The 144,179-nt window shown below is 39.8% G+C and overlaps 1 protein-coding gene across 4 annotated transcripts; it reads right to left on the reverse strand.

The window, feature by feature from the left end:
• Positions 1 to 31,661: 31,661 nt before the first annotated feature.
• Positions 31,662 to 90,648, reverse strand: BARD1 (BRCA1 associated RING domain 1; the record flags this gene model as incomplete). 4 transcript variants are annotated; one of them, XM_080932782.1, is made up of 11 exons in its annotated part: positions 31,662 to 31,994; positions 33,395 to 33,492; positions 47,740 to 47,832; positions 48,461 to 48,593; positions 53,052 to 53,160; positions 63,450 to 63,622; positions 65,001 to 65,081; positions 72,055 to 72,992; positions 76,763 to 76,911; positions 78,097 to 78,153; positions 90,509 to 90,648. In XM_080932782.1, the coding sequence occupies 11 exons, from the start codon at positions 90,646 to 90,648 to the stop codon at positions 31,662 to 31,664; spliced, it is 2,304 nt and encodes a 767-aa protein (XP_080788908.1). The 4 variants fall into 4 exon arrangements, with proteins under 4 accessions (XP_080788908.1, XP_080788909.1, XP_080788910.1 ...); XM_080932783.1 differs by lacking the exon at positions 65,001 to 65,081; XM_080932784.1 differs by lacking the exons at positions 63,450 to 63,622; positions 65,001 to 65,081; positions 72,055 to 72,992; positions 76,763 to 76,911.
• Between the last annotated feature and the right edge of the window lie 53,531 nt (positions 90,649 to 144,179).

Below are 144,179 nucleotides of genomic sequence, written 5' to 3' on the forward strand. Positions count from 1 at the left end.
CACAGGGATCGTGAGAAGAAAGCACTTTAACAAGATGTCACTCCAAAACTAACTAGGAGAGATCAACTGGGAAACACACACACACACACACACACACACACACACACACACACATACACACATACACACTGGGGGGGTGGAACTAAAGTCACAAAGTCCTGTGGGATAATTACAATCATTGTAGTCAAGTACTCCAAAGAAATCAAGACTGAAGAACGTATGTACATATGACATCATGAACCTTGTAAACTTTCCCTCTTGATACACCTTTATTTAAAGGGCAATGTGCCCTGTTGGATAACAATCAAAATAATGAGAAACAGAGAAATCTCTTGATGGCAGGAAATAGAAATGGCATTGTAAGAAGAGATAATGCTCAAAGAACTTCCTGTGTCTTTAATTTGTCCACTGCACAGATTAAAACTCACTGTATGTTTTTCATCCTCCAGGCTACAGCAGTATCTCTTTGAGGGTCTGCTCTTAGATGACTAGAGTCCAATATCTGTGCATGGAGAAAATCTCAAGTATATGTGCCTCTAATCCTGGTGCAAGAACTATCTCAGTACTGTATGCTACAAAGGATGCACACCAGCTTCCTTTCTGGTGTCACAAACTAAGGACTCAGGGGGTGTGGGGATCTGGTACAGCTTAGGGCTGGGTCACATGCTGTAGCTCTGCCTGACTCTTCCATCCTTCATCCTGCTTTCCTTGCTCCTTTTGTAGTTTCCAATGGGAGTGCCTTAAATAAGTCACTGATGTGTGTAAGCATCCTCATCTCAGAGTTTCCTCTGGGGACTCCTGCCAGGACGATGAGCCACTGAAAAGATGCAGAAACAGTGAAAGGGAATCTCTCTCTGCTTATCAGAAGATCCATTGTTTGAGTGGATTTGAGAATAAAAATGTAATAGTAGTTACAGGGGAAAAGCAGAGGTTTTGAAGGGTGATCTCTGTGATATAAAATATCACACACACACACACACACACACACACACACACACACACACACACACAGTACATGCGCATCCACAACCACGTAAAGAAGTGCTTACATACCAAACAGATTCTTTTAAGGAACTGGACTGAGTGCTGAGTTCTTTATTGAGATGGATACAATGCATAAGTAAAGAGTTTAGCCTTGTGGTCCAATAAAGGAGCAGAGCCTAAAGACACATTTCATTCTGGTTGCACATAAAAACAAGAGTTCAGCCTGTCGCCAATACAGCAGAATGGGAAAATGACAGAAATAATGGTAGCCTAATCTGAATCTATTTGCTCTCTGCTTCCATCAACCCTTTATACAAAATGTTTAAGCCATTTGTGCCAAGCTCCACATTCTGTTACACAGAATCTGACATAATTAAAACATTTCCTTTTCCCCCTTTGTTCAGTAATCAAATGCCACCCTCTGTCATCCTGACTCCCTGGTGGCTTTTCTCCCACCTTTCCTCTCTCTCCTTCCTTTAGATGTCCTCACATCTTCCCATAATTGAAGGCTGATGTCATCTGGAAGACACATGCACTCTCTATTTTCAGAGGCTCTGTCATCAACACAGCTGTCTGGCATCCTGTCATTGCCCATCGCTGTCAGTTAATACAGGAACACAAACCTTCGGTGACATTATGCAAATGTGTAACCTTCCCTGGAGACTTTCTGCCTCGATGCCAACGTCTAAGTTGCACTGAAATAGCACATTGTCCATGTAGACAGCTGTAACCCACGTGCATGTGTGTCACAAAACAAGGAAACATTATCTTGACCTTATTTCTAAGGGAATCTGCAACTTCTAGACTCAAGTAGCATTCTGGGAACAAAGGTCTCACAAAAACAGCCTGATGTTAGAATTCTATACTCCAGAGCATTTAGAAGGAGCACTCGGTAGAAGTAAAATTTAAATCTCAGTTACGGGAATCTCCATCTCTATTACTTCAGAAAGCAAAGTAAGTTTTCTATGATCTGTGGCATACCCACCTGTAAGTAGAAGAGGATGTCCACCTTGACCTGTTCTGGACAAGCACCGCCCTTCCCTCCTCTCGACCTTGCTCTTTCCTGCAGGCTTCTTGAGCCAAACCAAGTTCTCTAGGTGCATTAAAAAGCTAAGATTCCAAGCTGACTATGCTTCTTATTCAAGAATCCAAGGAGACTTAGGTACACTTGTTCTCCATGGCCATTTTAGTTTTCAATATCCCTAGTGCTTCCTTATGTCCTATCTTCCTTTCACTCAACATATATTTTATAACTATTGACTGTACTCAATCACTTAATAAGACCTAGGACAAACACAACATTAACTCGCAAATGGCCTGCTCTCAACAACCTTGGGATCTATGTATTCAGGCAGAATCACTGAGGGTCTCTGCATTGTGCTGGTGACCCAGAAGTTTTTCAAGGAAAAGGCAGCATTTATAAGCAAATATAGAACGTGTACTGATTTTCTAATTGCTGTTATAACCGTTGTGACTTAAAATTGTACAAAATATAATTAAAGTTCTAAAGTCCAGAAGTCTAGAGTCTATCTTGGTAAGCGGTGTTTCTTCTGAACCCCACAGTGTTACCAGGACCCTTGGCACTCCCAACCGTGTTAATACCATCACCTCCACATCATCATCTTCATGTCTGTTCTCCCATCATAGAGAGACCAACTGGGTAATACAAAATATCCCCATCCAAAAATTCTTAACTAAGTAATAACTACAAAAATCTCCCTTGCCATATAACATAACCATACATTCCAAGGATTAAGGTGCAGATATTTTTGGGTTATTAGGTATCAGTTATTATTCAGCCTGCCACAGAAATATTACATGTGAAGGAAATGTTTTGATCAAAGTCAAGGAAGCAAGTATGTTGCCACTAGGACATGGTGAAAAGAATGTATGCAGTAGACATTGGGAAGCTCCACACACACCATAGGACAAAATGTATTAAGGATGCTGAAAATACTTAAAGACAACTAGAAATAATCAAAAAGAGTGAAGTGATGGTGGTTCTCAAAATTGAATATGGCAGTGATATACAGACTGATACTTGAGATCAATCTCACTTTTAAATACAGCAGAGACCAATAGGTGCCCTCAAGGAATGGAATGATCTAGTGGAGGGAGAGACCAGTCCTGGAAGCGTAATGGAGGTCATGGGAGCACAGGCTCCATTCTGCTAGACCATTACTGGGTAGCCCTGTGCAATCACTGTCCTGTAGGGTGTGGGCACACTGCTGTCACAAATCAGATTTCTCAAAGGAAGCTAAAATTGAGCATGTTTGGTATAGCTTAACTTTTAAATAGCAATACATATTCAGCTGAACAAAATAATTATACTAATGAAAGAGTACATGTGGGATTAACAAGCTGCCCATGGCAAAAACTTAGACTTAGAGGATAGCCATGCCCATCAGTAACTTTATCTGATGCTTTGGGCCAGTATCAGCTTATAGGTACACCTGAAATAAGAAGTATCGTTACTGGTCCAGTCTTTGCATTGATTTCTCTCTGCTATCATATTCAGCCAGTTGGGAAAAGAAAACAGGGAAATGAAATGAGTGACTCCAAATGGTTAGATGTACTTCGTCAATCAGTGTTACGCTAACAACTGCAGGAGCGGCAAAATGGTTAGGCTAAGCTCATCTGGACTTCATTCTAATATAATCCTAAATTCCGCAGCTGATTTGACCACCCCACATTACAGCCAATTCTGTTCTTGAATATTCTCATCAATATATTTGATGAAGAACCTGTGTTCACATGTTCTGGGGAAAGCTGGGCATCCCCTCCTTCTGGATAAATCTTGTGTAGTATAAATCAGTTGTGACAACCTTGTTTCTCTCCATTGATTGGTCAGCTAACTTGCCAATCAGTTCACCTCTAACCACTGAAGTGCAATAACAACCGTGCTATGGTGACCCGGGAAACTTCTCTAGGCTCTTACAAAGAGAAAACTCTTCAGACACTGGGATCTGCCATGTGACATCTGAAGTTTGCTGCAGTGACCTGTGTCTATGCCAGGGCAACTGAGAGATGAACCAACATGTTGAACAGAGTAAGGCCAAACGATGACATAAACCAAAAGTCACATTCAGTAATGCTATAAAAGGAGACATGTGCTTGATTGTTTCTCTCCCAATAAGGAAAGAAATATGCTTGCTGGCTTTTATTTTGTTTAGGAAGAGCAAATGAGTCCAGGGAAGAGTCAAGGATGTGATGAACAGGGCTGACTGCAGAGATAGAAGCAACAATCATGTCAGCATCAGTAGGCGGGTACCAACCACAGCCTCACAGGAAAGGGGCAAGCTCTAACCATCAGAACCTAAAGGCACTCTTAAGAGCATAGCCAGTCATGCAGCTCAGCTATCCTAAAGGAATAGCTTGATAACTTCTTAGATGACTTCAAACCGTGTCATGCTATAGATTAGCTACATATCCTGGCCCTGTACTGAGCACCTAAGAACAACATGAAGGAGGAAAAGATGACTTTGCAGCTTCGAAAGTGTTATGTCATTGGGGGACGAAGCTTTGGCAGAGATGCTCCAGTGCACCTGGGCGGAAGCAGAGCAATCCACAAGGAGCCAGGGAAATGCAAAACCCCAAAGACACAACCCTTGGGAATGGCTACCTCCAGCCATACCTTACCCTCCATGGTTCTTCCACTTCCCTGTTCAAATTCTAAATCTTCAGTGAATTAAGCCATTCCTTAGGTCAGAGCTCTCTCGATGTAACTGTCTCTGGTAACCCAGGAGAGATGTCATAGCTAGAAGGGTGCCTGACTAAGTTTCTAAGTACTTTTTAATCCATAATCAAGACTGACCATCAAACACTGAAACTCTGCTGCCTGCCACTAATATCTGGGGCTAATTGTGAATATTCTAGATATTTCTACAGCAAATTAAGTTCTATCAACTCAAATGTTGAAATAGCTATGATAATAGCAATGAGAAATGGCACATACCACACGGCAGGCGAAATGGTAAAGCAATGTGACTAAGCACGTGTGTTCAGGAGGTAAAGGACAATAGAAGCCATGAGGTGCTCAAAAATAAAAAGAATTTTAAGATTGTGGCACAGGTTAACTATAATAACTTGGGGGTTGGAGGGAAGGCTCAGAAGCTGAGAATTCCTAATGTTCCTCCAGAGGGTCTGAATTCAATTCCCAGCACCCACATCTGGTAACTTCCAATTGCTGGTAACTTCCAATTGCTGGTAACTTCACTTTCAGGGAACCAAGTCCCCTCATTTGGCCTCCTTGGGTACTGTTTCGGTAAATATTAAAATGATCCACCAACCCTTGCTATGGCCGGCATCATCGGCAGGGTATAGTATCTAAGTGATGGCCAGTTCCAATGGGGGCTACCCTCTCAAAATTCCCTTGGCAGGTTGCTGCCACCCCATCCCCACACACCACAATTCCATGGTGGACTTGGAACATCCTGTCTCTGTACCTTCCTCTTGAACTCATTTGAGTCACCACGTGAAGGAAAACACCATACAATAAACTCTGATCCAACTGATATGATCTAATTTTCTTATATAGACAAGACCAGTCATCCTGTACAAATCCATCCCTTATAAAATATTTATATCTAAATGTAGCTATGCAGAGACATGTGGAGATGGCTCATCTTCGTCCTCCATATTGCCTCTCCCTCTCTCCTGCCCCCCCCCTTCTAAAACTCTGTTTCCACCTACCTACCCTGTTTCTCATCCAGTGTCAGGCCTCGTTTTATCTTGTGCCTGCCTTCACCTGCATAAAGAAAACAAGCTACAGGCTACTTCTTCACATGGTATACAGCGCATGAATACATGCATGCATACATACAAACATACATACATACATACACAGCTTTCATTAATAAAATTCTACCCTATTGGAATATGCCTGATAGGTCAAGTGGAAATAGGCGAGTCAAGCTGTGAAACTCATGGCCAACAGAAGGCAACAAAAGATTCCTATCTAAGAATGTGAGTGCTCTGATCTTTTTATACTTGATTCTCAAGGGGGGAAATGAAGGCAAGTTCCCCTCTACTCTTTATTGATAAAAGAATATTGGTAAATATGTTGTGTTTTAAGTTTCTCCCTTATACTGTGTAATTTCCGAATGTGCTGACACTAAGTTCAAGACAGCTTTGAGAAGTTTCCTGTGCTTGGGAAGAAAGCCATGTGCTAAACAAGTTTCTTAAACTTCAGACACAACCGGTCTACACATTTCACAGTGTCTCCATTCTGTGCTAAGAAGAGACACCATAGCATGGCAGCATTGTAAAAGAAAGCATTTAATTAGGGCAGGCTCAGATGACTATCATTATGACTTGAAGCACAGAGGCATGCAGACAGACATGGTGCTAGAGAGGTAGCTGAGTCCCACAGCCAGATCAGCAGGCAACAGGAAGAGGAAGAGACATTAGGCCAGGCTTGAAACCCCAAAGCCCACTCCCCAGTGATGCTCAACAAAGCCACGCCTACTCCGACAAAGCCACACCTACTCTGACAAAGCCACGCCTCCTAATCCCTGTCTTGTAGCAACATTACCTAATGACCAAGCAATCAAACCTGTGAGTCTATGGAGTTCGTTATTATTCGAGCTGACACAAACAGGTTAAGGCAGAATCAATTTTAATAATTACTTTTCCCTGGTAGAAACCAGTGAATTACCTTTTCGGGGAATTTAGCCAACATGAGATATCATTTGGCTAAACAAGGTTTCAGGTGTCTAGTCAGAAATAATCTTAAACACAAATAAGGGATCCTCAAAATATCAAAAAATATTGTATTTGTGTGCCTAGGCATGCATTATATTGTCTATTCTCATGCCTCTCAGTACATATTAGTTTGGGTTGTAATGTATAGAATATGGGATGGACATGTTTACACTACCATAGTCATATATTTAGCTGAACTCTGCCCGCCCCCAAAAAAGGCAAGAAAAATAAAATAACCAGCACATTTTTAAATAGTCCCATGAGTGTAATGCAGAAATAAGATATATTTTCCTATTTACAAGTTCTTTGTACTTAATTTCTTCCTTATTATAGATTTGCCCATTTGGTAAAATTAAGTAATAAAAAATAATTAAAATTGCAACGTACAGGAATTTAAATGATTTGTAATCCCCGAGGAATTACCAGAACATTAATAAGAGCTGCATTCCAGGGAGAAGGCTTTGAATTATGTACAATTTCCACCTTGCTAACTAATTATTTCAACTTCTTTTTCCTTGTAACCCAGAAAACTGGTAAGAGATATCACTGGATTCACTGGAACTAATCATAAAAGGTTAGTTCTTTTTGAAACTCTAGTACTCTTGTTGGGACTATAGCCTGTTCTTGAGTTTAAAGCCGATTTCATTGTAGATATATGAGTGACTTGGTATAATTTTTTAACAACTACTGGTTTATTAAGTTCAAGCTAGTTGTGTCTGCAAAGAAAAAATCAATTTTATGTGTTTATATCTACCTGTAAAGAAGTGTTCAGTGTAGTAATTCTGAGTCATTATAAAACATCAATTTGGAGACCGAGGTCAGTTTATAGTAATATTTATTATTTCTTTTCTCCTGGAGTCACTTCGTTGATTCTGTTGGAGGATCAGATTAATGAAAATATGAAATGTTATTACAGAAAAATACAAATATTCATTTTTTTTCATGCACACTTTGCTGATCTCATTAGAACTGTAAAACACAGTTTCTAGAGTTTCTTGTGCTGGTGACAAACAGTGCTGCCTGAGAAGAGAGACAGGATCTAATGGGGACAGGGCTCAACCACTTCACTTGATGGTGGCGCACTAAGTCCATAGGGGAAGGATGCAATTAGGGGATCTAAAATAATCTTCATTAGAAATGTAACATCCTCAGGGAATTCTCTGCCTCCCAGAAGGTGCTAAGATTAATGAATGGGTTTGGACCTCCCCTTCCTCAGTGTGAACTAACTGTAATCAGAGAAAAGTATCTGTGCGACAGAAAGCGTGTGTGTATGTGTGTGTGTGTGTGTGTGTGTGTGTGTGTGTGTGTGTGTGTGTTGGGGCAGAGGGAGGAGAGGATCACACTAAGTGAAATAAATCAGTCACAGAAAGACAAACTCTAGGTGATTCCATTTATTTGAGGGTCTTAGGGGCAGCAAGTGGTATGCTTTTTGCCAGAGGCCAGGGAGATGGGAAGTGGGAAGTTGTTTAGTTCCTATGGTGCTTCCCTTCTGTGAGATAAAGAGAATTGTGCAGATTGTTTGTATAACTATATGAATGTACTTAATGCTATGAATGGCTAAAATTGTTTTTAAAAGATAATTTTAGTTTGTATGCATTTTAATACAAGTTTTAAAGGTCTAAGCAAATGTATGAAAGAATTAAAAATATTAAATCAGTAGAAACAAGAGAAAAGGAGGTCACCAACTGAAAATAAGTACATTTATTTTGTGACTTTGAGAGAAATCTAGCAGCAGTAAGAATTAGCTATTGAGCTAGAGATTCTGGCTCAATACGCACCAAAAAAAAATATACAGAGCAAAGGACAAATACCTGCAGCCTGTGGTATTAATGACTCGGATCAAGGCATCCCCCAGGGACTAGCCAGTGACAGGAAGTGTCATCTTAAATGTGAGTCATCACTGTCAGTTAGGAGCTATGTCTGGGGCCAGATTAATTTTCTGTTTCTGCTTCCCAAGTCATAGGGGCCCAAAAGCTACCCTACAGAAAGTCTGTTCTTTTGTCTGTTGCTTTAGCCATCAAAGTGCTAGCCCACCTCACGAGCAGGAAATGAGTAAGTCTAACTCAACACCAGGCAGACATTTGAGTATTTTTACTTTCACAACGCTGTGACTAATATGTAACCAATGGCTGGCACAAAGAAAGTCGAGATTTTTAATAAATAGAAATATATAAATAAAGCCTTGAAAAATTCTGTTCTTTGAACTACGTCATTATTGCCATAATCCCTACTTTTTAAAATAATGCACTTTAGGAATACAGTTTACCTGCTTACTGTAAGTTTGTCCTTTTAAAGTAACTTGGTGAGTTTTAGTCATCCACACCATCATTGTCATTTAGCTTCAAAACCTTTACCTCCTAAAACTCTTGCTATCCATTAACAATCAGGCCTAACTCAGCCCTGTGCAGTCCAGCTCCTCTGTTCCTGTTACTACTCGTCTAGACAAACGGCTTCTTTCACTTAACATGATACGTTCAAGTTTCTTCTACATCATGGTATTTCCAAGGACCTCATTCCTCTCTATGGCTGAATGGTTTCCAGAGCATGGATTATGATGTTTTATTTTGGCTATTGTTAATAATGTCACTATAAATATTTATGCATAACTTTTGTGTAGGCACGGGCTATCATTTCTCCTGGATTTATACCCAAGAGTTGGATGAGTGTATGGTAATATTATACTTAGTCATTTTGGGAACAGCCAGGCTGTTTTCATGGTTGTATTTTTCATTGTCAGCATCAGTGGATGAGGGTTCCCATTTCTCTGCAGCCTTCACAACTATTACCATCACTTTTCCATTCTGGGCATCTTTATAGGTCTGAAGTGGCATTTTGTTATGCTATTGTGTTTCCCTAATAACTAATGATGTCAAGCAACATTCCTATACTTACAGGCCACTCATTTCTCTTCTGCGGAGAAATATCTATGCATTGCCTTTACACATTTTTATTTGGGTCATTTTTCTCTTTATTGTGGTATTGTACAAGTTCTTTAACCGTCACAGAGACAAGTTCTCTCACAGACAGACTTCAGAGTTTTTTCCTTCTTTGAGCTGTTTTTCTGTTTTTCTTAGTAGCATTCTTTAAAGTAAAGCCTTTCATTTTTATGATGTCTAATTTGTCTGTTTCCCATTCTTCCACCCCTTATGGATTTGATATCATATCTGCAAAACAGTTACTTAGCCAAAAGTCACAAGGATTGACTCTTTTATATCTCTCTAAGGATTGCATAGGTTTGGGTCTTACAGTGAACTCTATGATCTGTGCTGAATTAACTTTTGTATTTAGGTCAAGGGAGGTATTCATTTTGTCTGAGACAAGACCATACTATTGTAACGTTAGGAAGTGTCAGGGAAGTCACTATGCAGTGACAGAATGCCCAGACACAAGCACATGCCTGCGCCTGCCTCACCCTGTTGCTGCAGCACTCAGTTAAAGACTGGTTTACTATAGTCTCTCATTTCAACAACAGCAATAGACTGCGATCTAACAGTATAGTCCTGGACTTTCAAATCTATTTCTTTCTTTGTCTTTATCTGACTAGTCAGTGCCACAGATCACACCTTGATCTAATTTCTTACTGACTGAATTACTGAGTTAGAATTCCTTACATTACCAGACTTGAATGGATAAGATATCCACAAACCACTGCCTCTCAAGTACTGGGATTAGAGGTATGAGCCACTACCCCAGACTCAAACGTGAAACTCCTTTCTTCAGTTGGTTTTTCCTGTTTATGTCATTCTAGGAGTTTGTACATTTCACACACGTCAGAAAGCTTCTGTCAGAATGTGTTCTCGACGTTCATTTATCATCTCATCTCTTTGTTGTGTGTTCAGTAATGGTTTTGTGCTCATTCCTAGCTATAATAGTATTCTTCTCTCTTTCCGAGTCAGTCAAAGCGAGAGTTGCCTATTTTATCGGTCCTTTCAAAGAGTCCATTTTTCTTTTTGATGTGTCTTTGAATCATTGCTGCACTTTCTCTGTCACTTAGAGCCACTGGTTTTTTTTTTTTGTGATTGTTGTGTTGCTTGTGTTAGGCTGTTTGGTTTTTTCCTCCTCGTTTTGCAAAGGTACGTGTTTAGTACACTGAACCATTGTCTTTTCTTACACATGGGAAATTATAGCTCCAACCTCTCAGCAGCGGATTTATTTGTATTATGCACATTTAGTACATTGGAGTTGTTATTTTTATTGATGTCATTACCATTTAATTTTTTTATGATTTCTTCTTTGAACCCGTGGTTACTCGGGAGCATACCTAGTACTGAAATTAAGTTTGGGATAAGAAGGACAAACAAAAGCTGAGAGAAAAGGTTTATTAATTTATAGTAAGAGGTAAATCTTATGTAACAGAAGACACTCATGCACACTTCCATCTTTTGCCAAGATTTCTTTCATGTTTTCACTCTCAATGCCCTGTATTTTCCTTATTGCTCAACCATTGGTACAAAAGAACACTTCTCCCTTTCCATACTGAGTGGACAAAGAAAGACAAAGCAAATCCACATAGCTCAACAATTTAAAATAGTCACTTTCAGAATGAGAGAAGATTCATCAGAGAACTAATGTGTAGTGGGGGGACTTCTGTTGTTCTGCACGCCGTTTTCTTTAGTTGGTATTAGAACACCATCTGCTAATTTGTTCCCATTTTCCTTATGAGATTCTGGAAGAATTAAGTCATTTTGCAGTTGGTCATAATGACAAATGAAGTGCCTGGGATTGAACCTAGTTCTGAGCAGTGCCACAGTCCATAACCCTTCCACTGACCTTTACTTTCTCAGAGGCACGGGTGCAGGTACAAGCCCTGAAGGCCTACCTTTAGAAAGTCTGTATTAACTCTTAGGAACAGCCCAGCCACACTGACTGTACATGCCTTTGCTTTCTTAAACCTCCTACTGGTTTAGCTTCACATTATTTTTTATATAAATGTCCTCATGCAAATGATGGATTTTGAAATGTGGCTCATCATCTCTACGGGTAATTGTTTCTATTAATCTGTGTTACTATGTCCATGCTTTCAAATCTTGGAGTTCCCTTGATAAAGTCTGCAGCATCCTGATAAAACTCTATCTCCATTTTATTTTGTGCTATGTCCCAGTATGGCGGTTTGAATGGGAATGGCCCCCATAGGCTCATATATATAAATGGTGGGTCCCAGTTGGTGGAGCTGTTTAGAAAGAATTAAGAGGTGTGACTTTTTGAGGGTGTGTCACTGAGGGAGTAGGCTTTAAGGTTGCAAAAGTTCACACTAGTCCTTCTCTCTCTCTCTCTCTCTCTCTCTCTCTCTCTCTCTCTCTCTCTCTCTCTCTCTCTCTCTCTCCTCCCTCCCTCCCTCTCTCTTTCTCTCCCTCCCTTTCTCTCTTCTCCCTCTCTCTCTCCCTCCCTCCCTTCCTCCCTCCCTCCCTCTCTCTCTGTCTCTGAATGTTGGTTCAGATCAAAAATGAGCTCTCAGCTATTTTGATAATAAACTAAACCTATAAAACTATAAGAAAGCCATTTAAATGCTTTCTTTTATGAGTTTCCTTGGTCATAGTGTCTCTTCACAGCAATAGAATAATAACTAAGACACCTAATATTTTAGAGATTCTGATTATTATTATCTCAATTATCCGACTTTGCCATTTTTCTATTCTTACTCTTTTTGTCACAACTGTTGGGCCTCCCACAACCTTATTAGCATGTGCTCATGCTCCTCATTTCTGTGAGCAGCTCAGGGCTCCTGAGCTCACTTCATCAGAGGATGGATTCGGAAGCCAGAGTCAAATTCTTGTTCTGCCACCGAACCAAAGTCTGAAGACATGGGCAAGTTACTTTAGCTGTTAAACTTTACCTCATGTGTCTACTGTGAGATTAAACCATTGTGAAATGCTTACAAGGCACCAAATATTTAGTGCTATTTATTATATAAATAATAGTATAAATACTATTATTTGTATTAATGTTTGTCTGCTATTGTTTGCCCATATGAAATAACTTATGTGTACACACACACATATACACACACACATGTATAATATATACAGATATAGATATAAAATTTACACATTTAGCCGTTAGTTTCCCAGTCTTCTCATATTTTTACCATTTTAAAACTTTTTTCTATTGGTTTTTCCTCCAGGAATGTCATGATGCGAGAAACTAAACTTCTGATTTGAGGAACAGTTATGAAAACCTGACAGGGCCTTATTCCTTAGCAAACGGCAATGATCACCCAAAGGTTCCAGGTGCATTTAATGGCGTGCGCTTATGTGGTCCAGTTATGTACACCCACTCTCAGCTCTCTCTGGACAGCTCCTCACAACATTGTGATTCTGTTGGAAACATTTTTCTCAGAACTCTGCATCTCCACAATGTTCTTTGATGGGCAGATCTTTATCAGAAAAACAAAGTATGCAGTCTGCAGGACACTGGCTCTTCTATTCAGCCTGCGGGTGAAATGTAAGCTGTTTGTACTACCCCAAAAATACAGCTTGCCTTGGATTGCACAGTGGAGGACCAGGTAAGAAACCTTTTGAAATGAACACTAAGATTTGGGGTTGACCAGTTCACACTTACTGCCTTACAACCTTCCAAGTAGCAAACACTTTCTTAAGCAGTTGTACTAGAATTGTAAAATTGTAGTGACCAGTCTCTGACCTTGATCTAAATATCTAAATTTAGGGTTATACATACATACATACACACACACACACACACACACACACACACACACACACACACACATTATCCAAGTTATGCATACTTTCTGTGTTTCTGTTGTTGACATCCTGATCATAGATATTTGGACTGGAGGGTTAGTTTTCATTTTCTTGTATTTGTCTGCCTTATAGAAACTTCCTTGCCTTATTTCCAACTTTTCTACTTTAAAGTTTATTTGAAAAACACTAACTTGTAGGTATTTATTCCCAATTATAAATTTTTGTTCACGCCTTGTGCATAAAGACTCACACTCAATAGTCACTGTAATTTTGACCATAGTTAAAGGAAGGTCGTGGACAGAAATATGAGGGAGGAAGAGAGCCCGAGTGTGGCGGGGATCAACTTTCTGTAGTAAACACGAGCCTGTAATTCCTGCATGTTCTGCTTTTCTTCATTTTCTCATTGCCCTAGGTCTGGTCCTTGAGCAACTTTTTTATTGTACTGAATCTTGTTTTGTTTAAATGCCAAGTTACATCTTCCACCATTTTCTTCACAGTGATCGACATCATTTCATCTGATTTTTTCCCTCTAAAAATGTATAGAAAGAGCTTATCTGCTAAGGTCACACCCCTATTGTGCCATTGTCTTCAATCCCTTATCATTATATGAATGGAGACTTATTTAAAAAAAAAAAAAGGCAGGGAGGGAGAAATCACATGCACAGTTGACCGTCATCTTGGACAGCTGATCTATATCTGCTCTGCAGTGACAAAGTTGTTTCAAGTGGATATTGTCCATCAAATTTGAATTCAGCTCTGGTTCCTGCAGATTAGCATAAAAGTTGGATTCTACACAATTCTCACTAAATTACTAATACTACTATCATCATCATCATCACCATCACTTTTACCTTTAAATGTATTACATTTAGAGTGTGTGTGTGTGTGTGTGTGTGTGTGTGTGTGTGATGTATGAGCCATAGAATGTAAGTGTGGTCAGAGGGCAACTTTCAGGCATTCTTTCTTGTGAAAATAACTTTTACTTGCCTGAAGTAATTGTCATCTCAGAAGCTTAGTGATGAATAACTCACCCTTTCTAGTTCTTTCTGAACTCTGGCTGTCTGGTTCAACTCAGTTGTTCTGGCTCAAAACTCCTCTACAAGCTGACTGATTCAGTCTGTCTTCTCTCAGCTTCTTACTTAATTGTTCTGCTCAGAAAAACTGCCTATGAATTCCAGAAACTGGACTAAACGGCACTGACTGCACAAACTGAAAGGAACTGAACAAACTCGACTCAACTGCATTCAAGCAAACTGCACCAAACTGCACTGAACTGAATTCAACTGGACTGTCCTCCCCCAATTAGATGTCAGTTTCAAACGTGGCTGCTTCCTTCTGAAAACTAACCTTATCCTACATTGTTTGGGATTAAAGGTATATACTAAGGGCATGTCTATATTCCAGTCAGATCATATAATAATCCAGAATGTCTGCATTGCAGCAGAATCACATAGACCTAGAAGGTCTTTGAATATGATCCCTTGACAGAGCAGCCATGTTGCTGGATTAAAATTCCTCTACAGGTTTTTTCCTATCACAGTGACAGATTCCAGGGATCAAATGTGAGCCATCAGGCTTGGCAGCAGGCACCCACTGAGCCATCTTGACAGCCCTGTTACATATCTTCTAACAAAGAAGCAGGTTAGCTCCTCCTACACATATTTAAATAAACACACACACACACACACACACACACATTGGATCATTTGAATGGTAATTTATCTAGAATTAGAGTTGGTTTCAACTGCGATATAATCTAGAATTTACTTCTATTTACAAGCTATCTTGGGCTGAACCGTGCCTTGCCCCACCAATTCAATTTGAATATTAATACTCTTATACCTAGTACCTGAGAATGTGACTCATGGATGGAAATATCACCTTTAAAAGGATAACATATAAATTCATGTGTATATAAAATAACCCATTGCTTTTTATGCTAACCTAAAAAAAAATAAGTACAAAGTATTGATGCTTATGGGAAACACACTAAGTTAAAAACGTGGTTGTGAGGGCAGGCCCTATTCCAATGTGACAGGCATTCTTTAGTTCAGTACTCAATTTACACAGATTAATAGGTTTCAGTGAGCCATTCTCACACATACATGTACAGTAACTCGATCAAATGTGCCCTCACTTGTCCCTTTTACAGACACTCCTCAGCTGTTTTGTTTTTTTTTTTTTTTTTTTTTTTTCTTTTTGGTTTACCTATAGGAGATGATATTGTCATTTGTTCCTATCAGATGTTAGGACATAGGCATGCAAAGGGGAGACCATGTGGTAGCATAAAAAATGACATCTGCAAGCAGGGGAAAGGCTCCAAAAGAAAGCAACACTTTGATCTCAGACTTTCACCCTCAGGAAGTATGAGAAAATAATTTTTTGATGTGTACACTAGCTTCCGGGTGCTACTTGGTTGAGAGATCTAGCACACACATCAGTGATTTATAAGCAGGCACATGTAACTAGCAACAGGTGATGATGGTGACTTACACTCAAACTTATGACTTCTGCCTAGCGCTCTTTCCTACCTCATAATGTCTGCGTTGCTAATGAATCTTGTAAAGAATGAATTAGCTCAGGCTCATAGGTATTCATTGACTACTCCACATACTTCCGTCATGCATTCTGTCAAAATGTCCTGATGTTGTTAAAGCCCAAGGGCTAACACTAATTGCTGCAAATTTTCCTAAAACTTACAGAATAAAATTATTTATTTCCTTAAGGGGACCCTTTCCTGTTATTTTCCCTACATGCACATTCTTGGACCCTTCCTCAGATTCTCACTCCTCAGTTCCTTCAAGGTTTAAGTTCAGAGTAAAAACATGGATTCTGAGTTGAACCAGTATGGGTTAGATTGTTTCTTTACAATAATAAATGTTTAAAGTGACAGGAGCTTGGGCTGGAGAGATGGCTCAGCCATTAAAGGCTCACACCCAAAAATAGAAAAGGCAGAAGCTCACTAATCTCACGTAAAAGAAATCCCAGGGTTGGCAACTAGGATCTGGTGTAGGGGATCAAATGTCATGGAGAAGAACCTCCTTTCATTCTCCAACTTGATATCTGAGCAGATTTTTGCCTGACAGTTCTCAGCTTTGAGAGAAACATGGGAGAATAGAAAAAAGCATTCCTCTACATGTGTCAAGAATAATCACCGGCATGTAATCACACTACTAATTACTTCAGACATTGGGAAGCAGCATAGACTAGCTCGGTTACAAGCTTACAAGTTTTCACTAAGGGAGAAAATATGAATAATAAGAGGCAACATCTAGAATTCTTTACTAGCTATGGGGGCAACAATCTCAAAGTTCCTGCTGGTCCACAGAATGTAGGTAAGCAATGATCCCGAATTCCTCCATTTATGTCCTGTCTGCAGACAGTTCAAGTTACAAGTTTTTCTTCTACTTTTCTGTGATGATGGCAATGGTTTGGCAGCCTTTTACCTCTATATTTTATTTCAGAACTGTGTGACAGATCAAAAGATTTGTTTTAAACATTATGCAATGAGGGATGGCTGTAGGGAAAGGCAAGTCATAAGTCCTGGCTCAATCTGACACAATTTACAGGAGGCTGTGACACGTTTTCACCAGACATGGAGCATTTCCTCCATGTACTTGGGTGACAATTGCTGTAAATTTTTTGTGTCCTTCCTTTCATTGAGATGGAACTCTATTTTCAATCTTAACAACTCAGCTGACTTTGCAGCACAGGCAACCCAATGTAACCTCTGAGCTTAAGCCTGAGATTTATAGTTTCTTCCTTCACTACTTGAAATATGTCTTTTTGGAACCTAGCAGACATATTCTTAAAAACCTAATCCAGTATGAGAGGCTGTGTGGGAAAGAACCAAGATACAGGAGGATGCACATCCAGTTGCTGGCCAGGTAAGAGGATGCTTCTGATGACACAGCACAATCAAAACTACAGATGTGTAGCATCCCAGCTGATACATGGAGAAGCATCTGAGTTTGTCAAGATATTGTATATTTCAGTCACCGCCTTCTATCATTATCACTATCATTATTATTATTATTATTATTATTATTATTATTAAACCTTTTTTTTACAATCCAGTTGTTACTCCTCCCCCCATCCACCCTCCAACAGTTCCTCATCCCATTCTTCCCCCCACCCTTGTCTCCAAGAGGATGTCCCCACCCAACTCTGAGTCCACTAGAGCTCTCCACTCCCTGGAGCCTTAAGTCTCTCGAGAGTTAGGTGCATCTTCTCTCACTGAGGCCAGACCTGGCAGTCCTCTGCTGTATATGTAGACATGGCTTTCTTATATGATAACATCTGATGCATATACTGCAGTGTTCGAGAAGAATAAAATACAATTTAGTTTCTTCTAAGCTTGAGTTATAATATTTGTTGTCATTTTAAAATAATAATATTTACGCTTATTAAATCATCAGAAAATACCAATTTCTCCTCTTCAATCATCTTTGAATTCACATTGCCTTCACTAGTAGCACACAGTCATTATATAAATATTTATTGAATAACATGATGCTTTTCAAGACACATACATTTAGAATGTCAAAAGTAAATAAGGTATAAAGAATGAAGACTTTTGGATAAACAATGTAAACTTTTCAATAAAATATTTATGCTTTTGGAAATTATTTTGAACATTTTAAGGGAATGACATTTACAGATAAAATGTTTTCCTTCAATATAAAAAAGCAAGAAAAAAAGAAAACCACTTTGAGGTAATCTCTCATTTTGTTAGTCATACTGAATTGACCTTTGATTTCTGACTACTTTTCAAAACACATTTCCTGTACTATTGTGTAGGTTTTGCAGATTTATAAGTTCAGAGCCAAATTTGGAGTTCAAATATTTTTACCACATTGAAAACAACAAAGCCGCAGGCTGAAGACGGCTTTGGGGGGATCTTTCTTGTGTGTTCACTTTGTGAAGTTAATAGTCTACGCTATTTAAAGTCCTTCCTACTCTTGTAAAGATTACCAGGAATTCGTGAATGACTAAAAATCTAATGCAAAGATTAATCACGTCTGTAACACTTATACTACAGAGTATGTGATTATGACTGTCTTGGTCAGGGTTCCATTGCTGTGAAGAGACACCATGACCAAGACAACTCTTATAAAGGCCAACATTTAATTGGGGGTAGCTTACAATTCAGAGGTTTAGTTCATTATCAACAGGACAGGAAGAATGGCAGCATACAGGCAGACATGGTGTTGGAGGAGCAGAGAGTTTACATCTTGATCTGAAGGCAGAAGACTCTCTTCTGCACTGGATAGTATTTGAGAATAAGACCCCAAAGTTCAGCCCCAAGGTGATTCACTTCCTCCAACAAGGCCACAACTCCTCATGGTACCACTTCTCATGGGCAAAGCATATATATATTCAAACCACCACAATGAAGAAATAGTCAAGAAAATACTCTCTATATTCTATGAAGGCAAATCTGTAACAAGTTTTAAGATAAAGAGACTCTACATCTAAGTGTCTCCTTAGTCAAGAATGCAAACAGTCTCTTGAGAAATTATTACCATGAAATCACATGAAAGCAGGAGAAATTACAATCTGAAGATATTTAAAATGTAATACTTCATATATAAAAAATATTCCAAGGTTTTTAATAGTTCAAGAAATTTATTAAAAATATTATTGATTTAACCTACATTTATGGAATACTTGCAACCTAGCTTGAGAATATTCCGGCAATAATATTACAATTATTAGAAACTTGCATATTGGCCTAGTGAGCTTCTAGAAGGGCTATCTGCATCCAAGATATCAGACATCATTGCAGTGATGCCAAAAGCTCCTCCCATTCTTGTGATAGCTGAGAACTGGTCCATCCTCATCATAACCATCTATCTACAGTAGGTGAGGTCTTTGGTTTGGTTATTTGGTTTGATTTTTCAACTTAGTTGATAGGCCCTAAATTTATAATGGGCAGTATATCATATGCCTCCTAGATCAATGGAGGAATCTAATCATTTTCCCTGTGTGAAATCTTACTTCACCAAAATAACCATACATGACTAGTTAAAGACCCCTATTTGTAGCAGAGTGGGGAGCAGATATCAAGGAATATTCTGGATTTCTTTTTTTTACATCAAAACTTTGGAAGGAGACAGCAACGATGAAGGGGTAAAGTCCCAAAGGAGGAATATAAATAATGCTTATTCTTTTAATCACCCCCATCACTGTAGACTTCAGGGGACAGCTCTAATGGTTTTGTGGGGTATTGGTGTCCTAATCAGAATACTGTAGAAAATCCAGAATATTTCCACAATAAATGTATTTTAAGAAGAAATTCCAGGCCCACATTTGTTCACATATGGAACTCTAAGCCAGGCAAAACTACATAGAGAGATCCTATCTCAAAATGAAAAAGGACACACACACACACACACACACACACACACACACACACACACGATGGCATGTATACACTATAAATGTGCATAAACATGTAAGCACAAACATGCCACAAAAGGAGAGAGAGACTGAGAGATAGGAGGACAGAGAGCAGGAACAAGTCTCTGAGAGGCCTGGTGAGAGCACCTCAGACCCTGACCTTGACTTGCTGCTGTGTCAGGCGGCTTATGATCACACAATACACCACACCAAGAGATGGATGGCAGAACCAACAACTGCTGTCTTTAAAGGGGAAGTGTACATTTATTTTATGCTGCATTAGAAATTTCAGAATATTATAAAGGACAGGAACATAAAGTGTGGTTATTGTCATAAAACACCTTGGCAAAACCTGTTTTGGAAAAACATATATTTCGTTCCCATGTGTCCCGATTCGTGTCTGCTTAGTTTACTCCAAAAAATAAATATTTTACAGCCCGCTGCTCTGCCGAACTGATACTTCTACAAAAGGAGAAAATGCATAATATTCTGCCTCATGAATCAACAATATCGCTGACTAAACTCTGATTTCTGAGTCGCCGTCACTGGCAGTGACACACAAGGCAAGAGGAAAACAAAACAGTGTTTTCAATGCCGAGCTCTAAATATATAAGATAAATATAAATGTCAGGAAAAACATGAAATTTGAACCCTCTTTCAGGAATGCTTGAATGTATTCTGATAGAGACAGAAACACTTGACATCTCCGAGTCTTGAATGTGGGAATGTGTTCTCTGAGTGGCAGTCACAGATCTCATTACCAGGAGACAGAGATTTAATTTAATATATCCTTGACTTTTATGTGGCAGAAATATGTAGCAAAGCTCCCAGAAATGGAGAAACATTGTACGGGCCCAATCATGCCTAGCAGTGATTTGAAATTAGGTACAGCACAATCCGCCCTGCCATAGAGAAGCACATCTACATAAATATCAGGGGCTCAAGATGACTGCAGCAGCTCTTACATTTATAATGGCAAAAACCCAGCAGCCAAAGCCAGCACTTAATCACTGCCACAGTGAAAGGGGTTCTACTCCGAATGGCAGGGCCCAAGTGCGTCTACCTTCGTCCAAGGACAATGGCAACAAGAACCTACAACCTTCAAGGCTCCAGTTCTGGGCTTCTGGGAAAATCCAAAGACAGCCTGGCCTTTAAATTGCTCCTCAAATTGTTGAATGCTTTTTATTAGACGAAATAAATCTTGATCTTTTCCCTGCCCTACCCGCTTTTACTTTAAACTGGAAGGAAAATGCTGATGTTATAAAATGGTTTAAAAAAATACAAGACTTGAAGTAACATACCCTCCCCTCCCACACACAACCTCAACCTCCATTCCTTATGACCAACTCCTTCCCTTGGAGATACGATCTTGCTATAGACCCAAGCTGGCCTCTAGTTCTTGTCCCTCCCGCCTGTTCCTTCCAAGTGGCTAGGATTAATGCTGTGACCACCACACCCAACTGAGATCTGTCACACTGAAATTAGGTTATATCTGTGTTTTAAAGAAAAAAAGTCTTAAGTATCCTTTCAGTCAACTATTTCCCAGCATTATATTTACTATAAGCACCGAACTTGGACGGTATCATGATGCTAACTTTGGGTATTGCTCCATAGGTGATGTCCACCTTGGTTCTTTGTTTTTCTTCTTGTTTGTTTTGAGACAGGATCAACCACTGCCAGAGATTCACTGTTGGGTAAACTGGTTGGCCAGGGAGACCCAGGGGTTCCTTTCTCTTCACCTCCACTGTGCAGGAATTCTAAGCACATGCTACCATCATCTGTCAAACAACCGACTCAGCTGCTAGTGCTCAAATTGCAAGAAGTCTTCTTACTTCTTCCCAGCCCAAGCTGGTTCTGAAATTCACTTGCTTGACATTATCATCTTTGCTATTAAATATTATACAATAGGAAAAAATCATCATGCTATGTAGAACAGTCACTACTTATGTATTCCACATATAGGAAATGGACTTGAAATAACTAAACAGTATTTGTCTTCACTGGAAGCTGACTAAGCCAAACAAGATGACACAAAATAGTATCAAAATGTATCTGTCAGCGTGTGTGTTGACTGTGTGTGTGTGCATGCATGTGCATAAGTGCGTGCACGGGTATGTGTGGGGGTATGTGTTCGAGGTTACATTATCCTTTGATTGTAGACTCATTGGAACAATGGAGCCTGGGCATTGAAAGTCCATTTTTTCATTACCAATCAATCATTTGCAAAGCGAATGTCAAGTAAGCCACTGGGTCATCTCAGTGTTAAAGATGGCCCTAAACAGTGGCTCCAGAAAGCATCCAGTCTGCTGTGGCTTGACAAAGGAGTTCCTTACAATGGTTTCCACACCCAATGGCTTGTGGTCTGTCATCGTAAAGCAGATCTTGTCTTTTATGGCGTCAACTACTTTCTATTCTGTGAATATTCTGTGGTTTGCTTGTGGAGAAAGAATATTCCTCGTAATTGTTTAATCTAACTCATTCATTCATGAGGTTCATCCAGGTTAAAGAATAAGGTAGTGAGCAACGGATCCCTGTGCAGACCAACCCAAGCCAGGCCTTTGGCCAATCACTCCAACTTAAGACGTGAACGGGAACTTTTCGAAAAATACTGTCATTATTTTAAAAGGGTCAAGCTTCCCGTGATCTATCTTCGTTGTTTCATTGTATGTAGAATATACATCTTTTCATTCTCAGCCTGAATTGGCTGCCACTGTTTGGGTTTGCCCCTGGAAGTAGGCCACTCTCTTCTGTCACTGCTTTTGTGTGTGGCGGTGCTTCCGTAGGTATATAATACACACATTTAGTCACTGTGTACACACACATATGCCAGTCTAGCTTCCGTGCTAATTTTGTTGTCAGTCAACACTTGGCAGATGGGATGCTCATGTGACTTTCTGGGCAATAAGACAGAGCAATCGCTGGGTGTGGCTGTTAGCGCTCCTTTACTCTCCCCTCTCATTCTGTCTAAATGCAGAAGAATGTGGTGGTAAAAGTAGGTGTGCCCCTCCCCTGGAATGACTGGCCCACAGGAGTGGCACTATTGGGAGGTATAGCCTTGTTAGAGTAGTGTGGACCTTTGGAGGATGTGTGTCACCAGGGGCAGGCTTTGAGGTCACATATATGCTCAAGCTCTGCCCAGTGGGGAAGTCGGCACTGTTCTGCTACCTGTGGACCAAGACGTAGATCTCTCAGCTTCTTCTCCAGCACCACGCCTGCCTGCATGCTCCCATGCTTTCTACAATGGAATCCGTCTCTGAAATTGTAAGTCAGCCTCAATTCAATGTTTTTTCAGAGCTGCCAGTCACCCTGGTCATGGCGCCTCTTGACAGCAATGAAACCCTAAGACAAATAATTTTAATGCACATCTGGACCAGCGATGCCACTTTTCTCTGGACTTCAATTTGCATAAGAGAAAAAAAAGTCCCCTATTGCTTGGGCTGTTAACCTTTAGAACACATGTGAGTGCTTAACTCGTGAGATATGTAACATGTTACTGGTTGCCTTCTCTAAACCAAGAACTTTGTAAATTCCCAATTAATCTTCAGGGTCCCACGAGGTAACATTACTATCCTTCTAAAGAGGAGAAAACTGAATGCCAGGTATGAACTTACTTGCTATAGTCATTCAAAAACAAGTCTTAAAATCTAGCCCATCACTAAACACTATGGCATGTGTCTATATAGGCTGCCTCTTCCGCACTGCCTTTTAAAGTTCATTCCTCTTTATTTCCTTTCACTGTGCTCAGGTCTTCAGGGCTCTTTCTCCTTCCTGTCCTCCAAAGCCCCTTTGATAGGAAATTACTGTGGGTGGCAAAGGTGAGTGGTTAATATTTGGGGCTCTTGAGTCAGAGGGACTAGGCTCAACTCCCAGAAAGAATAAGGGCAGCTCATGACTTTGGACAAGTTATTCAAACTCTTAGAGCCCCGTTTTCTCACCGTCTAAGTGGGCCAAAAGTAGTCCCGAGGAAGTGACAGCTACTGTAAGAATAGCCCATGAAATGACCAAACACTGCCTGGTCCAGCAGCCACAGGACAAGACAACACGCATGCTGTCAGCGCTGTGCGACCCTTGCTTTAAGGGATTTATGTCATTAGGTCTCAGCTGTTTTACTAAAAGCCAAAGAGCCACTGACTTGTTCCAGATCTTAGAAATACACGTTTTGGTAATTCTAGCAGCAATAGTAAGTAAATGTTGAAGTCCTATTTAGACAGTAGTGCAGAGAAAATGAGACTAATAAATGGCAAATAAAACACGTATGTTGCACTCCTGAAAGCAGGGGACCTGGTGGGTTTCTAAATGTGGGAATTCCAAGAATCCAGGCACACATGTCCTTTCTCTGGGATGGCCAAGCCAGAAAATAACCAGACAGTATGTAAGCTCAGAATCTGACATACTATTAACAATCAACCAGGGCTAGAAACAGCAAAGGAGTGGTTGTAGCTGGATAAATGGAAAAGAAACAAAAACAATAACAAGCCACAGACCATGCATCTTGTCTTCTGTTTATATGTAACATGAGGACAGAGGCAGAAACACATGTAAGGGGAAGATTGCAATAAATATACCTAGTGACAAAGTTAGCAAGAAATATCTAAGAACAAGATGGAGAAGAAAGAAAACTCAATGGGAATTCTCCATTTCCTGACACGCAGCACAAGCTAAGGGTCTCAGAAACAAGGTTCCCATCTCCTAAACTCTTTCTTCTGCTCTATGGCATCCATCAAAAATTATTGCATAATTTTTACAACATTCTCCAGAGGTAACCATCTGAACGTTATTTCTGTGAGTTATTATCAAAACAGGCAAAGTGGTTTATTGTTCCTAACTCCCACAGCATAGAGATATAATGAAAGTTAAGTGCTTATGTGTTCTTAAAGGGAACCCACAAAGGCACAACCTTATCTTTAAGTAAAGCAACGAGCCTACCAGACAATTCTCAAGGAATTGCAATCACATCAGACATGAAACATGCATTCACTTCAACTTGTTCCCCCGCCTCCTCCTTTAAAAGATTAACTGGTCCTCTACTTAATACTTCATCCCCTAGAATGCCCAAGTCACCCCTGACTGATACAGCCTTCTCTTTGAGGCCTTCATAACCAGTAACTTCCCTTCTCATGCCTCTTAAGTCCCTGTCACATCCCTACATCCAGGTGACATCTATGAGCACTTGAGCAGACCTCTTGTGAATGTGGCCTAGGTTATAATTAAGGTCTAAAAATCTCTGCATACTAATATTGCTTAAAGGCAATTTGTCCCAAGACCCATATGACCCTCTTGCTTGTTTTTGCAGATATTATTTTCAAAAGGCTAACCTAACTCATTTTAAGGAAAGACTGTGCCATCATTCCTAAATGGCAGTACACTAAAGCACCATTAAATACAGAGGGATGGTAATGATTTGGGGTTTTCAGAAAAAGAATGGATACCAAAGGCAATGCTCGCTTCTCTACCTGAAAACATACATATCACTAACTGGATATGGGCCGTACCATAACATACAACAGTTAGCTGTTACTTCTCTGCAGTGCCCAATCATATCTGCCAAGAGCTCCAAACAACAAGCTGGTTGATTCACCCCACAAAGCTTCATCTGGAGGGAAGCAACTGCCCCTTGGAATTATTTGAGGCCCAACACTCAGGTTGTGGTAGAACAATAGAAATACGGTGCTCACATTTGAAATTCTCAGAAAAACTAGAACTTTTTTGGCAGACAAAATATTTACTGATTACCATCTTTCCGATGAAAATACTGAAGGATAAACTCCAACAAAATACAGATATAAACTAGATAATAGGAAATGCAGTAAGGAAGAGAAATGGGATCCCAGGACCTGGCAAGAGCTCACAGCATTAAGGACAGAAGGCTCCAGAAAAGACACTTCCCGGAAAAACTAAATCTAGGGTATTGCAGCAGCAGGCTTATCTTGATGAAAATTTTATATTATGAGGCTTCTTACAAAGAACTAAAAAGTTAAAAGATCTAGACCCGAGTTTTCAACAAAGACAAAAGTTTGTCTCCCAAATGAAATGCATTCATTGTAAATAACTTGAAATATGTTTCCACAGCAACCTTGGTAAAATGCCACAAAGAGATAAAAATGACCTGTTGGGAAGAAGGGGAGAAGGAATCTGAGTTTTCAGACCATCATACACTAGAACAGAAAATCAATGGCCAACTAAAACCACAACTCCAAAAACCACAGGAGACATCCCATATGAGAGGTAAACACCAAAATAGTACAGAATGGCTGTTTCTGAACAGAGGTGATAGGAGAAGCAGAAAGTAGTTTTAGACTAAAACTGTTAGCTCCTCCTCCTAACCCTGCCACCCGGTCTGTCTGTTTGCACCTTTGAACCATTTTCTATGTGTACAAATAATTTTGCTACAAAATAATTTCTTTAAATGCCAACATTCTATTTTTTAAAAAAAGTTTGTGACACTAGTAAAAGCCAACTGTCCCATCTAATAACCATATATGGATTCATAGAAAGAATGAATACTCAAAAGATGTGTCTTCAAAAGATAGATTCAATGTACTTGAATAGATCATACTGTTTCAGTAAAGAGCATTTGTCATTTGAATTCTTCTCCTACAAAAAGACTAAGGTATCATTTCAAGGGTAATAAACAGAAAAGGCTAGTGTTTAGGTATCATTTCAAGGGGAATAAACAGAAAAAGCTAGTGTTTTTATCTGAATAATTAGACAACTTCTATGGACAAGGCTTCCCAAAGCCTCCAAGGTGACCATTCATTTCTTTCTAAGGTGCATCTTTGTACTTTTCCAAAAAGAATCTGATAATGTCCAGAGTAAACACTGGTTATTTCTTTTACCAATTAAGTCCCAGTTGAAAAAGGAGATTGTTTAATGTGGTGGGTTTCCAAGGTATTCATGCACAGGGCGAGGGGTTGTCTTGCCAGGACTAAGACCTGTGAAGTCATATGGGCTTTGGTGCTTCACTAGAATATAAGGAACCCAGCGGAGAAGACTGTGACCATGACTTGATGGTCATATAATATTTGATGCTCAATAAATATTTGATGAATCAATGCATGGATTGGTCATTGAATCAGTGTAAGATTCTTTTCTGATCTCATTTTAAACTGTAAAACCCAGGTCTATATTTTTAAGGAAATATAATGCCTAGGTATAACATGTGAATTTCTGCACTAAGTAAGAGTACTTACTTACTGAGAGGCAATTATGCACCCATCATGTTCTCTGTGACAGATAGGCAAAGGGCACCAGAAACAATTCTTTCTAGAAATCATCTTTTCAATAGAACTTAAACATCACATGCTAATTTGGACTTTCAATCTGAATTTGCCATCAGGTTCAAGACTTCAGCAGGAAGATGCTGCTGCCGTGGGATGACAATGGCAGGGACTTGAAAACACAGCAACATATTCTACAGAACATTCTGTGGAACTTTGTTCAGCAATGTGCATGCTGAGGAAGGAATCAAACACACGCATACATGGTTATGTTCAGAGAGACACGTGTGAGCGCACGCGTGCACACAAGACACAATTTTGCTTTCCCAAAGGTGCTTGAATGGAAAATACAACTTCTAAATTGTGCACCATGTTATATTATGGGTAATAACAAAAGTAAATGGTGCTAAAGTGGCACCTGGCAACTGTAGAAACTACAGGCACAAAAAGCACCAGGGCAGCACTTGCCAACCACACTTCTCCCTGCTCTCTCCAGAAAACCTGTGCCTGTATGTGTACACATGTGTAGACTTATCCTCTTACCCCAACTATAAACACTAGCCACCAGTTAGGAAACACTTTGATCTGAGAGAGCCAAGTAGGACTGACTGGGCTAAAGTTTCCCATTGTTATATTTTTTTATCTATTTACTGTGCCTGTGCAGACTTACCATGATGCACATCCAGTGGGCGAGTGGGTTCCGTCATGTAGATTCACCAACTCAGGAACTGTGCCTTGCATGACAAATGCTTTACCTGGTGAGTCACCTCCCCGGCTATTTTGCTGTTGCTTGTTTTCTGTTTTTGAGGCAGTATCTCACTATGCAACCCTATCTGACCTGGAATTCACTGTGAACCTGGCTAGCTTCTAAACTCAGAGATCCACCTACCTCTGTATCCTTAGTGGTGGCATTAAAGGCATCAACTGCCACCTGCTGTCAACTTTTTCTTAAATTTTTATTTCAGTGTGAAGGAGGCAATAAACACATCAATATAAACATACCAGAGTATTTTAATTAATATATTTTTAAAGTTTTTATGAATGTATATATTGTATGCTGACTATATTCCACTAAACTGTCCAGTAGTACTATTTCTACATGCGTTATGGTTCTCAATCTGTGGCTTGCGACCACTCTTGAGGCAGAATAGCCCTTTCACAGGGGTTATATATCAAATATCCTGCATTTCAGATGTTTACATTACGATTCCTAACAGTAGCAAAGATAGTTCTGAAGTAGCAACGAAAATACAAAATTTTATGGTTGGGAATCACACAAGGCCTGTATTAAAGTCTGGCAGCAGTAGGAAGGTTGAGAACCAGTGGTTTACAGTAAGTTCCAGATAATCATCCAGTCTGACCAAATAGCTGCAGATGTATAAAGGAAGTATTGAGAGATTCTGAGATCAGTTTGGTCTCTAAACCAAAGCATGGCGACTAATGCTTGCTGAGGTAGAGGCGATGGTAGCAAATGTGGAATACCATTTCTGCTTCTTATTGTCCCTGCCCAGTTCAGCAATTCCACAGGAATCTGTCAGCCCATGAGACTCCTACAGGCATGGGTGTTTTAATAGACAGCTGTGCAGACCCTGCCCCTAGTGAGTGGCATGACTTTGGACAAGCCTCTGGTGTTCCCACATCTGTATACATATTCCACACTAGCAAGGTTGTTTCAAATGATTACCAAAAGGCTAAACTCACCCCTCCCTCTGTACCCCATCAAAGCTGTAATGTCCTGAACCTTACACCCAAAAACCACAGCTGGAAGACTTCTTCACAATTCGAGTCTTACTCTTCAATATCTAAATAAGTCATTCTACAGAAGATGTAGATACAAGCACAAATGATTTAATAATTTATACATTTAAATCCATTGGGGAAAAAAATTACAAACATTTCTATAGACAAAAGTACAGCCGCAAGTGTTAAATGCTAACATAATCCAACTGCCAATGCTTCAGATGGAAGGGAAATGACGAATCCACCAGGAGAGTAATGGCCAACAGACAGTTATGCAGCTACCTCAGAAGTGGGTCTACTGCGATCATTGACTCAAGTCTCCATAAATGGAGAGAAGAGCAAACAGCACTTGGAAGCCCTTGATGCCAATTCTCAGCAGCAAGAAGCAGTGTGGAAAGCAAGCAATAAAGGAGCGAGTGAGCAGCTACAGAAAACAAAGGCAAAAAGCTGGGCGGGCAGCACATGTAAGGACCCTAAAGTGGTTGCACATCTGTGTGACTTTAACCGGAAACCCAGGGAGCAAGCCAAAGATGTCTCCCACGTGTGCTCCTTACCTCCCTGAAGAGCCGCCCTACAGAAAGGACACCTGCAGCATCTTAACCCTACTCATGAAGCTGTTTACATAATTGGATAAACAATGTTAAGTTCTTTTGGACCAGGCCTTTTGTCTTTAGAGTTGGTCACTGTTTTGATCCCATTATCTCCTTCAACTGGGTTCTTCTCCCAGGCTTTCAGAGAAGGGAGGAGGCGGGGAGGGAGGGAAGCTTCAGTGCACTCAACCTGTGCTTTTGTGCAGTATTATGACAATGAATTTCTGTTTCAGACAACTTTTTTAAAACTGAGCATTTGGAGCACTCAAGGATAGTAATACTAGTAGGTAAGAGTGCAAACAAAAAAGGGGGTCAGCAAGATATAAAACATGAAGGGGAACCCCAAAGGTATTTAAGAGACAGGGCTTCACAGCAAAGAGGATGTAACCCTAAGCGGGGGTGAGACAGTGGGTGCAACAGGAAGGACCTCGTCGAGTGAAGTAAAGAGAAAACAAACCTTATACCCCAAACCCACACCTAAATGGCTCAATCCACGTGTTACCCAGACTCAAAGAACTGTGTGTCAAACACAGAAAAAACTCTGGGAAGCCAGTGTAGGGAGAACATTGTGTTTTCCGTTAACATACCTGTTGTCAAAGAAGGATTTATGCAGGGTGTACTTTCAAATGAACAGCGGAATCTCAGCCTTTCCTAGTAAGTGGATCTTGAAATGACAGGCTTCCCAGCCTCCGGGTGTTCCAAGCTGGGGCAATTCCACCTGGCGCTCACCAAGATGCCCCTGATGGTTCTCTAAGTACCTCCTCCTTCTCAAACTATAGTGCTGCCAACACTTTAGCTTATGGAGAGATGCAGGAAAGAATCCTCTTCTTTAAGGCCATGTAAAAGGAGAGACCCTGTCCCCTCACAAGGAGAGCCGACAGAACAGGCAGAATAAGCTTCCCGTGTGCGCATGCTCAGGGAGTGCCCCCTCTGCTTCCCTGCTGTGGCTGCTTCTCTATCAAGAAGAGACTCTTCTCACTCCCACTTCCTTATTTCCTGCTGTGGGGCTTGTGGAGAACATGGTAGAAATGCTATAAATCAGGCAATCTCCAACTTTGGCCCACCCACCAACCTTAAAGGCTGAATAAAAAACAAAAGCTGGATGAGATCAGAGTCAGTCTAGCTAACTTAGGAAGACTTGTCTCAGAATAAGAGAAGGGTTGGGAGTGGAGCTCAGTTTCCTGGCATGTGCAAGGCCCCCACTTGCGCCCCTCACCAAGGAAGGTGTGGGAGGGTGGGCTGCAGATATAGTTCTGTAGTAGGTAACTGCCTAGTATGCACAAGAGCCTCACTTTTATACCCAGTGTCACAGATAAAAGGGAGGAAAGGAGAAAGAAAGAAAGAAAGAAAGAAAGAAAGAAAGAAAGAAAGAAAGAAAGAAAGAAAGAAAAGAAAAGATGGAGGGAAGGAAGGAAGGAAGGAAGGAAGGAAGGAAGGAAGGAAGGAAGGAACAAAGAATAGGGAAGGGATCAAAGCCTTCAGGGACTTATTTTAGTAATTCCCAGAAAGACTTACCAAAACCAGATTGCTTCTAATCTAATGAATTACCATCTGACAGTGTTCTAAACTGGCAAGAGCTTCTAAGAAATAGTGACGCTAAAATAAGCTACAGAAAACAGGTGCACAGACACAGTAGACAGACAGCAAATGTGCAGTGATGCACACACACGAGCACACTGGTGATTTTGCCACTAACATCCAGTGCTTTGAATCGTGGTCTCCTAATACATCCACAAGATTTTCTTTTAAATGAATAAACACAAAGGAAAGACAAGAAGACATAAGAAACTAAAATATAACATAAAAAAGATAACTCCAGATAGAGCTTTTTGCCTACACTGGCACATTTACATAAGTGCTCTATTATCATTATAAAAGGCGCAGAACAGAATCATCTGGTGATGTTTTGTTTACTAAAAGATGCTAAATTAGTGATAGACCACGTGTAGATTTAACAAGTCGTTTGATGCTATCTCATTTATTAATCTTTGACAGAGGTTGATGAAGCTGAAAGACATGATCAGAAACCACAGGACACTCCTACTGTGGAACCCTGTGCCTCATGCATGGTTGATGAAGACTCTAAAACTTGAGTAATAGCCCCCACCCTAATAAGAGAGCAACAAAAAAAAATCTTAAAATCGGTTTAAGCATCTAAATGAATTCCTAATCTATTATCAATTGTTTATTTTGCAATTCAAAGGGAGGGGGAAAATATGAATGGTTCTACTTATCCATAAAAACATGAATGATCAAACATATCACAACGGCTGTGTTCTCACAAACCTGCATGTTCAACTTAAACTGTTCACCAGCTATGACATTCAACTGTCAAGAGGAAGCAATTCAAAGGCCATTATACAGCTGATAAGCCAGGTGGAAGGAGCCATCCAGACCTTGCCCTGCCGAACCCTCTCTGGGTGACAGTTAAAAAGATCCTCGTAGACGATGTACTGCGTACAGAAGCGCTGATCAGAATCAGGCTTGGCGTGGTACGCGACCGTGTTGATGGTCTGAGTCACGTCACTGTCCGGCTTGGGCTTTCTCCTGAGGATTTTGCCTCCTGCTGCAGCAATGAGCTTAAGGAGGTCATCCTTTGGATGATGTTTGAAGTTGCCTCCCAAGAAAAAGTAGCATCCATCAAACAGCTTTGGTAACTGAAAGAACAAGAAAATAATTGTTAAACGTAAATCAAAATATTTTACAACATTCTGTATGAATGAAGGCCAGAAAAACAATATGTGTCAGAAAGAAGCTTCCTAATGAGGTGCTGGCAGAAACTGTACTTCAGTCAGACTAACGGGATCAGGAAGCATACTTAGGAAAATAAGAGTTTCTTATTTAGGATTTTTTCATTTAAAATCCAGCCACTGTCTGATTCCTGTTTACTCTCTTAAAATTTCAGAAGTGCTTTCTAATTGAAAAGACAAAAACAAGCAAACAAACAATCTGTGGTCAAGCATAGCAGCATACAACTGTAATCCTAGTACCGAGACCAAGCAGGAAAGACCACTGCAAGGTCCAGGTAGGCCTGTGCTGTACAGTGAGACAGAACAACAAATCTCTTCAAATTCCCTCCATTAAGATGCTGTGCACACACGCAGGATTTATCTCCCAAATTTTAAGATATCTGGAGTAAGCATCAGAGACACCAGGCTGGATTTGAACTGTGAGAGTAGCATTGTTCCTACACACAGTTGTGTTCATCTACATTCAGGTCTCTACAAGATACCTGTGGTGGTTTGAATAAGCTTGGCCCTGGGAGTGGCACTATCAGGAGGTATAGTCCTGGTGGAGGAAGTGTGTCCCTCTAGGGGTGGGCTTTGAGACTCTCCTCCTAGCTGCCTAAAAGAGCCAGTCTTCTCCTGTTTGCCTTCAGAACAAGATAACAGAACTCTCAGCTCCTCCTGGACCATGCCATGCTTCCCGCCACAGTGATAATGGACTTACCCTCGGAACCTCTATGCCATCCCCAATTAAATGCTGTCCTTTTTAAGATTTGCCTTGGTCATGGTGGCTCTTCACAGCAATGGAAACCGTAACTAAGACAATACCTAAACTAAGGTCTCCTAGGCAGCGATAGCAGGAGTGTGGCCTTCAGGTTCCAGAGATGCATTGCCAGTACACAAGAGACAATAAAGTCATGGCTAAAGATCCAATTAGAAAATGTCTTTGTCATTTCTACTACAGTTACATATATCAACAGAGGAATGGAATATTGTCCATTAAAACTGCAGTATGTGGCAATGAAGACATATGGTAACTAAATCCGAGCAGCAGCTCTAAGTCTCCTTTCAAGCTACTTCCTGTATCTGAGATTTACCTCAGAAGCTGAAAGCTTTATGGGAATGTTCAAGATGCCAAAAATCCATTAACAGTATGAAATTATTACCTTCTGGGTTTTACTGCACACCATGATCATCTTTCAGAATCAAGTGCTTGAAATAAGCACAATTAAAATTTTAATCAGTCACCTAAACTGGATGAAAGGGCAAAGTTTTCCTGATGAGGACACAAAGCCTTAAGAACAAGCAAGTAGTATGTAAAAGGGAAATACCATCTGTTCTCTGTTGAGCCTGCTCCTCTGTGGACCTCCAGAAACTTCGTACTTTTCTTCTTGCTCACGTACTTTGCTGTCCAGACAGGCTTTCACCCCTGACAAGAAATAAGGTATAATCAAATAAGCAGCACATGGGCATATGCGCAATCCATCTAATCAGTCTTTTCTTTAAGGCTGGCATAAATACTCTGAAACCTTCAAACCGCAGTTATACTAAAATAAGATCCAATAAAGCGAGGCTGGAGGGACAGCTCGGAAGGAGAACAGTATGCCATGGAAGCACAGGAAGTGAGTTGGATCCCCAATGGGTGTGGCAGCTTGTACCTGTGCTAGGGTTTTGGAAAACATGCAGATTCCCCAGAGGGCAGAGGCCAGCCAACTAGCCAAAATAAGCTCCAGATTCTAGGAGAGAACTTTTCTCAAACAGTGGAGGATGACAGAAAATGAGACCCCCAAGTCAGCCTCTGGCATCAAGGCATGAACACACAGGTCACTACACCTATACACACAGTGACACCACACACACCACCACACCTCATGGAAAAGCCCGAGGAAAATATGATAAAGCTAGCTTTCTATACTTAAAATAAATGGAAGAAAGCCATCCTTCCTATGGAAGATTTTCAGCTGAGTACACTCAGTCCAGTCTGCACTGAGCATTTAATAAATGTTGGCTCATTTTGGCAGTTGCGTGTATGGTTTCCTATTAATAGTCCAATGCCCCAATGTTGAGAGGGCTTTGGTCTACAGCACCTCCCCCAGCCAGCCATACAATAGGTCCAGCTAGCCTCAGCAGGACCTGTTAAAACAAATACGGAGCAGAGCCCATGAGATGCCTGGGAACTGACACCACTCCTGTAGACAAGTTTGCTTGATGTTCCCTGGAGAAAGAATCCTCTGATGGACTGCACCAGTGTGTTTAGAATTTAAGCTTAAAAAGAATGAGCTGTTGCTGCCTAGTGAGTAGGAAATCCCTAAGCAGGGACATTAGCCGTCACCATCAATGCCTGGCTGTAGTCTAGAACTAATATGCCCATGACTAATCATAGAGAATAGAACCTAATTAGCAACATCTTAGAAGTAGAGGAGGAGGAATAGGAGGAGGTGTGTCTGTGTGTGTGTGTGTGTATGTGTGTGTGTGTGTGTGTGTGTGTGTGTGTGATGCTAGGTTTAATGCATTCAACTAAATTGGAAAGTGAAGTCAAGTTACTTAGTGCTTTAGTATAACTTTGTAAGCTCATAAGGGTTAGTTTTGTTGCCTATTAAAGAAAAAAATACCACCCATCTCACAAGTTTTTATGCATAAATTGTAAAAAATGAGGTAACCTAGACCCAAAAAAAAACAAATGCCTCAATTCCTCAGCTTGAGTACACAACCTGAAGTAACCACAGAATAGACCTTACATAGGGGAGGCCCTTGGTAGACAAGAACAGGATATTAGACATATGTAGTGGGAACTGCAATAATGGGGAGGGGCTCCCATGGGGAGAAAGTAGGGCAGTCAAGACTGATGGAGAAGTCGGGGTTGGGGACAAACAATACCAAGATTGCTTGATAAAGCCTCAAAGAATCATATTACCTGAAACGATATATACATGTATGTATATACATATATATACTTATGTATAGGTGTATATAAGGAAGTTAAGCCAATTGGGCTGAGAATGTTCCTCCTGAAAATCAGAGACTAGCCAACCCCCCAGTGCTAGACACCAGACTCCTTTCGGGGAGTATCAGAGTAGTCCAAGTGACTTTCAAAACAACACATTAATATTCCAGCTGAATCTCACCTGAAAGTATCTTACTTCAGAATACATTTCATGGTTCCAGAAAATACTATGCAAGTGGCCAAGAGATGTAAGCAATTAAACTGCCTGACCCAGCTGCAACGCATGAGCCATGACAACTACCAGCATGGCAACATACATAAAGGTATCAATCAGCAGCAGTGCAGATGGACTGACGGCCCATTCATCATGCACTGAGAGTAGACAGATATACTAGAAATACATTAACGTCCTAATAGGAGGAAAATGCCTGTGATAAGACACCACTGAAGGGTGACACCATGGTCTGCAACTCTGCCGAGGGCCATAAAAGGCTCATTTCTGAGCAGAACTGGCCCAGAACCAAGTGTCAATCTGCCCTCAACACCAGAATGGACCCATATTGTGACTGAAATAAACAGAATCTTGTAAGGTGAGAGAAAAGTCATGACAACAGGACAAAGGTGACATGTAAGACAATCTGTGCTTTCCAAGAATGAGTGACAGCCCACTTCAGCCTGGCTTGGACTTTGAGGTACCCATCTTTAAGTTTCTTTTGTATGACTCCAAACTAGAAAAATGATGAGACATCCATGAGTCAACCTGAAAACATGGAGTAGCAGACAGCTTTAACAGAAAACAAACAACACAGCAGTCTGAGCTCTGGTTCGACAAGATGGCCAACACAAGTAGAGCTGCCCATCGCTCGTGCCTTCCTCCATACGGCCTTCTGCAGCGTTCTTAATAAGCACCTACTATTTACAAACTCAGTCATGTCTCCATAAAAAACATGTTTAAAGGCTTTGTTGCAAAAGCTAATCTTCAATTTTCATTAAATTTGGAAGGCTTGAACTGAGTATTCAACTACAATGAATCTAACTACACAGCTCTATCTTCTTCTGTCCATAAATACTCCACTACAAAACCACTTCAGAGGCTCGTCTGAGACCTTCCTCATGTGGCAAAGGGCAGGTCTCCTCCTACTCAGCAATGTTCCGGGCCCAGGAGGATTTGCATTTATTTCTGTTACAAAGGCAGCCGTGGGACTCAGGTCAAGGATGCAGCCGGACACAGCATATCCATGCCCTTGACAGACACCTTCCCCTCTCTCCCGATCTAATTGCAAACCTTCAGAAGAACAGGTTATATCTGATTGACAGAGGTAATTTAAGATAAACCATTTCCATTACATTTCACATTTAGTTTAGATATACTAAAAGCAAAAATAATTGGACTTTTTTAGTAAAAATGTTTGAATGCATACTTATTTCTAAAACACAATTCTAGACCAATTTACCTTTTTTTTTAATTGCTGCAAAAATATTCTAGAAGTATTAAGTTTGGCTATGGTAGAGATGCAAAATTTGTAGTGTGGTAGAAAATTATGCACAGCTAGAGTTTTAATTTTTTCATCTAATGAAATATTAAATATTGAGAGAAAAACTAGAATATCATTAAGGAAATATAGAAAGCTTGAAGTGTTTATTGTTTTCCCTTGGGTACAGATGAACAGAACACAAACAGAAGCGGATTGTTTCGTTCCTAACACCTGTAAATCTTTTTCACAACACCCTCTGCTCATTCATTTTCATTAGTGAAAAGCCATCACAGTAACTTCTTATGAGAGCTACACATGCCATGTAATCTAATAATTTATCCCAGGAGCAGAATGCACCATTATAATCCAAATGCATAGACACTGTCCAATACTCTGAAAACATTAATTTCCCACTATTTAAATAATAAAATACTAATGAGCACAGGGCCTAACCAAAGAAGAGTGAAAGGAATGCTTTTCTTTAGGAGATAAAACTATATACTAATGGTTTCTGATGAAATTACATGGGGAAAAGACAAACACTTGCAAGTACAATTTACTGCATTGTTTTCTTTTTTTATATATATAGCCCAACTTTGACGTTTTAAAAATCGTTTTAATTATTTTTATTTACTTTGTGGGTATGTGTGTGAGTGCACATGCAGGTAGAGGCCAGGGAACAATTTGCAGGAACTGGTTCCTTCCTACCACATGGGGCCCAGGGAAAATCAGATCCTGATGTCCCGTTTCTCTAATTCTAATGACCAGTGGTACTGATACTGTTCCACAGAAAAGCCCTGACAGTCTTAGGGATTGCAGTTACTGTGCGTTTTATTGTGTGTACCAATCCCTGTACTGAACACGTCTGGCTTGGTGGATACTGCTTACCTGCAGTAGAAAGAAGTTGCAAGCACTGAATACAGAGACACTGAAACTGGAAATGCACTGCTGCACTCCTGGGAGACTCTGGGCCCAACACTTTTGTAAACTGATCACCACCTCTTGTTCTGGGTGCGATTAAAACCACCACAGCTCCTCTACAGCACCACTCATTAGCATCGCAAAAGTCTTTTTGATATGAAAGGTGGGCAGCATTGCAGCATTATAGACGGGCTATGTGTAATGTGGACTCAATAGCACAACACATGAGAAGCACGCCCTGCATACTCAAAGCTGCCAACAACGTCCAGCTGAATGGAGAAGGCAAAGAATCACAAGCTTGGTCTCAGCTGGGAGATGTTCAAAAGCACCTCAATCCCTAAGGGACCCCACATGTCTACAAAGGCCTTTAAGTACGAACTTAGGGAATTACAAAACTTAAGCATGTAGAGCAAATTCAAAGATGTAGAATCCACAAACAACAGAATTTCCTGTGTGCTGTTTACATTTCAGAAGGAGAATAAAGCACAAAGTACTTAGCTGGTTCCAAGCCATTTAGCTGGTTAGTGTGGCAGAATGGGAATTTGAACCCAAGTCTGCCCAGCTTTCTAAAGCCTGTGCATTTTACATACAAAAACATATTTTTTGGTATGCAAGCTAACCTTTGGACTGTAAAAGGCGTGATTGTCAATATGTCAAATGATTTTAAGCTGCTTTGAGGATTCCAAAATGTTGCATATTATAAAAAAAGAAAATGCTAGCAACTGAATACCCCATTTCTCCCAAAGCTGAGTTCTGTCAATATAACTTTTCCCTTCATTTAGGACTGTTAATGTGTATTCAAATTCAACAAGGGATTAGAAAGCTGCTTCAGAGGCTTAGAGACCCTGCTTTTCTTGCAGAGGATAAGAGTTAGATTCCACATTCACATGAGCCTGTAGCTACTGATCTGGTGAATCCAACATCCTCATCTGGCTTCTGTGGACATCTGAACATACGTGCTCATATATGCACATAAATAAAAATATCACAGTTAAGAAACTCTCCATAATTCCTTATTTGTGTAATTATTCATTTGTTAGGTGTGCCTACATTTTGATGTTCAACAATCTTTTGCCCAGTTTTTAAGATTGTATCATTTGAGTTTGCTGAGCTGAAGTCCTGAGTCTTATTGTTCTAATTTATAAATTATTGTTTGGCATGCAATAAAGTATTCTAAATAGCATTAAATAACTGCTGGTTAAAATGCTATTTAGTGTAGCTAATATTAATTAATATATTAACTTTGGCTAGGTATGACAGCTCACATCTGGAATTCTAACTCTGGGAGGCTGAGGCAGGAGGATTTATTGTGAGTCTGAGGCTAGCCTAGACTGTATAGTAAGTTCTAGTACAGCTTCAGCTAAAGAATGAGACCATGTTTCGGAAAAAAAAAAAAAAAAAGAAGGGGGTCTATGAAATGAAGTTTCCTATACATTGAAAATGAGACCCACAATCTGTGACTTGGTGAAAATACTATCCTGGCAACACTGCCCTGTATGTTGGCCACATTCTGTTTGTATACAAAATAGGAACCTAAAAGGAATTATCAGTATAGCAAAATCATCAACAAACTCATTCCTTTACGTCTAAGCTATTTTCATTTTGTATCACTTAGGCATGCACACATCCACTCCTAATTCTACCTGCCCAGCACTACAATTTTTAGATGAGGAACAATACCTATTGTATCAGGAGAAGCCAGCACACTGATGGTGGACTGTACCTTTGGGCTGCTTTAGCTGTTTTATGGGTTTATTTGGCTTATTACTATAATTCCCACAATGGTAGTATCTGTTGCTTCTAACAATGTGCTGCTAGTCAACAGAACTAGATAGAGCAAGGTCTGCTAAGTGGGGCACTGGAAGATGGGAGTCAGAAAGCACCAACACTGAATCTTCAGCTTTGTAGTAGCTGATAAGTAGACAAGTTAATTTGTTGTTAATTGAAAAAAATAAGATGAGCGTTTACAAGATGGAAAGAAAAGATACTAATTTCCTGAAGAGTGATCAGTGTTGGTGGTTGTGCCAAGTCCACAGTTACAGCCTACTGTGCTGGCCTCACGTCCAAAGTGTTAAGAACAGAATCCACAGACGGTCATCTGGAAACGTTTTCTTACTAACAACTGTGACAACCTAACATTGGAATCACTCTAGTACAATGCACACAGAGCTAAGCTAACGTGCTGAGGCAAGTCACCATGATGTGGCACTGTCACAAGTGCCTGTTAAAACGCCTGGAAATACTAGAGGACCATCTACAACTAGGGCTGTGACTCAAGTTCATCGTGCAAACTGCCCTGAAGTCAGCTATTTGTACTGTAATAACCGATGTGAAGCAGAGCTTTAGGGGACAAGATCACAAGATAATTATGTGCAGGTTCTCTCACATTCACTTTCACTAAATCAAAACCACTCGATCACTCTTTTTCTTACAAGGATCAATGTGGTATACGGGGGAAAGTATCAAAAAGTAAGTCTTCATTCATGGTCATTATATGATCATATGCACAATATTCCATTGACTGTCCATTTCCAATATCTTGTATCTCTAGCCAGTTAAGTTTGTCATGATGTGATACAGTTCTGCTGGTAGCCATCACCATCCCTGCCAGAGACTTGGAATGCTTTACAGATTTCCTTTTTGCTACCTGTATCTTTCCCTTTTCTAGCCACCATGGCTTAGTAATTGGGGAAGTGAATGATGTCATTCCATCAACACCATTCCTGGACCATATCCTGCCATTCAGCTTCTACTGGGTTTTGACACCGTGACCTCATGGTAACCCCAAGTTCCTTTGTTTCAGTGGTACCATTGCCATCTTTCCCAGACAGAGACAGCTGCCTTGAGTTCAGCAATCTGTTCTTCCTTTAGGTGATCAGCCTTAGTGTAAGTAAGGACGAACAGGGGCAGGAGAGGGCAGCTGCACCATCATGGAGACTGAGCACTGGACACTTCCGCTGCTGCAGCGAGCCCACGGGTGCCTGGGGCTATCCTCTCCAGACCAGAGAGTCCAAATGCAGTAACGTCCAGTGAGCTAACTGCAATTATTGAGCTGATCAAACATTCCTGATATTCTCTCATTCTAAGAAACTGCCCACGTCTCCACCACACAGAACCAGCTAAAGAAATCTGAATACACTTCCACATCTAGAAGATGTCTGAATGGCAACGAAGTTGCTATCACAGCACAGAAACCCTCTGGGAGGTCTGAAAAGCCATCTACTCCTAAGGTTCAAACTCATACAGTCAGCCCAAACACTACAGAAATCCTCACAGATTTAAGTGCTTTTCCTAAGGACTCAATGAGATGAAAACTCCACCTCCTGAACAGCTTTTTCCTTGAGTCTCTTTATTGGGAATGTTTAAAAAAAAGAAAAAAGAAAAAAAAAAAACAAAACAAAAAATCTGCACAGCAGCTATCTCTATCTAGAGTTGGTATGCTCAGTTTCTCTTACAGTAGGTCACATGACCCACTTCTTAAGGATTAAAGAGGAAAATTTGTCATTTTCAAGAGATTACCCAGAAAGCACAATAAACAGTATAAAGTACTAAGAACTCTGAAGACAGAAGGGATGGAGAACAATAAATACATTTATCTCTGTCTTCAATGGCCAATGAGTTTATTTGATCTAATACCAAAGCTGTCACTGTCAACCTGGTTTCCCAAGTTCTAGAATAAAGACACATTTGAAGACATGCTACTCAGTAGATATTTTCCATAATTAAAACTTCAATGCTTGTGAATTTCCTTTTGAGATTAATCAACTAAGTGGATTCACTAAGCAAGTAAAGAACATACATGAGATACTCTAAGGTGAAGTTTCAGCAATTAAATGACATAGTAATATCACCAATGGAATGAAAGCATAGATTAGCCAAATATTACTTATTTAATAAGAAAATAATGGATATTTCAAAGTTTTATTTATTCCACAAAATTTAAGCAAAGGGCAACTTTCCATTCGGATATATTTCTGTGTCTCTAAAATACGATCATTTCAAAGCATTCCTATTCACTCACTCATGTTGAGTGTAACGCAGACCACAATCCCTACTAAATTTACACCATTAATTTAAAAACCAGTCTTCTACCAACAGCTCAATACAACCTCTTCAAGTTGAATCCTTCTTGACTGAGGTTGGTTGGTTGTTTCTTTTCAAGACAGGGTTTCTCTGTGTAGCCCTGGCTGTCCTAGAACTCACTCTGTAGACCAGGCTGGCCTCACACTCAAGAGATGCACCTACGATCCACCTACCTCTCTCCCTCTCTAAATCCAATTATTTTATATCTTTCATAAATGCTTAATAAAGCTCATCATGATGCTATCATTTTCTCTTAAAAAGTATGACAGAAAGATACATATATCTTTCCTTTTCAAGAATAAAGCAAAATTGAGTTCACAGTTTTGCTTGTTCTCTCCATGAGTAATTTTCAAAGTAAATAAAATTGATAGTTATATATGGAAACAAAGATTTCCTCATCTACTAGACCCACACACACTTTGAATGTGGTGAGCTACTATTCTTATGTGATGTATGATTATTTCATCTTTGTTACCTTCAATATATTCTATTAAGGTTTTATCTAAAGATATCCCTTCACAGGGACAAAGAACAAGTCACCTGTCCAGACATTCTTTTAGTGAATCAGGTGAAGTCCTGACCATACCTAGTTTTCTTTGGGCCTGACATTGTGTGACTTTTCTGTGTGCAGAAGCACAATCCCACAAGTATTACTGAGCTCAAAGTCATTAGGGCAGCTCTGGCCACCTTGGCAGGACCAAGGATCTTTGCATATTCAGGCAGCTTATAACTGTCAGGGCTACATCAGTATTTTTAAAAAAGAAATTTATACTATACAGAAAAGTATTCCTTTATTTTAAACTGTTAGCCTGCATTCCTATCTCTAGCTCAACATAACTTATAGATGTATCTTCATTATAGATGCATAAAGCAGTGATGATCATCAATTTATATTGAGCGGGATCATTTTCTGAAGTCTGAGAGAAAAGGATTAACAAGTGAAATAGAGTAAAAAGAAGTGGCCCTGAACCCACAGCTCTGCAGAATTATTAAAGGATGCAAAAACACGAACAGAGCTAAAAATATAAATCTGTTGAGTGTCCACAGGAAGAGAAGGTCTGTCTTACAGGAAAAGCAAAACCAAACACACAAACACACAAACACAAAACGCCTTATCTTCACTCTCTTCAAAGGCTAGAACACAGAGGTGAAGATTTTAACAAATTATTATCCTTCAGGGGCTTCTGGCTCTTCCTAACTGAAAGAAGATGGAATTATTGAACAGTGCTCTAAGTTAACAAATTTCCTTTAAGAAACTTAAAATATGTGTTACTTCACCTCAAAGCCAAGAGTCTGAATAGATATTGCATTAGAACTAAGTAGGAATTCATGTCACTCAAAACAATAAATAAACATCCATGGAGTTCTTGACTGATTCAGTTAAAAATCAACACTCAGGCTGTAAAACCAAAGGAATCTTTCCTTGCAAATACTTCTATATTAGTTTTCAGTCAGACTACGATTGCTCTACACAGAAACAAAATAGAAAATAACAAAGTGCATTATCACAGCTTCTCCAGGGCCAGGTGACAGTTAAGCAACAGAGACATGACCTCATGGTGTGAAATACCAAGAAGGAAGTGATGGTGAAAGAGTGAAGGCTCAGAGTAGAGAAGAAAACCATTCATGCTGCCCCAGAGGGGTCTCTCTGTTGTTGTGATGCAGAAGCCACGTGATGACCGTAGTTTGTGTTGAAACAACAACTAACCAGCACATATTCCACCATCACCATTGTGGAATATCATAGAAAATACTGTCATAGGTCTTTAGATTTTTACAAAAATACTGCTTTAGTATTCACTTACTTTTTTCCTATATGTCAAGTTAATGATCTGGTTTTCAGTACGTACACACACACACACACACACACACACACACACACACACGTACCTTGAAATAACATGCTGAATTTATTGTACTTAATACATACAAAAGAGAAAACAAACCCCATCATGTATTAATATATCATAAAAAAATTTAAACAAAACTTGGGTATCAGTACTGACACCTATACTATGGATAATAATATTAAAATTGTTTTATGCTTAAAGAACAAATTGTCTAATGTCCAAAGATTATCATGATAATTAGAAAACTTATGCTCAGTAGTTTTCAGTCAAATATCTTTTAAAAAACATTTATGAAATTTTCTATATATGCAATATAAGCTATTATATTAGTTGGGAAACAATTAAAAATGCAGGTTTTAATTTCTCTTTTTAAGATCAAAGCCCTGACTCCATCGCCAGAGCCACAGGAAGATCAGGCACACTGCCATCAGTACTCGAGGCCTGCCCATAGAGCACTGGGCCCAGGGGAGACGCAGGAACGCTCTCCCTACAAAGCCCGGCCATTGCCATCAGAACTCACAGCCTGCCCACAGAGAGCTGAACACGCAGGTTGCTAGGCACTCAGAAGGGCGCAGGAAGGCTCTCACTCCTGAGGGAGGAGAGAATCCATGTTTCCCCCCCCTAAAGGTGGCCTGGACTCAGAAGGTGCAGGTGGAGGTGCTTCTTGGGAGCACATACTTCCTGCCCAGGGACAGACCAGACCCAGATTCATCGGGACAGGCGGCCTGCCATAGTCTGATAGACACTCAGAAGAGCTGCAGGAAGGCTCTCACTCCTGAGTGCAGGAGTCCGGATTCCCTTCCCACTGTCTATCCTGGGAAACACCAACCAGAACTCTCAGGGGGCAGTGCTATCTGGAAACAGAAACTTCCGGCCCAAGGTCAGGGCCAGCCCAGTTGATTGAGGAATGGACGCTGCCTTTGGAACTCACAGCCTATCCAGAGAGCTGAACACCCAGGAACAGTCTCCCTCTGGAGACCACAGGCCCATAGAACCAGAGGAGCAACAAGCTCCAGTGAGAGACAAGATCACCCAGCAGAACCAATAACAAGATGGCAAGAGGCAGGAACAAGAATCTAAGAAACGGAAACAAAGACATCCTGGCAACATCAGAACCCAGTTCTCCCAACACAGCAAATAGTGGATATCCCAACTCACCAGAAAAACAAGATTTAGACTTAAAACCATACTTCATGATGAGGATGGAGATCCTCAAGAAACACATAAATAACACACTTGAAGAAGAGCAGGAAAGCCAGGAGAACACACACAAACAAGTTAAAGCCCTTAAAAAGAAAACACAAAGAACACAAAAATCACTTAAAGAGCTAAAGGAAACACAAACAAACAGGTGAGGACTGAAAACAGAAACAGAAATAATGAAGAACTCACAAAAGGAGACAACCCTGAAGATGGAAAACCTAGAAAGACATTGGGAATCATAGGCACAGGCATTACCAATAGAATACAAGAGATGGAAGAGACTCTCAGGAGCAGAAGACATGATACAAGTCAATGACACAAGTCAGAGAAGATGCAAAAATCAAAGATTCTAACACAAAACATCCAGGAAAGCCAGGACACAATGAGAAGACCAAACCTAAGGATAAAAGGTATAGAAGAGAGTGAAGACTCCCAACTAAAAGGCCTAGTAAATATCTTAACAAAATTGTAGAAGAAAACTTCCCTAACCTAAAGAAAAAGATGATCACGAACATACACAAAAACCCCAAATCGATTGGACCAGAAAAGAAATTCTTCCCAACACATACTAGTTAAAACAACAAATGTTCAAAACAAAGAAAGAATACTAAAAGCAGTAAGGAAAAAAGGACAGGTAACAGGCAGAGCGATCAGCGTCACACCAGACAATGCCACCGCGCACTATCCAATGAGACTTCAGGACACACACTTTCCTAATCAGTCTTACTTTACAGAAATGTTTTAGTATATTTACATTTTACTAGTTGGCAAAGTTTATTGAGCAAAACAGAAATTACATCAATCTCTACAGCTCCACAACAGGTTCAAAAGCCCACTTTAAAAAGCACCTCTGATAGAAAAGAATGACTGTTAAGCTGATCATGAGGTTACTTAGTGTCTGCCTTTAGAGTCCATAACTCAAACGAACCAGCCCAGCAGAAAACGATACTAAAGGGCTCTTCCTCGCTCGGTTCATGGACAGAAGTCTAGAGAAGCCCTGGCCCAACCAAGTGGGGAATAGCTGGAGACACAGGGATGTCCAGATGTAGGGGAGACAGTCCAGCTCATCTGAGCGGGGTTCACTGAAAATCCAGGACACTGTCTCAAAAAGGAAGACGTGAAGCTAAGATGCCTGATGTCAAGCTGACTTCACACATAAGGACATGTGCGTAATGAAATTTCCTATTCAATTCATTTCGTGTATGGAAAATACCACAAAAAGTTAACATTAATGTTTATAAATAGTTATTCCAATTAATCAAGGTGCCTGACACAGAAAAGAGACTGAGGTATCCTGTTAACACAGACTTTGAGAGCCTATAGCTTATTTTTATAAACCCAGTGACCTAGTGACTACTTAAATACTCGTCTCAAACTTTGAATTTATTTCTCTTTGGGCTCTATATTAAAAAATATGAACATGTGAACTTCAATAAGAGATCCTATCCATCTTTTATCCTAAAAGAACCATCCGTATTAGAGGATGATATTCACTACTGTGAGGATCACCAAATAACACACTATTAACTCAGTCTGAGTCCATCAGTGATTCTATAAAAATGACATGGCCAAGCCATTAAAGTGACAAAACTCACATTTCCTACAGAAGGTAGCTTTTATAGAAATGGATTGCCTGTTATATAATCAAATGCCAGTTCAGCAAATTCTGAAGAAACGGACTCAAGGTTCAGAAGCATCAGATTCCTAAATATTCCACATGATTTCTTTATTGGTAAGATCTTGTTATTATGAAAATTGACTAGTTCTAGCCATTGGCAACTAGTGGTTCTGGCCCAGGTGTGGTACAAAAGAATGCATAATCTTGGAGGCATTTATCTCTTTAAATACTGAGACTCAGAAAGATTTACTATAGACAGGAAAGGTAAAATATAGGTCAAAACCAGACATAATGCCAATTCACACAAACATTCTTCTCAATCTGGTTTTGACTGGAAGCAACTATTTAGAGAGAATGAAGAGAAAAGAGGCGCGGACTCATTCACAGAGAACCACACTCAAGAATACTCGTAAGGAGGAAGTAGAAGCCGGCTTTAAGAGGATATGAATATCAACGGCTGACATCAAACTGCTCTCCAGATCAAATCAACTTCAAACTTAAGTTCTTGATAATCATTTTACCACAAGGCCTTCAGAGCACAAAACCAATTATTTTAGTGTGCTTCTTAAAAACAACAGACCCATTCCTCAGCTTTGGTATGACTACCATTACAGAAGACTGCAATTGTCCATCCAATGCTAGCGTCCAGCTCTAGCACAAGATCTGCAGACCATCACAGTACAGAGCAGCTCCATGTGCACAACTGTGTGTGGCAGGCCTGGGAAATGGTGGCCTCCAATCACTCCTGAGCATGAGGCATATCAAGACACGTGGCTGCAGATTGTAAGACTCCCTGTCCTTTGCAACCACTTAGCTTTCTAAAGAGGTACTTAATCCGAGTTGGTACATCTGCCATCACACTCTAGCTAGCATACCAAAAGGTACGAAGGAACAGAAAGTAAACAGGAATGGGGAGGGTATGTGAAACCATTTGGAGAGCTGAAAGGTAGAAATGCTGTAATCAAAATTCAATCTAAAAAATAAACAAGGAAGATAATAATTAGGAATACGCTTTCTTTTTTTAATCCTAAATGATACAAGGTTAAGAATAACATCTGGCTACAGTAGGTGGTGTAGACGGCAGCTCTGAGGGTGACCACAGCATTTGACTGCCAACAGAGAGAAACCGGGATACAGGGCATGGAGGCTTAGGTAATGGCTGCTGGAAACACCCAGATCAGGTAAAATCAGTCAATTCCCCAACAGATGCCTAAAATAACTGAGTTAGTCACAAAATTAAAAAATATTATATGGGTAATACTTTAGAAATCTTGACTGAAAAACAAACTAACTTCACTTAACAGATACACCAAGCAATGGATTTAAAACATGAGTATATTCTGTCAAAAGAACAATTTAACATTAATATGAACTATTTAGACTTCAACATCAACATCAATCTATATTTATTCTTTATTAATATGCATGGTATTGTTGAATAAAGCTACTGTAAAATCAGAGCATATTTATTTAAAAATCTGAATGGCACCAATGATACGTGAATCTTTTTCAAAATGTTAACTATCTCAAAGGACAAAAATGTTCTAAATAGTCTAGAAACCCTCCCAAATCCAGTACTTACAATCAAACTTCAGGATCCAGCATCCATTGAGAATCCCAAGCATACACTTCAAAGTACTCTGAGCTTCCTCATCAGGAACAATGACATGAGTTACTAAGATACAAACAAAGCAATAAGGAAAACAGAAAGAAAACAATCCTCTTTTTATAACCAGCTAACTCTATTTAATTAACTGACACTTAAGTTTGCTTCAAAGGCAACTTTTACATTTAGAATAATTTCTCTTTCATTCAGTACTTTTTAACCTGGCCATTATTAACATGAAAAATAAGATCACAAAACACACCATAAAATGGTTATTATTAACAAATACAAACTTTTCAGCAATTTTCAAATGATTTTTTGTATGATAGTGTACTATAATTTATCATAAACAAATTCAAAAATCTGTCCCTCTGACAGTGCTCTGTCCCACCATGTGCATGGGCCTGACTTTCCTGCCCCGCTGAGGGTGGAGTTGAGCCCTGAGCACCAGCTTTCAGCACCTGCACAGCCTGGGTTTCTTCCCCAGTCCCACGAAAACAAACAAAATAAACGTTACATTTCTTAAGCACACTTTAAAACCATAAAGTATAAAGAAACATTTTACAAGATGTGAAATATATAACCACAACCCAATGCTTAAAACATATATACATTATCAGAGGTTATTCTTTAAAGAGACTAATGTAAAATTGTTTTCTACCAAAAAAAAAAAAAAAAAACAGAACATCCTCCTCACCTGTGCGGTCAAACTCAGCGCACTTTTTAGCCTTAAGAACTATCTCGAGTTTGCTGAGCATTTTCTGCTGTTGTGAAGAAAGCCCACTGCCTATGAGTACCAGTGGCCTATTCTTTCGCTGCCCGGTATTCATCTGTTAATGAAAAAAGAATAGGCACCATGGTAAAAACATGGAAGGAAAAGAGAGAAAGCATACTCTCACCTGATAAGAGTCCTATTAATTACCTTACTTCAGTTAATAATCCCCAGTAATTCCTAGTGAGTCAGAGCCGGTATCAGTCAATGCATTTGAATACCTATTTTTCTATTCATTTTCCTACCAAGTCAATGCTATTTGAAACAGCTTTTTCCAAACAGCAAACTGCTTTCCCTGACGCTGAACTACATTCACAGAGGGTTTCATAATTTCATTCTGTTCCCAGGAACCTAAAATAGCCATTAAAATGACCAACTTCATATCCCTCCTCCAAGAAGTGAAACCCACATTTAGACTATTCAATTGAAGCTAAGGTTATTTTGAAAATTCAGCACTAATTCTAAAGAAGGAAAATAAAATTTTAACCCTGAAACAAAGCAATGAACATGAGCCAAAGAACTGAGGAGTGAAGAAGTAGATGAACAACCAGGAGGCTCCCTGCTGCTCCTGAGAAAGAAAGGCTGACTTGCAGAGACAAGTGCCATGGGATTATCAGCTAAACTCACTCAGGGAGGGAAGGACAGAGGTGAGAGATGTGTGTGAGACACAAAAGGACGACGGTTCAGAGGAAGTGACACAGTAGAGCAGCCAAAGACGAAGAACAGAACTACAACAGACTCAGACAACAGCTGCCTGTGAAAGAGAAGGAATGCGAAACCAGCACTGCCGTGTTAGAAACAAGACGCCACATACAACAGAAGACACGGGGCCTTTGCATGCAGTAAGTGCAAACGTGCACTGGAAGGCTGGGCCTTCAAAGGCTCTGCAGAGCATGAAGAAAAAACAGTAAAGGCACCGTCTCAGCTCAGCAACTAGATAAGAGGGGTCTGTACTTAAACATTAACTTCACATCAGAAAAGTGGTGACTTCTTCAGACTCCCTATACATAAGACAGTTAAGCTGTTGGTTAATCTATAAACAGTTGACTCAATTCATTCAAAATGAATTAAATGAGATCTACTATATAGTAAGCACACAAAAATATCATGATCATCTTTTTAAATGTTAATACTTGGCACTTCAGACCATCAAGATAAATTATTTCCTTACAGTTCAGATAACAAAGATTTGACTGGACACACACACACACACAGATCCCCATATAAGGGTATTACCAGTCTCTGTCAGAGTACTAATAACAGCCAAGTCAAATCTAAGGTGTAAATACTCCTTAGCCCCAAAATAGTTCAGAATATTTTCAAAACTGTTCAATTACACTGATACTAAAAGTCAACTGTCAAAAGTTTCTGTCCTTTGAGTAAGTGTCATCATGAAAGCTCTGCAGAGCACATTGCTTCTCAATTTACACGACTCTGCCTTACGTAAATTAGTTCTTTGCATAAAACACAAGAGTGAAATTATCATTTCTAAATATAGCATACAATACTACTTGTGCCAACCAAGGGAAGTATCAAAGTGGGTCATGAATTTCCTACTGTAGTCTTTATAAACAATTTGCATAAAACAGAAAACCTGGTACTAATTTCTTATGGTTAAGGAATGCTGTAATAAAACATAAAGTAAACAACAGCCAAAGTCACACGTCAACTTGGGATGACACATCATAGGGACTGGAGGTTTAATTCCAATAAGGTGTTGTCAAAGCCAGGATGCTCAAATAAATCTGGAGGTAATACCCTCACTTCATAGAAACTTAGTGATTATGTTCCTTGACATTAAATAAACTTAAATTCAATATGGCACTTTCATAGATAAAATTACTGTTATTAATAAATGTATCAGACTAATGGAGTTAAGGCATCTGAAAGCAGGGCTAAAAAGAGTTCGGGGAGACAAGGAGCTTGCAGCTAGGCCTGAGTATCTGAGTCTGATCCTGTCTGAGTGGCAGGAGAGAGTGATTCCTGTGGCCCGTTTCCTGGCCTCCGCATGTGCACATAGTAAGGTTACATCTAGTCACATACACACTCACACATTAAATGTAAGCAAATAGCAAATACAATTAAAAAAATCTTAAAGAATCAGGAAAGACTAGAAAAGATAAACGTGTTGCTGTAAGGGACCGTGGGCAGAGACACCCCTAACTGACATGGCAAGAAGCTTTCAGTAAGAGCAGAGGTTGCTTCAGCTGCAAGGCAGAGCCACCAAGTTTTACTTGAAGCACAGTTCTGAATGAGACACAAATGAATTAAACTGTATCCACTTATCACCCTCACCCTTCTACAATGTCCCTGAAGCACTCCTCAGTACAGCTGAAAGACTAATATGTCTACTCTGGCCTCCTTTGTACAGCATGTGGGGTAGAACATGCAACACACCCACCACTCCCAGGCTTGAAAACCCGCTCACAGAATCCACACACATGTAAGTGAGCACTCAATACCTGCCACGCTGCTCTCCAGGTGAAGACCTGTTACAGTGAACAAGTCCCTGCCTTCTCACGGTTTACATTCTAACGGGGCAGAGACATAAACTAGAGCAGGTGTGTGATGTTGTTTCATCAGAGGGTAAGGAAAATGAAGGGCGGGCGCAGGGGGCAGCCCTGGGAGGTTGCTGCTTTTAAGCAATGGTATGGAGCTGGGGCTGTAGCTCATGGGTAGACTACTTATCCAGTAAATATAAGACTCTGGTTTTAGTATAAATAAATAGCTGACATTAACAATATGGTCTGAAGGGTTAAGGAAGCAAGATATAGGAACCCTGGCTCCTCACATCTATTCCTGGTAAAGAAAATAGCTTAAACACAGGGCTTGAAGGGGAACATATTTGATAGAACAAGACAGTCAGGTTGAGCTAGTGGAGTCTGATGGTGACTATGGGTATCACATCCCAGACCTTACCTTTTAACAACTACATATGATCTATTACCTCCACTTACCCAGACTTTATTACACGTTAGGTTCCTGAGCCACAAATCTGTAGGCTGATGTCAAGGTGATACATGATTGGACAGTAGAGGGTGGGGTGGGGAAAAAGTTGGTAAAGTGGAAGAGAAGGAGAGAGGAGGACATTCACGATGAAGGCACCAGAAGATGTAGCCAGTTCTAACAATAAAACACAAGAAGACGCTCAGCAAAGGCTCCAACAAAATGCTTTGATGTCTTCCAGCTGACCAATGTCACATCTGGAATTATAGCAGCCATCCTATAGGCCCAAGGCACATCCGTAACAACAGAGACACTAAGTCAAGGACAGCAAGTAAAGGAAAAACATGAGTTCTCAGTGCAGTCAGAAGTGACAATGGGTGGTCTTTATAACAGTCATGATTCTTTATAACATTCAGATTAGAAGCTTTCTGCTATTTTCCACGACAGCATCCATCAGCTCTCTCCCTCAGATACTGTCACCTTCTGTGAAGTTCCTCCTGACAGTTCCTGAAGTAACCTTGATCCTACTGCACATGTTACAGCCTCTGTACAGTTATTTCATTGTTCTTATTATATTACAATTTATAAAAGACTTTTACACATATGCCTTCCAATTGGCTATGGTTTCCCAAAGAACGGGTCTTTCTCCCACCAGCTCTAGCTTGTACCTCTTGTCCAATTCACAGGCTCACACATCCAATCACTATTAACAGTTCTTTCAATAGACTACAATTGGAACAGAGATGAAGGGTCCGCCTCCCTGTGCCAGGAACTGGCACTAACTATCCTATGGCTCCAGCGAGACTCCTTCTGCTCCTTTCCCACTCACCAGAGAAAGTCCGAGAGAAAATACTGCTGGCAAAACACACACTGAACCACACTACTTCCCACAGACCCTCAACGCTATGCACTTACTTTGACTCCCGCATGTCACAACCCTACGTGCCATTCCTTCCACTCTCACATACTCCCTTTTGTAAGTCAAAACAGCAAACACTGAGAACAAGCCTTAACCCTGCCACACTCGCACTGAAACCATTCGGTGGTCTCTGTTCTCCAGCCATAACAAACTCTGGAATCTTCAAGCATAGCCACTTCATCAGCTTGAGGGTCTCTATACAATGTCCTTCATGTGCCCCCTCACTGCCTCCCTCTCATAATTCACCTTGGTTTCAACTGTTCCTTAAAAGGCCCTCACTAAGGCAGTGTCCTTCAGGAGCCTAGCACCTCACCCAGTTACACTTGCGTACCCACTTCTGAAATGATCGCATGTTCTCCATTTACATATTCTCTGACCATTCCCTCTCTACCTCTCACTGGGGAGTTGCTGCAATAAGAGCTGCTTTAGTCAAATTCACTGTCGTACGGCTGCTGCCTGAAGTACAAAGGGTCCAATAAGAATTTCTTGATAGACTTATTCTGTCTTTGAGTCCATAGTCAGTACTCTAGCAGTGCTTAGTGACCAGCGAATGAAAGCTATCTGCTAACTGGAAGTTTTCCTATTTTGTTCCTTTTACAACCACGTTCAATAAAAGACATCTAAATGTAGCAAAGCAGACTCCACACTTACCACAGAGCACTGGCTAGTTGAGAATGATTCATTCTTCTCTGGCAGCAGCAATAATGATCTTATATTTTCATTGTCTGTATAATCCACCGGCCGCACGCCGAATATGTTACTGTTAAAAGGAGTGCACATGGGTTTACGTAAATAAAATGTGTAACTTTTCTCTTAACAAAGAGACGCACTTCTAGAACTATTTCCAACTTCCTTAATAATACACAATTGTAACTACAGTGACTCAGCTCACTTAGTCATGAGGCTCTACCATCAAATGCCACTGAGTTCGATGAGGAAGGGAAGACCATTCCTCTCTAACTCAGAAAAGCTCGCTACCAGAGACGCAGAGCTTTCTCCTCCTTCCTGCCCTCCATTGAGGTGTCTCCAGATTGACCTTTAGTCCCTGTGCAGCCTGTCTGCAGGTCCCTCCCCCCCAGGACACTCCATCCCTTTAGGGGCTTGGCCTCTTGGAACAGACCCAGGTTCCCCTCTACCAGAGACCCAAAGCTAGGTAGGATCCTGAATCGCTCTCTACCAGTGAGCCCAGAGCCACCACACTTGGCTGGGCCTCAGAGCCTCCTTCCAGTTCACCTCCATTATCTAGGAACTCGGTCTCGGTGTGGACCCAGGGTCTCCCTAGTTCTCTAGACTGTGGAAAGACGAGATATAAACAGGCAAGAAGGAAGTCAGAGTATCTTATGGTCTCGTTTTTTGAGGTATGGTCCTTAACTAACTCACTCTCATCAATAGACAGACATAGACTGTCATTCAGGCCAATAGACAAAAACCAGTGCTATAGTTAAGTAATGGCATAAACCAAATGGACATCACAGACATTTATAGTACATCTCACCCAAACACTAAAGAATATTGCTTTCTTTTCAGCAGCTCATGGAACTTTCTCCAAAACGAATCATAAATTAGGGCACAAAGCAAATCTCAACAGATTTTTTAAAAAAACTGAAATTGATACCCTGCAGTCTATCTGATTACCATGGGTTAAACCTAGGTATCATCACTAGAAACCACAGAAAGCAGACAAACTCACAGAGACTCAACAACTCACTACTGAGTGAAAATCATGGGGCAACATAGACATGAAGAAAGAAATGTAAACTTTTTATGATGGAACGAAAGCAAAACCGCAGCACAGGCACACCAATGGGGCCCAGCGAAGGCAGTTCTGAGAGGCAAGTTCACGGCACTGAGCGCCTACATCAAAAACTCGGTGAACACCTGAAAGCTCTAGAACAAGAAATTAATACCCTTAAGAGCATAGGACAAGGAAAACTCAAACTCAGGCTGAAAGTGGTGAAACAGAAACAATAACAAATAAAAAGGGTCAACGAGATGAAACTGGGTGGACAGGGAGGCGGGGAGAGTCTAGGAGGACTTGGGGGAGGGGAATATGATTAAGTATATTCTGTAAAACAGTTACGTAAAAAATAGCTTATTTAAATGGAAATTTTCATTTTGATAGCAACTAAGGGAGTATCTTTAACTGAATGAAACTCACATGTACATTTTTCAAAATTCTGTATTCTGTGTATTCATGTTTTTATATTAATGACCATGGATGAGATGCTTTCATGTGCAAACATAAAATAATTTTATAAACAGAATAGAGTATCTAAAAATTATGTCTTAAGAGGGAAAAGAATGAAACATTACAGGAAGGAGAAGGCAATGTGTCAACCATGTCGGACGAGTCACAGAAGTCACACACTAAGGATCTAAGTCTCTCCAGTCCGTGACCTGGGGAAAGTGATTATTGTAATGGCCATCTTGGGGACAGAGAGCTAGAAGTTTAAGAAATGAATCACAGCAATCTCTCCTGATGGCGCTTCATGACCACCAGGCTCACTGTTCCCTTTCATTAGTGCTGAGTAACAGTAACGAGTCTGCACTCTCAGGTTTCCCTTTCTGCCCAGGTTCACACGTGGACCTGGCCCTAGAAACACTTCTTCTCCAGCCAAGGAAAAAGGCAACTGCATCTTAGGTTCTTCATTTACAACAATGTGGCACAAGCCACTGTTTAGTTTAGCAAGCAATGTCACAGCAATTCCAAAGGACTCCAGCCACTCTACTGGAGATGTCCCAATTTCATGCTCTATCATGCGCACATACCAACTATACTATCCCCTCAGATCCATACGCTATAAAAGACTATCACAAAATAGAAGCTTAATTTGAAGAATCAAGATTCTATTTCTTAAACCACCAACTACAAACATGGGTAAACAAAGGCACAGTCATACACACACACACACACACACACACACACACACACATATACACAAAACCACACAAGGACTTTCTAACAGATAGATTTCAGACCTGAAAGAAAAGCTTAATCAAGTGAACTTTAATACCCACTAACTGATAACATTAGCATTGTTATTGCACAAACAAAAATAAACCCCCTGTGACATATAGGTAGGTGGACGGGTAGGTAGACAGACAGACAGACAGTTAAACGGTCTGGAACAATTAAGTACTCACATTCTGAAGATTTTCTTTATAAGCTATGTAGTAGGATTTTTATAAGATATTTATTATACACAAATTACAGAATGATATGTTCAGATACCACAGATTCTGAGAAAGTTTAAACCTAGTCCTACTTCATAGACGACATGAGCTACAACACTGTCATAACTTTGTGTTTTGCTGTCAACCACAGAAATAGGAAACAGAAGTTTAAAAGTAGAAACTGAAAACACATCAAGCAAAGATGAAGTATATTCCACTCGTATTATGCGGACACACACAAAATGTGCTTTCTTTCCATATTGGAATGGATTAACACTTCAGTGATAGGTATAGTGTGAAAAACTAATTTAAAATTTATACTGTTCACTCCCTTTGTGTAAAATGAATCTGAAGAAAAGGTAATACGCTATTGCATAGTTAGTCACTAACACTGTGACTGCTAATTACAACAGTGGTAAATTAGTTATTCTCTGTCATCGTAAATTTAAGGCTTTTTATGATTACATTAACTCAAAATAGACATAACTTATTTTTATTAAAAAAAGACTACAAAGAGATTGCACAGTGATTCCTATCTAAATATAAATGCAATGTTCTCAATTTTCTGGCATGAAGTATTAGCCTTAACACTCACATCAAGTATCCAGAAGAAAGAACAGGCTGTGTAGAACTTTTCCTACTTTTCCTGCTCCATCAACAACTGAAGAGCTAATACTAACTCAACAAATAAGCCTGAAACTGATCATGTATATATCAAAGCAAAGTAATGGGGTGAGACACAGGTAAAGAATATACACTGGCAAATGAAAAGGCCTTGGGCCAAGACTGGAAACTGCCATGTGGTAGATGAACGGGAAGAGCCCGAGGAGGGAACAGCAATATGGCTGCAGAGCTAGCTGTACGCACAGATGGAAGGCAGCCTTCTACTTCTAAGGAGCTGAAATCTCACTCCATGAGCACATGAGACGATTAAACACAACAGAAGGAACTGCTACAAGGAGCAGACACAACACTACAACTGGGAAACTGTAAAAGCAAGGGTGTGGGGGTCAGTGCAACACCAACAATAACTAAGATCTTTTCAGAACACAGGTTTATGAAATTATGTGTAAACTTATGTATGTCTTGACAATATACAAATAACTTCCATATGTATCACTTCTAACCATTCCTTTAATGCCTTGCATCAAGAAAATAAAGAAAATCTCTTAAGATTCTATGAACTCCAAACAATTAGATATAATATTCTTCATGCATTAGGAATTCGTCAAAAAAAGCTGTCTACCTGGTTTCTGAAGCATATTATATAATCACTGACCAAAACCCCTATACTTTTATTAATTTCCTCTATTGATTTACAGCACAGAATATTAGCAGGCTGCCCTGCTCTACCTCTAGTATAGGCCTGTCCCTGCTGCTTGCCCTGTGATGTTACTTGTTCAGGTGTGAGTGAGTGCTGTGGGCACCAGAGGAACAGGCAGTAGTTGGGTTTTCCCTTCCTATAAGATCCTGGGGTCCTAAGGAGAGACCTCACATCAATCAGGCATGGGTACAAGTGCCTTTACCCAGTGCCATTAGCCATTTGATTGGCCCACTTCTAGTACTTTTGTTTGTTTGGTTTTTGTTTTTTGAGACCAAGTCTCACTATGTAGCCTCAGCTGGCCTTGAACTCTTGGAGATCTACGTGTCTCTGCTTCCTGAGTGCCAGGATTAAAGGTGTGAACTGCCATGCCTGGCTCGCTGATTTAAATCACATTTTAGAAAATACATTTCACCTAAAATTTTCATAGAAAAGGTTTAGGATTTTACATATTCGAACCCTCACAGAAGATGAGTGTTCCTAAGCAACAGGATTTTACTAGTAAAAAAAAAAAAAAAAAATGGAAAATCAGTCCTACTAAAGCACCCTAATACTATATGAAAATTAACAATACATGTGTCTAGATGATGAACATATGATAGAATCAATAATCATCCATGTAGTTTACAGACATTGAGAGTGTGAGAACCATTGCTATGTAATCAGTTTGAAAATATTCCTTCATTCTACAAGGTGGGTTCTCCTTCACTTTTAGAGTCTATGGAACCAATTACATAACGGTAGTTTCCATCTTGACAGAACTCAATGAGAGACGCACACTGGGAGAACTTTGAAGTGTCATGAAACTTCCCAGACCTAGAAAGGGATACGGAGGCAGAACAAAAGTCCTCCAAGCAGAGAAGATGTGAGGGCACTGTGGGATAGTCTAGGGAATTCTCAATACTGCAAAGGAGGGAAGAGAGGAAACGGATGAAGAAAAGGAATGGGGAGAGGCAGAATACACATGCACCTCAGGAAACATGGGGTTTGGGAAGCAGGAACTAGATGATCCTGGTTTTGAAAAAACTAAGGAACAGTGTGAAAGGGTGGATGTTTGTCCTGCAGCAGCAAGACCCTGAACAGTTCTCTAAACAGGCTTCAGTAGGAGGGAAGGCATGGTAGTGCCTGAGAGCTAAGGACCAGGTTCCAGAGGAACACTGCCCAAATTCAAGTCCCAGTGCTACGGTCAGTTGTGTGGCCTTTCACACAAACTACTTCACTGTCTTGTGCCCGTTTCCTCAGTAAAGGGGGACTGTCAGAACTGGATTTCTATGACTACTAGGATGATCAAATGAATTAATACACCAAATGTATATATCAAATCTATATCCCAAACCAAAATATCAAAAGCCCATAAGACAGTATCTAGCAAATAGTGCCAGCTCAGCACCATTAGGACAGACAGAAAAATGAGAAAACGTGATAGGTTATGCCTGGAGTGCAAATCATATTATAATTTCCCCCATTTGATAATACAGTTCATGCACGTTTTGTAATAACAGTTTGGAAGCTTAATAATGGAAAATACATTGAAGCATGATTTTTTAAAATATTAAAAAAATCTTCATTTCCCTATATGGCACAATCTAAACATAAATAGTATGAGACAGGGACTAAAAATACTTTATTTAGCCAGGATTCTTTCATATCATCAAGACTGAGGCATTAAGAAGACACATTTCACTTATTGAAGGGTTAAGCTGGGTGTTCTCAGCTCTACCCAGAAGGTGGTGTTCAGACAATAAACTCCTTTAATGTCCATTTTACACAGGAATGACCTACCTACAGCAGTGCCCTAAATCGCCTGTAGCAACAGGATAAAGTAAGGGGAGATGTGAAAACAAAAAGCTTTGTTTGCATGTGTGGCTCATGCAACACTCAAAAAACATACACTAGGCACTGTTACTAGAACTGAGCCTTCCAGACATGGCCGAATGCCGAGAGGCGATGATTGGAACCCTTCATGAACAACTACAGAACTGCAATCACAAAGGCTTAATTTCTCACAGCACTCTGCTTGCTCTGAGCAGGCAAAAGCAATCTTTCAAAAGAGCAATGTGCTATTTTAATGCTACAAAACAGTTAGCTTTGCTGTAGGTGATCCATTTTTTTAAAAAAATTTACCAGGGCAGGAAGATAATTAATAGGTCCAATGGTCCATATAATATTTTTCTACTTGAGAATTCAATGCCCATCCAAGGGAAAGTTCTTAACAGGTAACCAGTCACCAGTTCCATATTTGGAAAGGAGGAATAGCACGTGAAATTTTCAACATACTCCACACAGTTCTAAGGTGACATCACAAATTCCAGTTCTGGTTTGCATGAGGTTGTAGGGAAGGCAAAAGAAAGGGAAGCGTGGACAGCTATCAGTACAAAGATTACTGGATAACAAGTACTACAAAAGATACATGTCCTTTCTCATTAGCCAAGATTAAAATAAATTAATTTTCCTCTTGGACAATGGATTCTTAGTTCACAGACGTTAAATTACCTACGATTAAATACAGGGATAAATGAAAATCAGAACATATGTAAAATATTATGAAGTTTGCACAGTACAAGTTCAACACTTATGTAACCTCAACAATGGGATACAAAAAAAAAAAAAAAGAAACTAACACAAAACAAAATGTAAACTCTAAAGTAGGCAGATATGTTGCTACCTACCAACTAGTCAGTCCCTCTGTAATTATAAAGTTCGAGAGCACAGCTTCTATGAGAAAAAAATAGGATTAGTAAGACTCCACTGATAATATTAAGTAAAAAATATAAATGATATATATTTACAGTGGATATCACTAATCCCTAGCATGCCTTGCCTTAGATCATTTCAAGATTTCCTTCTATCTACATTCAATATGAAGCCTATAAACTCATTTGCTTTGTAATAGAAAATGCTCTATTCTTTCTTCTACATCTGACCTTGCATAAATACTCAATAGCTCATTATACTGATGAGTCCTTGACTCAGCAGTTACTACCCAGGCTGAAGCAGGAGATGAACTGAGCCCAGGAGTTCAACAGACTCGACTGGACAATAAGCAAGATCTTGCTTCAAGAGTCAAAAAAGATATAGTATCAATCAAGTATATCCCAGAACACAAGGATATTTTGAAATGAATAAAAGTGTCATGAAAAGAAAATGTCCAATCATCTCATAAAGATGAAAATCATTTAATAACATGAAATACAGTTTTGTTTTTTAAGAGGAAAAAAAAGACAATAGAGCCCAGTCCTGGCCACACAAGATACTGAGAACAAAGGACAGCTGAGTGCTCCAGAGGAGTGGCAAGAAGATGGGATGCTGAAGATAGGGACAATGCCTACAAAAATGCTATCTTCTAAGCATAACATGGCCATGGCCAACACACACTAGTATTGGACATTACACAAGTTGGGCCAGCCCAAAAGTCAGCTATGGGTGGGGAAGGGACTCACACAGCCACCCCCACAACTTATGCCGAACTATAGGCAGCTAACAGATTCTGGGAAGAGGAAAACATAATATTCAGTTGTATACCCACTGGTGAGCCTATCAGACTCTAAGGAACAGTTCCAAACCCATCGCATAGACAGCCACTGGTTCTGGATAAACTCTGGGACATTAAAGAAGGGAAGTAACAGAAGGTATCCAGAAGAGTAGCCACACCCACACAGAAAAGAGGAAGACAGAATAAAGGGGAGGGGGACAAGGGAGGGGGAAAGAAGGAGAGGAAGAGGGAGAGGGAGAATTCATTAGGGGATCCAGTAAATCAAATGCCTAAACAGCCTTGGTACTTAGGCACATCTGTCCAGACACACATGCAAAGCAGATTAAAAACTTCCTAAGAAACACACAGAAGAATGCTTTTAAAAAAATGCCAAGTAAAAGATGAACTTTGCCAACTCACTGCCATGGGTGATTCTATTCATTTTCAATCAAAACTCTAAAAGAATATTTTTAAAACATGACAAAAATTTAATCTCATCCAAATTTTTACTGAAAGATGAAGAAGCTCACTAAACACTGATTCTCTCTCCACATAAACATGAGTACGGATTACGTTAGGTGACTGAGAAAGACTGGGACAGCTGACATGATCTCTTCCTGCTCCATAGAGCAAATAATTGAATGAGAAGACAAAAAGGAAACATTCTTGTAACCTAAACTTTACTGACAAAAAAGGCACCATATACAGACATCTGAAATTAACAAAGACAATAAAAATGAAATTAAGTCTAAGATGATATCAAAGGATAAGCTTCTGGCTATAATAAATGAATATTCCAGATAAAATAAAAGCATGTTCAAAGGGCAGGAGGCAGAATGGCCTTTTGTTTTAAGGACATAAGAAAGGGAGCTGGGGGGTGGTGGCACACCCCTTTAATCCCAGCACTCAAGAGGCAGAGGCAGGTGAGTCTCCTCTCAAGGCCAGCCTGGTCTACAGAACAAGCTCCAGAACAGCCAGGGCTACAAAGAGAAACCCTGTCTTAAAAAATTAATTAAGTGAGTAAGTAAGTAAATATTTGGTCACTTGGTCAGATTTCTATAGTGTTTTACATGACTATAAAGTTTAATTCAACACACACTCATCTGGTATGGGGGATGAATTAAAGAAAAAGAATTTGAAAAGGAAGCCAACAGGACACTGATGATAAGTGAGTAACAGCTCATACAAAATGCACACAAGCACTACAAACGGAAAGTATTTACAATAACCAAGAGTCTACAAAAGAAAGAATAGAATGTTCATTGACAGCAATCACACCATATTAAACTGACACTTTCACCTACCCTATCATCCTTTACCCACCATCAATCTCAATATTTCTCCTGCCAAAGAGTCCTCCTCCCCAACTGTCCAGTCTGTATCAACCACTTGACCAACACCAGAGCCATTAGATACATGTGGCTACGTAAATAGTAAAAGTTAAGTACTTTTAAAGACTTTGTTTCTACGCAGTGATTTCCAAGTGCTTCACAGATATAGAAGCTACTGGCCCCTGAATACCAGACAGTGACACACACATTTCCTTTAATGTAGACAGGTCGATCAAACAGTGTATAACTACACCTGGTTGTGTCACTTTGCTAGGTCAGGCCACTCATGACAAAATGGCACCTGATCTCTGAAAAAGTACCGATGAAGGTAGACTCCATCCCTGTCTCATGCCCACTCCTTGTAAATTAACGAATCCTCACTGTGCAGTGAAGAATCATGGTGTACAAACCACAAGACAGGCTCTGTGTTTTGGCTCATTAATCCTCACTATGCTCTGAAGAAATAGAAAAGCAGCAGGCAGCACCATGTTTTATAGGTGAGGACACCAAAGCACAGAAATTAACCTGCCTGCGGCTATAAAGTCAATAATGGAGTCACAAATAAAAGCTGGGTTCCCTAACATGACCAGAGCTCCATTCATTAAAATAGTCACGGCTGATTTAAGAGCCCTAGGATGGAAACGACTCCGTTTCACCTAACCCAGCAACCAGTTGCTTTATCAAATGGCTTAGTACATGACCAGGAGGGTCATATCTATAAGGTCTGCACACAGATATATTTTACCTTTATAAGATTCCTGTACACAAATAGACAGAAAAATCATGCACACACACACAGAGACACACATACATTCATACACATTTAATCTTTCCCAGAGTTTGACCCAACTACCTAATAATTTGTGATGGGAAATTAAGAAGGGCTGATAAGCTTGCTGAAACTATAAGTACTAGGGAATGTTATATTCTTCATTAATAAATCATTTTCCAATTGTGTTAAGTGGCTACCTATTAAAATTACAAGTTAGACGATCTGCATTTGTGGTCCTTTCTTATCTCTCTACCAAGGGTAAGGCTTTTGATATGCTCTTTTGAAGCCTACAAAAGCAATGAGGGCACAAAAAAGCAATTCTAGCATTTTCATTTCAACTGCCTAATTAACTGAAAAGAGTAAAATAACATATAGGGAGACAGGAGCCAAGTTACAGATTAAAGATATAAAATCTGCATACAGCATTTGCTTGCGATCCTCTTGACAATAGCAAACTGAAGATGCAGCCAGCAGCAGTCACTAATGCTCCTCTGTGCCCTGACACTGCAAAACAATTTGCTCAGAGCCTCATTTGAATAATGTGAAAAATCTGGGAGATAATTCAACTGCACACCCAATATCTGAATTCTTATACACTTTAACTTTTGTTGGACTAATATGCAGAAAGGGATAACAGAATATTTAAAAATGAGTCTAAAGTATTAAGTACCACAAAAAATTAAATAGCAAATTTTTATTAAGTATCAAAAAATTAAATATCTACTTTTCATTCCATATGACTCAATCTACAGAATATAACCACTAAATGAATTTGTCTATGAAACCAAGGTTTGTAAATGTGTTGGAAATTGTTTCTGAAAAGAATAAATCCCCCTGAAATGCGTGAGTTTTGAGGAAGAGAGCACAAGTGTGGATTCGAACTCACCCCCTGATCAGCACATCTAACTTTAGCTGTGGAAGACAAGAGACCAAAATGCCAGTGTGGGTAGTTACTGTATTTTGAAAACTGGATACTTACACAGCATTCCTGGAAGCGCCGTGGGACAGTAACATCTTGACTATATCTACGTGTCCATTCTTGGCGGCATCGTGGAGTGGCGAGTCATTCTGATAACCAGTGGTGTTCACCAAAGCATTGTGCTGGAGCAGCAACTCCACTATTTTCACGTGCCCATGACTGCAGGCCTCATGCTAATCCAAAGAAAGTTTCAGATAGGGGAAGTGGGAAGAAGATGGAAAAAACAGTGTATTAATACGCTTTAGAGAAATGAATGGGAGCCTCAAGTCCATAAACGTATTCTTGGACAACTATTGTCTGGTTGCTGACAGAATCACAGCCACTTATGGTAATTTTCAAGGTAAAATGTGCAGTGATGAGAACATGTCCTTTGTGGGGAAAGGACAAGCCTCACGTCACATGCTTTTCATGAGAAATTGTGCTTTAGAGCAATTACAGCTCCTATATTTTTCTTCGATAACATTACAACATTAGAAAAACTCATTAGAAAAAACAACCAGATCACACAGAGACTGGGAATTCTCCAAGGCTCAAGAGAATTCAGTACTTTGGTCCATACACCAAACTGTACACCAACATTTCCACATAATCACCCAGCAGAGGGACATCCTAGCAAGATTTACAAGGCATGTAAATCTCTTTGCTGATAGATACTACTGGGAATCTGGTGTCAGTGTCCAGAGAAGCGACACAACTAAATGTAACAGCTAACATTCCTTTACCATGTTAGCTACCTATGGAACACAGTGAACCAAATCCAGATTAAACCTTCTGGCTTAAGAACTTGGCAAGAAGTCATTTTATATACACTACATATTTATTTTAACGTATTTATATATTAGAGTAAGTCATTTTTGCACCTAGCCTAATGAGTCTCATTTCTATGCTGAAATTCTAGTCTACAGGATAAAGGCCTCCCCTTTGTGAACACTTCTGGGCTACAATCTAACCCAAGGCTCATGGTCTTCACTGACACATGTTGACACTGTTTCCAAGTATGTTGTCCATTCTTTTTCCAGACTATTCCTCACATTGTAATCAATGCTAGCAAGACTGAGCAGACCTTTGTAAATGTTTAGGATGCAGTCCTCTACTGCAGCCCTCTACTTCTGCTGTGTTTGCAAACGGATAGCGTGTAAGACAGGATTCAAGCTCTCCCTGCTCATCATACCCTATGCTTCTAAATACACTGACCCAGGAGACCAAAATCTATCTGCTTCCAGTGGCAGGCAATGCTGCACAGCGCAGCGTCCACCGGAGCTGTCACCTGCACGCATGAGCTGACTTCCGACCGTGCACTGAAACTGGACTCCTATATCTAAAAGTACTCAAAAGGTAGCCAATTACTTTCCTGTCACAACTGAAAAGCTAGATGAAAAATAACTTTCTTTTCAGACTTGGTCAAAGCATAAATTCTTCAGACTAACAAGAGTGTAGATGGCAGAGCATGATATATGAACAACCACCGACCATAAACTAGAACCATAAGCATAAAAAAAATGAAGAAAACAAAGATCCACAACACCACGAAGATATACAAAGAAACACTACCAACGGTGTCCAGCCAGCATGGTCCTTAACATTTGGGTCGCTTCCATTTTGCAAGAGGTATTCAACAGTAGGTATATCACCCTGGTAGAATAACAAAAAAAAAAATTAAAGTATATTAAAATATATCATGAATGAAATGAGGCTACTGGGGCTCTGTTATACAGATTCTGTCTTCTTCAAGTCAAAAAAAAACCTTTCCCCTACATGCCAACTACTACTCATGAGCCAAGAAATATTATCTGTCTCTAAAGTCCTGAGATGCCAAGTCATTTGGTCTGTACTTGAGTATTTCTAGCAATCCACACTGAAAATGCAGTTCAAGATACACAATGAAGCCAAAGCCTATCCTAAACTTCAAGACATCATTTCATTTGCAAAAATTCTATTTTGAACACACATCAAAATAATTTCTGAACATTAAAATAAACAAAGCTGTTTACACCCAACAAGTTAGCCAACAAAATCGATGTTAAAACTGCCCCAAAAGTACTTACTGTTTTATTGGCAATTACTCTATTTACCCCAAGTCACTAAGTTAGTTTATATTCACTTTATTTGCATCGAAGGTATCTTCATGGCAGAAGCAGTTGCTGTTTAAAATGCCAGAAAAGGGATCGGGAGAAATAGTCAGACAACACCCAAAATCAGTATTTAGTTTTTATCCTCCACTTTGAAACTGAGACCATTACCGACTCTCAGCTAACTGAGGGTAGGAAATACAGCTTCCGTCAGTCCATGGTATGCTTTACGGGTCCTTCTCACTAGCTGAATAGGTCTCCATCTTTCTCTAGAGACTCATGTAGCAATTTTCAACAGTGGCTCAGACACAGCAGAGGGAAGAAAGGAAAATAAGAACAGAGGTCGCTTTATCATAGTATCCGAGCCTGCTTTCAAAGAAGATGAACAAGATATTGAAAACAAGTGAGTTAGGACAGCATAAAGGACCAGAGACAATATTCATTCTCCCTTCAAGTTAAGATACTATAAATTATTAAATGACATGAAAATTAAGTTTCCTTCTGATTCTGAGCCTTCTGTGCCTTCTGTGTCTTTATTTAAGTAAATCCTAATACAAAGGAGTGAATTGAAGGAAGATATAAAATGGTTTGGTCAGTAAGATTCCCTCTGTTGCGAGCCTTTAACACAGTGAGCCTTGGCAAAGAAGTTAAGGCTGAGTTAAGGCTTGCATAATCTCTCTTCTCCAAATTCTGTGCACGCTACTAAAGCATGTCCTCCGTCACCTTCTAACACCCCAACCGTAGTTTCTACTTGTTTTCCCAGAAACATAATTTCCAAACTACAAACACTGCTGGCTCTGTATCACATGCATTACCCATCAACGTGGGTGCAAGGAGCTGGCATCTATCTTCCATACTTGATTACATACTTGAGTACTGGTCAACCCTTAAGGCTTTTTCTAAAAAAAATCTCTAGCTATAAAAAATATCGCCTCTTTTTAAAAGCAACTTAAAGCATTAGGGAAAGGAGTAGCATTTATACAGTGGGATGAAGTTTGTAAAACTCTCCTAAAATTGTCATCAGCAATGGCAAGCAAAGCAAAACCAGCTCTTTGAGAGTAATAACACACACACACACACACACACACACACACACACACACACACACACACACGTCACACATGAACATCCAACAGGAACCAACCGAAGGGCAGTATTAGAGACATGAACAAACCAACTGTTCCTAGGCCCCTTGCTTTGCTTTCATATCACTTCTGAGGATCATCAAAGGCAGGGTCCTGTTAATAGTCTACCCCTAAAACATACTGCTAGCCTTTTAGACCCAAGCTGCTTTCTTCTCCCTAATACCAAAAAGTTTGTCTTATTTTCATCTTTCTACTTCATATAAATGTAATGTCATGCACATAAATAAAATTATGATAATTAGGAGGTGTCTGCAGTAACTGGTAAGTTTGCACCGATAGAAAGTTTCCAGGAAATAAATTAACTTTTGCTTCTTGTTGCTTTCAATTACTTTCCTCTCTAAGAGAATTTTTTCGTAAGTAGAAGCTCTCTCTCATGCCTTACAACTTAAAAGAATAATTGAGATTTCCTTAAAGCCCTGAGCAAAAAAAATCATCTGAAGAAAGTATTTATGAAAACTTATAAGAAATTTTAAATGCTTTTTGGTTATTTTCAAGTAATACTTTAAAGGACACAAAATAAAGGAGTGTGTGCCCAAGTGAATTTGTATATCTGTAACTTTGTAGTAAAAAGAGTCTTCACATGGTCTCACATACTGTGAATATATGCATATTCCAGCAACATACAGTAAGTTTCTAAAAGCAGACAAACAAAAATTCCTTTCCTCTATTAGAATACAGGCTCTTCAAAAACACCACTAAAATTTTTTTCATAAAAATAGGACATTAGAATTAAGTACAATAAAATTTACTTACTCATCATAACTAAGTTTTCCATTAAAACTGGCTGACCAGATAGTTAAGACTTTACCCCATTCAGCAATTAAATGCTGTGGGTTTGAACAGGTATAACCTCACAGAGTCATGTGTTTGAATATGTCACTGCGGGGCAGGCTTTGTTCCTATGTTCAGGCTATGCTCAGAATGACACAGTTCTCCCACTGCCTGTGGATCACTATGCACCACATCTGCCTGCACACCGCCATGCTTCCCAACATAATGATAATGCACTAAACCTCTGAAACTGCAAGCCAGCCCCATTGAATGTTTTTCTTTATAAGAGTTTGTGGTTATAGTGTTTCTTCACAGCAATGAAACCCTAAGACAGATGTCATTTTTTAAAAAAGAAAACAAAATGACCTTTACAAACAGAGTTCTGCAATATGAAGAAAGTAATTTCATAAATAAATAATCCTGACAATTCAAATGCTACAAAAAGTTACTAGTATTACAATGGCAGAAGGGGGAAATCAACTGATGGAGCTAGATGCTGACTCCATGTGATGTTCCACAAATAAAATCCTGAACACATCATAGATCCCAGTTTGCTCTTTTACTTTCTCATGACACTAGCATGAAGGAAATAAAATACCATGACTTCACATACAATATAACAGGACTGACTGGAAGTATGAGTTTCAAAACCATTCTCTGAAACAGAACCTCTCGGTGACTCTTTCTACTCAGAATTAGAATTCATTAGATTCTTAGCACCTTGCCTTCAAACTGATGGATTATCATCCATTATGTCTGCATAACATCATGGAATGCCAGACTCTAACCCTTCTCAGAAAACCCACTTCTTGAAGGACAATCAATGGCTTCCGTGTTGCTTACTTCTGCAACACTGTGACCAAATACCTTACAGAAACAACTCATAGGAAGATTTATTTTGTGCTCAGGGTTTTGGTCCACTGTGGCTCAGAGGTAGCATAGAGCAATTCATATCATGGCAACTAGGAGGCAGAGAGGAGCAGAAATAACAGGGAAAAAGAAGGCTAGTGTAAGACAGGTCTGTGAGAATACACTGTCAATGACCCACTTCCTCTGAAGATTGAATTATCCAACGGACTGACCATTCTTTAGGTCAGAGACCTTATTATCTGTCTCACAGACACACAGAAGTGTGCTTTGCTAATACCATAGGTATCTAAGACAGAAGGAACTGGAGTAATACTGTGACAGACCTGATCAGGCTATTGTTGTCTGAAGGAGTATGAAAGACTTTGGAACTTTGGGTTAGAAAATTGGCTGAATGTTTTTAGCAATGCTTAATAGACCATCTTAGCAGGAGCATGGATGACAGTGCTAAGGGTGATATGAAATGTGGGGGCCCGGCTTAAAAGGTTTCAGAAGGGAAGACTCGGATTGGCTAGCCACATTGTTGTGAGATATTGGCAAAGAATATGGCTGCTTTCTGCTCTTGTCCTAACAAATTGCAAGGGGCTAAAATGAAGAGCTTTGGATTAATGGCACAGGCAGAGATTTCAGGACAGCCTTGTATTGACTGCTTGTGTAGATATTAAATGGTCACTATTATACAGGCCTACAAGAAAAGGAGGAGCAAGTGAAGCAGAGACTAGTATCAGTGCAGTCTGAAGAGAAGAAAGTGCCAGGAAATGTAATTGTAATGCTGGGGCCAAGTCTGGTGCCCAACAGTGATGAAGTGTTAAACAGCTTGATACTAGACAGGATAAAGGGAGTGATGGTCTCAGGATGAGACTCCATCCACCACAATCCTGCAAACTGTCAAAAAACAAATCAGAGAGATATCCTCAGCCTAGAAATTATCAAAACAAAGCTTATGCAAATGTAGTCATTAAGAGGGTTGCATTTCAGAGGGCAGATCTTGACAGCTTGACAAGGGTCTGGCTTTAGGGTCAAGGAGTGGTGGAATCCTCCTCCATTAAGGAGAGCCTTTGAGGCTAGCAGGTGGCAGACCACGCACACTATCTTAGGGAAGTCACTACCTGAAGCCCAAATGAACTGGACGCCCCAGGAAGGTGCAGTGATGTCTGGCGAGAGAGCTTCAGACTGGGTGTGGAGCCAGTTCAAGTCAGGGAAGTGTGCTGCAGTCTACAAAACTCAAGAGCTGAAAATCTGAAGAGTGCCTTGACAGTAGACATGGAGATTCAGAATGTGGAATCTGGCCTGCTGGGGGTCACTGTTGCTTTGGTCCAGTATTTCTTCACTGCCCCCCCCTTTTCTCCCCCTTGAAACGGTAACACATATTCTGTACCACTGCACGTTGGTAGTATGTGATCTAATTTTTTAAACTGATTGTACATGGGATTACTGCTCAGAGATTGCCTTGAGTCTAGACTTTTAAACAGTGTTGAGACTGAAAGACTATGGGGACATCTGAAATTGGACTAAATGTACTTTATACTGTGATGTTACTACAAGTCTATGTGGACCAGGGAGTAAAACGTATGGCAGTTTAAATAAAACTCTCTCTCTCTCTCTCTCTCTCTCTCTCTCTCTCTCTCTCTCTCTCTCTCTCTCTCTGTCTGTCTGCCCCACCCCCATTCCTGATGCCTGTGTATCTCAAAGTAAAGCTCTCAAGCTACGTGTCTAGAGCCGTGTATGTCTGCTTCCTGCCTCGATAATTTGGCACTAATACTCTGAAACTCTAAGTACGTCCCCAAATAAATGTTTTCTTTTATAAGAACTATCTTGGTCATGGTGTCTCTTCACAGCAATAGAACAGTAACTAAGAAAGACGTCAGCATCAGGAGTACAGTAATTGGGGTGAGTATTTGTTTTGTGCTCTGGCTAGCCTTGAACTAGCTACATGATCCAAGCTGCCCTTCAATTCATAGTATTACTCCTGCCTCAGCTTCCTGAATGCCAAGGTTATACAGATGTTAACCACTAGACCAGGATCCAAAAAGGGTGACAATCAAGATGAACTATCATAAGTACCATGAACTTGGAAGCTGCAAATCCACCTATGTGCTGTAGAGAGAAGTAACAAGCACAGTAACAGCCTGGGGAAGCCTTCCTTCTGGACTTGCATAAACCCACTACTTCCCCTTCGTCAGTTTGGCTGCCTTGAAGGTCACCAATTCTGAATTCACAGTGCCAAAAGGAAAAAAAAAAAAAAAAAACACTTGTCCCTGCTTCTTGCTTCATTTTATGGTAGCTATAATATTAAGGGCTGTGCAAATCTTTTTCTGAAGTAGGTGGACACAACTAAAATGAGACTGCAGAGCTATAGTGTTTACCTTCCTAACCAAATAATTCATTCTTGCTACACATGAAAAAATTAAGGTAAGAATCAAATGAAAACTACTTCTAAAACGGTAACGATGATAAACCCACTGATATTTTTTTCTTTCTATCAAGTTCAAATACAGAAGCTGAAAGCACAGCTCCTTGACAGAGTGCCTCAGGAAGGCCCGGTGTGTTTCCCAGAATTGTAAACAAAAATCAAACAAATGGGAATACACACATTGAGCTCACAATAAAACTTTAAAAGACCATGATTGTTAATAAATAGTTTAAAAAAACCAATATAAATCAATGCACTTAAGAGTAGCAATTGAGAATAAGTCAACTAATAACAATATCAATATCAGATGCTTAGGTTCAAGAAAACAAAACAGGCAACTTTAACCTGGGCAAGACTTCAAGTAGATGGCCAATTGAAAAAACCTTGCACAAAGCAACTATGAACACATCAATGAAGAAAAGTCACCAGGACACCATAGTGCCACAATGTTCCTATCTGTTACACTTTGGCTTTTTTCCTAGGACAAGAGAATATAATCTACAGTTTGTGGGTGAGTGACCTAAATTTGTACGTCACGTTTGAATTGGTCTACTTGTTGTCTATGGGTATTTCTGCTCTAGAGTAATAGATGGCACACACTATATAGTTTGTGAAGTCAAGAACATTTTCTCTATCTAGCAGTGCCTCTAAGAGTTTATTAAGCCCTTGCCTAGACGCTAGGCTCTAGAGATCCTCATTAATAAAAGTAAATTTTTCTTATACTTGGAATAACAGTCTCTACCAAATTAAGGGAATGCTTGGTTTGTGGTCTGAAAATCCCCCGGAGAGACATAGAAACTACATCAGCCTACATTCTTACTAATAGAAAACTGAATGGCGCATAATAATTATTAACTAGGTAAGTCTAGAAAGTATTAACCACATTACAATAGCTTATTTGTGCATATACATATTTTATACATATGACAAGAAAGTCAGGCTTAACAAAAATTAACTGAAGCATAACCAGGGTTGACTCCAAATATCTGGCTTTCTCAAGGAGTAGCGGATACCTAGTGTGTAGCTAATAACATGGTTCCATCACCACAGCCTCTCACCTCCATCTTCCACATTAAAGTTTCCAAGTCACCGGACAAGAAGAGGGAATGGGATTCCCCACCCCTTCCTCATCTCCTTCCTTCTCATCGGTGGGGGATGGAGTGCTGGGGGAGAGGAGACACACACAGCTTTGTTCCACAGCACACATCAACCACAACAAGTTCAAAGCAACAGAACTGAAATTTCCAATTCTGTGAGATAAATTAAGTTTTTACTGTTAAGTGTTTGTTACCGTAAGAGCCAACAAATCCGGCCTCACTAGTTCAGAGAAGGCAGCCTACCTTAATAGAAGCAATATGAAGTAAAGTCTCTCCTCTGTGATTTCTCTTCCCACTTGGAATACTGGAAGACAGCCTCACTGTAGAGGGGCTTGACATCATTTGTCTGTGAGGTGAATTGTTCAGCAGAGGTGGGGGTGAGCCCGGTGAAAGGCTAAGAGGATCATCAGATTCATTACTCTTTCTCCTGAGTGTGATATCAACCTGAAGTCGGCCTGAAGGCAGTGAAGAACAGTCAACCAACACTACGTTTTCTGCAAGTGATGTTGGCTCACCAATGTCTCTGTTGGTGCTCGGAATGTTGCTCCCACAATTCTTAGACATAGAAGTGGGGGGCCTGTGGCAGCCTCTGTGGTTTTCATTACTCCCTTCTGAACGAAGATCTTTTTTACAGACCTTCTTCTCTGGAGTCTCTTCACTCTTGCTCACAGTGTCTGGAGACACTATATGCTCAGCCAATGGTAAAGAGACTTCAGTCAAGCTTCCAGAACATTCGGATTCTACAACAGAGCCACTTGCTAACAAGTCTATTTCGCCATTTAGCCGTGAACTCTCCATAACTGGTGTGTGGCTACAGGAGACAATCTTCTTTTCCTTCGGCTCCTCTTTGGAATCAAATCTGCTATCCTTTGTTTCTAGCCTGAAATTGCCCTCCTGGTTGATCTTAGCCACAGATTTCTTCATATGCTTTTTTGCAGATGTTCTAGAAGCTGTTTTAGCCCTCTTAGAAACAACTACAGGGGGAGTTGCAGAAACAAATTCATATGCTGAGGCTTCCTGGGCTTTGTCATCCTTTGCCTTTTGAGGTTGGGTTTGGACTGAAACTTTATTCACAACATATCTAACCTTCTTTTTTCGAGGACTAAACCACATTTTTATTGAATTTTTCTTACTTTCTGCATTACCAAGTAAACTTGCCCTAGATGTGTCGTCTTTTGAATCTGATAGAAAAAAAAGGAAAAGAAACATGCTGAGGATTAATTTCTCCACCTCGAGCTTCCCATGAATTTGACTTTCTGTTCTCTAAAGACTGTGGTTATGCTTTATTCCTCTACTGCTCGACCACCAATTCCTAAATACCCAGAATTGCTTCCTTTCTCTGTTCTTTTGCCTCCCATCTTATAAACACAGCCATCAGGTAAAAAGCACCATCTTATAAACACAGCCATTAGGTAAGGAAGAGAAAATGGAAAATAAATAAGCAGTTTTTAACCCTGCAGGAATGTCACACATGACCCTGCCTAACAATAACAGCACTTGGACTGTGCTCTAAAGAATCCACTCTTTCCTGGTAACATGGGGCACAGTAAGTGCAAAAAGACAGTAAACAGATAAGGCTGGGTACACGCACAACTGTAACTGAATGAGGGCAGATTCCCCAAAGCCACTGAAGTGGAACTGTTGAGAGATCCATGGTCTACAGTGTTCCTGAGACAGCATCTTGAAAATTGTTAGAATGAGATGTCCATTCACAAAGAGACTAGATGTCTAAATTCAACAAGGCCTTTCTTCTGCAGTGATAAGTAGATTTTAAAACCAAGCCACTTCTGATACAATCTAGAGTCTAGAGAAAGGTCAAAAAGAAATGTTACCAGGGATTGCTTCTTAAGAAGGCCTCAGGATTACAAAGACTTAAAGGTTAATCCTCAAGTCGTCTGTGAAAAGTTGTGTTTGGTTTTAATTTATTATTTTAAATGCAGATGATGACATTTTCAATGAAAAACAAGTCAAATCTTGATTTCTTGGTGTTTATAATAAAAAGTAGAACTGGCCAGCTGAAGAAAATTAGGCAGTAATAACACATTCAATCAACCAAAAACCCCAAAGCTCAAAAAAACGTACTAAATTTCAACCTCAGAAGCAGGTTCCCTAACTCATAAAAGAGCAAATAAAGAGTGCACAACTATGTAATTTATATGCACGCAATCGTTTTATTGACTATCATACTCTAACACCTTTGCCTGGAGACTGTAATCACACCACTTGGTCTAACTAAGCAAGGATAACATAACCACAAACAATAACTATAAATTCTGGATTTTACGCAGCATATCTAAGATAAAACTGAAAAGCAAAACAACTCAGTTGCTACAACATAAATCATATTATTAACAGCTACAACTGTTTTATGGATGAATGCTTCTAAGCTTGATAAATTATCATATTCATTTCATGAAGAAAAACATTGGTCCTGCCTCTGCATAGCAAATTTCTTAATGATGACATTTTAAAAAAAAAAATCTTACTCTGAATTTAAATATTTTAAAATATACTATGAAATTCTAGGAGCAGAGAAACGTGTGTTACTAAGAAGCTTTTTTTTTCCCCTCAAAATTTAATAATAAGCATAAAAAAGAGAAACAAATAGAAAATGTGACTTCCCTATCATTAATCTACATCAAAGGATTATAATGATGTACATTGTGTTTTCCAAATTATTCTCTATTGTAAGTCACACAACAGAAGTTGAAAAACCTGACTAGCTAGTCCTTCATTTTAAAAAAGCTAAATCAAAGGGAGGTGCTCTGTGTACCATCTGTGTAACATTAACACCTGAAGAATAATTACTCTGTAAGTTAAAATAAGTTAAAATGCACTTAGATCTATTTAAAATAACAGCTACGTGGCTACCCCAGTATTCATCTTCCTCTATTATAAGTCATAACATAGGAAACTAAGTAATCACTTCAGAAGGACCAGCATCGCTCCCAACACTAGAGAAGAGAAATGCAAATTGTGATCTATGAAAGCACAATCAAGGTTCTTTATTTTAATGTCACCAGCACTGACACGTTCCACAAACGTGACCAGCACCTGCAAGGGCTGCTTCATATGATGGGTTCAAGGGAGAAATAGAAACTTTAAATTTAACTCCATTAGTAGAAAGAAGATTGTTATAAAGAATAAGGTAAAATTACCCATAAATGGCCATCAGAAAAATATGACAACCTCTTCTCTTTAAAGTACACTGAACCAAGGAAAATATGTGGAAGTGTTTAGAAGCTCATCTTAGCACCTTTTCCTATAAATCGGCTTCATTTCCAATAGACCCTTACCATGTCCATGAGCTGACAAGCTCTTCCTAATTACCCACCTTAATTATAGTAATTATATAGTTTATAGTAAATGCAAGTAACAAGGTTCATTTGGAAGATAAATTATGTCCTCTAAATTTTTGTTTAAACACAGAAAAACTGTGAGAGCTGCTAACCCCACTGGCTCATCGTTTTCCATGTGAGCATTCAACTGTTAGTCAGGCTGCAGGAATCACTCAGTCTTAGGTCCTTATCTTGAATAAGGTGAGATCATTTTTTTTACTACAAGGAAGAGCAACCCTTACTTGTTCCCAATCTCTGGTTCCTTCTACTGATAAAACATTTCACCTTCTACACACACACACACACACACACACACACACACACAAAGTTGTTATACATATATAAGGTATATACATATATACATGTATGTGTATATATATTTATATTCATATTTACATGTCTATCATAACTGCTTAAACAAGACCACTAACCAATGTCACCAACAGACATGCTACAACAAAAGGGGAAAAAAAAGCTCATGAGCCTCAACCTCAAAGAACGATGGGAAACTAAGGAGCTCTGGTAGCTGGAGGAGTGCCCCCAGTGGCTATCCAATACCAAGTAGTCAGTTATGAAACCAACGCATTCTTGAGACTTAGAACCACAACATTTTTTAAAGCAAGTCCTTTACAAAATATATGTGCACACCTGTATTCCATAAGTCACAATACTAGTCACATTAAAAATGGAGACTAGCACAACAGCCATATAACTCAATGTAAACACAGGTTAACTATGACTTACAGTCTTAAAAATACACCAGTGTCAATACTTAAAAAGCGTTTTTTAATCTTGTTCAATCAACTTTACTAGTAGTTGACAGTTAAGTATTGCATCAGAATTCAAATAACAAAAGACTTAAAAGCACAAAGCCAACAATTTTATACTGTCATTTTCAATCTTTTATGGCATCCTGCCAGACAGGGTCTCCTATAAACACATACTAAAATAATATGATTTGGTCAATGAAAGAAAAGATAACTTCAACATCCAATTATGAAAATTCAAAACACTTTACGTCCTTTTCACAGCCAATTAGTTCTCAGCAGAAAGCACAATGTGAAGATATATAGTTAATATGCAGAGTCTAAGAACAATTTGAAAAACATTAACCCCCATTTAAATAGAAAAGAAAATGTGTTGGGATTTTGCTCTTTCAAAATGTACACCTAATTAATTCAGTCCAGAAAGTGATCCTTCAAGAGTATTATCTTCTATCTTCTAATAGTGTACCAAAGTGAATTAAGCACTGTTCTAAACAAACTCACTATGGTTTCTATAGAAATTATCCCAATTTCTGTAAATTGTAAAGCATCCAGTGTAAAGTCCTGAGCCTGTCTGAACTGACATCAAGAAATGAACTCTATTTTCTCTTGCTTCTTACATTAACTATACATAAGACTGCAGGCAAGAACAGTTAACTCCTCTGGACATTGGTACCTCATCTATAAAGTTTAGATTTAATTATCTCATTTTTCAAAATGACTTAAAGAAAAGTACTAATCTTGAAATGTGAACTTCATGATTCAGAATTCTTTTTCCACTCTTTATGTGCTCATTATCATTATTAATTTATCTACTCTTTAACAAAAAAATGAAGGAATATCATTCACCTGAAACTTTATCTTCATGTAGCAAATCTTGCAGCTTACTATAAAGCTGGATCATGTTGTCCAACTGTCTGTTTATCTTGAGGTCTAGGATCCAGGCTGGGGTGTAACACACTGGGCATCCTGATCCAACGCAGTCACTTATACAATTGCTTTAAAAAATTAAAAGAAAATTCAGCATAATCTGAACTCCAAACACTAGGGAGTATGAACAGTAGGAAGATATAGGTTGTTTTACACAGCATGGTAAAATGGTGTGCTCTCATCATATGATACGCACATATATGTAAGATCTCACATCAATCTACTACATACAGACATTATTTAGCAAGACAATTTGACTAATTTTTCCAAAATAACAAGTCTATGGCTCCTAAAAGCGTAAGGAGATAGAGATGTGGATAAACATAGTCAAGGCACATGGACTAGAAACCTCCAAATCTGTGAACCAAATTAAATCCTTCTCCCTGTTACATATGGAGTGAATCCAAATAAGTGCTTTAGAGCCTGTGACAGGAGCATACAAGACCAAAAGTGTCCCTGAAAGACCAACCATGATACTTGATCCTTAACTAAAAAGTGCTATTTGAGGAGGTGGAACTTTAGGAGATAAGGCCCAGCTAGAAAAAGATCACTACAAGTAGGCCTTTGAAGGTTATGCCTAGTACCAAATGCCCTGTCTCTGTTTCCTGCCCTCCACATGTTCCTACCACAATGGTGTCCTCTGTCACAAGGCCTTTGAAGGATGAACACTCCCTGCCCTTGGCTTATTACACTGATCCCAAGAAGTAAAATCAGTGTTCAAGCATCAAATTCACCAAAGCCCACCACTGTAACTGAAGCCTGTGAAACTGAGTTTCTGTCTGGTATTCATTCTGTCATAGCAACCAAAAGGGTGACTAATATATGCCCATCAATTCTTTAAGTCAGATATAGTCAGCCAGGGAAAACGTCACTAATGGGCTACAAGAAACTAGCTAAGACCAGATCCTCCCTCAGTGTTCAGAAGGAACAAACTCTGTCAACATGTATCAGAACTTGACCTTCTGATCTATAACAATAGATGTCTGTCTACTCGTTTCTGTCACTCATGGTTGGAAATTTAAGAATTAAACTTCAATAACTTTTGAAAGATTTAAGGGGATACATCGGAATTATGTCAAAGGCGTTATTCCTCTTCCTAAAACTTAGCAGAGCTGCTTCCTACGCTCTACAACTGCATACTTTACCCTCTGCACTGTATTTCTTATTCATAAACAGAAACAGGAATAAAGATCAACTCAGGCTACCGTAGAGACAGCAGTGACATCAGTGTACATCAGGCTCTAACAACTCACCTACAGAAGATGTGCTCACATCCTCCTAAGCACACGGGCTCCTTCAGAATATTGGCACTGATTGAAGAAAGGAAGAGTCGAGGATAAGTCATTGTTAGATAGTTTATACCCAGGAATTTACAAATACAAGAATCAACACTACCAGTTTCTTTATCAAACCAAAAAATATTAAATATACTTTTATTCCAAAGGCTTTCATTCTACTGGTTATATAGCCCATGGATTCAAATAGAAATTCTCAACACACATTCTAGCACCATTTATGAGTTATTTGTTGGGAAGTTGGAGAGAGGAACAAAAGCTCAAGCACCTCCCAACTTCTTTCAACAGCTAAGGTATACTTTCCCTGACTGACTTGAAATGAAACTCATCAATGTGAAAATGTGGTCTGCCATCCAAACAAGAGAGAATTTCTCAAGAGTGAAGAGGGGGTGTCTAACTGAATAGAATATTGGGACAAGGGTACAAACCAGAACAGTTCCCAAAACTAGGACATCAGGATATCTTGGCCATAATAGACCATGCGTTCCCTTTTAAAAACAAAAACCAAACAAACCTCACTGTTTTTTGCTATTTAGCAGCCATCTACCTCTTATATTCATTTTGACCGCACATGACCGACCACTCTTTTGATACACAGCTAATTGATGGTCTTGTTCTTTAAGCAGCTGCAGACACAGATCAAGTTGACAGTCTGCAGGCGAAAGGAGATTCAATAAGCAGAAGCTCCCTTGTACTGTCCATCAGAATTCCTGCTACCTCGGGAGCCCTGGGAAAGCATGGCTTCTTACTAATCCACATGCCCTGACACTCACGAGGGGTACTGCATCAAGAGCACAGCACATAAGTAAAGCCTTCAAAGGATCAACACTTCCTGCACTTGGCTTATTACACCAACCTGGGACCTGTAGGTGTTTACACCACTATTATCCAATTACCCCTGCACGCAAACCACGTATCAGTAAAACACAGTTCTCCACGTTTCTGGAAAGATCAAAAACTTCACAGTGCACATTTTAATAGATATGAACATTAAAGTAAAATTGAGCTCTCAGGAAGAAGCTAAGAAGAGTACATAGCCCTGTTATTCTCAAGCTATTAAAAATGCTGCTCACTGACATTACAAAACCCATTACTTCAAAAACTCACAAAACCTTTCTTTTGACCATACTACATAAAATAAATTAACAAAATATAAGTTTGGTGACTCTGGCAATATGATGAGTGTAAACAATATCTGTGTGGCTCCTATCATTTTTATTACATGAACTAATAGGTCAAGCCTAACCTCCTCCTTCATAACTAAGAACTCAATTCTACTTGGTCCCTTACAACATGAACCTCTTACACTTTTTTGTGTATCTCCTGTTGCAACATCCTGGCCAAACCCAACTGCTCCCATCCAGAGTAAATACTGACCATCCTTGTAGTTCCTAGGACTCCCTATTCAGCTCAGGCTCCAAGGCTCCAAGGCTTAAAGACTAAGAGCCATCTTCACTGCTGTGCTCCTATACACTCAGGGAAGTTCATAATGCTCTGCAGTTCGGGGCTCCCTGCCATGTTTGTCCAGGCTCTGGATTCCAGCCAGTAAAGACAAAAGAAAGGTTGACATGGTAGTGCACACCTAATTTCCCTATACTCAGAAAGCAGAAACAGAAGGATCCTAAGTTTAAGGATAGCTTGCACTACATAATGAGTTCCAGGACACCTTAGCCTTAAAAGAAAAAAAAAAAAATGAGATTAAAAGAAATGTCTTTGTATGTCTTTACCTCTGTATCTCTACACTGATGAAATAAAATACTAAGCAGCTACATGGCTATTCAAAGCTACCTGTGCTCCTGCACATCTCAAATGGTATGAACTTGTTGTGATCCTCTAGACCACTGGCTACACGTTCCTCTGACTCCAAAGCCCTCCCTCCTCATCCTGAGATGCTCTGCTGTCAAGCTTCCACATCTTCCCTGTTTAGTCTGTGACTCATCACCTGAATCCCCTTCCTGTCACTCACATGATGGAGGCATGCACAGGGAGCCTCTCTCCCACTACATTTGACCTGGCACCCATTCTACCGTCTTCCCAACACTATCAACTAAGTGTGCTCTCGAAAGTCCCATCCTTGAAGGTCTCTCCTGAGTGCTTTGGTTCTTCCTCCTCTCTGACATCTGAGTTCGCACTGACCTCATCTTCTTCCTTGAGGCCTCTCCTTCCAGTGAGTCTTAACTTTCTTACAGAACCTCTACCTGGCTGCTTCACCTCCGACCTTCCATATCAGCACGTCTCCACGATGCTGTCAGTCCACAGCCTACTGGCTTCCTGTGGTACCTTGGAATGCAATGTCGACAATCTGTTTCTAAACCTCTTATTTCCCTCCTAAGATATCTTATATAAGTTATCCTAAGATAATTCTGAATCTGTTTTTATAGTTCCTCCCCTTCACCCTTGCAATGACAGGCTAGCACGTAATTAGCAGTAGCATAGCATCAATGGGAAAATGATGAGTAGACCTTTTCTAGTTTCTAATTAGTGGACTAAACTGGATTTCTTGAGGTTGTTAACAAACAAGAAAAGATTTGAGAAATGTCAGTTCCATGTGGGTTCTAAGGAAGAAAGCAGAGTGTGATGGCCAAGTGAAGAGAAAGCATGGCCAACTTCAAAGTACGGTACAAGGCAGACACTGTAGGAAAGAGTTCATCTGTGGCAAAGACAGACCTCAGGGAATGGCCAGCCTTTGGTTAAGACTCCAAGAATGAAAAAACTTTACCTTACAACTAAGAGATACTAACCAAAATCTTAAGTGAATCCAACTTTAACCAAATGATTTCACCTACAGCAATTTCTGTTGGGTTACTTGTAAATAATACAACATCAAAACACCAAAGGTTCTCTAGGTAAGCTTTTAAAAGCTTCCAGAGATTAAGAAACAGCACACTAAACTCACACAAGATCGAGACAGCCAAAGGACAGACGAGCAAGATGACCTCCAGGCCTCAAGCCTTACTAAGAAGGAGCTACAGAGAGTTGCCCAGGGAGAGAATCATCTGAGGGCATGGCCACTGGTAGGTTTCCAACGCTCCAGTGGATGGCCCACCACCCATTCACATAGGGCAACACTAATGGGACTTAGTGTGTTCTAAGGAAAAAAAAATTAAAGGCAGTGTTGGGAGCAGAGCGGATTGGGAGAATATAGGAGGAACTGCCGGGGGTGACTATGATCATATTTCACTGTATGCGTGGATGAAATCCTCAAAATTAAAGAAAACATGTTTAAAAAGTAAACCAATTTTGCTGCCATAAAGGTCCCTGGATGAAGCTATTTGAAATTTTCAAAAAATGAAAAAGAAATATGATTAAAATGTTGCATATATTATTTAAAAAGAAAGCAGCACATAGGACTTTTCAAAAGTTATAAGAGATGAGACAAAATAGTAAAATGTGGACTTAATTAATAATGGAAAATTACTGTGTACTTTGAATGTACTGGTAACCTTCTACAGTACAAGGTTAATAGAAAAATAAGAAAATTCAGCTTTAAGAGTAAGTAAAAAGAATAGCATCTAAACTAAAACAACCTAGAAATGGGGATATGCTATTTAGAAACCTGGAAGTAAAAAGTCAACTGAACCCAAGCTACAGACCTCAAGAGTAATGAGAGATGAAGAATATATTCACCACAGCCTCTTGCCTTTGTGAACTATGTTCATACATTAGCATTTATAATACTAATGAGTAAAAAATACTCATTTTAGCACAGGTTGTTACTGTAGAAGACCACACACAAGCAACTTAAGGAAGGTCACAGCTAAGCCATGTAATTTCTACTTCGTGTACAGCATCCTCTTATATCAAGACACAGAATCTCTTTTGATTGGGGATATTGTTCATTATGAGACAAAACTAAAGCCTGGTTTTGAATGTTTCCATATATGGGCATATATATTCATGTAAATTAGAAATAAATGTTAATTTCTTGAAAAAAAGAGAGAATCTCTTTTAAAATACACACAAAACCTGACTGATCATCATGAGTTACCAGTCAAGACTCAGACTTACCTGACTCACCCCTTCAGGGGTGTTATTTTAAAGTAAACATTTACCACTGCAGTGCCCTTCAGATCTGGTAACAGTAAAGTCATGCAGTGTGACCCTTCTTGTTGCTCCTCAGCAGAGCTCTGTTGGATGGGCCAGTGTCTGTGATTCCTACTTAATCTCCATCCTGCTCCAGCCCCACAGCTTTGCCTGGCCTGTTCTAGACCACACTTCCTTCTACACAATAAATATGAACACTTAACACACGACCCAAACACTATACAGGGAACATGACAATAATGGCATACCAAACAAATAAGCAGAGGAATTCTTGGATTTTACTTCCATCCCAGGACTTGATGCAACTACCAAGCACATGAAGGACACTAAGCTGACTCATTCTTTCCTAGGGGGCTTAGAATCAAATAGGGTATTATGCAAACTACTAAGGCCTAGGTAAAATATTAAGGACTAGGTGGAACATTAAGGCCTATGTAAAATGGTAATGCCTAGGTAACTAACTATTCCCTGGCTAGCCTGCCATGGTGTTCAGTTACTAATATTGTAAGAAAACTTTCTCACATGTTGTTTCTGTTGTTACTAAGAAACTTTCTCATGCCCAAACTGATTACATAGTCTGTTATGTTCTGTGCCCTTGGAAACCAATTACAATAGAAGTCAGTAGAACTGCTTTGTAAAGGTACACACAGTAAGCTCGGACACAAACCAACAACACAGCAGCACTTCCTGCACCTGTGCATAATCTTTTATAGTATAAGCTGACCCTGGGATGAACCCCAAAATAAGAGAGACACCTGCACCAATATAAAAAACTATCTTATCTGGAATAAGATTTCCATTTTGAGTAGGGGTGATTAAAGTTTGGTAAGACCTCCCTGGGAACTGACATCCTACTTGGCAGAAAGAAACATAAGCATGGGTAACTGACATCCTGGTTAGCAAGTTAAGACATAAAGGATAAACAAGTCCCATCCTAGTAGATAAGTTAAGACTAGAATATTAGACAAGGCAGGTTCCCTGCCACAATTGAATACTCCAACCAATGGGAACAGGATAAATGTACAACAAAGGTATTTTCCTAAAGAAATCCCCATCCCTACATTCTGACTGGTAAAATAACTTGGCACATACAATTGTAGACCTCAAGCTTAAAAATCCTATTCAGTTCCTAAACCTGGTCTGGTCCGTGGCCCTGATCTTTCAGTCTTGGGGCATATGCTCAATAAACTAACTATCCCTGTCGGACTGAGATAGGTGTGCACATGTATTGTGAAGCAATTCCTGGACCCCAACGTAAGCAAATTGACATAGATGTTCTACTGTTCCAAAGATAACATCTAATTGGGGCTCTGGAATTTAATGCTGAAAACAAATACATTTTACCTGCCAGATTCTCATTTCCTTTCACATGAGTCTTAAAATTTGTTTTTAGTTCCCCGATCCCTTTTAATCCACCTAGCATAGATCACAATGACCCTTAGTGAATGCAGCAAATAAAAGGCTGTGCAAAGATTCATTTATATTAGTATTTATACTCTACCCTTACTCTATTTTCTATGATATTTAAATATATTAGAAAATTGCAGAAAAGGCACTTTCTTGATAAAATACTTAAAAACTCCATACCCAGCTTTACAATTCTCTTAACTAATCTTTTCTATGCAATGAATTTGCAAAGAACAGTGAATTATAATTTAGAAACAAGATAAATGGTAAAAACAAGCAATTCTAAAACAAACCTACTGTCTTAGTCAGTGTTTCTATTGCCACGACAAAAACACTATGACCAAAACACAAGCTACAGAGGAAAGGGTTTGTTCTGCTTACACTTCCACATTGCTGTTCATCACTAAAGAAGTTAGGACATGAAAACAGAGCATCATACTGGAGGTAAGAGCTGATGCAGAGGACATGGAGGGATGCTACTTACTAGCTTGTTCAGCCTGCTTTCTTATAGAACCAGGATCACCAGCCCAGGGTTGGCACCACCCAATGAACTTGGCCCTCCCCATCAATCACTAAGAAAATAAATGCCTTACAGTCAATTGTTTGAAGATTTGTGTGTGTGTGTGTGTGTGAGAGAGAGAGAGAGAGAGAGATTTGTATGTATGACTGCATGACAGAAGAGAGAGAGAGAGAGAGAGAGAGAGATTTGTATGTATGACTGCATGACAGAAGAGAGAGAGAGAGAGAGAGAGAGATTTGTATGTATGACTGCATGACAGAAGAGAGAGAGAGAGAGAGAGAGAGAGAGAGAGAGAGAGAGAGAGAGAGAGAGAGAGAGAGAGAGATTTGTATGTATGACTGCATGACAGAAGAGGGCATCAGATCCCATTACAGATGGTTGTGAGCCACCATGTGGTTGCTGGGAATTGAACTCAGGACCTCAGGAAGAGCAGTCAGTGCTCTTAACCTCTGAGCCATCTTTCCATACCAATAGCCAAATCATAAAGAGGCATTTTCTCAATTGAGGTTCTCTCTCCTTTCAGATAATTCTAGTTTGTCAAGTTGACACAAAACTAGCCAGCACACCTACTGATAACATTTTCTTTACAAAGGAAAACTAAATTCAATTGAGATTATACTAATGAAGCAGAGGTATTTAACTGAATGGCTCTCCTAAATTCCCATGAGGTACCAACTGCTAGTTAATATTAGATGGAACAAGGACTCCAGTGCTCTTACATTGTACAGTATCCTCAAGGTATTTTTAAGTTACAGATCAGTGTGTTTAACATGAAATTGTACAAACTTCCCAGGCTAATTAAGCAACTTGTTACATTTCCCTTTAAGAGAATGAGAGAAAAGGTAAATGAGTAATACCTTTATACGATTGGTTTCGGGTTTTGTGTGTGTGTGTGTGTGTGTGTGTGTGTGTGTGTGTCATATAGTTCAGGCTAATTAATATCAACTCATAATATTCCTGCTTCTACCAAGTGCTCTAATCACAGACAGGAACCATCATGCCCAACTAAGCATACTATTCTTTGTGACTATTTTCTCTTTTATTCAAGAGATTTTGTTTCTCACATAATATGTCCTGATGATGGTTTCCCCCTCTCCTCCCAGTTCTTCCCACCTCCCTCGTCATCCAGATCCACCTTTCTGTCTCTCATTAGAAAGACTCTGGGAGTTTGAGGTCAACCTGAGCAACATAATGAGACCCTGTCTTAAAATTAAATAAAATAAAAAGGGTCCCCTGTGTTTGATAAATTTCTGTAGACGTCACAAGCCCTATAGAAGCACATCTGCTGGACCTTCACCCATAATGGGATAGCATATATGGTAGTTTTATATGAGTTTTATATATATATGACTCTCAGAAGTAAGACTGACCTACATGTACATCTGCCTTGAGGCCTTAACCACCATTCAGTATTGGTAATTAACACTAGAAACCAATGCAGGATTCTCTTGTGCTCTTGGTGACTTTAAGTAGGTCATCTTTGAAGCTGGGACCTACTTGACCTAATTTTTTTCATTCATTATTTTAACACTTAGAAACATTGTATCTGGCACTGTGGCTAAAAATGTGAGCCTGTTTTTATGAGAACTATACCATTACTGAAGGAGGCAAACAGCAAGCAAATAAATGACACATAAATAAATTCCATGAATAAAGAAATTCTACACTGGAGAATATGGACACTAACAATCTGTGCCTCTTTTACAAACATGCTAATTTTTATTAAAAGCTGTAAACAATGCTAATAATTATGAAGTCTGAATATTGAAGATAGCTATAAAGCCAATTCATTTATATTCATCATTTGATAGCTAAAGACGTCAGATTTCAGGAAAGCCATATGAATAGCCCTCCTTAGGAAGTTAACTGCACTGGTTCTTTTTCTTTTTATTTTTTAACTGTCAATTAGAAACAACCTAGAGTTACTTGGGTCAAAAAAACTTCAACTGAAAAAACTGCCTTATCAGAATGGTTGTACTGATTGACAATTAATGTGGACAACCCAGGCCACAGTGGCAGCACTTTCCCTAGGCAGCTGGGCCTGGGCTGGATACCTAAGCCCACCAGCTCTGGTTGGAGCAGGTAGTATTTCATAGTTTCTATTTCAGTTCCTACTTCTAACTTCCTGTTTTTATATCCTGCCCTGGTCTCCCTCAGTGATAGACCCTGAGAAGTATAAACTAGAGTAAACTCTTTTGTCCCAAAAGTGTTTTTGGTTATGGGGTTCATCACAGCAATGGGAAAGCGAACTGGAACAATTATGTTGACTAAATGGACACTTTGTTTCTCTAGGCTACTTATCCATCATTGGTTTAATTGGATTAATTAGTTTTAAGTCTCAGACCACCTTACCAATTCCCTGTTTATCCTACCTTTCTTCGCTTGGTCATTTACTAATAACACCACCACAGCCGTGACCAATGGGCCCATTAATAAAAATGTACACACATCTCAAAGGTATAACTGCAAAGCCTAACAGCATTGCTTCACCAAACAGACCGAAGCAAAGTTGTTTCCTCCACATCCCCTGGGCCCTCATAACTTACCCTCAACTGTGCATCCTTTGTACTCCTTAAAAGTGAGCACATGCCCTACAGGAGAAAATGCATTGACACTACTATGCCTCGGTGATTTCTTGTTCTAATGAATAACCAACCAGTGTCACAGCAAACCAGAGGGAGCAATCATCCTACTTAAGGATCACTGGCCTGTAAGAGTCAAAACTCCTGACGAAAGGCCCAAGCTAAAGGCCTGGAGTTAGGAAATCTGTGCTGCATTTTAAGAACATCCATATATTACATAGTTGCAAAGGGCAATTTTATTAATATATAGAAAACAAAGAAGCGAACAAAGCATAGTAACTGAACCCAGGATCTGAAGCTGGCCTGGGATGCAGTGGCAGGCGTCTATCCGTCTCCTGTATATGTATGTATACTTGTATACATGTATGGACCCATGTGGTATATGGGCACATACAGAGGCCAGAGGCGAATGTAATACTACCCTCAACCATTTCAGGTTTTTGAAACAATCTTTTACTTAACCTGAGATAACCATTTCAGCCTGACTGCTGACCAGCAAGCCTCTGCGAGCTACCTGTCTCCCCCAAACTACCACATTGGGGTTACAGAAGGGCACAGCAGCTTCACTTTTACATAGATGCTGGGGATCTGAATTAAAATCTTCATGCACTCCGTACAAGTGTTTGTACAGCAAACACTAACCTCTGAGCAACCCCCCCAGGGCTTAGAATCCATGTATGTAGTGCAGTGGTCCCAGTATTCTTAAGGCTGAGGCAGGAGGATCCCAAACTTAAAACTCATTAAGCATATACATGTGTGTGTGTATATACATATAAGTATTCATGCATAATATGTGTTGCTTTAAGTTTACATATGTATAAGTTGTCTTTTAAATAATAGGGATATTTTGAAGAAACACACTATCTTCAAAGTTATGATTATTTTTAATCTTCTCTAAAGTGATATTAAAGGCACAAAATAAAATTAGCATAAAAAGCCTAACCCTCCTCACTCCAGAACTATGCCAAGTAGTACCTAATTAATTTTCATTCACAAAACAGCATCATGGGACACATGGAACCATTAGCAGGGCAGCTCCTAGATGCACTTCCTGCTTCCTTTAGGAGCACATCAGTTCTCTGCTTTCTGCCAGCCTCTCAAATAAGGCCTTCCAGCTTCCTTCTCCCAGTCTTTAAATAGCTTCTATCTGACTGTGAGGGCTTGGTCAATGTCACATCTGGTCTCTTCGACACATTCACCAGCTTCACCTTGAAGCCAGAGTCATGTTAAAAGGTCAGGAAAGGATGCCCTGTAACATAGCCAATCTACTGCAAGAGCAAGCCATGCTTGCTCTAAAACAGATCCAATGTGCTACACAAGACAGGTGACAGCTGGGGACACCAGAGATGACAGCTGCAAGCTGAATGTGAGGGTAATCGGGGTAATCACCAGCCTACTGGGGACAACTCTCAAGCTCGGTGAAAGGACATACACAATTGCAAATAACACCACACTCTGGGTGATGATGAGCTGAAGCAAGCAGCAGACCGTCCAGGGATGCTCTCCTCTAGCAAACAGGAGGGGACAGGCAGAGGGTACTTGAGAGACAGCAGAGCAGGGAAAGAAAGCATTTCCAATGTGATCTGAATTATTTCCTGTGCGATGCAAACCTGTATGTCCGAAGGGTCTTTAACCTTCAGTTTCCCTTGTGAAAACTGAGTCGGAGGCTGGACATGGCACCATACATCTGCCACCCTAGTGCTAAGGACTCTAGAGCAGGACACTTAACTGAAAGATAACAAGCTAGCCTTGGCTACACAGCAGTTTGCTGTATCAACAGAAAAATAAAAAGGGAAAAGTTTGGAAAGTCGTTGCCTCTGGTCCAAATCAAGCCAAAACAGTCTACTTTCCCAGAGCCCTTTGAACTTAGAACATTTTTATATTTTTGTTATGGTATGGTTTGGTTTGGTTTTTGAGACCGGTCTCATTATATAGTCCTGATAAGTCAGGAACTCATTGTAGACCCGGGCTGGCTAAAAACTCAAAGGATCCGCCTCCAGAGAGCTGAGATTAAAGGCATGAGCCACCCCACTCACAATCTTTTAACCCTTTTAATGAAAGGAAAAAGAAAACAGAAATGATTTATGACTGCAAAACCTAAGTAATATTTGTTGACACTTCATAGGAAAAAACCAACTCAAAGCCCTATATGAGATTATATCCTCTAATAGTTAAAATAAGTTCACCTACCTCAGATTCATAAACTGAAGGAAAAAAACCTGAAATCCCATATTCTCTAGTCAACTGGATTAGATATACTGAAGTCTGGGTTTAATTACTACTACCTTCAGGCCCTTGACTTATACCACGCTCACTGAGTTTAAAAGAGTTGGCAGTGGTAAAAAGGAAAACTAGTTGTTTACTTTTAGGACAATCTATAGATTATTCATATAGTTTACCTAGTTAGTCTCTTCCAAATGATTCGGCAAGCAGACTAAATCATTTTTTCATCACATCCTTTTGTTATCATCTTGGATAATCACCACAGGAAACAATTTGCATGTATTTAATTTGATCTCTCCAGAAAAAGTAGAACATTTATTGAGACCCCTGAGACAGAGTGACAGAAACACGGGAAATAGGCTTTGCTCACTAATGAGTTCTCCATACTCAGAACACTGTTCGGTATGGCATAAGTATTCAATAAATGTTTATTAGCAAATTTTATTATTGGCAAATAACACATGAATGAGCAAATCATTATTATTGAGGTACAGAGAAGAACCAAGATGTGGCTGGAACCTGAACTCATGAGGTCTGACATATTCTATGTGGAAGGCTCTTTCCATCCACGAATCTAACCTTGGTTCAACTATTTATAAAGCACTGGTTGGGTCTCAACCTTCCCTGATGCTACAACCCTTTAAGATAGTTCCTCTGGTTGTGGTGACCCTCAACCATAAAATTATTTTCTTTGCTTCTTCCTAACTATAATTTTGCTACTAAGCAGGGTCTCAGTTTCTAAGACCATGGAAAATGTTTTTCCCAACGGTCACAACCCACAAGTTGAGAAGCGCTGATTTCAAATGTGAAGCATCTGGCTTCTGCTATTACAACTAGGAGTTTCCAATGTCTATGCCCAGGATGATCCCTATGCTTTAGGAAAACACAAGCAGAGCTCAGAACGTCTTCCTGCTAACAAAACTGCCACTCTTCTAAGAAATATAATGCCATTCTTTCAGATATTAAGATTTTGTAAAGAATAACAATTTAATTAAGTGCAAAGTTTAGTCAGTTAACTTAAAAAAAAAATTGCAGTTAACACTGTAGTAACCGAGTGCTAATGACTGAAGGTTCAACATTCGTTACTGCCACAGAGAAAAAAATGGTTAAAGGGCATTCGATAAACAGCTACAGGTAAGAAACCACCACTCAGGAGAGCGTTTCGGACAGAATACAATCCATGAGACGGCGTGTAGAAGGATCAGTGACAAAGGGCCATAATCTATGGGCAAATTGCAATGTCCATTACACTGCCATCCCCAAACTAGTCCTAACCAGGTCCCTTATACCCTAGCCCCCACACCGAGTCTGCTACTAGAGAAAGGACCAAAAGGGCCAGTTTCACAGGGGCTGCAGTGGCCCCACACCTTCCCAGAGCACAGAACTCAACGACCCCGGAAGCCTCAGCCCCGCCCAGCTCCGAGCGTCACCCTCGGGGAGGGGCCAGCGAGCCGAGCTTCGAGCCACGCCCCCAAGGCAGTTCTCCCGCGAAAATTCGAAATGTGCCGTTTGTTGACTGGAAAGCCATCGAGAAAACACACAGGAACGGGACACGGAGGGGCAGACGAAACTAGGTCGCTAGGCCGGTCCTTACCAGCGGGAGCAACGCAGCAACTTCTCCAAGCGGGCGAGCGCCGCACGGCTGTGGGCCCAAAGCCCGTCGGTAGCCGACTCCATGGTGGGCACGGGAGGAGGCTTGTTCCCGGAACTGACCCTCGGCGGCCGGCGCGGCATCCCGAAGAGGAGGGGAGGTCGGGTTTGCTGGAGCGCCGCGCCCCGAGGCTCACCGCCGGATCCCGCTGCGCGCGGAGCTTCAGAATCCGCCGGACACCTAGGGAGGGGCTGAGGGAACGCAGTGAAATGCCCGGAGGTGGAGGGAAGCAGCTTGAGGCCACGCCCTCAAGGTTTGCGGGCGGGGCCTTGGTCCTATGGTCAAAGTTCCGGAAATGGAGGGCAAGGGTTAAGAGGCCACGCCCTCAGGAGTTTGTAGGCGGGACTACGGAAACCAAAGTGCCAGAGCGCGGGGTTGAGGAGGCTTGGTGACCTCAAGCTCTAGGAGGCGGGGCGAGCTGCGCCCAAACTTCCTGAGCGGGAAACGGAGAGGCAGGGCCTCAAGGCCACGCCCTCAAAGAGGCGGGGCTCTCCATGGGTTTTGTTTTTTATTTTTTTTCTTTCTTACCCCCTCCACCCCCAAGCTTGCAGAAAATGCTTACTTACCCGGATGTCCGATTCTAACCCTTCCATAGAAAGGAACGGTTCTCGCTACTGTTGAACTTGGAAAAGCTTTTCTCACGACAGTAAAAGTACTACCCTCTATATAAGAAAGTTTTTTTCTCCTTGCTGTGGGCTGTAAGAGCCCGCTAAATACTAGGTTTCAATTTACCTTTTAATTAGCTATAAAATATCCGACCAAGGGTATGTCTTAAAAGTTCTGGTTGCTTTCAAAATATGATAAATTTTATAAAACTTTGTTTTGTTTTGTTTTTTGCTACAGTGTTCCTCGGGGATCTTTTTTCTTTTTGAAGCTGTGTCTGTTAGACTTCTCCGCCCATGCCCAGAGAAACCACACCAAACGAACACGGTTCCTTAATAGAACGAGGACGGGGCAGAATCAGGGTCAAAAGAAGAAGAGAAGAGAAACAGAGAGAGAGAGGAAGAGGGGTTTCGGTCTTTTGTAGGGGTGGTGACTTCACTTGCTCCCAGGTGGAGGTGGAATTCTGAACCGATGTCTTCTGGGAATGCTTTGGCTGTTTCCATGGCCATGGATGTGCCAGGTTCCTGTCACTTGTGGGTGGAGCCACCGCTAAGGGAAGGGGCTATCCTAAAGCCAACAGCGTCTATTTGCCAGGCTTGCTTAAACTGTGAAGCTAGGGGTGACCTTGAACTTCTTAATTTGTGATCCTCCACCTCTTGCATGATAGGGAATTACAGATATGCACGTCAGGTTCAGTATTCTACCAGTCACAACCCTACCCCTCCTGCGGATCTGAATATTAACACAAGACTAGCCCAGCACCCCCTCTCCCCCGCTTCCTCCCATTAACACATTCTTGCATATACCCTTTTATTCCATTTCTCACTCTCTGCTTAACTACCCCAGCTGCCTCTGTTTACTGGAAACCACAAATCTACCTAGATTGCCTCCCGTCCTTTGGCCACACAAAAGATATCCAAAACATTACTAAACACAAAAAAAAAAAGTCTTGGCACTACCCTGGTTAAACTCTAAAGGTCGAAAAATGCCTGGAGTGGGCACTCCCAGCCCTAGAGGCATCGAGTGGGTGGGAGAGGGGCAAGTGGATCTCTGAGTTCAAGGCCAGCCTAGTCCACAGAGTTCCCAGACAGCCAAGGCTTACAAAACAAACCCTACCTCAAAAAAAAAAAAAAAAAAAAAAAAAAAGGTATTTCCTTGACGAGATTTGAGGCCTATGAGGCCTATGCCAACCTGGAAAAGCAAACCAATATTCTCCTGTGGGGCCTTTTCTCATCAAAGCCCCTGCCTTGCTGCCTCTGGCCTTTTTCACAAAGACTTACTTAGGAACCTGGAATTTTCCTCTTAGGCAGTACTCCTTCAGATCTCAGCTCAAAGATCTTCCTGATCCCAATTTTAGATTCTCTCAGGTACTTTTAATCTCACGGTTCATAGCATGCACATTTATATGAGTATTTTTCCTCTTCTAGCCCCAAATCCCAAAAGGCCAGAAATCCACTACATCTGGCCTGTCCCTTAAGATAGAGCCAGAATATACATGTAGTCTAAACCTCTGGGTAGAGCTGAGGTTTGAGTTCATAAACTATATTACAAGGGCTTCACTTAATTATCCGATTCATATGAAGACTACAACTTGAGAGGGAACTCAACATTGTGTCTGCCCCAAGTTCGTAAATGGAAGCTCTAGCCACTAATGAGACAGCATTTGTAGGCAGGGCCTTATGAAAGCACTTAGGTTTTCATGGGATTTTGAGGATGTAACTGATGAGCCAGCCTGCCTCCATTTTAGGCTTGAAAGTCATCATCTTAGAGTAAAAGTGAAGGACCCTAGGGGCTTTTGCCAGACTTAATCCTACCACCTCAGGTCAAGGTTAGGCCAAGTTCTCCACTCACAGTTCTTGGGAGAAGCAGGAACATTCTTGAAAAAACGGCAGAATGTGCTGATAGCCATCTCACCCTCTAGAGAGTCCCAGTTAGGGTCCTGACACATATGCTCACTAACCAGTGGGTTTAAAGGTCAGTATGCTTAGCCAATGAATTTAAATTATAACCTTACTGATGTAACCTATACAACTAAAAAGTATAAAAACTACAACTGCTTGAAACAGCCTTTCGGGGTCACCTCTCCTCTGGATGTAGGCCACCCCAGTGCACTGGACGAATAAACCCCTTGCTTTTGCATCGATTCCCGATCTCTGTCTCATTCATGGGAGCCTCAAATAGATAAGACTCAATTTGGGTTTTATGAAAGCAAACCAAGTTCATTCCTGATTATGATTAAACTTCTGTTTCTAAAGGATTGGGCAATGTTCAACCTGTAACCTTTATTACAAATGTTCCAGAAATTAGCCATTAGTTTTTTGTTTCAAAAAGTTACAACTATTTTGCAACCCTACCTCTGTTTCAAAAAAGTTGTTATGACTGACTACTTGTTGCTGTGTCTACTTGATGAAGAAGGTCCTTATGACTAACCCGTTATGCAGCTATGTCTGCTCCTGTAGCTCCACCTACTTTTCATCCCAAGTTCCCCTTAGCTATAAAACCCTTATCTTCCTCATATCTAACAATGACTTCTCAAACCCCACCTTAGGGGGAAGACAGCCCTTGTACCGGAACACAAATGTGTGCTTTAATTCATTTCTTGCTTTAACTAATTTGGCCATGGTGCTCTTTTATTTTTATATCCAGTGCTCTTTATTTTCTCTCAACTTCAGTATTCCCCTACATCACGAAGGCCCATCGATGACTTCACCAGAATCCAGTAGGAAAGGTAGATGAACAAAAACAACAATCCAATCCAACCCCCCCCCACCTCTATCCCCAGGTGCACACTGGGCAGGTACTCTACCACTGAGCCAACACCCCAATAAAACATTCTTATGAGACATTAACACAAGTACATTAACCATGCAGTTTTTCTAAAACTCAGAGACACTCATGGAGTTAGTTCTTGGTTACAAACTCTGGGAAGCCCTGGCTTACTCTTTGCTAAGCATTGAGATAATCAACTTCTAGTTCACTTCAAAAGATGAAACAGAAAAGGCACTTTAGCATTCATGAAATGAACAGATAATTTCAGGACTCGGTCCCATAACAATCTCATATAAATTAGTGACCTACATCAAATTTTAATTTTTGAGATAGCAGTTATGTAAGGAAAAGATGACGGGGCACCAATGAAAGGAAAAGTCACTGAAAGGAAAAGTCACAGGGCACCAATGTTTTGAAAGGATAACGATCCAAGTCATGGCACCAATGTTAGGGGAAGGATGAAGAGAGTGGGGGGGCATATGGCCCATGGAGGTGCGGCGAGGCCTGGGGGCAAGGGAGATGCCTCTGGGGGGTCCATGTTGGGAATCTCTTCCCCCTGAGGGACCAGCCACACAACAGTATAGTAAGGAATAGAGTTTATTCAGGTCATGGGAGAGTTAAGAGGGTGGTAGAGGCAGAGAGAGAGAGAGAAGTAGAAGAGTAGAGGCCGGCCATGAGCACGTGGGAGAGAGGGGGGAAGGGAAAGGGGAGAGCAAGGCTGCAAGAGCACAAGAGCAAGAGAGGCCAAGAGAGGGGGGGGGGGTCAAGCAGCTCCTTTTATAGTGTCAGGTCACTGGGGCGGAGCATACCTGGCCACTGCTGGGTAATTGAGAGGCGGGGTATACCTGGTTGTTGCTAGGTAACTGAGGGGTGGGGTTTACAGAATCCCAACAAGTTACTTGTAGCCCAGGCTGATGTGAACCTTTCACGCTCTTCCCTCAGCCTTTTGAGTGCTAAGATCATAGATTTAGGTCAGACCTTCAGCTCTCTAAACATTAACTTTATCTGGAAAATGGAGATAATAAGTCATATAGATTTTTTTTATATTATCACATGAGCATAAGTATGAATTGTCTGTATTGATAAGCATCCAAGAAATGGTAGCATTGAGTTCAGTCACATAATTTCTAAAGAACACGGAGCACATTTATCAAATGCTTTTTTAATTATGGCACTACCTAACTATGATCAGAGTAAATGGAAATTTCACATTCTGTAAAGTACTTTGGGGACCAGATGATTGCAATTGGCCCATTTCTTCAATGCTGTAGAAGCCATTGTGACGCGGGTGCCATGAGTTCTCTCTTGATTTTCCGTTTTCTTTCCCTTTGCCACGGCCGAGATACCTCTCCCCAGGGCTCCTGTTAACTCTGAGTGGCTGTTTAATGGCGGTGAAAGTAGACTTAAAAGAATCACCAAGATTGTCTTCCTGTTCACAACAGCCGACCAGGTCCATTCTGGCTCACTCTGCTTCACGTAAGGCACTAGCTCATTACTATTACTGGAGATGGATTTTATGTTTTGAAACCAGCTCCTCACCTCACCCATAAAGGCTCAATTTCAAGAGTCAGTTCTTCCATGCACGCACGTGTGTGTGTGTGTGTGTGTGTGTGTGTGTGTAACATAGACAGTCTTGTTAGGATTAAGTGACCAATAATTGTGAAAATACTAATTTTGAGGTGCTGGTAAAGCACTTCACAAAGATCTATTCCACCTCCCGCAATAATGGGGGCTGGCAATGAATACTGAAATTGTTCTCTCAGAGGGGAAAATCTGTACAGAAATCCAGTCCATCAATAAGGTGTCACTAACGTCTTAGTTTGCAGCACCTCTCAGTTTAAAGGGGCTAACCGGTTTCCTATTCGCTTGCCGAGTTTCTTCCTAAGAACTGTTTATACAGAAATGTAGGTTTGTTGCTCCATTTCTCTCTGCATGTATTCCCCCAACTAAGTAGTACTCCAAAGTTCCCGAGACTCAAAACTATTCCTCCTCCCTCAAATGAACACCATTCCTAGGAGGACTCTGAGGCATACAAACTGCTTGCTTTAACCTATTTACCTAGCCTGGGCCCCACACTCCGGCACCTTCCCCACAGGCTTTAGTTAGCCCCTGCAGTGATTCTGTGCGCTAAGGCATCTCAGCCCAGATCTCTTTCCTGAGCTTCCAGTTCAGTGTCATGTAAAGGTTTGTTGAAAGTTGTCACAGCACTCTTACTTTTCTTTGCCTGGGTTGCGAAGGGTTTTCCATGTAGTAAAGCTTTCTCGGAGCTATGTAGATGAGCATATATAACAAGAGAAATGGAACATATAGAACATCAGAAGCCCTGGGCTTTTTGCCTGTGGGAATGGGAAGCTATTTTCCAAATCCCTGCCCTCATACTAATTCTTCCCTGCCTTTCCCTTATGGAATTATGCAATAGGTTCAACCACTTTGATACTTTAGGAGTACATTACAAATTTTATTTGGAAAGAGTTTTATGGCCCAGGCTGGGAGGCAGAGGCAGGCAGATCTCTCTCTCTGAGTTCAAGGCTAGCCTGATCTTCAGAGAGAGGTTCAGGACATAAGACAGCCAGGGCTACACAGAGGAACCTTTTTTCAAAAATAAAAAATAGCCAAGACTTTTATGAAACCCAGAGCTTTTTTCTTTTAATGCCGTCTGAAAGCAATTGATTAGGAGCGCAATCAAGTATGTTAATTAATGAAATGAGAAAAAAGACACAGAATTTAGGATCATGGATTCTGCTGTTTGCATCTGATTGAGCCGTGTGCATCTGACTGAGCTAGCCTTCCTGCAAAAAAGTGCTATTAAAACAAGCTAAAGTAATATGCTTTATGCCGGCTTGTCTCCCTCTGGAATCCAACGTGGTATAGTTATTAAGTACACAGAACCTGGAGCTGAACAAAGCTGGGTTATAAGCCAGGCCCTGTTATTTCCTAGGATTAGCTCCTTGGGCCCATTGTTTTGCCTCTTTTAGGATTTCTTTCCACCTTTTGTAAAGTTTGGCTTAATCTATATCAGTCTCTAAACTAGCTATATAGTTGAACGCAGGAGTACAAATATCACAAACAGGAAATCCCACTTCACATGGTGAGGGGTGGGGAAGACTTCAGGGCAGAGGGAAGAAGGAGCTGGAGGAGGAGACAGGGAGGCCAAAAAGAAAAGAAGACAAAGAAGTTCTGACTTCATACTCATGGGGTTGTTGAAAGAAACCACAGACTAGGAAACTGGAGCCATGCATACAGGACAATGGAGCCCCCTTCACCATGGATGGAATGGACACAGACAACTGAAAGTTAATCCAAAGTCTGCACTCAGGAATCCCCTCACCCCTGTTTAGAACTGGTTATATAATCATTGAATTAAACTATGCCAGGTATATGTACTTATAACTTATAAGGATTCTATACAAGATCCAGCTCATTCCATTAGAGAGACTCTTGCTGTGGCAATTCCTTTGCAAAATGGTGCAGTGGCTGTAAAAGAAAGACAAAATGATTTAACGAACAAAACGCTTTTAGGATCACCTTAAATAAAGCAGCTACTGGGTCCCTAGGATTCCATGGCTTATCATAAGGACATGATAATAAGAATCTTTATGACCGCGTTTAATTAACTCGAACACCTTTGGTTTAAATCATTGGGTTACTCTTTCATGAGGAAAACACCCTCAGCAATTAATGCTATTTTTCCCCTATATACAATAGACAGACTTTTATGAAGAAAACACACCAGCAGGATGAAAATTAGTCAATATCCACCACCCATGGATATCATAATGATTAATGCGGATCTCCTCTTGATCGGTCCGGTTGTGCCTGTATATATTGATCAAGATATCAGCTGCAGTGAGCTGTTTGCATAACTGAATGCTTTTGACGGGCCACAGTCTCCTTGACTTGCACATACAGATTAGGTCTCAATGCCATGTACACCTTGGTGAAAAATTACCCAAGGCAACAGAAGCATCCTCTTGATGCCTTGAGATAGTTTTTGGAAGAATGGAAACAGCATTTTGAGCGGGCACCCCCACATTTCTGTTCTAGGACCAAAAACAGCTAGTCTAAAGGAATCGCTACAATATGCCCCTCTAGAAATTGTTTTAAAGGGGCTTTTGTATATCTTCTGCACTTGTGAAGTTTTGTCTGGCACAGATAGCCCATTGGTCATTGCTTTTTTTTTTTTTTTTGTTCAACAGATATCAGAGTTCAGGCCATCCCACTGTACTCTATTACTTGCTATTTTTAAGGAAACACCTCAAGAGAAAGCCCCATCCCCACCCCTTCCCAGTACAGTGCAATTACTGAAGCACATAAAGCAGTTATAGCAGGAATTTATCACTTTCAGGTGGAAACACTCCCAGCCAAATAAAAGATAGAGTAGCAATGCCAGCGGCAATTTATAACAGGCTCACTGACATTTTGTGTGGAGAAGCCCCACCACTGAATAAGCATTAAGTCGTAAATCTCTGTAAACGTGATTAAGGCAAGCAAGTTATTCTTTGAGGGGACACTGTAATAAAAGAATGCTGTGATGCAAAGCCGGAAAATTCTGTTGACAAAAATCACCAAAAGCAGCTGTCGGTAAACTTTAAAAACAGCTTGTTTAAAATTCCATTGGAGTCCAGCAGCTGTTTGTTTGCACATAAAACGTTCATTTAGGGAATGAGCGCTGGCCTTACTTGGGGTTCCATTGTACTTCCAAAGTCTGTAACCAATTTAATCAAATTCATGCAATCATTAAAATTTCATTCAAAAGACACTGAGAAGTGACCCACATATCTGAATATACCTTGTAAACAATGTCCGTTTAGTAAATGTGGGGGGAAAGGAACAAATGCCTCTATACCATTAACATAGAAGTTGTGAACAATTATAAATGGCATTGCAGCCATTTATAATACACACTATGGTGCGGATTCTGCCGTGTTTTGTTGGACTTACCTCATTGGTATTGGTAGAAGCCTTTAAAAGCCATTAGACAGTGTACTTAGAGTTCAGAAGTACCTACATCTCCTCACTTTATGTGAGATGATTAGATCTCACCTTGATCTTATTTCATATGCCTTTATTTAGTAACCTTTCTCACTATCTCAACAGATGCCGAATCTATTTTTTTCATATAAAATGAAAACCTCATACATAGCTGCAGGCTTGCATAATAATGTTATTGATACATCCCAGCACTTAGAACCCTCAGTTCAAGAATTATAAAATAATAAGCCTATTCTTTTATATGAAGCTATCCAAATTAAAAACAAACAAACAATGAAAGGAAGCCATTATGTTAGTGCTTCCCTCTAGTCCCAGCTACTCTAGAATACGAGGCATGAAAATCCAAGTTTAAGATCAACTTGGAGCATATAGAGCAGTCTGGGCTACACAGCAAGGTCCTGATTCAAAGCCAAACTGGTTGGTGCACATCCCTAATCCCAGCACTGGGAAAGCTGAGTCAGGAGGACCACACGTTTGAGATCAGCCCAAGCTATAATGACCCCGTGCAAGTGTACATACACAAACATATTCTACTGGTTTTAATCTCTAGAAAAGACTCTGTATAACCCCAATTCATTAAAGTAATAATAACATGACTCTAAAGTGTAGGTACGATCATCATCATTCATCCTAGCCGAAGGGGATACAGGGTCCTTAAGTATTAGTAAATTTCACACAGATACAGAGCTTACAAGTCGAACAGTGCAGAAATAGATCCAGGTCTCTCTGACTTCAAAGCCCAGACTTTCAGAACCTATGTAACCTAGTATTCATTTAGTTCAACTTCAAAGGATGACGTTTAAGGCCAAATCTATTGAAATACCAGGAGTGCACAGTAATTCCCAGACAACTGTGCATCGTACGTTACAGAACTGTTAAGTTATAGTCTCTTCTTGCAGAAAATGAGCTGCCTAGTCACTGGCAAGGCTAATAAAAGAAACAGTGGAAATGTTTGTGTGTGTGACAATAATAAAGGATTTGGTTGTCTGTGTGATAACAAGAGGTCAAGGGAAAGACTGTTTAAAAATTGCTTTAAGGGGATTAGTGTGGCTGTGGTTAGCTTTGTGAGGGAGGGGAGAGAGGAACTTGAAGCCTGGAAAATTCAACAATTTGAAATAGTAGAAGGGAGGAGGATTATTTCAGATGGACAAAATTGTGAATGCATATACACAGACAGAGACGGAGAAACAGTTCATCCATTTTACTGAAGAGCTGAGGGAGATACTGAATCACAGCATAGAATGCCTTTTCTGCAGTCAAAAAAAGTCAGACAATAGCAATCCATTTAGTCCAGCCTAATTCATTTTAGATAATACTGGCTATAGCAGGTACACATCTGGATGCATTAAGAAACTGCCAAAATTTGGGCAGAAATCAGTGGAAAGTCACCTTTACAGAAGGAGGCTCAAAGGAATCAGCTACTAATGGCTGAGACTTTTGTCTGCTCATGTATCTTCCCTCTGAGACAGTTGGTAATGTGGGTGCTTAGATATTCAGAGAAAAACCCCTCGTCAAGTTAAAGGAAAAGAGAAAAATTAAAGAACTAAAATAGCTCAGGGTTATTTGAGATTGGAAGTAAGCACTGCTACATTAAAATTAACCATTATTTGTATATAGTTTGGGGTTTTGGTATTTGTGGTTTTAGATGGTTATGCAGCCCTAGCTGACTTGAAACTCACTGTATAGACCGTCCTCAAGATTGCTGCAGCCCTCCTTCTGGTACCTAACAAATACTAGGATTATAGGCCCACAGTGCCAAAGCCTAGCCCCATCTACATTATCTAACTTCGGCATCTTCCATGACGGGTGGTACCTGGTATATAGACTTACAAAAACCACTGATTAAATCATTCAAGAATTTTACAAGCTGTTTGTTTAAAAGAACAATAATTTGAAATCCACTGTGACTATAGAATTCACAAAGTACTTCCGTTAATGTTGAGTTTCTGAGACAATTTTCTTGCATGCCAGGCTAGCCTCAAATTTGTGATGTAATTGAGGATGGCCTCAAGTTCCTGATTCTCCTGCCTCTACTCCCTGAGTGTTGGAATTCCATGTATACACTACCTCTCCCAATTTAAAGAGATTATTAGAGTTTTAAAACAAATGTAATAAATAGTTAAACATAGCACTTCCTAAATATTGTACTATAATTTCTTTATCTATGCTTTTGATATTATTTACATCCTTATCTTTATCACTAAATACTGTGGTATTAGAAGGGATATTTAGCTGAGACTTTTGTCTGCACTTTTGCCACCCTCAGAGACAGTTGGTAATGTGGATGCTAAGTATGATGTCATCATATTCAATGACATCACCAAGGTATCTTGGAGTCAACCATGTTAAGAGCATTTACATCAAACATGAGAAAGGGCATAGGTGTGTCATATCTGCTGTTACTGTGTTGTGAATAGCCATCCCACAACTTACTCATATTTACTTGTAGTGTTCAAAAGAGAATCAGAAAATGACACATAGACAAAATATTTTACAGATTTTTCTCACTAATTTGACATGGACGTCGGCCAAGATAGATGGTGAAACTACACTCAGAAAGGCCCCCACTTAGTGTTTACCAGAACGCCAGTGCCCCCACCCAATATGACACCAAGGCTCTTCTCTGACTACCACCCTATAGACATTCAGTCTGTTCTCACAATTAGTCCTAAGCTCAGTATTGCCAGAATATGCCATATTTGCCTATGTCTCGTGGTAGTTGGGGTCCATGGGAGTTTGGTTTGTTCATTTGTTTCTAGGTTAATATGCTTAGTATGGTCTACAGTCATGAGTCTTCATTTTGGGGATTTCTACATTCCTGCAGTATAAAACTAACATTCCAGGCACAAGATGACAACAGTCTTCTGTTCCGACAAAGAGAATTTTGTTCCTCACCCCACCAGCCAGTGTTGTCCTGGGTTCTTATCTCTCAGACACTTTATGTAAAATCTGCTCTTTTGGGTTTTGGTGTGCTTCTTATACTCATAGCACAAGTCCATGGACGGCTGGTTTGGATGAATACTCCTCACCACTTCCCTTTCTTCTTTTCTTTTTCTCTCAGAACCCCAGTACCACAGGTAGACCCCAGGTCCTCACTATGGAAGGGCTCCATGCATGTCCACATATGCGCTATATCCCCAGCCCCTTTTCACCCTATATTTTAAAGGTAAGTCTCACTAAGTTGAGCAGGTTGGCTTTGAACTAGTCTTGTAGCCCAGGCTGGCCATGGACCTGAGGTCCCACTGTTTCAGCCTACCACAAAGCTGTGTTTACACACCTCTGGCATCATGCCCAGTTCACTGTCCCTTCTTTATGTATTCCCAGCAGCCATCACTGCTTAACACAGTATGTATTTAACTCACCCCTAAGTTGTTATGTGAATTTCTTAACAGGGTACATATACTAAGAGAAGAAGAACCTTTGCATATTCACTACAATACCTCTAGTACCCCAACAACACTAAGGATACTTCATGTGTACATTTCAGTCCGCCAGTGAGGACAAGGGCATAGAAACTGAGCCTTGTTCAAAACAGATTTGACCTTTTAATTCAAAAGTAATATTATTTCCAGACACAATTCTCCTTTCTCTTGAGTTAAGTTTGTCTTCCTCACAAAATCCTTGGTCATTTATATCCAACAAACTCTCTAACGTAAATCAATTTTTCAAGTTCCTTAGCTCAGTTTTACTGTACATCCTCTCTCCCACAGTGTCTTCTATCTGTACATAAAGTTGTGATTAGAACAATTATATTCTCTAAGTATCTGGAGAAAAATAAATGGAACCTGTAAATGGGAATGGTGATGGAAAAAGCAAAGGCAGTGGTTCTCACTCTAAGCAAATGTTCTACCACTGAACGACAGTTCAGCACCTACACTTTCTTTTAAAAGAATCCTTAAAACTTTTCTTTAAAGACAGGTATATGTATTAGTCAGGGTTCTCTAGAGTTACAGAACTTATGGAATGAATCTGTATATATAAAGGGAATTTGCTGACATGACTTAAAGGCTGCAGTCCAACTAATCCAGCAATAGCCAGCTTGTGAATGGTAACTCCAAGAATCTAGTAGTTTCTCAGTTCCATGGGGCTGGATGTCTTCTGGTCTTCTTTATAAACTAGACTCCTGAAGAAGTAGATTCCAACAGATGTGTTGCAAAGTGTGTGCGAGCAGGCAAAGAAGAAAGGAACCCTTCTTTCTTTCAGCATCCTTATATAGGCCTCCAGCAGAAGGTATGGCCCAGATTTAAGGTGTACCTCAAGATCTGGATTAAAGTGTCAACTGGGCTTAAGAGCATGTGTCATCCTACCTCAAGATCTGGATCAAAAACTTGTGTCTTGCAGCCTCAAGATCTGGATCAATGACACATTGTCTGCCTGCCTCACGATCTGGGTCACAGGTGTCCCCTCCATTTCTGGGTTGTAGTTCACACCATATATAGTCAAGTTGATAATTGCAAATAGCCATAACTTCATGGTAGTATAGGACTGTAATCTCAGCCCTCAAAAGTTGAGGTCGGAGAATAAAAAGTTTGAGGCCAGCCTAAGTTACAGAGAGTTCAAGGTCATCCTGGGTTCTATAAGGACACCCCATGTCAAAAAAAAAAAAAAAACATACAATTTTCTAAAATTTCAGATTAAACTTCTATAAGATAGTGGCTTGAGAAAATAATGAGATGGTTGGGTAGGTAAATGTTAGCAAAATCCAAAGCAGCAATGAAGAATGTGTAAACTATCATGAGACCTGGAAAGAAAAGTCAGTTTGGAAGCATGAGAAGGAAGAATAGAAGAGAAATTGGGGAAGAGAGGAGTTTGGCAATGAGAAAAAGCAATTTGTTAAAAGTTCAGGAGATAGACAGCTAATCACAGTAAGAAAAAGAGACTTCAACTGTAGAATGCTTCTAGGAGCATAGAAATACTCCTTGGGGAAAAACATCTAAAATCCATACATTTATAAGATCTGGCTCCTTGGAAAACACCATATAAACTGTGGAAATGAGTCTAAGGGTGAAGAAACTTCATATGCCAGTAGGTCCTTTTGTGTTAGCAAAAGTGACTGCATACACTGTATATGAATTGTTAAGATGGAGGGAGGAAAAGAGGGAGAAACGAAAGAAATGAGAGGCAAGGAAGGGAAAGAAGAGAAGGGGAGGGAGAAGAGGGAAAGGAAGAGGGGAAAGTCTAGTCTGAAACCCAGTCTTAGTAGAACTGGGTAAGGAAGGCCTCCTTTTGTTGTTTTGTAAGTGAGTATTTTATTTTATTTTATTTGGTTTGGTTTTCAGACAGAGTCTCACTGTGTAGGCCTCACTGGCCTGGAATTTGATATACAGAACAGGCTTCAACTCACAAAGATCCACAGGTCTCTGCCTTCTCAGAGCTAGGTTTACAGGCATGTGGCCCATACCCAGACGGGTTTGTGTTGCTGCTGCCATTGCTATGGACATGTATAAATATCCCCCTGTTCCAACTGGAAACATTCTGCTTCCAGAACAAGATGTCAAAGGCGTGTGCCCTAAGTTTCTGTCATATACTTCTCAGGACTCTCTCCGCATCCCACACACCATAACCTCATCCTGCCAGAGGCAAAGCGTAGGACCTGGTTGCTTTTCAGACTGCATTATCTTTTATTTTACACTCGGTGACTTATGTCAAAGACTGTCCCAACTTTCTTGCTATAGGTGAAGTGGATGTTGTAATAATCATCATCAAAACCAAATGGCCAGCAAAAGGGGAACATACATGTTGTCTTACAACTACTTTTTAGTGGAAAAAACTATTTAAAGCTAAAGATCTATCTATCTATCTATCTATATATATATATATATATATACACACATATATATATACATATTTTTTTAAATGTATAATTTTAAAAAGTCATGCATGTCAGTGATGGTGGCAGAAGATGGGGTCAAGGGATAGCTACTAAAGGGAAAATAAAAGACTATGGCAATGTTGAAGCTACAAGCTTCATATATATGTTGTATTCATACCTGATTGTATGATGTATTCATTTTCCTGGTTAAGTCATTTAAGGTTGAATCTCTCCAGCTAGTCTCATGCCTCAAGTAATCTTTGCCAGTCAATATGTGTGAGGGTTCATCTCTATTGGCAATGTGATGAAATCTGCAGTCACTTGGGGGAGACTGTCTTCATTAGATCAATTGAGGCAATACCTGCCCATTGTGGGTGGCACCATTCCCTATATAGTGGATCACAGTGGGCAGGAGAGAGACAAGGAGAGGAGAGAGAGGAAAGAAGCCATCATGAGATCGAGGAAAAACATGCAGGAGAGGAGAAAGGAGAGCTGCCATAAAAACATGGCCATGTAGGCTGGTCAATTGGAACTAACAGCAGCCCAGATGAAACAAAGTAAGTAATAGCATGGGTTATGGATAGCAAGGTAGATTCTAACAGTATGGAAAGTAGACAAGTGCCCAGCTATTGTGCTACTTAAGGCAAATTTAAAAATATAAAGGCTGTATGAATCTCTCATCTGAGAATATAAATGGTCTAAGGCAGGTAGAAACCCTGTGTCAGGATTTAAAATATTTTTTCCTATTCCTTGGACTGGGGTCCTGGACTGTTTAATAAAAAGGAGAAACTGAGCTAATCACAGGAATTCATTATTGTCTGCCTCTTGACTACAGATGCGCTGTGACCAACCACCACTCTGGCCACCACGGTAACGAATACACCCTTGAATTGTGAGCCAGGAGAAATCCATTCTGCCTTGGGTTGCTTTTGTCAGCACATTTTATCACAGCGATGGTGACAAGCAATAGAGTTGGGGGCTAGAAAGAGCAGAGGCGAAGGAATGACAAGACCAGGCCCTGTCCTCAGAGCTTATAACTCTTGCTTTCCCGACCCCTACAGTAAGGACAATAATAATTGCCTTCTCCTGGTTGCTGTGAAGATCAAATGGGAAGACCTTCTGTAAGAACAGTTTGTAAACCATCCATGTCAGAGATGATTATACTGCTCTATGCTCAGGCTTAAAATAAGAAGGATTCAGCCAACCCCACCTCTGTTAAGTTAAAACAAAATTATTAACTTCAATTGTCAGTGCACAATTGCCTTTAGAAAAAAAAAAATACCTTCCTTTAAAAACCTCTGAAGAGTTTGTACAACTCCCATTGTGATCAATAGATAATGTGGCTTCCTTTGAAATTTCTATATTTCATCTCCAAGCAAGAATTAAATTTCTTTTCTTGAATTATAGGGTGCCAGAACAAACTGTTGAAGCACTGAACAAGAATCACAAAAAAATCTAACTATTTCTATCCTAGTAGGTGAACTGCAGACAAAAAAAAAAAAAAAAAAAAAAAAAAAAAAAAAACCCAAGCCCTGTAATTTAAATAGAAATATCCTCAGACTCTAGGTGATTTTTTTTTTACACAACATTTGTATAAGATAGAAAAAAAATCCATCCCTAAAAATAAGCTTTAAAAACTATTGAATTAAAATAGTCATTTTATCTGGTTATTTGGGGGGGAATAAATTGAGTATCAAATCAAACAGAACCACGGCTTAATTAATGTCCTCTCCTGTTATTTATATACTATGTCTCTTTAAATAAAACCAGAGCTTAAACATGCTTGAAGACCTCCGCAATCTTGATGTGCTCAGCTCTGTTGAGTACTTTATAATTATTCAAAAGAAGGTAAAGCACTGCTTAAAATGAGTATGTCTTGCCTTCCAAGTGTTCCTTGGTTCAAAGCACAGCAGTTTTGAAGTTAAGCCATGACAGAGGCTAGCTATTTGGAGGAATTGCCCTGCTCCTGCCCCAGCTCCTTTCACCCCGGCCACTGTGTAAATGATTGGAACAATAAGTATCTTTTGTTAAAATACTGCCCTTGCCATGCTCTTGAAGGACTTTTGAAATAAGAGACTTTTGTTATTTAATAAGCCCATTTCATCCACACCTGAATTTGTCAAAAAATGAGGTCGTTTTTGAAATTCCCCAGCAACCACTGAATGGGGGGAACCAACCAAGCTCTCGGTTTTAACCGCGCACACCTCTCCCTTCAGCTCTTGAGAGGGGAGAAGGAGGCTGATGGTTCAGTGGATCACAGGTGTAAGTGGATCAATTCTTGCATAATACAACCCCCATCAAAGCCCTAAGCTAGGGGCTGAGGGAGCTTCCAGATAATGCAACCATTGGAGATTCGTGGAAAGCAGAAAAACACCCCCTTTCACATACCTTGCATGAGGAATCTCTTCACCTCTCTGCTCTAACATCCCTTATGATGACAGATATCTCTAGATTCTGCAATGAAAGACTCATATGCATTATACTTTGTGGGACATAGGGTTTCTGTTCTGAGATTACAGTTGTAAACGTAGAAAACAATGGAGAAATGCATCCAGATATGAAGACATAGTTCATTTTGTGGAAAAGATGGTGCAGTTGTTTATAATACTGTTCTAAGAGCTCTATGTGGCTGCCATTCACTTCTAACCACTGATTCATTATGATTCAATTAATTAGACTAGTTAGGAACAGAATCTAGTAATATGAGAGGCCTTTCTCTTTACTCAGTAAATTACTGCAGACAGTTAGACAGTTCTAAAATATAAACCATGTGTCCATTTAGGCGAGAAAGAAAAAAAGCAAAGACAAATCTAGACCACTAAAGGTTTACATCGTATTTAAGCACAAATAATGTGTCTTTGCCTTCATAGGTATTTTGAAAATCGATTCATACTATGATAGAAAGCTAGTGAGTCAGCTTCAGGCATGTTGGGATGCGCTGTGGAGCTTTCAACCTGTACAATGGAGAACTCTGGGTCTTGTCCAGGCAACAACAATCCTAGCCCGGTTAAGAAAGCAACATGAATTCCAAACAAAGAAAGAACTCAAAATGAGAAATGGCAATGCCCTTTCCAGGAATGTGAAATGCAGCCATCAAAAACACGTGTTGTATATGTGTGGCATTTAAAATATGAAATATTTGATAACAAATTGATCAGTAGTAGTAAGTCTATACTTTACCTACAACTGTTCAAATGAAATGGAATAAAACCCTTTATAAAACATGTTTCTATGGCAGGTAATCATTTTACCTTTTGTATGTGAAGCTTTATTACTGGTCAAAACAATCTATTAAGATTAGCCACAAGGTATCTGAAAATATAGTTTAAAATATAGATAGCCCCTTAAGACTGGACCTCAACCCAACTGTGTGCTCAGTACTCATTACTGTCGTAAGCCAGAACAAGCAGTATCCAAATAATCAAGTATCCATTACCCCGTGGTTCATTAGAATGTACCAGAAGCAAATGTACCAATATAGCTTGTTCCTCACTTATGTGGATGGCCTTGGCTGAATCACAATAAACAAGGCTATTCAGACACATCCCCCTTTCAATTACTCAGTACAGGAAGAGATCAAAATTTATTCAAGCAGTGGGAGCCTCGGATACTTAGAAAAATTTTTTTAAAAGTACATTGCATAGGGAAGAGATTAAGTTTCAAATCCAGAGTGGAGATTTGTTTTTACATAGTGAAAAATAATACAACAGGGGACTCCTGAGGTTTTGTGTGTTCTGCTGGGGTTGATTTGTTAAAACTTGATTTTCATGTAGGAAATGAATTTTGTTTGTTCGGCTCAGAAAGTATTCTACAAGATTTCCGAAGTGTACATTTTTACCAGGTCACATGCACAATGAGTATGCTGACCTGTGTTTTCTGTAATCCCAGCACCAGGTTGATGGGAAGGATTGCTATGGGTTTGAGACTAGCCTGGGCTATAGATTGAGACCTTATCATAAAAAGAGAAAACCCACCTATATACATGCATTCATGCACGAGTCTGTTTCAAAACATGTTCCTTGATTTACATGGTACTTGGGTTGGTAGGATGGCTCAGCAGTTAGGTGCTGGCACTTGCCTGAAACCCAGAAGACAGCAGTTTAATCCATGGACCCCTTGAGGTGCCAGGAGAGAAATGGCACCTAAGAATTGTCCTCTGACCTCTTCAGGCACATTAACAAACTTGGAGAATATTTTCCTAGTCTTTGTAAGACAATGGCTTGTCTCAAAAATTTAACCTGAAAATATACAGTAGAGAAAAATAATTGCTTGTAATTATTAAATACAGCTTGTAATCTCTCAGCAAATAAAAGATCTTTCCATTTCCATAGATTTCCTTTATGATTATTCAGAGTTGTAAAGGTTGGAACTGAGACTGTAGATCGGTGGCAGAGTATTTGGCTCAAATCATGAGGTTTATTTGATTGATCCTCAGCACAGAAAAAAAAACAAATGCATAAAAATGTATTAGTTTCTTAAGATTGTTCTTTTTTCAAGATCATTTTTGTTCTGTGTATGTGTACGTATGAAAATAATTATAAAATTATGATAATTTGAAATGCAATTATACTTTTATTGTTATTTTGAGACCAGTATATGTTGCCCTACAAAACATGCCTTTGGTATCATGATTTTAATTTGAAAGCAGTTAAGAGGAGCAGATTAAAGCAAAGCACTCTGTATTCCCCCTATCTGGCTTAAGAGGAAGACATCACTTTTGAAAGATAAAGGAATCGCCTCTTCCTCTCAACACTAAAAAACCCAACTGTTGATCCCTGCAGAGAATGATTCTTATTAACTTACCTTTGTTTTTGAGACAAGGCTCCCTAGTGTAGCTAACCTCCCTGAGGGTTGGGATTACAAACCAGCACTGCCTGTGACTAACAAATTTAGATTCTGTCAGTCTGGAAATGGCACCATAGGAGTCTTTGTGACTGTACTCATTACTTTTCTGTAGCTGTGATAAAGCACCTTGATCACGGCAAATCATACCAAGGTTTATTTTGGCTTATGGTCTGAGAGGGAGGTGTGTCCACCATGGTGGGGCAACAGTGACAAGGGCAGAATGTTTTGAGGTCACAAACAGGAAGCAGAAAGCAAAGTGGTGAGAAAGCTTACTCTCTAAGCCCCCCCCCCCCCCCACACACTTCTTACTTGATCCAGTTAATGGCTTTTGTTATACAGATCTGTGTCAACCAAAAACTCAGAAGAACAGAGCAACATTATTTTTTTTCTTTACATGATAAAATTCATATTTCCTGTTAGGCAACCACTGTATTGGCATGAAACCTGCTGCTAGACAACATCTTTTTGCTGCATCGTTATTTGAGGTAAAGTTCTTGTTTTGAATTAGTACTTTTGAACTTGTTGATTAAGGGTATGCATTGGTCCACTCTGGAAGTTCATCTTAGAACAATGAATTATCGTGATAAAATGTGCATTGAATTTAGGTCGTTTTAATGCTTTCCAGAAAATAATTAAGAATAGTTTGTTAGAACTCAAGCTGTTGTTGGTAAATAGTGGTAAATTGCTAATTGACTAAGACAAGCTTCCTGGGGGGCACCATGAATGCTTATATTCCAAGATTCGATCTGTGCTTTGTTTTTGTTTTTTTTTTTTGTTTTTTGTTTTTGTTTTTGCTTTTTTTTTTTGGACCACTCAGCTTTAGTTACTCTTCATTTGGAGTTCTGAAGATGTGTTTCCATTTATTTTTGAAGAGAGGGGACAGTCTTTAAAATGTACTCCTTTTGTACTTTACTATTTCATTATTATTTGCCCCATACGTGTTTCATCGGTGTCAGACGTTGTCCATCAATTCCAGTGGGGCAGTGGCTCTGAGAGCTTTCACATTGGTTTGTGAAAGGGGCAAAATATCCTGTGTCCTTCTCCCCAGCTAATGAACATGAAAAAGTATTATCACTGAGGATAGGGCAAGGGAGTAGCATTAATAACAAGGTGGCCTTAAAATGATTCTCAATTATCATTAGTCTTGCTTTATATTGAACTCATCAATAAACTCAGCTACACACTGTTTAATTCATGCAAGTATCAAAAATTGGAACGCTCCTAGAAACTTAGCTGGACCTAAAATTTACCAAATGATTTTAAAAAAGATTCCAAATGGGTTTTAAAGTTTATGTGAGAAGAGAATGAAAAAGAAATGATGGAAAAGTGGGGTCATGGAAACGTCCATGCCTGCCCTCCTAATAATCTCTGTACATACTGAAAACGTCATCTCTCATTCCATTCCATCTAATGCATTGAAACACATGACAGCATAAATGGCAGATGTCACCTTGTGTTGGAGAGGCTGAATGACAGGTACAGACATGGGCTTTTACACTCCTCCCTATCCCTATAGGGACCTATAAATTTTGTTTCCGTTGCGTTTCCCCACCTGCCGTATTTCAACTTACTTTGTTTATTGAACTGATCTTTCCTATACAGAAACACATTCAAGGAATCTAGTAAAGATAGGCAACTCTTGAACTGCTTATATAGATCCAACCCAACTTACTCTTCATTTGAAACACCCAGCAATACTTTTAGCCTTGTATCCATTGAAGCATTCTCCTCTGGATTCACTGCATCAATTGGTAACGACTTATGATCCCGATGATTCTGCAGACTCAGAATTACCAAGTCCTTTATGCATTAACTGGACTCATAGATGCTCATCTGTAACTTGTAGGCCACCAAGCATGAGTGCCTGGTAATAGAGTGATTATTTGAAAAATCAACTGAGAAGACTATTTATGGATCACTGAAGTGGCAAATATCTGCATAGTCAGAGTCATATAATATTGTACTGTATTTGTGCTGTGTTCACTGTCTATATACAGAATTAAAGCAAGCTTAACTTGGTGTCAATCTCTCAGTAATAGAACTTTTGAAAACCCTTGGAAACATTTAATGAACATACAAACATGCTGGACTCAAAAGTCCTTTACCATAGTGGCCCATGTTACAGATATGCTCTGGGGAGATTTATCAGTTGTGTTCTCAGCTATGAAGTATGTATCATTTTACATCCTTAAAATATTATGTCTGGGATTTTATCAAAAAATTGGGAGAAGATGACGTCATCATAATTACTTGCAGTGAGCTCTGAAAACAAGCACACCTGTCCTTAGAAGAGGGAAACAGAGTTTGTTCTCAAACCCAGGAGATTAGACAGAATGAGGTAAAAAGAGATTAAAAGATGCTGTAGTGCTCGTTTTGAAGCAGTAGCAGGGGTCGCAAGTGAAGAAATGTAAGAAGTGCTGTTCTAGAATCTGGAAAGGACACCGAAACCTGTTGCTCCCTAGAACCTCCCCAGAGACTGACCCTGTTGGTGCTTTAGATTCGGCATAGACAAACTGATTTTGTACTGCCAACCCCAAGAATTGATAAAGAACAAATACATGTGTTTTAGCTCTCCAAGTTGACAATCAGGGTGACTATCACACAGTTTTGATGAAGCATGAGGGTACCACAAGTATAAATTCTGGGTATCTATAACCTTCTAATTCATTATACAGGTTTAACAAACTGGTAACACATTTTCTACAGTTCTATTCATGCACTTTAATGCACAAATTTGTATTATTTTTAATTTACTTTTAATTCATAAGATTTACTCTTATCTTTGTACTTATTGAAATCAACACTGAAGTATGAAACCTGTTTCTTTTCAAAGATGTTTTAAAGCTATTAGATGGATAAACATTCAAAGGTTTTGTGAGATTTACTTGGACAGTTATATGCTCCTGTACTGCTCTACAATGTGTTAGTCAGCCTTCCCTCACTGTACCAAAGCAACTTAGACAGTTCATTTAAAGGGAAGGAAGGTTTAAATTTTTTCACAGTTCAGGCTTCTTGACCCTGTTGCTTTGAACACATAGTAGCACAGTATATCACAAAAAGGAAAGAGTGTGGGAGACAAAACTGGTTTACCTCAAGCAATCAGAAAGCAAGAGAGACAGAAATAAGCAAGGGTCTCAATACTCCCTTCAAAGGCATTACTCTAATGACCAATCTTCTATGTAAGCTAATTTCAAGTTTCTACCATGCCCTAAGAGTCAACATTGACCTAGGAATGCAGAATCCAAAGTGTGCACACTGGTTAGAACTATAGAATATAAATCCTGTTAAGAGGGGAAACTGGGAGCTATCAGGCATGGGCTGGGTAAATCTTCACTGCAGAAGCTATAGGAGTAGGGGCCATTTGGGGCTAGGCTGGCTGCTGTCATAGGTACATGTGAAGGATATTTTGTAGCTGAGTATGGAAATTGGAAACCATGGTTTGCCTTGCTGTTGTTTTTAGCTGTTCTGTATTGGCAAAGGAGAGCATCCAAATGGCAAGGTCCCTCAGCCAGCAGTACTCCAGGAGAGGCGGAATACTGTTCCTACTCAGACATGTGCAGGCTTACAGACAGCTCCTCACTTGGTGCCAGCTCTTCCTGCAGCAAGAGGCAAAACAGAGCCACCAAGCTAGAAAAACCAAAGTTTGCCCATAGATGAATGGAATGACAAATATTGTCAATTTGAAAAGAGGAACAACGGGCCATGGGGGAAGGGGAGGAAGCCAGTTGAAAAACAAGCAGAAAACACAAGATGTGCTGAAGAGAGAATATGTGGTTGAAAACAAAAATTCAAGCGATTAGCATCCAACATTGTAGCCAGTGTGCAGCTGAGCAGCACCAGAAATGCAGGCTGAACCTACAGGATGGTAGACCTCAGTCTTTTCAGACTTTCAACCTGAGGCTTGGGAATTAAAGTTATGACCATTAAAGACCTAAATTGTGTCCTCCATTCTTCAAAAGCCCACTGGAGGAGGCTCTGTCTTTCTTATCAATTGAAGAATTGACTAGCTGTAGAATTTAAATATGGTGTGGGTAAAACATGAAACCCAAACTTTTCAGTGATTTGGGGAATGACGGTGGGCCTTGTTGTTCTTAATAAATCCCTGCTTCTTCACTAATACTTCTTTGTGAAGGTGACAAAAGAAATGGGAACCTGGCAGGTCAGATAGAAGGGTCTTGCTTGCAATGGAACTGATAAACTAGATTGGGAAAATTTGAACTCTGCTTGGAGGTGGTGGCACATGCCTTTAAGCCCACCACCAAGGAGGCAAAGGCAGGCAGAGCTCTGAGTCCAAAGCCACCTACCTGGTCTACAGAGGGAGTTCCAAGTCAGCCAGGGATACACAGAGAAATCCTATCTTGTGGGGAAGAAAAGTTGGACTCAATCTATGTCAATGGATTTATGATTTTATTGTAAACTATGTATCATATATCCTAGAGCTAGAGAAACCAAATCACTTTCTATTTTGGAGTAATTTTATGCATAGCACAAACGTGGGGCATTATTAATACTGTTTTCCTCTAAAAGTGAAAAAATTTATGTAGAGATAAAAAAAAATCTCATCACATCTAATTGGCTGAAAAATACAAATTACAATTAAGAAATGAAGAAATATATGATATAATTGAAATAAATGATGTATATAAAACCCAACACTACAATGAATACTTATCTCAATAAAAATGGGGAGAAGCAGAGGGTTTTTGTTAACAAGTAAAATATATGAAGGGTTTAATTTTAGAATACTTTTAGGTTATTAGACAAGAACTGCCTTATGCCCCCCCCCATAAAATGAATAATCTCACTTAAGTATCAAAATTTTGGATTTGACAGATGCCAGTAATCATTTTTTATACTATTTTGACAGCCAAGTTTTGAACAGAGTTTGATGATATGAGCTTCTGGTTGGTGTTTGGAATGTCATGAGATTCCTCCTGGGGGCATGTGAACCAAGGTCCATTTTACCCCCGATGGAAGAAACAGTTCCACCCCAGTCTAGCTTGAAGAACCAACAAGTCTCTTGGGGGTTCTCCAGGCACATGAGTGCAGGGTTTCTTACAGGGGCCTGCTTCAAATGGAGCTGCATCCCCAGACATGCTTCCCGCACCCCATCACGAGTGTTCACTCATAAAAGCTACAGCCCGACATCCCCTACTCAACTTGCAGGTGGCTCCACAGACTGCAGAGTCTCCTGTCTTTCATCAATTGTTTATGACCTATATAACCATGGGGGAGGGCCTGGAAGCTCCTTACATTTCTCCTTGGGCCTTGTAACTTTCTTGTACTTCCTGAGTCTTATAAATCTCCCTCCCTCCAGAAGAGACCATTCCTATTCAGACATATTGCAACAACAATTAAATCAGATCATATTTATCTTAAAATGTACTTAAAAATACTTCTGTGCACAAAATAACTGCCTCTGGCTGTGATATTTTTAAAAGCAAAATTTCTTTGCTTTTAAATTTGGTATTTGATAGAAAATTGGTATTTGACCTTAAAATCAAGTGATTATAGGAAAAATGTATTGACTCCATATCTTGTCCCAAATGTAAAAGAATAAAATTGTAGCATTTACATTTCTTCTACTTTAGTATGTGTATGTTCGAGGGAGACAGAAAGGCAGAGAGAGACAGAAAGACAGAGAAACCGAGACTTTTCTTTGTCAAGTGAGAGGCTATTTTTCTGGACTCTGTGCCACATAATTTGCCTTATGTATGCCCCAGTACTATTTTAGAAGGAAGATGCTGATGGATCTCAGGGTATTGAGCTGGGGAGAGAATTCAGATGGTTAAACAGGTGCCTCACAGCTTGAGATCCTGAGCCTGATCCCAGAACCCACAAAAACTGCTGGGTGTAGTAGTGTGTGCTTGTAATTCTGGCACCAGGGATAAACGAAAATGTAAAAAATAATAAATAAGAGATGATTCATGGACAGCCCTGATGCAGAACATAAACATCGGGTGTAAGGACATATAGTTCAGGGAAATAGTTCAGGCACTCATCCTGGCTAAGTTGTTTCTTCTCTACACAGTGAGGTGAGAAGAGGGGCAGGCATTTGTCTTTTAAAAGCCCGGTCTCCCTGTCTCCACTGACATACAGGCAGGAACATCTTCCTTCCCATACTTGGATGGCTCATATATGGTAGACACTCAATGCTAGCCAAAATGAGCCTAGCTCCAGGGAGCGCTGCTTTGTAAGAGGACGTGCACTTTTAATAAGAGGCACTTTCTCAGGGGCTACTCAACAAATGTCAAGGATTTTAAACTGCTGCCTAGAAAAAGCTGACAGTGGCAACATTAACCTTTAGAAGTCATATTAGCATTTACTTGAAGGCTATGTTTTGCAGTGAATAACAGGCTATAGCCAAAGACTAATAACGTCTACTCCAACAACACAGCTTTAATAAAAGTGTAAAATGGGTTGGTGAATTATCAGATGCCATAAGCCCCCACCTTACCACTCTGTAGTGAAGAATATATTCCCTCTTTAATCTACAGCAACCAGGGAGGGATCTATTTTCAATTCATCTTCCCTGGGATCCACTCGAAACTCTGACAGCTCCCAGAAACAAATACTTTTCTCGGCCCACATCCTTAGGTCCCTCTGTAGCTCCAGCTCTGATTGCATCAACTTGGTGAAGCTTAATTTAAAACTGACATTTCCATTGAGTGATTTAACCCCATTTTGGGGAAAAAAAATCTGGAAAACTAGGAAGCTTCGAGTGAGGAGCAGTTCTAGCAAACTTATTCTATGTCTATTAAGCCGTTATCCATCCCCCCCACTTTGCTAGGGGCCATGAAGCTTACAAAAGAGAGACAAGGCACCAAGTTTCATGTAGCACCATAGCACAGTCACATTGTGACATTATGAAGTCCAATGTGATCAAAGCCCAGAATGACATACAGTTAGCAAGAGTTTCTGAACTTCGGCTGGAAGAGAAAGAAATCACCTGGGGCGAAGAAAGTCAGCCCAGTGTGGGCTTGTGACCTAGATTCCTGCCACATGACAATACACTTGACAACCACGGTGAGCTCTGAAGAGCTGAGGTAGCAAGGGGACAGTTAGGGGGTTAATAGAATACCCACAGAGAAAACAACAGGGGTAGGCAGAGAAGGAGGCCCTAGAGACAAACCACTCTCTGGTTCACAATTGTGTTCTTCTTTCTTATTTGCTACCAAATTATGTGAATACATTTTTATTACTTATATTGCAAGTTATTTCATTTCTTATTCATTTATTCCTTTATTGTTTAACTAATTTTGGATGGACTGACTACAGAAAACTGAACGCAATAAAACAAAATCAAGTGAAGTAAAAAGGCTGCAATTCACTAAAATAGAGGAAATAAAATATAAGATCAAGGCCAAGGAGAAAAATCAAACTGAAAAGTGGATATTTAAAATGTTTAATTATTTATTATAATTGAGCTATGGACTTTGGTCTGAATCCCTAGGAATTAGAGAAAGACAGGACTCATCATATTTTTGTTTTGTTTTAATCTAGCCAGGGAGTCTTAGACCCTGTCCTTGTAATTCTCAAAAGTTCATTAGCAACCTTAAGGGAGTCCCTGGGCATGCTGAAATGTTATCTCACGTGCCGCCACTGAGGAGATTCAAGGAAAGCATTCATACTTTCAAATTCTCAAAGAGGTTTGTCATGTTACAAACCACTCAGAAAGTGACATTTACTTTATACACCAGTATATCACAAATGCATTTATACAATGGAAGATTCAGAAAGGTACGTTCTAGGGCAAAATTAAGGAGTCAAAGAGCCAGATCAAACCAATATGTTTATTTGCTTCTTAAAGTATTTGTTTGAAACAAACAAACAAACAAACAAACAAACAACCCTCTGGATTTAGTAATGCTTAAAAGGTGGGGTTTTGTTTTCCTGTCCTGAAAAATGTCATAATAGGATTCTTTATTGCATAACAGCAATTGTCTACCATAATTGAGAACAACCTATCCTTTGGGACCAAGCAAGTGGCCTCTGTTTTGCTCTATGCTTCTCACTCCTGGTAAAGCATCCCAGATCTGGAAAGCCAAAGTGCTCAAATTCTAAATTTTGAGCACTGACCAAATCATCACAAGTGGGAAACTCCACATCTGACCTCATATATAAGGTTGTAGTCAAAATTCCACTCATATTTTTTTTAATGTATGAAAATCAGGTACATAAAGATCCAGTGAATTTCTATTTTTCGACAAGTTCCATCCCCAAGGTATTTCATTATGTATTTAAAAATCTGAAAAGAAAAATCTGTACTATGACATACATCTAGTTCCAGGCATTTTTGGTAATGACAGAGGACAGATAGGGCACATTTATATACAATGTCTATATACATTTATATACAAAGTGTATACACACAAATGTGTATATACAATATACATATTTAGTTTGTGAAATGGGATCTGTTTACACACCACGTAAATAGCTTAGCTTACACCCACTGCTACAGGTTTGTTGTGGGTTAACCTCTAACCCACGTGACCCTACTGGAGGAACACTGGGCTCAGTGATGCTAGTAGGCAACCCCAACTGCACAGGAAGAGATAATAATGAGACCAAAGTGCACAGATGCAAGTAAGAACCCACACCATGAATCTCAGAGACAGGAGGATCATCGGGGCTAGAGTGGTAAGAATAAGCTCTATGGTGATCATCTGCCTTTGTTCTCATTTCCTATAGTTTGTGAGCAAGAGATGAGGTACCGAGCGTATTCTTAATATGTTAACTTGCTGCCTTCTCAGATCACTGGTTCTCTAAATAAAGCACAACTTAATGAGTTAATCCCTGTCCCTGCTCATCAACCTTCATGGTGATAGGTAGTGTTTTAGGGTTTCTATTGTCTTAGGACCTAAAAGTAAGTTGCCGGGTAAGAAGTTTGTTTGGCTTATACTTCCAAATCATAGTGCATTATTGGAGGAAGTCAGTACAGCAGCTCAGTCAGGGCTAGAATGTGGAGCTGATGAAGAGGCCATGGAGGATACTACTTACTGCCTTGCTCCTTCCTCATGGCTTGCTCAGCCAACCTACTTTCTTATAGAACCTAGAGCCACCAGCCCAGGAATAACATTACCTACGATGGTTTGGGCTCTCTCCCCCACTGATCACTAACTGAGAAAGTACCTTACAGCTAGATCTCATGGAGACATTTCCTCAACTGAGAATCTTTCCCCTCTGATGACTGTAGCTTGTGTCAAGTTGACACAAAACCAGCCAGCACAGGCAGCAAGAACAGTGTCATTCTAGGTGGAGCTAATTGACAGTTGGTCTATACCTCCAGTCCCCTTGCTCACTTACTTCTTGCCTAGCTCCTGAAGATAGTTGTGCTTGGAAGTCCCACGTGAAATGATTTGCACAGACTGGATCTCGGCTTTGCTCCAGTTTAGAATGGGACCATCTAATAATCAAGGTAAATTAGAACAGCTTATAAATAGTTGGTCATGCTTACTTGCCTTTTCATGAGCACACTTACTTACACCTGTTTTATATCTTTCTCATATGTGCATTAATTTAGTGATTATTTCCTGAGCATAAAGTATATGCAAAGTTTTTTTCCAGTATATTGTGTGCAGGTATGTGTAAAGAAAGGTTTTTTTTTTCTACTAGCAAAATATCTCCAGCCTTATATGATGAAGTTAAATGTACCAGTGTTTCATATGTTCTGCCAAAGGGCTATGGACCCATCTTCTTTTCTACCTTAGCACCAGCACTGAGCTTGCCATCTTACATTCCATTAAGTTATCTGTGTGTTTTTTAATTAATCTCCTATAAGATAACTTTGAAAGAGGCACTGGAGTAATGGTTCCTCGGTTAAGAATATTTGCTGCTCTTTCAGGGGACCTAGGTTCAGTTCCCAGCACCTACACATTGGCTCACAACTGTCCATATGCCAGTTCCAGGGAAACTAACACTCACATTGGTTCTACATGGGAACCAAGCACCCATGTGCCTCATACATATATTTAAGAAAATACTAATGCACACACACATACATGCCAACAAATACTAATGCACATAAAATCAGAATAAACAAATCTTTTAAAAGGCAACTTTTGAAAAGCCCGTGGTTCTTTCCTGCTGAATTGCATGCGGTTCAGTGCTGGCTGAAACATTTCATTCTTCAATCTGACACTTATAAAATTCTGTTATAGTACTTTTCCTAGCTGGGATTGTTCTAAGTGTAACCAGGTCCTGTTAGGTCACAGCTTAAGACCCTCCCACAGCTGCCTCTCCCACTCAGAGTAAAGCCTAAGCCTTGACTTGTTTTTCACAAGCTTTCTTTCTCACTTGGCCAATTTCCAGGACCTCGTTCATGTCCACCCCACTTTCTCCTGCTTACCAAACAGCAGCTACTCTGGCTTCTTGGAGCGGTACTTGGAAAGCATGCTCAGTTCTTTATTTGTCCAGCTCCCTCTTTTTCTTCAGGAATTGCTAGCCTGTTCTCAGAGAGGCACTTTCTGGTTATCTGATCTAAATTAATTGTTTGCTCTTCCTTTGACAATCAATCTCCCACATAACCCTGATTCTTGATGACTACTTCGTGTCTTTGTTTACTGTCTTCCTACTTGAGTATGTTATCCAGGATGGCAAGGAGCTCTCTAATTTACTTGAATACTTATCTCAACCACTTATTCACCTAAATGGGTACCTGGTACCCATTTAGTTGGTCAGAAGTGGTTTTGGATAAATGAGTCGATGACTAGAAAAATGGAAAAAAAATTAAGAACCTATTAACAGCCAGCCTTGGTTCCCATGCTTGAATCTCAGCACATGGAAGGTGGAAGCATGAAGATCAAAAGTTCAAGGTCATTCTCAGTTGTACAAGACTGTCTCTAAATCAATAAATGGATGCCTGACTCACTATTTCTTTTTCTACATACAGAGCTATGGCATACACACATACATGCACACATACAACCTACCCTGAGGTAGGTTGGCTGAATTTGAAACTGATTGGTTTTCTCCAAGTACATCACTGTGGCTCAGATTTTTACCTAAGAGTTGTATCGAAGAAGAAATACTCTTACCTAGTACAGATCATTTTAGTAGGAATAGGACCTAGATGGAGCTCAGCAGCAGAGCCCACGTTAGTATAGAAGGACCTAGGTTTGATCCTTTGTATGAACAAAACACTAAATAAGATAAAAAGAAAACCCACAGATCCTTGAATTATTTTTTATAAGGTAATTAATTGCCAACTTAAAAAGTATTTCTGGTTCCAGGGAGAGACCTATTTATAAAGACACTACTAGGAAAACTTAAACTGCTTGGAACTCTTTAAACCTCCAATGTGAGCAGGCAATGATTATTTTTAATGATGGAAGTTCAAAGTACTTGATACAGGAGAATTATAGTGCCTCGGTGTCAGGCAGAAAATGAAGTCCATGCTAAAGTTTGAACTACTCATATTAGATATGGCACAAAATGTATTTTTTAAAGGTACATCTCTACAGATCTACATAATGTCACTTGAAGAAAAAATACACAAAATCGTTTTCTCTGGAGGAGCTAATCAATTCTTACTGGAAAAATGAAGAAACTACTTACTTTTAATAAATAATCAAAATCCAGTTGATGAGTCTGACAGAGAGAGTACTTCAACTTACGTGGGGAAATATATTCTCTAGTGAAAATGTAAGGAAGGCTCAGAAGACTCCCACTGAGACTGAGAAGAAAATTCAACAAGATTATGAGACATTTGTATTGTTTTCAGGGAGAAAACTGTTTTCTTGCTTTCTGAAACAAGCCTGATCCTGTCCTTATATCAACATGGGATTACAGCTTCTCCTGAATGTCAAGCAGAAGAATGCAACGTCAAGACCTCGGAGTTACGAATAAGAAATCTTCAGATCAGCCACGAGTGCTGATGAATATTAAACTCACACAATTTGCTAAAAAAAGACTCGGTGCTTGTCCACCCCTTTATTCCTATGGACACTTCACTTTCAAATACATCATCACATTTGGTTTCCAAAATAACCCTTGGGAGAGCCAGAATATATCCAGCAGTATTTTACTGATAGAGAGAGGTTAGGGCAGGCTCAACGTCACTTAGGACTGAGCTGGAATAAGTAAAATCTGTCTCTACGCAGTTTGACTCCATTTTACCGGTGAACAAAGTCTCCTCTCTCTTACTTTCCGTAGAGAACCTCCTTTAGGCTGCAATTACCCTGGGAGGCTCAGCACAATTTATAAAGAGTTTGGAGAGAAAAGCCTACACCTGGAAAGGGATGCCCTTCACAGCAGGAGATCCCTGAACAGAAGGAGGTCTGATCCAAGGATCACCAGGAGTCTGCCTTTCCCTCTCTTTGACAGCTGACATCAGGTATGGGGACCTCTATGCTCTTGACATTGCTAATTTTTTACTTTCTGAAGTAAATTTAAATGACCAAGCCATAGTTTAATGTTGCTAATAAAAGTTAAACTAAGATGTGAAATAAGTAGGAATTTGCAAGAGGTCAAGTACACAGAATAAATGAGCAGCAGAGAGAATGGTCTAGCCTAGTTCATTGCTATGTGTCAGACTCATCCATGAAGATGCTAATTTGGGTTTAGTTTGCACTTCCACACAAATAGATCAGAAACAAGTGTTTTTAAGTGTTTTCCTAAGAACCCCTTTTTGGCTCTATCAAAGTTTCAGAGTGACTGGAGACCTGGGACTTTGTGTGCAGAGTTAAAATGTTGTTTTATAAAAGAAAATAGACCAAGACTGGGGAGGGGCATTAATAAGAATTCAGGAGAAAGATGGACAGAAGTTTGATGAAGCTCCTAGACCTGGAAGTGTTCGGGGTTAGGGATTCTGGAAGTAGCATGCTTGCTCCTCATGGCATTGGGGATGGTACTGGACCGTTCAAGGAGAAAGCATGGCTCCAGTTATCAAAGTTTGTGGCCTCAGTGTACAAGTGTTACCAGTATAGAAGAAGCTCCATTTCCTCGTAAAGAGAACACTTTTGAAGGGATGGGCATCTGCTCTTTTCTCTGCTTTCCTCTGCTTTCCCCAGCTATAATGCCAGCCTCCTCGCCTCAGGTTATCAGAGAACTTTTTGTAGTTTATAGAGAAAAATGTTGTCTGATCCTAGGATTGCAAATAAAACCAGTTAATATCTTAAAGCTCAACTGTTGTTAACTTTTCATTTTGATATTCTTCAACAATAACAACGGCAAAGGGGATAACCAAAGAAAAGTAAAATTTAAAAGCGCACATGCGTAACACGGAAGAAACAGTGAACAGCCACTTACCCGTGCCTTAGAGTTTTGGCTTATAAATATTGTAAGTAAAGAGCAATGCACATTCAGAAAAGGACAGGGAGACAGCTGTGGAGGAACTTCCTCCACCTGAGACAGTCTAACCTGGAGGGACACAGCTGGATCTAGCACAAGTTTGTAATAAAATAATAAAATGAATGAAATGATTCTATGGGGTTATTTTGTTCCTTCTGGGGAAGGGCAAGTTGAGCTGGTTGCTTGTTGCGTATCCTTTGCAGGATTTATCCTTCTTGAGTTCTCACTGAACAATTGGTGCTTACTGCTAACTGACTTCCCAGTGTATTTTCAGGTAGCAACCCCGACCCAAATCCTTTCCAGGGCACCTACGGGGCTTCCCATTGATCGTAAGAAGCCCAAACCACTCTGAAATTAGAAACTTTTTGGTACTATTGCTCGATTTAAACTGCTATCCAATTTAGTTTACAGCAAAATCTATCGCAAACGCATTCAGTAAATTAGTCTGGCCTGACTGCCACAGGAGTTCTGGTGGTTGTGTATTTTGTCCCCTAGAGCAGCAAGGCTGTCTGTTCATCTGCCACTCACATTAAAGTGTTTCTCGCCAACAACTTCGCTAGCCTCAGGCAAACTGGAAAGTAGCTGTGGTTCATCCTAAGAGTCCTACCTTCTGTTCATGTAAGTTTTTCTCAGTTCCTTGAGAAAGTCTGTCTTGTCTTCAGCCCTAGAAATGATCACATATTCACTGAGCATCAGTAGACTTCAGAAGTGATTCCTCATGATATAGTTGGACACCATGCACCTGGCCATTAGGTTTCAAATGACCTTGGCACTGTTGGATCCACTGATAAATGACCAGTCCTAATCTGGGCTGATTTAGCAGTAACGTCAGAGACAGCCCTTTCCTCTTTGTTAATTTATATTATTTTCTCAGCCAGTGGCCTTCCAGACAAGCTCCTGGGCTATCTTCCATCCTGTTGACAGCCTCTTCTCATCTTCATAGATGGCTTCTCTTCTGTCCAGCTTTTAGCATTGCTGGTTCCCAATGCCCAGTCTCTGGTCCTCTTTGCCTTATCATTACATCTACTCCTGTGATAAACTCATTGACTCTCATTACTTGAAATATCATCCATTTACCAGTGACCACCGATTAGTATCTCTTAGGTGGATTTTCCTCCTGGGTGCTAAACTGATGTGTCAAAACTGTCCTCCTGAACACTTCTAAATCTTTACTAGATACCTGCAACTTAAGCTAATCAAAATAGAATACCTTGCTTTCCAGAAAAACAAAACAAAAACATCTGCTTTTCCTGAAGATTTATCCATCTTACTTGAAAGACATTTCATCATTCCAGTTAACCCAGACAAGGCTTCCTCGGACACCCCACAATCCTTCTTTCTCCCATCACTTGTCTAATTTGAAATGCACCCCGAAGTACAGCCACTCTTGGCTATCTTAAATTACCTTGTGTGGCAAGAGATAGCTTTGCACTTTAAATTTGTAAATAATTCATCTGATCAAAACTGTGTGTCATGAATTACACAGCTACAGACTGTTAGCACAGTTCAAGATTCCATTAAAAAGGCAGGAAGACGTTTGTAACATAAATGAGGAAGTAAGGTAAAGAAAATGTTGATTGACTACTTTGGCCTAATCAGGTGTTAGATGGTAATTTCTAATTGGATAAACTATACTAGTGGAAAGCTTTTCATTAGAATTTAATTGACAATTTCTAATTGGTGAAGACTAGTTCCTTCAGTTTGATTACTTAAGAAGCCAGGACTTTACAGCTTTCTCAGCTTGTTGGTCCCCCCTAAAGACCACCACCACCTTGAATAGGCTACCTCAGTTTCTGTGTGACTTATTACCATAAATCTGTAAGTGTACTTTCCTTATCTCTACCCTTATGTACCATGGCTGAGGTTCCTCCAATAGCAGTCCCTTAGCAAAGATGTAAGTATCCAGGAAGCATTTTAGAAAGTTACACAGTTAATGGTAACAAATTGATTACTGTTGTGGCTAATGGGATTAGTCTTGGTGAGGATCCTTTGATAAACATGCAACCATACAAAAAACAGCAGTGAACCTAAGTGATCAGGTATTTCCAAAATTCAAAAGATTCTATAGGACTCTTTTTTTTTTTTCTTTGCAGTCAAAAGTACATGGTACTTTGTTCTTTACATGGAAGAGGTAAGTGATCAGGTATTTCCAAAATTCAAAAGATTCTACAGGACTCTTTTTTTTTTCTCTTTGCAGTCAAAAGTACATGGTACTTTGTTCTTTACATGGAAGAGGTGTATTGGAATGATTAAAATGTTTGAATCATACAAATGTTACTGACACACCCTGAGGTTTTCTTTTTTAAAAATTGGATAAACTTTATTTACATTTCAAATGTTATCCTTTTTCCTGGTTTCCTCTCCATAACCTACCTATCCCATCTCACCTCCCCCTGCTTCTATGAGGGTGCTCCCCCACCCAACCAATCCCTCCCACCTCCCCTACACTGGAGCATGGAGCCTTGGCAGAACCAAGGGCTTTTCTTCTCACTGATGCCCAACAAGGCCATCCTTTCTTACATATGCAGCTGGAGCCATGGTTCCATTCATGTGTACTGTTGGGATAGTGGGTTAGTCCCTAGGAGCTATGGTTGGTGAGTTTATTATTCTTATGGGGTCGCAACCCCCTTTAGCTCTTTTAATCCTTTCTCTAACTCTCCACTGGGCACACCATTCTCAGCTTAATGGTTGGCTGTGAGCATCCACCTCTGGATTTGTCATGATCTGGTACAGCCGCTCAAGAAACGGTTATATCAGGCTCCTGCAAGCATGTACTTCTTGACATCAGCAATATTGTCTGGTTTTGGTGGCTGTATATGGGCTGGACCCCCAGTTGGGGCAGTTTCTGGATGGCCTTTGCTTCAGTCTCTGCTTCAAATTTTGTTTCCATATTTCCTCCTGTGAATATTTCTGTTTTCCTTTCTAAGAAGGACTGAAGCATCTGCACTTTGGTCTTCCTTCTTCAAGAGCTTCATGTGGTCTGTGAATTGTATCTTGGGTATTCTGAGCTTTTGGGCTAATATCCACTTATCAGTGAGTGTGTACCATGTATGTTTTTTTTTTGTGATGATATTTACTACTTCTATCATTTGCCTAAGAATTTCATGAAGTCATTGTTTTTAAAAGATGAATAGTACTCCATTGTGTAAATGTACCACAGTTTCTGTATCCATTCATCTGTTGATGGACATCTTGGTTCTTTCCAGCTTCTGGCTATTATACAGGGTGAGAAGAATGGATCGATTTTCATTCTTCTACATGCTGACTGCCAGTTGGACTAGGACCATTTGCTGAAATTTTGTCTTATTTTCCCCCACTGGATGGTTTTAGTTGCAAGTGACCATAGATGTGTGGTTCATTTCTGGGTCTTTATTTCTATTCCATTGGTCTACCTGCCTGTCTCTGTACCAATACCATACAGTTTTTATCACAATTGTTCTGTAATATAGCTTGAGGTCATGGATGGTGATTCCGTTAAAGTTCTTTTATTGTTGAGAATAGTTTTTGCTATCCTGGAATTTTCGTTATTCCAAATGAATTTGCAAATTGCTCTTTCTAACTCTATGAAGAATTGGGTTGGATTTTTGGTGGGGATTGCATTGAATCTGTGTATATTGCTCATGGGAAGATCGCCATTTTACTATATTAATCCTGCCATTCCTTGAGCATGGGAGATCTTTTCATCTTCTGAGATGTTTTTCAATTTCTTTCTTCAGAGACTTGAGGTTCTTGTCATACAGATCTTTCACGTGCTTGGTTAGAGTCACACCAAGATATTTTATATTATTCGGGACTATTGTGAAGGGTGCCATTTCCGTAATTTCTTCTCAGCATGTTTATCCTTTGAGTAGAGAAAGGCTACTGATTTGTTTAATTTTATAACTAGCCAATTTACTGAAGTTTTTTTTATCAACTGTAGAAGTTTTCTGGTAGAATTTTTGGGGCCAGTTAAGTACGCTATCATATCATCTGCAAATAGTGGCATTTTGACTTCTTCCTTTCTAATTTGTGTTACTTTGACCTCCTTTTGTTGTCTAATTGTTCTGGCTTGTACTTTCAGTACTATATTGAAGGAGAGAGTGGGCAGCCTTTTCTAGTCCCTGATTTCAGTGGGATTGCTTCGATTTTCTCTCCATTTTAGTTTGTTGTTGGCTACTGGTTTGTTGTATATTGCTTTTACTATATTTAGGTGTGGGCCTTAAATTCTTGATCTTTCAAAGACTTTTAATATGAAGGGGTGTTGAATTTTGTCAAATGCTTTTACAGCATCTACTGAGATGACCATGTGTTTTTTTTTTCCATTGAGTTTGTTTATATAGTGGATTTATGTTGATAGATTTCTGTATATTGAACAGAATATTCATTCCTGCGTCCTTGGGATGAAGCATACTTGATTATAATGGATGATTGTTTAGATATATTCTTGGATTTGGTTTGCGAGAATTGTATTGAGTATTTTTGCATTGATATTCAAAAGGGAAATTGGCCTGAGATTTTTGCATTTTCTTTGACTGTTTTGTCAATGTTTTCTATGGTATCTTCGGCCCCTGAGGTTCTCTCTTCCATCTCTTGTATTCTGTTGGTGATGCTTGGGTCTATGACTCCTGATCTCTTTTTTAGGTTTTCTATCTCCAGGATTTTCTCCCTTTGTGATTTCTTTATTGTTTTTATTTCTATTTTTAGATCCTGGATGGTTTTTTTTTTCAATTCCTTCACCTGCTTTTTTGATTTTTGTGTTTCCTCTTTAATGGCGTCTACCTGTTTACCTGTATTTCTTTAAGGGAGTTATTTATAAACGTCTTAAAGTTCTCTAACATCATCATGAGTTGAGATTTTAAATAAGAATCTTGCTTTTCCGGTGTGTTGGGGTATCCAGGACTTGCTGTAGTTGGGTAACTGGGTTCTAATGATGCCAAGTGGCCTTGGTTTCTATTGCTTATGTTCTTGGACTTGCCTCTCACCATCTGCTTATTTCTGGTGTTAGCTGGTCTTGCTGATTTTGACAGTGGATTTACCCTCCTATAAGCCTATTTACCCTCCTGTCAGCACTACTGGGGGACTAGCTCTCTCCCAGCAGGGTCTGGGTACAGAGTGCTGTGGCATAGGGTCAGCATAGGGCACAGACAGAAACTGTAAGAATCTTGTCCCAGACTGCTTCTTGATTCCTGTGTCCTGAAGGCTCCAGGCGATCCCTCAGAGCAGAAGTGGTGATCTTACCTGTGCTCTCAGGTGTGTCAGTACTTCTGGGGACCAGCTCTCTCCCAGCAGGGTTTGGGTACAGAGAGCTGTGGCACAGGATCCCTGAGTTTTTCTAAGGTTAGCTGCTTTGCCGTTCCCTTATGACTGATCAGACCATCTTAATATTTGCTACCAAAATCCTGAAATATGAAAGACTTGAGGTTTATTGAATAAAAGGTTTTTGAATTTTTTTCTTTATTATATACTTAATATGGCGGTACAGGGTCTTTTTAAATTAACATGGTTTTTTAATCATGAAGCCCTACATCTGATTACTTATTCTATGTAGACACTCGCATGATTTTCTACTACAGTGTCTGGAATTAGTGATTTTACTTCTAGCTTTTAAGTATTTTTGATCACAATAATCACAATTTCTATTGGTGGTTTATTAATCTAACTCCAAGAAATACCTTTTGCGAGAGAAAAAAAAATCAGCCAACAGTTTTTGTTTCATGGAAAGACTCTTGAGCTTTTAAACTTTTAATTATAAACATAATTTTTTTGTTTAGCATATAAAACCATTGGCTTTATTATGACATTTTCATATGCAGGAGTCATTATACCTTGTGCTCATTTGTTTCCCATCCCCCACTTTTCCAACTATCCAGGAGTATATTTTCCTGTTGGCCATGTTACCTTGGTTACTATATGCCCTGTGTCTGCTATACTAATTATGTCAGCCGCATCTCTAATTATAAAGTGATGGCACCTGGGCTCTGCTATTCTAAAATCACAGTTTCAGTTATTCCTAGGGCATTCTGTGTTATAGCTGTCTCTTCTGTCAATCTTGGCCGAAACACGACTTCTTTGCGGATTGTTTTACACTCGTGCCTTACATCCTTATGGGCATAATGTTTATAATTTCAGTGGAGAAAATCTTCCCCGGCTTCCCAAGTAACAGAATCAGCTGGCAGGGTTCTGATATCATGTGATAAACATATCTCTTTGAGCCTCCGGACCCTCTGCTGGTGTGTTCACTCCAGACTGACTTCATCTTCAGATTTCAAAGATTCATTCCAGTAGCATATGAGGACTGCTTCCAGGCACTCCTGTGTTATGTTCTGAGCCAAGAAGAGAGCTGACTATCAATAGATCCTCTCTACTGAGCTTCCAGTCTCACATACACTTACACATACATCAGTGATGGGACAATATTATTCACTCAATATATAGACTCTAGTACCAATCTCTCTGCAAAGTATCTTCATTGACATAATCAAAATAATTTGTTCAAATCCTTTAGACCAGTGACTCAAAATTAATCATCATGTAAGTTAGCTCAAATGTCTGGCAGATAAATCATTACTCTTGGTTACATACACACATACACATACGCCCACATGCATGCACACACAGATACTCACACATACATGCACACATGCATGCATACATACATATGCATGTACACACACATGCACACATATACACACATGCACATACATACCCTTCTATGAAAATATTAATAAGTAATTTGTAATGGAACTGATGGAATTCACTCCACAAGTCATTTGGTCAATGACTTAATAATTTCTCTTTTCTCTAATGTATGACAAGTCAGACAACTTAATATGTTGCCCTCTTCATTGTGATAAATTATGTCTTTCAGATTCTATGTTTACTCTTTCTTTTATTATACAAGTTAGTATTTTTCCCGCCAATACATTTTTATAGACAACAGGATGCTTCACAGGACTCTGTTATGAGAATATCCCTGAAACAAATCTGCATTTTGTTTTTCTACAAAGGAATTCTTCTCAAGTGGCTGCTAGGAAAAGAACATTTTCTCTAGGTACTATACATTCCCCTGAGAAAATATTTGCCATTTTAGCAAATCATTTATCAACTTGCTTTCTTTAGTCTGAATGAATGGAAGAAGAACACAAGATTTATAAGTGGTTCTCAAGCTTCATTCATCTCAAGACTCAACCAATCATGCTGGGATGAGCAAACATCTGGATACAGGAAATGTTTCTACTTCTTCCCCCTTGGCATTTGCTAACCCTACCCCACTACCCAATCTAGACTTTTGTTTTTCTGTAGTTCTGCCGAGTGGCTAATCTGAATTTTTATTAGCTCATTACAAGCATCTGGGGTCTAAAGTTGCTTGTTAGAATAGGTTCAAAGTCTCAGCTGGGTCCTCACTTACCCCAAAGCCAGAACTTTCATCCCCAGGATGCTTACTGCCATTCCCTCCCTCCTACTGTCTTTAAAGCTGTGCTTTGGCATGTCAATCTCTAACTCAGGCTTCTTGTAGGTACTGGGAAAGAGAGTGAGAAGACATGCTTAGCAAGTCAAATCTCCTAGGGCCTTCATCCTCTCCTTTTTTTCCTGGTCTCAGTTTCTAGAGGACAGAGTAGCCTTTGCGTCCTGTCAGAACACAAAGACAGGCCTACCCTCCAGTAGTGAATCTGCTTTTCATTCTCAAAGAGAACCCTACACTCTGCTTTCCTGGGAAAACCAAGCGTTATTGACTGAATGTTGTGTCTTGTGAAATTCATAAACTGAAACCCCTGTCCTCAGTGAGGTGGTATTGAGAGATGGGGCTTTCCTTGAGGAGTGGTTAGTTTCTTTACAAGGTCTGAAAGACCTTCTGAGCCCAGGTTCACTTTCTACTTTCCAGCAGGGAGGTCATAGTGAGAAGATAGTCATATGTAAATTGGAAATTATGCGTACCATAATTGAAGCACTTGGAACTTTGACTTTAGACTTCTCACCCTCCATAACTATGAAAAGTAAGTGTTTTTCGTTTAAGTCCTCTGCCTTATGATAAGCTGTTAGAGCAGCAGGGCTAAGACAGACACATGGGCTTCATGTTCAGGTGGATTACCTAGCCTGTCACCTATGGGCTGGTTTAGGACACATAGTGAGTTCATCCTCTGAGGTTTGTTTTTCCGCTCTTCAAGAAATATTATTGCAGGGTGATGGGTAGAAGCTGGGGGAGTAAATCATGATAAGTAGCTCTAGCTGCCCAAGTTTGAACCAGAACCTTCCTGCTCAAACTACATTCTAGGCTGTATAATCTGGGAATAGCCGAATATCTTTTATTCCAAATTGCCTTTATTCATACCATAATTTTTGTAAATTTTTTTTCTCATATGGATCCTGGCTGCTTCTTCAAAATCAAAAGCTAACTTTAAATTCCTCATATGATGCAGAGCAACTAGGATTCTTTTTCTGACTTTGTTTGAGACCATGTTAGCACCATCTCTATTTCTAGCACACAGGAAGACACCTTGGTTCCTTATAACTGAATATTCAGAATTGAAATACTAGTTCTTGGCAACCCTGATATTCTTTCATATCTATACACCCAGATATTTGTTTCAGGTGGCAGCGGATACTTGAGACTTGAACTGTGAATAATTCTCAATAAATACATGGTGGGGGGGCACAAAAACCATTCACAAACAGAACAGAATCTTGCTGAGTAGTTCATACTAGCCAGGAACTCATGGTTTGCCTGCCTTAGCTTTTGAGTTCTGAGATTATAAGCATGTGCTACCATGCCCAGGCTAATATATCTTTAATATTTATTTTTATTTTATGTATATAGGTGTGTCACCTGCATGTACGTATGTGTACCACTTGAGCACACCTACGGAGACCAGATTTCCTGAAACGGCAATTACAGATGGTTGTAAGCTACAGTGTGTGATGCTAGGCACCAAGCCAGGTCCTCCGCATAAGCAGCAAGTGTTTTTAACTTCTAAGCCATCTCTCTAACCCTTCATGCTAATATTTTAATTTTACCCAAACCAGCTTCGCTCCCAGACCCTGGTGTTGGTATCTTAAAAGTGTATCTTACACTTACTAGGAACATGTAACTTAATAGATTCTGCAAACTCCTCTTTCCAACACTAAAATATCCTCGATCAGTCTATCTGGCTTTAATTCTCACGGATCAACATTTCTTATTAGAGAAAAACCCAAAGTCTAGATTAACCATCAGTTTCTGCTTCACTGGGTTGTCTTCCAGGCTTCCCCAACTTTGACCAATGTTCTTGATGCGCCATTTGTCCCACTCTTACTTGGGTTAATATATTCTTAATCACTCTTCAATCATCTAAAGAGTATATTACTAATTTCCTTACATTATCCAAACCCAAATTTACAAAGGCTGTGGATTCTTCATTGCAGGAGGATGAAGATAGACTCTTGATTCATTTCCATGAATATGTCAGGAGTCATGGCATAGAGAAGAAAACAATTCTATCATAGAGAGACAGAAACCTATGTGGTTTGCCTCAGCTTCAGTACTGATTAAATGAATAACTAAACCAAGATTATTTGGGCCCTCTATTTACTCATACATCAGAAAAGAAACAATATCTAGGTTTGTTGTAAGACAAAATTTAATAAGGGAAAAGTGCTTTGAAATATATAAAACTGTAGCAGCACGAGGTAATTTTATTATTAAATTGCCTAAGTTGCTTTGGTTTTCCAATTTCAGTTAAAATTAAACAATTGAAGATGAAATATCAATCTCATAGAGGGAATATGGCAGAATGAATAGTGGTGGGGAGATCAATTTAATTTAGGCTTCATATTCTTATTATGTAAAATCCCTTTAAATAGAGAGGACTCCTTAGTCATAACTTTGTTTACGAAAGGAAGACTATTGAAACATCTTGGAAAACTCGAGCCACTAATGTCATTTGATTTCAACATACTTAAATGTGCTTCAAGAAAGTTGCATTTGCTTTATGCTAGCAAATTGATTAAAAGAAACGAGGAACCAAAGTCAAATCAGCAAACCATGAAAAATCCAACCCTACAAGCAAAATTTAAGCAGGCCTTCTCTCTCTTTTTTTTTTTTTCATTTATTCTTTGATAATTTTGTATGTGTGTACAATGTATTTGGTCAATCCATCTCCCCTTCTCTCTCTTTCTTCTCTTGGAAAACCACCCCCTTTGCTTTTGTTTCTGTTTTAGTTTTCTGTTGTTTTATGTTTATTTTTGAGAAAGAGTTTCTCTGTGTAGCCCTAGCTGTCCTAGTCTCACTCCGTAGACCAGGCTGGCCTCAAAGTCACAGAGATCTGCTTATTTCTGTTTCCAGAGTTCTGGAACTAAAGACATGCCACAACTACCCTGCAGAATGTCCCTCTCTTAAAAGACAGTAACACTGCTAAATCATCTTATGAATTATGCCCATGATCAGCTACAAATCCCAAGACTGGGAAGTGATATTTTCTGCACTTTATAATTCATTATAACTAGAGTTTAAAATATGTGTTTGCAGAGTTTTATGTGTGTGTGTGTGTGTGTGTGTGTGTAAGTGTGTGTTGCTTTTTTGTTTTTGTTCTTTTAATTGAGCATTCGATCTTTTTCTCCTTCTGCTTGTCCCTACAAGTTTGCACACCTACAGTCCAGGGTGGTCCAACAGCTCCTCTGCTTGCTTAAAATGATTTCAAATCATGAATTCATTCCATTTGCAATCACCAGGGTGAACAATCACAACATAAAGAAATTCCAGAGCAATCTTGTTTTCAGGTTGCCTTTCCATCTTAATGCCTTGGATTGCTTGGATCAAAACAGTGCCTTGTAGCAGACTGGGTGCCTTGTGGTACACCAGGGCTTTTCTATCAGGCAGGTTTGTTTATCCAAGTGAAATTTAAAGTTGTTTCAAAATCTGGTGTCTATAGCACTGGACTCTGGAGTGAAGTCAATAAGAAAACAGTAGGGTATTCAAGCTTATGTTTCCCCTTATAAAATAAAGAAGAAATATAAGCTTATTAGTGAGAAAATAGCACTTGATGCTGGCATCCTAGTATAGTAAGCAATCTAACACTGCTATCATCTTATAATAATCTAATAATTATTCTAAATTAGAAGCACGTATATGAAAAAGGATAATCATACGTATGGATAAGGCTTTCTATTCACATATTTTGATTTTGTTAAGCAATTGCTTTAATTCAAGGAACCGCATGCTCCGTGTTGTTTGCAGGATGCAATTTGCCCGTAAAGAACGGGTTAGAAGAGGGCAAACCTGGAATGTAAATAGTGAGATCTGAGACAATGGAAAGGAAGAGATGAACGGACCTGATCCTTCAGAATTGATCTTCCAAACTCCCGGGAATGCAACTGACAGGCAGGTCTCAGTTCTCAGTTCCCAGTCCTCGCTAGAATTGCTTCAGCTGTACAGAATAATCTTTCCCAAGGTCATCCTGCATACAAGGACAGCCTACATCTAATGTATTATTGATGCAAGGGGGAAGTGCCCCTTTCCCTTGAAACAGAAGGAATTCTAAGGTTGCCTTGAAGACCCCTGAAGAGTACATGTATACCTCTCAGTTATGCAACTAAACACCACTATGAATAATACTGTGAAGGAATTTTGGAAACTTAATTAAGATTTTAAAATCTATTCTTATGATAGGAAATTCTTTTCCTGGATGAACTGGACCTATGGCAGTCAACTTTAATTTATTGATTTTTTTAATACGTAATGTGTAACCCAGGCTGGTTCTGAACTCACAGCCATCCTGCCTCCGTCCACCAAATGCTGGAATTATAAATATGCGACATTATACCTGGCTTCTAAACAAACCTGTAAAAATAAAGTAAAAATGTAGACTGGTCTTAGAGTTCATACAGAGAAAATGGATAGAGCACCATCAGGTATCTTTTCCTATTTCCCGACTGAGGATACATCACCAAGAACCTCTTGTTCCTGACACCATGCCTTCCTCACTGCACCGGAGTATACTTTCAAATGTCATGAACCAAAATAAGTCTGTTCTTCCTGTGATGCTTCAATAACTGTCAATATCAACTTGGTAGGATTTTGAATCACTTAGAAGACTCTGAGCTTGCCTATGAGAGAATATCTAGATAAGTTTAGTTGAGATTAGGAGACCAAGCCTTCCTATGGGGAAGACATCACCTTCTGATTGAGGTGGGGTCTCAGTTAGTTGAGCATGAACTAACTCTCTCCCTTTCTCTCCCCCTCCCTCCCTCCTTCCTCCTCTCCCTCTCTCTTCTTCCTCTATGTGACCAATTGCCCCAGACTCCAGAGTATACCCTTGAACTTCTATTTGAAATAAACCCTTGAACTCTGAATCAAAATAAACCCTTTCTTAAGTTTGACAACTTAAGGTTGTTTATTACAGCAATGGAAAAAGTCATGATACAGAAAACTGGTCCTAAGAAGTAGGTCTGTGATGAATCTGACCATGTGGCTTTTAGACCTTAGAAGTGATTTTTGTGGGAGCAATGTAAAAGTGTTTGGAACTGTGGGCTAGAAAAGCCCTTGAATGCTGTGTGCAGAGCTTAGCCATTCTGATGCAAGTCTGGAGATAACACTAAAAGGAAAACAACAGAAGCCTAAGTCAAGAGGGAATCAAAGTTCTAGCTTTTCTCAAAAAGAACCCAGATTCCTCCTGAAGTTGTGGTCTTTCCAACTGGGCTCCAGTTCTGTAATAATGACTCAGAAGCTTATTATCTGAAAATAAATGCCTAGGCCTTAAGCTTTGGCTTGTTCCCACTAGCTCGTATCTCAGTTATCCTGTTTAAACCAGTCTAAGTTCTGCCGCATGGTTGGTTACCTCTCATTAGCTTCATCTGTCCAACTTCCTAGAACCCTGGCAGCGAATCAAATCTTCCCATTTCTTACTATCTCCTACAGTGCCGATCTCTCTGCCGGATGTCTCACCTTCTATTTCTTGCCTTTTTCTGGTAGGCCACCAGCTTTTTATTGATAGGTGATGCTTAAACACACTACACAACATCCTACCCATGCCTGGGGAATTTGAAAGAGACGGAAATTCAGAAGTAATAGGTTAATTTGTTCAGTTGAGAAAATTTTAAGACAGGATGACATTCATGTCCTGCCATTGATCTAGTCCATTGCTTTCATAGGAATCGAAGAAGAGGAAGAGGAAAGAGGGGGAAGGAGGGGGAGATAAGAGAGTTATAAAAATTGCACAGTTGAGTGAGAAAAAGTAGTATGAACCAACTAGAAAACGAAAACAAAGCAAGTATGGAGAGAGCAGCTACAGGTACAGAGAGGAGCTGGCTCATGAGAAACGTTGCATCTTATTGGCCCCAGAGCTGCGTGGGTAGGACTATCCAAGGCCATTAGAGCCCTGAGGGTTCCATCATCACAGACTCCAGTCCTAGACAGAGCTGCAGGCTTTGATGCTCACTCATCTTTGGTATGATATGTCCTTGCTTTGCTCCCATTCTTCATTTTTGGAGTGACAACATTACCATGTACCATTGCATATCAGAAGTATGAAAATTGTACTTCTGATTTTACAGCGGTTGACGTTTATGAGATTGACCGAGTCTCAGAAGAGACTCTTTGCTTACACTTTTGAACAATGAACTGTTAAGACTTTAAAGACTTTAGAGGTGAACTAAATGCATCTCACTGCATGCAATGAACTTGAGAGTTTAACAATCAGCAGTAGAATGTGGCGACTTAAAAGTGATATGTCTTGGGTACCAAGTCGACAAGGGGTAGACTTTTGATAGTTTAGTCTTTATTGCCAGTTTAAGGGGATTTGAAAATCACTGAGGAGACAAACATAGGTGGCGTTTCTAGAGAAGCTTAACTGAAGTAAGACAATATAGTCTATGATCTGGGGTCTCAGACCGAATGACATGGAAAAGTGGGTGGAATACTACTGCTCATCTCTCTCTGATTCCCGACTGCAGATGAAATGTGACCAGTAGCTTTGTGTTCCTGTTGTCATGGCTGTAGTTGGGCTCACTAGTACACCAAGATGAACTGTAGCTTCAGCTATGAGCCAAAATATATCCTACCTTCCTTGTGTTGCTTCTGACTTAGGTATGTAGTCAAAGCAATGGGAAAAGTAACTAACGCACTCTGTCTTGAAGACATGGCTAGAAATGTAAGAGACTGGTAGAGTCTGAGTCTAGCATGAGGCGGCATCATACATTTCATCTCCAGGCTCTGATTGATGAGGGAAGCGGTAAGCTTGTGATTGGAAGCAAACAAGAAATGAAACACAGGACTGTTGGCCTGAAAGTAGAGGGGTCTACATGCCAAGGGATGCAAAAGCTTTCTAGCTACCGAGAGAGGCTGCAGTGTAGGCAGCAGCGAGAAAATGGGGACCTCAGTCTTATCACCTTCAAGAAATAAATTTTGTCAGTAGGAGTAATGAGCTTGGGAAGCAAATTTTCCCCAGGGTGTTGAGATCAGAACCTAACCTGGTAGACACATGGTTTTCAGGTTTTCTTGAGTCCTAAGCAGAGAGCCTAGCCACTCTTTGGTATTGTTTTTCAGCAAATAGAAAACTAATTGAACCCAGAAGCTGCTGAGGAATATATCCAAAGTACACTGTCAGGAACTGGGGAGTACACATGGGAATGGATTCATAGAGCACTGGATTAAAGGGGACAAATATATTGCTTACTGATTTGATTGCTACAATATATAAAATCTAATAGTTGGGAAAGACTTCAGGGTATGATTTTATTTCTCAAGAAGCAGGGACAAGCATGTTGACCCATAGTAACTAAGATATTAAATACCTGAGCCAACAGTGCAAATTGAGAAGATGTAGAGAATTGGACATGTTCTAACACTTCCCCCTCCTCAGCCAATAAGGTAAATCAAAACCAATATTGCATCCCAAAGAAATGATGGAGATTAGTGTGAGCCCTTAAGGTCTGGAGGATCCAAGGGTAATATTCCTTTCTGTGTCTTTATTTAATACATCAGCCTCACCTCTACAGAAACTAGACAGATCTAGAAGATGAAAGCTCTCTGTCACAAATATCAACCAACTAGTATCTTCAACTTTAGCTACTGTGTCAGTGCGGGCTTTTGTTTTACTTATTATTTATTTACAGGGGCTTGAATTCAGAGCTTTCCACATTCTAAATAGGTATTCTACCACTGAGCTATATCCCCACCCCTAATGGGGTAGGAATTATAAATGAAAAGCTGAAATAATTTTGTCTTCTATCACTATGGTTGTATGTACTTGGAAAAGATTTTCTACTTCTTCCAACTCTTGGATTCATGGATTTAGAGAGAGTTCTGTTTCTCAGAGGGAAGACTCTACCTCATAGATACCTAGGAGTATAGCTGCTGCTTAGAAACCTTAAGCTCTTTATAATCAGGGAGCAGCATGTGGGTTGATGTTTATATGCAGATGAGCGCAGGCACACAATAAGGCAAGAGCTGTGATTGGGCAGTGGAAAAGAAAGGTGGGCATAGAATTTTTGAGAGACAGGAGAGATAGGAGAAGAGAGGAGAAGAAACCAAGATGGAGGAAGAGAATGACAACCTGGATCTCTGTGGCTTTAAATATCTACAGGTAGCTATAAATATCTTATATGGGATGGATTATTACAGAACAATTTGTCTTATCTAGGTGGGCAGTTATCAATATCAACTGGTTCTGAGTTTATTGTGTGGACATTTTGTGGGGTGAGAATTTACTGATATAAATCAGGTTGATAAAGTATAAGCCTCTAGAGTTTTGATTTTTCCAGGCTTCTGGAAATTGTGACTATAACCACGGGGGGGGGGGCAGATTCTGGGGATGTAAGCAGAGTCTGCAGCAAGAGATCTGGGAGATAGGCAGCCACCTCATGGGGCTAGCCATGAAGGCAAAGAGACTGTCAGGGACAAAGAGTAGCCAGTCCCATTTTTAGATTTTTTTTTTTTAATATTTACTGCTACAGCAGCAAGCAAGAAATGGAGTCATCCTGTTCATAAGTGTAATTGTCCCTAATAGCAATATTGAGTGCTGTTTTCACCTATTGTAGTAGTGAGGAATATATTTGGCATTTAGTTCAATACTTGAATATATTTCTTGGTAAATTCTTCACCACTTTTAATGTTAAAGGGCAACTACAGCATTTGAGATCCAAGAAAGGCCAAGTTAGTAGGCCATGACCTCATAATCAACATGGGGCAGGGGGACTTGACTGCAGTGTAAGGGACAGCTGAACAAGAAAGGACTATCTAGATGGAACAGAAAAGAAGGACATCTTGGAGCAGTTCTAGTCTAGAGACCAAGATGGAGACTATGTTTTCATTCCCATCTTCTCCTTCATACTTTCCTGTAGAAAAGATGCCTGTGAGCTCCTCGGGAACTGCCTGCAGAAGTTGAATTGATAAGCAGTCTATGTGCCAGAAAGTACGGGCTTTAGTAGATGCTGCGGTGCATCAGACAGATGTTCTCATTAGAACCGGAGAGCTTATTTTCTTCTCTAAGAACAGCTATCACATTATTTAGAAACTTTGTGGTAAAAGAGAGCAGCCTTCTCCAGGCTGGTCCCTTCCCAGGCTCTGTTCAACAGCTTGCTGGTGCAAAGGCACAGGGGTTTCATTCCTTTGCCCCAGCTTGGTGTCATTAAGAATGGCCACTTCAGCCTTAGAACACCTCGAGGGATTGATGCATTTTTCTAAGGGTACTACACCCCGACTTTCTCCTTGCCTTGATCCTGCTTCCATCTCTTCCCTTAAAACATACTTCAAGTTCAACAACTCTCTCAGCTAAATCACCTGCATAAAATCTTATTTTAGTCACCTTTCTTGGGGACTCCATCAAATTATATCAAATTACAACCGAGCCCAGGAAGATACAGTAACAATGGAGCCAGAAAGGAATTCAAAACAAGCATATGTTAAGGAGGAACAGATCATTAGCCACTGGATGCAAGAGTAAAGCAAGATTATGACTTAGCTACAAGCACCTTTCCAGCTTGGAGGACTGGGATACCAATGGTACATCCATTAATCTAACTAATAAAGAGCATTGAAATAGTTTTAGGAAGAAAAATGACCAGATTCTTTTAAAACATTTTTATTATGTACATAGAGAAAAATACAACAACATAATATATGCAAAGTTATTTAGCTAAATCATATGAAATTGCCATTTTATGGGTTAAAATGGTTAAATATTTGCAAATTCAAAGGAATTGGCCTAATAATTAAATATTGGCTTCTCCATGGGAAAAATTTAGTATTTTTATTAAGACATATATAGGCCATATAAGATTTTAGAAGGGTAATATCTGTCAGATTCAAAAGATAGTCTTTTGGCTAATGATATATCATTTATATTTAAGCTTCCTAAGCAAGAGCATAAGTCACATATTATTGCTTTAAGACACATTAGGGGATCTTGATGAGATTGGGAACTTTGATTTACACCAATTTTCTTGTAGAAGTTGAGATGTAATTGCCCTAAGTAGAGCGTGGAAAGGTCACAGACAGCTTAATTTCTATGCCAAAGCTTTCTAAAATATGCCATTATCTGTCATAGAAAAATATCTGAGGACAAATTTGGTTTCCTGGCAGGACTTGTTGTCTATCAACAGGCTTGTTTGCAGAACTCAAAACAGTCTGTGTGCAGATCTTAGGAGCAGTCTGGCAACTTTACCAGGAGCAGAATGTATACCGGGCATTGCAGGTTGCCCTAGTAGCCTGTGGTTTGAGCATGTATCCTCACTACTAGAGGCATACAAAGATGGATTCAAGGTTCTATTTGAAGAGGTGGTACTAGAAATATCTGTTTTGAGCCTAGGGATTTTGTTTCCATTCTTTAAAAATAGAGTCACAGTTCCTATAGATATATATTAGTGTAATCAAAGTAAGATAAAGAGCCATGACTGAGGATTTGTCAAATTACTAATATGGAAAGACAGGTCCATGGAAGTAGAAATACATGCAACATAAAATATAACCACCATCTTTGAAGGGTAATATAGGTCTTAGGACAGGCTGGGACATCATGTTTCAGAAATGTGAAGACAGCTAATAATTCAGGTGGCAGCTAGAAAGAACTAAGTTATTCTGAAATAACAACAGTAGCAAAATAACAACCAACCAACCAACCAACCAACAAAAAAAAAAAAACAAAACAAAACAAACAAACAAACAAACAAACAAACCCACAAAAATCTCCATGGCTAAAATCCACAAAGTTTCAGCTCATATTACAGACCTATTGATCCAGGATAGGACTCTGCCACTTATGTGCTCACTCCAGGATCCGAGATGAACGGTCCAGGCATCAGCCAAAGGGAGTAGACAGGGTGATGGGTTATGCACTGACCTATTAGGTGTAAGTCCAAAATAACGCCCATCCCTTTTGCTGTCCTACTCAGGCTTGTTTGAGGTCAGTTTAAGGTCACAGATTAGAGAAGAGGAAACACAAATATACAATGTGCCCAGAGTTGGTGAAGCAGGAATAGAAATTGTTGGTAAGAGGCACTAACATCAAACTAGGGTTCCTGCTTTCCTAATCTGTAATGAGATAACAGAATGGCAGTGTTGGAAGAGGGAGCAGCAGAAATGACAGTAACCTAGGACAGAGCACATAGAAAACAATGACTGGAGCCAGATTAAGGACGTGGAGAAGGAGTTGACATTTCAGATGCACAATGGATTTTTTCTTTCTGGGAGTGAGAGAGAAACCATTTTCCAGCATAGAAGTATAACTCCTCAGGTTTTGCTGTACACCTAACCCTTTAAAGAGTTATCATGACTGGATTTTAATGGCAGTATACAACTATTACATCATTAAGGAGAAATAAACCAGTTTAAAGCAAAAATGAAGTCAGTATCTCTGAAGACAAATCCATCCAACCATTGATTTTTGGTAATGCTGAGTTACTCCCAGGATAACCACTTATCCCACTCATTCAACTAACTTACTGGCAGGACCTCCCCTACAGATTAAGACAGAATTTTAAAATATACAAAACTTTACTTTGTGTTTTGACCTTTGTGAGGTTCTGCTTTTTTTGTTTGTTTGTGTTTTGTTTTGTTTTTATATAACACACAGACTCTGTGCATATATCTACATTTCAATAGAGTCCTACAAATATCTATAAAAGAGTTGAGAAAAAAGTCATTTAAACCACATAACTTTCTCATCTGTATATCTTGGTTTTCCTCATTAGGGTTTTTATTATACAAAACATTGCCAGTTTTAGGGTTTTCTCAATAGATAAGGCACAAAGAATATGCTTTTTTTCATTTCAACACACACATATATATATGCTGCATTGAGCTCTGAAGGTAAACATCTAAACATGGTACTCCCATGAATGCTGGATGTGCCATGTACAAGTGAGATTAATGGCTGTAAAAAATTAGAACAAAAAGCAGTCATTCTAAAAACAAAAATCTAAATGGACTTGGAAAAAAAAATGCTTCCTTGGTATTTTTGTGTGGTTCAGAGTATAAACCCGCCTTAACACATAGTTAATATATTAACACATACTAATATATTCACTCATCCAAAATGTTCTGCTTCAACAAATGTTTACAATCTGTACCTCACATTTACTTAATGTGTGCGCTTCTTTCTAATGCCAGCAGAAGGGTCACTAGTTTGTGCTCTGAATATGCAATATACGGAAATCTATTAATGTAATCCACCATATAAACAAATTCAAAGGAAAAAAAAACCACATGGTCATCTCACTAGATGCTGAGAAAGTATTTGACAAAAATTCAACACCCTTTTATGTTAAAACTCTTGTAAAGAACAGGAATCCAAGACCCATACTTAAACATAGTAAAAGCAATATACAGCAAACTGGTAGCCAACATCAAACTAAATGGTGAGAAACTTGAAGCAATTCCACTAAAATCAGGGATTAGACAAGGTTGACCACTCTCCCCCTACCTATTCAATATAGTACTAGAAATCTTGGCAATGGCAATTAGAGAACAAAAAGAAATCAAAGGGATACAAGTAGGAAAGGCAGAAGTCAAAATATCACTATTTGCAGATGATATATAGTATACTTAAGTGACCCCAAAAATTGCACCAGAGAACTCCCACAGCTGATCAACAACTTTAACAAAGTGACTGGTTATTAAATTAACTCAAACAAATCAGTAACCTTCTTCTACTCAAAGGATAAACAGGCTAAGAAAGAAATTAGGGAAAAGACACCCTTCACAATAGTCACAAACAATATGAAATACCTTGGTGTGACCCTAACTAACCAAGTGAAAGATCTGTATGACAAGAACTTCAAAAAGATCTCAGAAAATGAAAAGATCTCCCATGCTCATGGATTGGAAGGATCAACATTGTAAAAATGGCCATCTTGCCAAAAGCAATCTACAGATTCAATACAATCCCCATCGAAATTCCAACTTAATTCTTCATGGAGTTGGAAAGAATTTGAAAATTTATCTGGAATAACAAAATCCTTAGGAGAGCAAAATCTATTTGCAACAAGAAAAGAACTTCCGGGGGAATCAAGTTACATTACAAAGCAATTGTGATTAAAAACTGTATGGTATTGGTACAGAGATAGGCAGGCAAATCAATAGAACAGAATTGAAGACCCAGAAATAAACCCTCACACCTATGGTCACTTGATCTTTGACAAAGGAGCTGAAAACATTTAATGGAGAAAGGACAGCTTCTTCAACAAATGGTGTTGGTTCAACTGGCAGTCATCATGCAGAAAAATGAAAATCAATCCTTTCTTATCTCCTTGTACAAAGTTCAAGTGCAAGTGGATCACAGATATCCACACAAAACTAGGTACACTGAAACTATTAGAAGAGAAAGTCGGGGAAAGCTTAGGACACACAGGCACAGGGGAAATTTTCCTGACCAGAACACAAATGGCTTATGCTCTAAGATCAAGAATAGACAAATGGGACCTTATGAAGTTGAAAAGTTTCTGTAAGGTTAAGGACACTGTCTAGAAGACAAAACAGCAGCCAACAGATTGGGAAAGAATTTTTATGAATTCTACATCTAATAGAGGTCTAATATACAAAGAACTCAAGAGATTAGACTCCAGAGAATTAAACAATCCTATTGAAAAATGGGGTACAGAGCTAAACAAAGAATTCTCAACTGATGAGTACCAAATGGCCGAGAAGCACTTAAGGAAATGCTCAATATCCCTAGTCATCAGGGAAATGCAAATCAAAACAGCCCTGAGATTCCACCTCACACCAGTCAGAATGGCTAAGATCAAAAACACCGATGATAGCAGGTGCTGGCTAGGATGTGGAGAAGAAACATTCCTCCTCTGTTGATTGGGTTGTAAGCTGGTACAATCACTCTGGAAATCAGTCTGGCAGTTCCT

The sequence above is a fragment of the Micromys minutus genome, assembly GCF_963924665.1.
Source record: "Micromys minutus genome assembly, chromosome: 19".
NCBI lineage: Eukaryota > Metazoa > Chordata > Mammalia > Rodentia > Muridae > Micromys > Micromys minutus.